This window comes from Cryptomeria japonica, chromosome 2 (assembly GCF_030272615.1).
Source record: "Cryptomeria japonica chromosome 2, Sugi_1.0, whole genome shotgun sequence".
In the NCBI taxonomy this organism is placed as follows: Eukaryota; Viridiplantae; Streptophyta; class Pinopsida; order Cupressales; family Cupressaceae; genus Cryptomeria; species Cryptomeria japonica.
Genome location: NC_081406.1, coordinates 73,014,010 through 73,158,188, shown reverse-complemented (window position 1 = coordinate 73,158,188; position 144,179 = coordinate 73,014,010).

Sequence of the window (144,179 nt, the reverse complement as noted above, 5' to 3'; positions counted from 1 at the left end):
CCTACTGCACCCCCACCTCAAGCAAGGAAACCAGTCACATCCACTCTAGCAAGCCCCAACAAGAAGAATAAGAGTGATGATGCTATTGAATCTAGTAAGGCTCCAATGACCTGTGCTGAATTAATTGATGAAATAACCAATGATGGAATTTTGAAGAATGTATCCATTTATTATGAAGATTTAGAGGATAATAAGCAGAATGAGATTGAAGAGGCAATTTTGTTACACACACACACACACACACACACACACACACACACACACACACACACACACATATATATAAAAGAAAGCCTTAGTAGAAATTAGATGATAGAAGACTTGATGTAGTCAAGAGGGATAGAGAAATTAAGGAAGTAGAACTTTTGAGTATGTGTGGTTCAATAAACAATGAGGAAATGAAACGATGCATTGATGTTGCAAACATAATAGTTTTTAGTAGAAAACCCTGATAAATAAGCCTAATGATGGGCAGGGTAAATGAGGTAGTAATTGAGACCAGAGATGGTTGGACCAAATTCTTCCAAAAGATTCTCAATTTTCTCACCTCCCAAGAAGAATTTGTAAAAGCAACAACTTCCACCATCCCAGATAGATCTAAAGGGAAAGGTATTTTGGGTATTTCAGATCCAATTTAGAAGAAACTAACAATAACTATAAGTATACAGACACCACTAGTAGTAAAGGAGAGTGTAAAATCAATACTGGCAGAGACAAATTTTGAACAAGGCAATGTATAGGGTACTGACAATATTGTGGATAATACTCCACCGATAGTAATTGACACTGCACCAAGTGGTGAAGCCACTGGTGTTAAGGAGGATAAGGTAAAGGGAAGTGAAACTATACCGATAGTTAATATTGATTCCCTAATAAAGGTTTTGGCAATTGACACTTCTTAAGTTGAGAAGAAATCAATCACTTAGATGAGTCCCACTGAGTTAATGATGATGGCTACTAAGAAACTAATAAAGGAGGGATTGGCAGATAAAGGAATAATAGATCACTCAATCACATTTTTGCACAGACTAATTCCTGATTGTAAGATTGAAAATGAAGCAAGCCCTTCCGACAAGCTTAGGGCATTAATTGAGCATATATCTAACAACTTTCAATCTTTGCAAAAAAATTTAAATTGACAAGAACTTGAGAGATTTACTATGGCTAAGAGAGACACTTTTGATCAGATTATTGAAACAAAGAAGAAGAAAATTGAAGGAAAATTGATTCTTACAACAAATGTAGATAGCGAATTAAAGGAGTTACATGATAAGGTTGCTAATATTGAAAATTATTTTGATGGATTAACCTCACTAACAACATCTGTTGATGGAAAAAAAATTTCTTTGGAGAATCAATTTTTTTCTTTTGAAAAGGAAAGAGACAAGATCATTCAGAGAGCAAGGAGTCTTAGAGGATTGGTGAGTCCAAGATTGGATTCACTCAGTGTACATAAGAGGGAATGTTTGGATATGATTTCTAAGCCCACACTGATAGAAGTCAAAGAGAAGGAAACACTTGCACAGTTACTGAGTGGACTTGTATCCATATCTGAAACCTTCAAAACCGACTAGAATACATATTTACAATTGCTAGACAAGGCGTACCCAAAAATTTTGAAATTGGTCAAGCTCTGGTAAAGTAATCTGTATTTATTCATTCTTTTTTTGCACCAAATTCTTTCAATTATTTCACCTGTCTTTGGCATTGATTCCAAAGGGGGAGTATATAATGTGAAAAATATCAGATAGGAAAATATGGGAAGGATATCAGAAAGGAGTGTATTTCTCAAGGGGAGCATACTTCAGGTTGAACCAACAGGGAATCCATTTTTCGCATGAGTGTTGTCATCAATGCCAAAGGGGGAGATTGTTGGCAATTGACACTCATTAGATTCATATGTTGCTACTGATGGCAACATGGCAACATGGAAACATGGTAAATTGCCAACAAGATTCATAAGGAAGCATACACCGACACACACTAGCAGACACCAACATTGGAGTATCTAGGGTTACACCGACACCAGCACCGGCACCAACATCTAGTACTTCAATGAAGCTGACATTAGTCTTGGACCCGAAGGAAGTTTTATTTGTAAAATCATTTTGTAATTATTGTATAAGGCTAGAATTGTATATCTTTTGTAATGCATTGTAAGCCGACATAAGGCATATTGTTTGTGAAGGGTATATAGGTTAGTTTGTTAAGGTCATTATGAAAAGTGATGTGATAGATTGTAATAAGGATATAGGAGACTGTGTAATGTGAGGTATATGTATGTAGATCATTTGTATGCAAATGTTATATCATGCAATGATCTGTAGATAGTTTAGAAAGTATTCTTGGAGGAGAGTAGATACCAGTAGAAGTGTTTAGGGTTTATGAACTAGGACAGAGCAGAACTATAACTAGAACTCTTTTTGGCATAGTAGATGCATTTTGTGAGTTCATTATTACTATTTTATTTTAGTAGAATCTTGTAGTCAGTGAGACTCTTTTGTGATGAGCAGTGTGCCTTCCTGCATATGCAAGCCCCCATTTTATGTTATATCTTTTATATGGCTAGTGAACTCATATTGTGGGTCACAAATCCCACCATGTTTTTTCCTCTTTGAAGTTTTCCACATATAAATTTTGTGTTTTATGGTGTTCATTTATGTGGATGGTTTATTTACTTCAAGTTATATGTTTCTTCATTTACCAGTTTATATGTGTATGTCATAAAAAGGTAAAATCATATCTTACCGGCAGGACACTGATTCATCCCCCCATCTTAGTGTTCTTGGATCCCAGCAGATTTATCATCCACCATTTTCCCACCATTACACCATCATCATGAGTTTAGTAGAACTCATCTTTCTTATGCTTTTCTTTTCAACTTACGAGGTGTCAATTGACAACAATGATGGACTTACTCTCAATTCCCTGTCAGATTCCCCTTTCTCCTCCTTTGATGTTTTAGCCTTTATAGCTTCCTCACTTGCATCGGTGGCTTCATCACTTGGTGCAGTCTTAGTAACTGCCAATTCCTCCCTAGGAACTATGACCTCATCCTATACAATCTGATCCAGAGGACTATTGTCCTCAACATTAGTAACATGTACATTATCAACCTTTACACTCTCTGTATCTACCGGTATCTTAACATTTTCCTGTACATTTATATCTATCGGGGGCTTAATATATACTATCCTAATGTTTTTCAAAATTAAGGGTGAAGCGCCCATAATACCTTTACCATTCCCTTCAACCCAGATGTCTATAGTATCTATCTTAGATTCTGGTGAAGTATTAAAACCATGGTTCTCTTCAAAGAACTTAACCCATGCCTTGTGGGTCTCCTTAATTATCTCATTGACCCTACCTAACATAAGATAGATTATTCTATGCTGCTTGTTAAATATTTTCTTATCTGCAACCTCAAGTGTCTTGTCCATCTCCTCTGGAGCAATAGAAACACAAACAAATAACAATTCCTAAATCTTTATGTGTATGTCCTCTTGCATTTCTGATAATCTTCTAGCATCTAACATGTCATACAACTATGTCGGTATTTGGTCTTGAATTTCTAACAAGGCTTTCTTATAAATATCCAAATGCAAAAAAACTTCTTCCTCTACTTCTCTTTGTTCATCATTTTCTAAATGTTCATAATAAAACTGTACATTCTTTAACATACCATATTTAGTAATTTCATCAACTAACTCTGCACAAGTCTTTGGTGGAATAATAGTTACATTACCATATTCAATTACCAGATCAATGTTATCCTTCTTCTTTCTCCTTCTAGTACTAGATAGGGTTGATGGTGTTTCTTTTGGTGCTCTTTTCTATGCTGGTACCCTGATAGTAACTTTCCTAATCGGTTTTTTCTTAGCCTCTATCTTAGTCTCTTTAGTTTTCTTCCTTATTAACCTTTTGAATGCCAGGGGTGTATCATCATCAGATGTAAACTCTGCTGCAATAGGCTCAATGAATATTTTTGGTTCTTTCCTCTTCCTGCCTTTCTCCATAACAACATCAATCAATGCTTTGATATCCTGTGAAACCTTTTCAACAAATTTACTTGCCTTTCCTTCATGCTTCTCTCTCTTCTTTTGGTTGAACTTAGTTTTAACCTCTTGCTTCTTCTTCTTAGCAATGCCTAAGGTTTTTACAGATTCATCAATAGGTGCCTTAATTAGAATTTATGCATAAGCTTCAAGAATCTGTCCATCAACTTCATAACCCATTTCCTTAATCCAAATCTTCTAGGGCTTTATAGGTTCCATCAAAGTTTCATCTTTCTTGACCATGAATCATATTTTGCTTGAGTACTTCTCAACAATGTGCTTTGGACCCCTCATCCTAGAATTCATAGCCTTCTAAAATGCTTTAAAGTAACCCCACATTTTTTCATCTCTCTGACTACCGAATGTAGCAATGATTGTTTTAATTGCCTCCCTACCAAGATATCAAATGACTATTTTCTCTTCCCAAAACTAGGAGTCTCATTGATGAAAAATAACATTAAATAGATAATTAGGTTACCATACTGAAATGTTCCTTTCTTTTCTCATTTAATCTTTCCTAGGTTAACAATTCATCCAACATCCAACTACATAGATCTAACTTCTCATTCTCCCTCATCATTTTATTAGCTCCATAAATGTAGTATCTAGAAATAAAATTCAGACGATTTGATTGTGTTACCTTGTAATCGACAACCATGCTTCCAAATATGATATCTATGTTGGTGATAGTACTGATCCTCATTGACCACTTGTCTAATGTTGTGTTGGTGATCTTGTTGACCTGGTCATTTGAAACTTTCTTCTCTAGATGTTGTCCAACCCATAGTAAACTGGTGATTGCCCTGATGGAATCCTTTGTAATCTTATATAGTCTATCCAACCAGATAAACTCTCCATGCACTCTGCTCAAAACATACCTAACAATCTCATCTTCAAATTCCAAAATATCTAGAATGTCGATAAACGCTAAATCCACAATATGTTGGTACTCAAGTTTAATCTTTCCAGAATCTCCCATTAGCTCATTCATGTACATGCTCTTAAGATCAATAATTCTTAAATCCTCAATATGACAATGAATGTAATCTCTTACATCTTCAACATACATGGCTCCTTCTGGGACACGCGAAAAAGCACCAACCGAATCGTCCAGGGTAGCAACATGCAGATATCGCTTGAAAATTGGCCTGGGATGGTCCTTGACCTCAATAAAAGTCATATTTCCAACAAACATAGGTATAGATGATGATCTCACTTCCATGATTGAAGATAAATACCTATGAATAGCTGCTAGTGAAAATCCTAAAGACCTCTTCCAATCGCTAGTGAAATCACTCAAGATGATATCAATCGCACTAAATCACCTTAGACTTCCTCTAAATGACTTTGAATTTCTCTGAATGCAAAGTGATCAGAAATGAAGTGAATTCAGCCTTTTATCCTCTAATAAAGCCTAATCCATCATTGATATTAATGATTTTCGGTGAAAGATATTGAATCTCGATCAAACATCTCCACACCAAGTAGGCATCTCCAATATCTGGAACATCTTCTAGAACCTCATCCTGAGGCATATGCAAAATCTTCATGAATTTTTCTATTCTTGAATAAGCTTCACATTTGTGTAGGAGAACCCTCCCCTCTCGGTTGAGTAATCAATGCATTTCCATCTACTGATTGTTCTTCTGACTTTTTGACCCATCTCTAGATATGATCTTGTCGAATTTTATTAACCTTCTCTTTTCCTTTCTCATTTGATCATCCATTACCAACTAGTGTATTTCTGCTTCTACAAAACTTAGCAATATGTCCAACCTCATTACATGCATAACATGTAACATTGTTCTTTTGAATTTCTTTGCTAAAACTGATGTAATTGCTTGACCTTCACTGATTAGCCATATGTCCAAATTTTCCACATGCATAACATTTAACATTCATTTTGCAATCTTCTATCTTATGACCATATTTATTACATTTAGAACATTAACTGGGAGCAGAATCAGGGCTCTTATTTTTTCTATTTCTACATTTCCTATCCATGTGACCAAATTAATTACAAACAAAGCATATCTACCATTAAATTTATAAGCATTAAACTACCTTACTAGTGCCTTATGATTTTGGTCTTCATTTGCAATACCGAAACTCTATCCTTGTTCATATCCAAGTGCACTAGAATCTCCATTTTGCCTTTGTCTCTTCAATAACTCATCCAAGTGTGTTGAACTAGTTTTGAATTTTTCTTTATACTCACTTACAATAGTCTGATCATCCCTCAGAATTATTATTTGTCTTTCAAGCTCTTGTTCATTACTCTGGGATTGTACCCAATCAATTCTCAACATATCATTCTCATGAACCAACATACCACATTCTTCAAATTTGTTCTTCAAGGATACAACAATATTTTCTTCCTTTTTCTTCTCGTCCTCAATCTCTTTAGACATACTCGTAGTTATAGCCTACATTTAATTCCTCATAACCATCTTCTCCTGACTTAAGTTCAGACATCTCTCATTAAGTGCATCTTTCTCATGATTATCCTTATTCTACAAAATTTCCTTCCTCCTAGCCTGAATAGATGACAGTCTCTCTTGTAGGACAAGAATGAATTCCTGAGTAGAATTCAATTCATCTTATAGTTTCCAATTCTTCATCCTTTCAGCATCATAATCTTCAAGTGCCACCTCAAGTTTCTTCTCCAAACTCATATCCATGGATTCTAGATTCAAGATCTTCCTCAAGCTGTTAAACTTCCTTTGAGAAACAAGGCTCTGATACCAATTGTTAGAATCCAAGAACACTAAGAACAAGGGGGGTGAATCAATGTTCTACCAAAATGATCAATTTTAACCTTATTAAAACATGCATACACCAACTGGTATAATAGTACATATAGAATTGAAAGAAGTAAAGCAACCAATAAGCCAATCACACAAATGAATACCATAGCACACATAATTATATGTGGAAAACCTTAAAGAGAAAAAACCATGGTAGGATTTGTGACCCACAATATCAATCCACTAGCCATATGAAGAGATATTAAAAAATATAGGGGCGTACACTTGCAGGAAGGCTTACAGCCTAGAGCAAATTGCTCAATCACAAAAGGAACCTCACTGACTACATACAAATCCAAACTACAATCCGAAGAAATGATTGAATTACAATGATAGCATCTTCTATGCTTGAATACAATTTTAGTTAAGCTCTGTCTATTCTGGTCTAAAACCCTAAACCCTTTACCTGAATACCCCTTTACATAAATATCCTCACATACATGATCTCTCTTATATATTTTGCATTACATTACATTATCATATTCTCCTATCAAACCATCTTTCAAAATGATCTAACCTACTAACCTATATACCCTTTACAAATCAACATGTCTTATGTCGGATTACAAAAATAATTACAATATGAATATACATGTCAACTCAATAGCATAAATACATGAATATCAAAAATAATTTCCGATGCCAGATCTCTAAACGATGTCGGCCTCCAATACCAATAACCTGATTCTAAACCATGTCGGCCTGCATTGCCAGTAACCAAAAAAATCTATCCAACCTATCGGTGTCGGTGTCAATGTCAGTGAAGTGTTTGTGAAGTGCCTATCGGTACACAATTGAACCAAAATATGAAGCCAGAACAAGTTACCATGTTGCCATCAATGACAAAATATTGAAACCAACCAATTGAGTTTCAATTGCCAGCACTTTTGTCCTACTAACAATCAAAATGTCATCCAAATAAATAATAACAAACTTACCTGAGAATTTCTTCAATACCTCATTCATCAACCTCATGAAAGTACTCGATGCATTAGTCAATCCAAAAGGCATGACCAACCATTCATATAGTCCTTCATTTGTCTTAAATTTTGTCTTCCACTCATCACCTTCTATGGTCCCGATCTGATGATATCCACTCTTCAAATCTATCATTGTAAAATATTTTTCTCCACTCAAACAGTCCATTATGTCATCCATCCTAGGTAAAGGAAACTGGTATTTCACTATGATCTTGTTAATTTCTCTTTAATCAGTACACATCCTCCATTCTCCATTCTTCTTAGGTGCTAATACTGTTGGTACTGCACAAGGTCTCAGACTCCCCATGATCAAACCTTTCTTCAATAACTCTTGCACTTGTCTATTCAATTCTTCATTCTTTGTTAGTGTCAACTACTGTGCAACTTTGTTAGGAAAACTAGCTCTAAGAACCAAGTCCATGCAATGACTAATACTTATCACAGGTGGCAATCCATTAGGTACATTCTTCAAAGGTTCCTCCAAGGGTAACAAGGTTTGCTTCATCCCATTGCCCACAATAGTATATATATTCTTCCTCCCATCATGTACTTCCTATCTATCAAACTTCCAAGGTCTACCCAACAATAGATGACAAATATCCATAGGCATACTATCACACAAGACTTCATCATTATAATTCCCAATTTTTTATTTCACCAAACATTGTTCACTTACTAACAACTTACGATCATCCTGAATCCATGCTATCTAATAAGGGTTAGGCTATTTCAATCTCTCCAATTTCAACTTATTCACCATCTCTTCTGAAACACGATTATCTAAACTACCACTATCAATAACAACTTTACAACACTTATCGGATATCTTACATTTCGTCTTGAACAAATTCTTCCTCTACAAGGGCTCTTCATATCCTCTGGTATGACACAAAGCTCTCCTCATCATCAATAGTTCTCCATCTTCTAGTTTATTATCTGATCTGATGGGGCTTTCTTCCACCACTACTACTCTTCTAGTAGTTTCTATCTTCTTACACTTGAATGCATGATGTCCTTCTCCTTAGTAGGTTCCTCTTAATGTCCTCTTGTCTTCTCTTCCAACATTCTCATTCTAGTAACTATTTGGTTCTCTCTTCTAGTAGAAATTTATGTCATCCTTTCGGTATGAATTACCTTCTTTTCTCACTTCCTTGTCCTTGTTTTGATCTGTAATGTTTCCTCTTCCTTCGGTATATCCTCTTCCTCCTTGAAATCTTCCTTTGGTAAACCTTCCACCTCTACGTCTTTGTCTCTGCTCATGTCTTTTGTTTAACTTCTCTTCTACCTTTAGGGAATATTGGTAAGCCTCTTCAACACTCTCCAATTTGATCATACTCAATTCATCTTGTATAGACATCCACAATCCATTCAAATATCTTGAAAATTGTTCAACTTCATCATCAACATGTCCAGATCTGATATTCAACTTGTAAAATGTTTCGGTGTACTCCTTCACACTAGATTCCTTCTATCTCAAATTTTGCAACTTCCAGAACAGATCCACTTGATAATTCTTTGGCACATATTTTGATTTCATCTTAGAGATTATCTGATCCCATGTCTTAATCTTCTCTTTACCTCTTCTCTATCTATCAACCTGTAAATTCTCCCACCAAAGAGCTGCATGACCTTTCAATTGGGTACAAGCATATTTCACCTTCCTCTCTTCTACGGTGTTTTGAAAATTAAAATACTTCTCCATCTTCAAGATCCAATCCATCAGCTCATCCAAATCTAATTTCCCATCATATTTTGGTGGGGTAAAATGAGGTTTAGTATTCACCCTACTCAAAATCCTTAAAACCTTGCCTCATCCGGATCAACCGCCAGTAGGTTTGCTTGTTCTATCGGGGCTTCTTGTCCTTCATCTTCACCATCTTCAATTCGTCGGCCTCTTCTCTAGGCTATCTCCAAGGATTCTAATTGAGCTGCTATACCTCACAACATCTCCATCACAACAAGGTCTACATTCCCACATGGTCCACCATTCCTAGCTCCTCTTTGCACCATTTTTCATGCTATTCCTCTGTAGCTATAGGTCAAATCCGCAATCTGCCACCCTACAACAAAATTTTAGGACATGCATCCTCCAGAATGAAACTTCTCTTTGATACCACTTGAAGCAGTCACCGATGAGGAGGGACCTGAAAGAGATCAATCTGGACTGGTCAACAAGAGTAAACACAATGGAAACACAAAGATATGATGGAGGCAATGCAGAATAGATTATTTTATTGCATGAAATTTGATTACATTGAACCGGTAACAATTGGGTTACAAAATACCAGCTCACAAGCCTGGTAGAATAGGTCACAACTAGGACCTTGAATCTTATGATCTATCTTCTATGCATAGTCTAGCTACTTGATTCTATGATTCATTATATTCTAATGCATAATTATAAATATATATATATATATCGATCCAAAGGATCCAGTCGACCTAAAAGGGATTAAAACCCAAAGAACAACACCTAACATGAAAATAACAAGGTCGGCCTCTACCAAGAGATTCCTCTGGAAAATCCAAAGGATAAAATGTAGATCTTGGGAAAAGGTCTACCACACACCAAGGAGTATCAAAATAAATTCCCAAGGCTTTGCAAGCTTCGAAAGGGGGTTCCAGTAGATCACTAGAATAGGTCCAGGAAACCGATAACAAAGGAACAACCGGTAATAGGAAACTATCATGGAAACTAGTAGCGATATCTTACCAGAAAATGATCCAAATGCAGTGTGGTTTGGAAGCAATAAAGATGATCAAGTCTTCAAGTAGAATCCAACTCCATAGGATCTAGTGAGCCAAAACTAGGACACACACAAAGGAAAACTAAAACTGTAAACAAAAAACAAAACAAGAAGGAAAATATTTTTGGTTGATGCAAGATTGTTATGAATCGGGGATGCTCCTGCATCAGTCCTTCAATATGTAATTGAAAGTGATTGTAAATTGTAAGGAAGAATGAACGAATTAGGAGAAAGTAAGTTAAAATGATAGTTTTATGCATGTACAATAAAAAAGCAGGCTCAAAACTTGATTCCAAAAGAGTATGTAGAATTATACACTATAGCTGACTTGTCCAAATTTCAGGAAAAAGTGTAGAGACTTAGTCACCCAGGGTGCCCTTCTCATGTTATCTTTGGCTTCAAAAAATTACAAATTGTAGATCTTAGTCTAATGATTTAGCATGTCTTTCTGTATCTTTGTCACCTATTCCTTCATAGGCCTTCTTTGTGTTGAAATACTCATGAAGATTCTTGATGCTGACTTTTGGTTGACTTAGAAAGAGAAGATAATGGAGATGATCACAAATGCATAGATCTTCCACAAAATCCTAATCATTAATGACTTTATGCTTGATATCTTACCCTTTAAATGGTATTTTATTCTTGTAGATTATATATTCCTTATCTTAGATCTTAAAATGAGGGAGGATTCCTTTCTTATATACCTCTCACAAGCATTACGGGGTTCAAAAATTAAAGTAGGTTAACATGAGAAAATATTTCCTTCTAAATCTATGTGACCATCGTGTGATTTTAATTTAGGGCCAAACTAAGGGGAACGTGGTGCTCTAGGAACCATGCTCCCTCCAAAGCATGCCCAAATTAGGACTTTGGGGCCTAAATGGGGCAAGAAAGAAAAAACATATACTGAATTGAGATGGGTCAAGCCAGTTGAGCACAAAAGTCTAGGAACACTAAAATGGGGCCTAAATAAGTATGAATTTGCATAAGGGTGCAATTTTGCGATACTAGATTTAGCCCCCACTTTAGTGAGAGTGGGAATTTGCATCTATAATCATGGTAAAGGAGATAGAGACATAAGAAAATTTAATCAAGGTCAAAGAGATAAGGATCACCGAGCCCCCAAGTAACTTGGGACCTTATTGTAGAGGAAAAAAATTGAACCACACTGACAGGTGGGTGACCACCTATTAGGGACTCACTAATAAACCTCTCCACTTAGGATGTGGTACAGAGTATGGGACTATTAGGTACCTCATAGATGATACTAAACATGTTATAGAGGCTCTTTGATACAACCTAGTGACACTCTTTCTAAGGATGCATGTTTGGATAAGATGACAACGTCGCGTGTTCCCATCCTTTACAAACACACAAAATTCATACAGATAATGAACAATTATGGAAACATTCTCATATAATAAAACTGTGTGAAATAACAATGCAGAAAGTAAATACATCAAGTAATGAAGAGGAAAGAAGGAAGAAGTGTGATCTCACAACTAGTCCACACTTGAAGTCTCTAGCTAGCTCCACAAATCTGCTCAACAACCTACACATAAGGCAAACAAAGATAAAAATGTTTTGGTTGTTTTTTAGAGGCCTACCACAATCAGACCCTTGCTTTGGTGTTTTCACCTTCATAGATAGCCAAGATAAATAGATAAAAATATAAATACAATGATAGACAAAAGAAATGTCTAAACAAGTATGCTATGGAGATAATAAGAAATAGATGAATAAGAAGACTCCCCTTCCACACCCAATGCGAGAAGATTGATAGATGAAAAAGAAGAAGAAGCTTGTTTCCTTGAAAGTATAGTGACAATGCTAGAAATATGTGAGAGACAAGGACATAACAAGAGAGCTTCAAAGTGAGATATTGAACAAGTATGTGCATGATTAGAAGAAATTGAGATCAACTCTAACACCAAAGAGAGCTAGAGAGCCAACTAGCGAGGAAAAATATGGCCAAAATTGGAAGATAAACATGTTGGGATGAAGGTGGTTGTGAAGATGCCTTAAAAGCATCTTCTAGGTGCAAGTGTAACACTAAAATGACCACCTTCAGACTATTATATTTATGGGATGCTAGTATGACTTGAGGATGTATTTATAGCGCACTAGTGTCTACCTGTGAAATAGTTATAAGAGAGGAAGAGGACAAGGTGAAGCTTGAAAAAAAAAAGAGATGGACAAAATGAAAAAAAGGTCAAGAAGGTATCCAATTGATAAAAAATGGAGTCTCTTATGTATTTTAGAATTACACGGGGTGCAATTTATGACACTACAATTTGCCCCTAGTTTAGCAATCATATTACTATTGATCCCAAGGAAGGACTAAGAAGGGGGGTGTGAATCAGTCTTAAACAAAAAAATAATGTAGCACATAAAAAATTAATCAGCAACACAAACACAACACATGAACACCAATATTTTCTACATGGAAAACACAAATAGGGAAAAACAATGGCGAGCACTTGCCCACAAAATATATCAACTATGTATATTAAATTACAATGAATAAGCTCACTGCTCCAAACTTGCAGACCAAGGCTAACTTCTCTTGGGGCAAGATATAAAAAGATGACTTGCAAACCTGAAGCTAACTGCAATAGGGAAAGATATAAAAATTATTTGAAAAGAAGGATATCTTGATCACAAAGTCATCCTTGAACTCTGCATCAAGTGACCAACATCAACTCACACAACTCAAACCTCAATTGTCAAAACTGTATCTCATACCTCTACCACAGTCTCAAATAGCTCCCATATAATTCAATCACAAGTCTTCTTCTCTGATCTTCACCAAATTTCTCTGACTATCTTCACATCACATGCTTCTTCTCTCTTCAAAACATTCTCATACATACAACTTAATTGCATACATCATTTGTATACAAGATAGATCATCAAGGTTTGAACCAAGTAAGCCTGAAACAAAATACACCTTCCAGACCAAAAAAGCACATGCTAATCTACTCCAAGAAAAAGAGGGGACCAAAACACATCTTCCAATGATACATCCACTGATCTACAATTACAAAAACAAAAACTTCAACATCACAACATAGAATTCATCTATATAAGATATTAACAATCAAAACATATCATCTAATGCAAATAAATCTACTCTAGATCTCTATACACTATAGTGAGACCCATAACACATCAAATTATTTTCCACAAATTATATCCAAACCCAAAGATAGGTTTAACATAAAATATCACAACCCGATATGAAATATACCACAAAGATATTTCTAGAATAAAGAACTATCACATCCATAATACCAAAAACATAACCAAAGAAGATAACAACATCCAAAAACATTGTAGCATCCTAAATTGTACTCCCTTACAATTTAGTCCACATTTTGGCCCTCCTCTCAACGTTCATGTCCCAAAGCTGGACTAGGACCTAATTTTTCCCATACTATTCAGTTCTAGCCTCATTTTCACTTTTTACATCACATGGCCCATTCGTTCAAGCCCTAAAATGAGGTAGGACAAGGGTGTGCTTCCTTGGTCCTCTCAAATAGGACCTTAGTTTGGCCTCTCTCAATGGTCACAATAATTTTTTGGGATTGTGATGTCAGTGTCGGACTATGTCAAAAAATTAAGGTGTTTTTCTATGGGCAAGTATATAAGGAGATCCACACATCTCATTTATATAAAGACATAGATATAGGAGAATCCTAAGGTGTCTATTCAAGCAATATATCATTCAAGGATTGAATAATTTATCATCAAGCATCTTTAGAGATCTTTAATACTACACATTCTTAATTTATCCATTGTGGAGCAACATTATATCATTCATATGCAAGCATGTGTGTGTAATTAGGGTTTTGTCATGTTCATGTCATTTCATACAACATATGTGGTTACATTCAAGAAGCAAAGCAACATTATTAGTTATTACAGATCTAAGGTATATCTTTCCATTATTTATTTCAATATTTTCAATATTTCATTCAAGGTTAATTCCTAAACTAGGGTTTGACTTAGGAAAACCCCTATTCCTAACATATTTCTGTAGACACCTAAAAATGGTCAACGCTTGCGGGATCATACTTTAACATTTGCGCATTGCCTCATTTTAGGTTTTTGCGTCTCATTAACATTTCTCCTATGTCACGCACTTGGTTTTTATCATTTGCGAGCATTGAGTCATTATTCTACATTCTTTATTTGTCTCGCTCTCAAATTTGGTCTTGTCGACAACACTATCCAGTCATGATTTTGATCGATTTTATCTTGTCGCATCAATGTGCATGCTCATTTGTCATTATTTTGGACATCGTCAATCCTAATTGGGGTTCTGTCCTCTTATCAATCTTATCATCTAGCGATCGATTTGTCATCGATCGTTGATTTCAATCTTGTTATTTTGCGATCAATTTGTCATTGACCGTCGTCATTTTCAATCTTGTCGTCTTGCAATCTATTTTGTCATCGATTCTTGTCCTCTTGTCAATCTTGTCATTTTGCTATCGATTTGTCATCGATCGTTGTTTGTCTCAATTATGTCAATTTGGATCAATTTGTCATTGTTCCTCGTCAATTGGCGCATTTATCAATCAAATCATTTTATCACATTGATCAATTTGTCATCAGAATCATGATCGAGTCAATTATCTTTCATCAAGACCTAATTGTCATTCTTGCATGGCTAATTCATCTTCTAGGGTTTCGTGATTTAATCATTTAACCTTGTTTGTCACTTTTCCCTTTAGGATTAATAAATTATTTATTTATCCTAAGTCTTCTCATCGCAATTAAATATTTATTTAATTGGCTAACTTATTCCTCTTTTTTTGAATTAATTAAAAAATGACAAATTATTAATTAATTTACCTAATTTTCTAATTTCATCATTTCTAATTTTCCTATTTTCTAATTTTCTAATTTTTTCAATTTCCTAATTCCTAATTTCCACCTATTTTCTAATTTCCTAATTTTAATTTCCACCTAATTAACTTGTCTTTAGCTCTCCCTATTTTTGTGCTTCATGCATCATACTCTTGGCATAGCAAGATGTCATAAGGTTCTAGTCCTCTAAGCTTTGCATTGGCAATATGTCATAATTCATGACATAGAAGGTGTCATAACCTTCTTCTTTTCACTAAATTGTGCCATTTTTCAAATCAATTGCTTCTAATATCCATTTCATGCTAATTTGATCTTTTTCTCCAATTTCTCTATAAATTGGATGAATTTCTTCAATCAAATCCCCTAATCAGATTATCGAATTTCTAATCAATCACATTTTGAGTACTCTTGATCAATAATCTTGTCTACTTGCTTTCAATTATGTGTGTACACTTGTAGGTGAGATCCACAACAAAAACTATTTGGAGAGGAAAGAAGAACAATGGAGCCGCATGAAGGAAGCATTCAGATTTGCATATGGTTTGCATAGTATTTACTTTTGAATGTTTTATCTTTATGTCTTTATTGGATGTAATTAGTATAGATCATTGCAATGAGCTTTCGTGATTGAGCTAATGGCTAATATTTATATTTTCTTTGATGATTTCTGATTTCCTATCTACATTAATTGGTGAACCCGACATGAACATGCTTGGATCTAATATTTTTTTGAATGTTTTGTGAAGTTGCAGATTTTTTTGTGGAGAAATTGCAGATTTTTCTTCTAAAAAAAAAAATAGTCATACTCAATTGATCACGTAAAAAAATTTCATGCATAATTAAAATAAATGATTTTTGGGTATATTAAACCACGGTTTTACCTTTCCAGATCATTTTACAGTTTGTGATTTGGATAAATATTGAGGAAGTTATGACATTTTTAATTATGCTGCTGTAAATGGTCAAAATTTTCAAAAACAAAATCATGCAACCTTCATCTAGATTAATTTAGCTTGGCAAATTAATCATGCATTTATACAAATTTTATCTAGATTAATCTAGGGTGGTAAATTTGATAAATTTCACATAGATTAATCTAAGAGGACAAAGAATCACAACTTTTATGGATTAATTTTCATGGTGATTCATTTCTCTTGATTCTCTAACATTGTTGGTAGCTTTGTGGCAAAACTCTTGACAAAGAATTATTTCACAAACTACTAATGAATTATTTGCAGGTTCACTAGTCAAAGACCAAACAACTTAAACTTTTGACTTGGGTTTTGCAGGTTGCCTTAGACATACAACTAAACTTTGTGTTTGAAATTAATTTTTAGGCACCTAGTGATTTCTATATAGGATGGAATGAATCTATGCTTGATTTGATTGTTGAGTTTGACATTGGAATAGGAGAGTATGCTCTCATCCTTCTTAGGGTGATTAGAAATCCAGATCTTCGATACCATCCTCATTGTTTTGATTGTGTGTCACCTTTAGAGGGCCTGCCTTCCCGACCATTTGCTTTTGCAAGCAAGTGATAATCGTGAGAAGGGAATGACCCAAAGTGAGTACGGCTAGAATACCTTGGCATTCTAACTCACTATAAACAAATACCTGATGGGCGAAAGCTTTGAAGGAAGGGTTACATGGGAATTGCAGTTACTTGGGAAGTGATGACCCTTGAACTCTTTCTCATATCAACATCTAAGTAGGACCTCATGGTCTAAATCATGCTTGCGTGACTACATTTGTTTGGTATCTTGATGGGCTTAATGTCTCAATCACGCTTGCGTGACATCAAGGAGTAACGCTTCATAGAAATCCTTACTAAACACCTTGTTTTTAGAGGCCAAAAACCCTTCTAGTTGCTTGAGAAGGATGAGTTTGGATACTTGGAAGAGATACTAAGTTCGCCATGGGGAGATTTCCATGGGGACTGATTCTTGGCTACCCTAAGAAGTGAGTGTCGTGGAGGGGAGCCCGTGGGGTCAAGCATCTATGTATTCTCCTTGAATCCCATAACAAGTCTACCTCTCAAGTACCTAATGTCCTTGCCTACCATAAGAAATGTGTGAGTGAGCATGATTGTATTGAGTCTAAGTTGACATATCTTGTCTTCTTTGTTTGTCAAAAGTTGAATTGCACCTCATTTCAAAAACAAGACAAATTTATTCAAACCAAGGTTAAACATAAGAGCATTTCATCTAACAAACTTCAAAACACTTTCAAACATGGTTGTCAAGCATTGTTCAAAATCTTGTCTCAACATTCATGTCACTTACATTTAGGTTCATCGTAGGTTGCATTTTGCAAAGTTCATTGTCAAGTACCAAGGTTAAGTTTCACTTAGGTCATACTCCTTTGCATATCAATAAGGGTCATCCATTTGCATGTGTCCTCTTGCATTAGAGTAATACCATTGTCATACATTGCATACCCTAGGTCTCTTCATCAATCTTAGGTCATTATCATATCATATTAGGATCATTTGCATAGTAATTGTCCCTTAGCATATAGTGTCAAAACTAGGTTTTGTCATACTTGAGTAATCCAAATCTTTGATAAACCCTAAGTCATTTGTTAAGAAGTCTAGACCTTGTCAAACCTTTTCTTTTTATGCCATTATTGTCATTTGGTCAAACCTAGCTTAGTATCCAAGCATATAGGGGAGACTTTGTCATTTGTCCTTTTGTCACTTGGTCCTTTTGTCCTTTGAGGTCTAGACATCATTTCAAGTTCCTAAGGGTCTCTTTTAGATTTGCATTCCAAAATGTTTGTCAAAATCTTCAAAAAACAACAAAAACAATAGGTTACATTCTTGCCATAGATTGCATTTTCATCTATTTAGGTTGCATTTAGTTGCATATCATACATTATCCTTGAAAAATTCCAAAAACATTGCATAGTGACATGTCTATTGAAACAAGGTTCCAAGCACCAATGATGCAACAAAGTTTGACATATCAACTGACAATGCAATCACAATTCTATCCAACCCAACAACAAAGCAATATCGATCAAACTTTGTATGATGAAATAAGTCTCCAAATGCAAAAACTAGAGGAGAAACTAGCTCAAGAAGAAGAGATATTGGAACAAAGAGTGAAAAACATTGAAAAGAATAGATCACAAATGTCCAAAATGTTTCAAAAATTTCCAGGTCGAAATCTAAATATTGAGCCAATTGATGTAAGATCTCTTATCGAATGATCAGACATACCAGCTCTCCTCTCCCAAATAGAGATGATGAAACAATTTCAAGAAAAGAGCCAACAACATTATGTGCCTTCACATCAAGAACAAGAAGGTGTTTACTATCAATCAGATTTTCAACCAACACAACCAATGGTCCAATTTCAACAATATGTCCAACCAACTATACAATGTCAACAAATGGTTCAACCAATGGTGGAATATCAATGTCAACAACCACAACCAAGCATTCAAAAACAAAGGTTGCAGCACACACCAACCCAAGTTTCAAACATGTCAGAACAATTGAACCAAGGCCAATATCAAAACATGACATTAGATCAGAACCAACTCCTTGCCAAACAAGTTCAAATTCCAAATACAACTATGTCAAAACCTCGAAAGAAAGGTGGCTTTATTGCAATGCTCTTAAGGAAATTACCAAGTGAGTTCTTTGAAGAAGATGAAGATAATACACTTATGTCTAGCAATGCCTCATCCCCTTGCAAGAAAATGGACTCTCCAGTGGCATCTATCCCTACACCTCTAGAAGTTTCACAAGAACCTTCCATATTGTCGTCATCAAACAATACACCCAAGAATGAAATTATCTGAGGGCTATCCATAATTGATTGCTAAGATAATCCAATTCATGATGCACATCCTTGTCATGTTTCGGAAATACTAGACCCAATGCAACCATGCACTTTATTGCCATTACCTATTTTAGAGGACCCCATTCGAAGTCCCTCTTCCTCATGTTCAAGCATTGATTCCTTGCTAGAATCCATCACAAATGTTCAAAGTGCATTTCCTTCATGCCAAAACATTGAATCCTTGTCAGAATCCTCCATGCATATCCAAAGTCCAATCTCATGTCAAGAGGATAATTTAGAGCATGAAGAAATGAGTCCTAAAGAAAATCAAGATCAAGATCCTGAAACCTTATCATCCCATCCAATTGTTGACCAGGACCCCATGTTCCTAGACACTCATGATGATTCCCCTATTCTTGTCCATCCTATCCAAAGTCCTATTGACACTCCATTCCTCAAGCAAGATCAAGATATCCTAGTCTATCCAATCCCAAATGATCCCCTTCCATTTCATGAAAAAAATGTCCTTTCAAATCCCATTGGCATTCCACTTCCTAAGAAAGATCAAGATATCCCTTCCATCCTTTTCGATGATCCCATTAAAAGTCAAGAGCAAAGAACCTTTAAAGAGGATTCCAATGATCTTCCTCCTTGTCAAGATCAAATTATTCTTTTAAATCCTCCACAAGATCCTTTTGTTCCTCCATCTCCTTGTCTTAATGCTCCATATACACTCCAAGATCGCATTTCTTTTGATGATCCCATTATTTTTCCCATTCCATCTCTTGAAGAGCCTGTCATTGAACCATGTCCACCACACAATCCTAGTCCCCCTGATGATCCTCATCCCACTCATGATTCTAATGTGTCAGTGCAAGATGTTCATGAACCCTCGACATGCACAATGGGTTCTTCCACTTTGGTCCAATCTGATCCACTTCATGATCTCGTTATTTCTCTCGTATCATATCCACCTCATAATGGACTCGCGTCTTCTTCCCAAAGAAAAGAGTATCCTACAAGTAAAGATATTCATAAAGGAAAAGGAGTAGACCTTCACGAGAAAGAACCCCTCCATATCAAAGAATATCTTAAGGCTCATGTCTACACAACTCACTCTCAAGATGTTGGAATCCCTCCATTAAAATCCAAACATATCCCTTCCCCTTCATACCTTCCATCCATCTTAGGTCCTTATATCCCTTTGTCCTCTATGCAAGGTTAGAAAAGGCACACATCCTTGAGTAAATTTTATCTATCCAAAAGAACTCCATTTCATTCATATCCATCCATGCATTCCTTTCCCCCCCCAAGCAATTTTGATGCCAAGTATAAAAGTCATAAGTCTAAAAATCCACATGTATTCAAGGATCAACATGTCCAATATAATCAACATGTCAAAACAAAGAACAATATGATCTATAAAGAAAAAAATATATCCAAAAGGCCACAAAGGCCCACTGAGCAAAATAAAGCAAAGTCAAAATGTATATGGGTTCCTAAATCCCTTACGCAAGCAATGCACTCCAAGGAACCACAAAAGCATGAAAAATCAAAAACCATGTGGATCCCTAAGAAGCTCCTTGAAGCACAAAAAGAAACATCCAACTTGGCATCCAAAATTGCTATTCCTCCATCCAAACCTCTCCAATTTGTTCCTCCACCACCTTCTTCATCCATTTTGGGCCCTTATGTCCCAAAATCCCAAGCTATTCCTCCATCCAAATCTCACAATCTGAAACCCACTCTTCCTCCATCAGTCCATCACCCCTCAAGGTGTGTGCCAGTGTCAATCTTGCCAGCATTTCTATCCACTCAAGCATAGTTCTTTCAATACTCTATCCATTATCCAATTCATGTTTTCCATCCTTCCATCCCTCTGGTCCAATCCTTTACATAAATCCTTGCCTTAGTTTCATCTCTTTTTCCATGTCCTTATCCTACCAATGCCTTTGAGCATACTTTTAAAGGTCATGGTCCATTTTTTTCAAGGTTACTATCCAAACAAAAAGACGCTTGAGTCCTTCTTCCATCCCCTATCATGTGTCCATCTTCTATTGAAAAAGTCAAAATACAAAAAAAAAAAAAAAGTGAAAAGAGTGAAAAAAGAAAAAGAAAGAAAAAAAGTAAAGCAAAAAAATAATTTGTCCACTAGTGAAAACCTGGTAAACAGGCGCTTTGGGCAAGTACTGTGATGAAAACCTGGCAAACGTCAAGGTCACCAATTAATGTAGATAGGAATCTGGAAATCATCAAAGCAAATATAAAAACTAATCTAGCTCAATCATGAAAGCTAAATTGCAATGATAAATCCTAATTAAATCCAATAAAGACATAAAGATAAAACATTCAAAAGTAAATACTATGCAAACCATATGCAAATCTGAATGCTTCCTTCATGCGGCTCCATTGTTCTTCTTTCCTCTCCAAATAGTTTTTGTTGTGGATCTCACCTACAAGTGCACACACATAATTGAAAGCAAGTAGACAAGATTATTGATCAAGAGTACTCAAAATGTGATTGATTAGAAATTCGATAATCTGATTAGGGGATTTGATTGAAGTAATTCATCCAATTTATAGAGAAATTGGAGAAAAAGATCAAATTAGCATGAAATGGATATTAGAAGCAATGGCACAATTTAGTGAAAAGAAGAGGGTTAAGACACCTTCTATGTCATGAATTATGACATAGAAGGTGTCATAACCCTCTTCTTTTCACTAAATTGTGCCATTTTTGAAATCAATTGCTTCTTCTTTTCACTCGAACCTGACATTCAAATTGATCAAAATTGTCTTCTCAATCAAATGTTACCATCAATATCATTTGTCCTTGACTCTACTAGCATGGGTCTTATACAGGGTGTGGTATACTCGAAACCAGACTGTGTCCTATCTTAGATGGGGTACCGCATGTCCTGAAACCAGATAGCATGATCGTCCTATCAGCACTTTCAACTTTTGACAATGAAGATCAAGATGTTTGTTTGATTTGTTGGAATTTGTGCATCTTATCTTTTTACTGATTTATCTTTGGCTTCGGTCATGTTCCTATGTTGCTCGATGATGTCACTGAGTGATTTAGAGTGACCGGGATGGTTCATGGTCCTTTTCTTTTTTTTGTTGTGATTGCTGTTTGTCTGCAATGTGTCTATCTTTTGGAAAAAGGGTTGCATTTCAGCTCTGGCTTTCAATGCCATGATGCTAAGCATCCATTTTGCTACATTAAATAAAGGTTCTCACCTACAAAGTGCATTAGTGAAAGAAAGTTTTGCTTCATCTCTATCTATTCTCTATCTAATTTCTGCTTACTAACATTTCTTCCATCAGTCTTGGCAGTCTGTTTGATCCTATCATTTTCTATCATTTTTATCGATCACTTGGCCTCTTTTCTAGATTTTTCTGGCCAATTCCTCGAGGGGGCATGCATATGTCATTCTCATTATCTAGGGCATTTTCATTATTGTTCTTTGAAACAATGCTTAAAATCGCATTGTCTCAAAGAGGGGCAAAATGTAGACACCTAAAAATGGTCAACGCTTGCGGGATCATACTTTAACATTTGCGCATTGCCTCATTTTAAGTTTTTGTGTCGCATTAACATTTCTCCTATGTCACACACTTGGTTTTTATCATTTGTGAGCATTGAGTCATTATTCTACATTCTTTATTTGTCTCGCTCTCAAATTTGGTCTTGTCGACAACACTATCCAGTCATGATTTTGATCGATTTTATCGTGTCACATCAATGTGCGTGCTCATTTGTCATTATTTTGGACATCGTCAATCCTAATTAGGGTTTTGTCCTCTTATCAATCTTATCATCTGGCGATCGATTTGTCATCGATCGTTGATTTTGATCTTGTTATTTTGCGATCAATTTGTCATTGACCGTTGTCATTTTCAATCTTGTCGTCTTGCAATCTATTTTGTCATCGATTCTTGTCCTCTTGTCAATCTTGTCATTTTGCGATCGATTTGTCATCGATCGTTGTTTGTCTCAATTATGTCAATTTGGATCAATTTGTCATTGTTCCTCGTCAATTGGCGCATTTATCAATCAAATCATTTTATCACATTGATCAATTTGTCATCAGAATCATGATCGAGTCAATTATCTTTCATCAAGACCTAATTGTCATTCTTGCATGGCTAATTCATCTTCTATGGTTTCGTGATTTAATCATTTAACCTTGTTTGTCACTTTTCCCTTTAGGAATTATTTATTTATCCTAAGTCTTCTCATCGCATTTAAATATTTATTTAATTGGCTAACTTATTCCTCTTTTTGTGAATTAAATAATAAATGACAAATTATTAATTAATTTACCTAATTTTCTAATTTCATCATTTCTAATTTTCCTATTTTCTAATTTTTCTAATTTTTTCAATTTCCTAATTCCTAATTTCCACCTATTTTCTAATTTCCTAATTTTAATTTCCACCTAATTAACTTGTCTTTAGTTCTCCCTATTTTTGTGCTTCATGCGTCATACTCTTGGCATAGCAAGATGTCATAAGGTTCTAGTCCTCTAAGCTTTGCATTGGCAATATGTCATAATTCATGACATAGAAGGTGTCATAACCTTCTTCTTTTCACTAAATTGTGCCATTTTTGAAATCAATTGCTTCTAATATCCATTTCATGCTAATTTGATCTTTTTCTCCAATTTCTCTATAAATTGGATGAATTTCTTCAATCAAATCCCCTAATCAGATTATTGAATTTCTAATCAATCACATTTTGAGTACTCTTGATCAATAATCTTGGCTACTTGCTTTCAATTATGTGTGTGCACTTTTAGGTGAGATCCACAACAAAAACTATTTGGAGAGGAAAGAAGAACAATGGAGCCGCATGAAGGAAGCATTCAGATTTGCATATGGTTTGCATAGTATTTACTTTTGAATGTTTTATCTTTATGTCTTTATTGGATGTAATTAGGATAGCTCATTGCAATGAGCTTTCGTGATTGAGCTAATGGCTAATATTTATATTTGCTTTGATGATTTCTGATTTCCTATCTACAATTTCCCTTTCTTTCTATGTGCAAGAAATAGGTATGGAGTTGCAATCTTTAGAATAATCATTATTTACAATGATAAATCAATTCCCCTTTGGAGTGCAAAAAGTTCAGAGGACCAAGGTGTGGGCGAAATGGTCCTGGCATTTTAGGAGCTCTTTTTGGGAACAAGTCCAAATCTTCTTACATTGCTCAAATCCAGGTTTGTGCCTCAATCCAAGAACTGTAACCTATTGTTTCTGCATTTTTACCTTCATTTTTAACACTTTTACCTTAATTTCAGCAATTCAACTCACAAAAGATATCCAAGCCCTAATTCAATCAAAATTCTCATTCCTAATCCTTGCTGGTTTGTGACTAGATCTACTGGATTGGACTGTCTTTTTGAATGGTCTTAAGTCATAAAATTAGTGGTTTCTTCCTTCTATGGTGAAAACCCTAATTTTTCACAATTTACATTTTGGTGAACCTGACTCCTTACACTATTAATTTGATTTATGTTCTTAGATCTAATTGTTTATGCAATTTCAAATTCAAATTTACATTTACAAGTTTATTTTCCAATTGAATTTCAGAAAATTAGAGGTTAAATTTGTTGGTTCCCAAATCAACAAATCCTAAAAACTAGAGAAATAGCCACTAACTCATAAACATACCTAGGATTGGGTTTGGAAAATGAACAAGATTCAACAAAAAAGATGCAATCTTCTACTCTTTAGGCTTTGCAAGACCTAGGTGGGTTTCCCTACTGCAATATTATACAACATTTTATCTTTATATAAGAAAACATTGCAGTGTATAGCAGATGCTTTCAATGAAAATATACCAAGGAAAGTATGACATACTACAAATTATGGCTTGAAAATTAGCTTCTATCACTCTTGCTTGCATTGAAAGTTGGCTCTAATATATTCTACTCCTAATGTAAAAAAACTGAAAACTAAAATATAAAAGGTAAATTAAGAATGTGAGAATGATCCAGAAACCTAAAATGATATGACTAGTTCTTATTTAAAGGGAATGCAAAGTAAAACAACAAGTCTAATGACAAACAATATAATAGTATCAACATTAAGATCCAATGCTAAACATTTAAGACTTTCTTAAAATGCTTAGATTGAGAATACATCCACGACTTCTTCACAATCTCTTTCACACAAATGTTGTAGTAATCAAGACAAAATTTAATTCATTTTACTTGAAATGAAATCAATCAAGGAATACACATTCTCCATTAGAGAAGACAACTTGAATATGCCATTAACATTAGAACTCATACAACACAATACAAGAGATATGAGTAAGAAAAAATGAATGTTTTCTATATTGATTTTTAGAATAAAATTGATACATTCATGATAGATTGTTATGCTCACTAAACCTGTGAAAAACTAACTATCATTATCTTGCTTTATAGATTTCCTAGTACATACTAATCAAATTTTGGAATCCTTCTTCTTGGCCTTGAATTCCCTTTTATAACGCAAGGGAGAAAAATAAGCTTCAAGCCAAGAAGACACTTGTCAAAATTACATTGCATTACAATTCGCCCTAAGGCCTTTTGTCCTTGTTACTCTACATGCAATCTTCTTTGCTACATTAATGCAGGCAATTGAGAGGTCATCATCCTGGGAGCTTTGGTTTGCGAGTCTATAAGAAATTCCTTTTCACTGGTACTTTAATGTCTGCTCTTGTTAGGATTTGAAGTACATCTTGGAGAATGGTCCTTGGCGATTGTGTACTTCTATCAATCTTCCCAGAATAAACAACCTGCACAAAATTTATAGTAGAAAAAATAGAAGGATTATGACTAGTCCTCTCCTTTAAGTTTCTCTTCTTCCAAGGAGAAGTACGATCTATGCAATGATTCTATCTCATCCACTTGCCAAGAAAAACCCCTCAAACCTTGCAACTTACTTATTGCTTCTCCTGTTTTATGGGCTGGCACAGTTGCGGCCTCCAAAGAAAATCTATGGTACATCAAGTCAACCTCTATGGTTTTATTAATAAAATTATAATATGATTAACTTTGAGTTGGATTAGTAGCCAAGGAACTCAAAACTGTATTTATGGTGTCTTGGAAGCCCTACTTCCACTCTTCTAAATTTTTGATTTGCCCATCACCTGCCAAAATTGCGAGGATATCCCACTTTTTTAATCCCTAGAAATAACCAAACATTTTAATCAATGCCTTCTTTTCATCCTCAATGTTGGGCAACTCCTTAATCAATAAATTATAATTATTCCAAGTCACCCCTACAATTTTAGGTAGAGATGCTACATTTTTTACTGCTAGCATGACCTCTTTAAAATTCTGACCCTTTGGCATCCAAGTGGTCCTAATAGGTTGAAAGAATGAAAGAATCTCATCCAATTGGATGAGAAGCTATGACATTAAAGAATAAGAGGCATGCACCTCACTTAATTTTTCAATGATTTTATTTGACACTTGCAAAATTGTGGACCTCCTAATCTCGAAATAATTCTTGTTGGCCTCGTCCTTTGCCTTTTGGAGCTCCTACTTTAATTTATCAAGATCTTTAGGTTTAGGACCTGTTGTATTCCATTTGTCCCTCTCAGCCAATTCCTTTTTCAACCTTACATTTTCAATGAATAATTTGCCACAATCTTGGTTGAGGGCTACATGCCTGTTCCTCAAAATTTTATGCCTTTTAGCCTCTTCCTCTGCTACCAACTTTGCAAAACATGCAACATGGAAACTGATTGTTGATGCCTCCACATATGATGTGTCAGTGAGAGTCTTGATTACTAAATCTCCAACCCTTCATTCTTCCCCAAATAACCCTATTGATTTTTTTGTACTGGTGGTCTATCATGCCCTGCATACCTTGCCCCATTAGTTTCCTTGTCTTGAAAATATAGGTCCCTTTTTTTTTTGGTAGCTTTGTTTTTTTAATTTTCTGCCTTGACATTTCAGAATGCTAGATCCTTGAACTCCTGAGGTTTCCTTTGCTTGTTTTTGAAGTCCTACCCTAGAACCTTGGAACCTGTAGGCACTTGTTTTTTGTTGTGTTTTAACCTCAAAACCTTGGATCTCTAGAGTTCTGAGGTAGGTTTTAATTTTTTGTGTTTGTCACAACATCAGAACCCCAAATTCTCATAGTCTTACCTTGTCTCTTTTTGTCATTGAAGCTTTGGGACTCCAGAGTCCCAAAATCCTGAGTTCTTCATATTTTGTTTTTAGTCACTTCGGAACCCCGAAACCCCAGAGTGTCAAAGTTGGGTTGTCTTTGCAACCCTGGAATCCTGAAACCTCGAAGTCCTGAAGTTGTTTTCTTTTCTTTTCTTTCCCACCTCAAAACCTTGGAACCCCGAAGTCCCGAGGTGCCCCTGCTTGTTTAGACCCTGGAACCCCGAAGTCCTGAGGTCTGTTTGTGTTGTTCTTGTTTTTTGAGTTTCACCTTAGAATTTTGGAACCCCAGACTCCCGAGGTCGTGTTTAACTCAACTATACGAATGGAAAATTGGGGGTATAAATAGAATAAGTCGACTCTTTTGAGTTCATTTGCTCATTCAGGTTTTCCAATTTCCTTGCTCTACCTCCCAACTTCATGCCTCTGTATTGCTGAGTTTTCGAGGGATTTCTTCCTTTAGGTTGGTGGATTTCTTTGCCCTCTTTGATTTTTCTAGTTTAGATATTTTATTTTATTGGCTTAGATTGGTTTTTTTAGTTTTTCTCATTTTGTGTGTTCTTTTTCTTCCCACGTCCTTATGGTTTTTCCAACCCCGGAACCTTAGAACCCCAGAGTTTGAGGCTCAGTAATTATTTTTGTTAGAATAACTGGTGGACAACTGAGAAGGGGGGGCATGAATCAGTTGTCAATAAATTATATTAATCAAACCACTTTATAACCTTTAACCAAAGCACATAAACATTAAATACCGAAATAGCAGAAATAGATATTGGTAAGCAATAAAACTTAAGAATGAAATAGAGAATCAACACAATGCAACCATACCATGTAACACCATGATTTGTACATGGAAAACTTGGTAAAGGAAAAAAACATGGTTGGAAGCCTACCCACAATCAGATGATACTTTTGTAGAAAGTATGTGATACAATAAGGGGCCTGCACATGCAGGGAGGCACACTACCTAGAGCGTACTGCTCATTACAAAGGAGTCTACCTAACTACTTAGAGGTTACAACCACCTCAATATAATTGGACAATAATCCAAAAGAATGAACTGCCAATGGTAGCATCTACCATGCTATATTACAATCTTAGTTAAGTTCAATACTGGAGGCCTTTGACCTCTTACATAAACTCAATTCGATCACCAATGATGGACCAAATCTCCTTCGCATATGATATTTAATTTCATGATCATTACGACCACCATGATCTACAATGAGATATTACATTAATTTATATAAACCCTAAGGCCTAAACCAATTAGGTCGGCCACATAAAAGATATTATAATAAGATCATTACATACATCCACATTACAATGATATACCATGTTGACTTTAGATCAAAACAACATTAACCAATTCATAAATCATCCCGGTAACATGTAGAGAACACACAAAATGATACTGGTCCATAACCTAGATAGGTACCAGACCTAATTTGGGTCCACCATGCCAAAGAGATAACTCCAATCAGTCAAGGCATGAACAAAGATCATCTTTTGCATCCTGAATTCCATCTAGAAGCTGCTCCAACACCACTTAGGCATCCTGTCAAAGATTCTCAATAAAGCTCTATCGATAAAACCTTAAATCCTTACCAATATAGGCTTACTAGAGTGTATGATAGCATACGATCACCAAGTTAATACCAACTAACCAAAACACACTCCAGAAACATCAAACCAAACATATTTCATTGATCCAAACATGTCGATAGTATCCAATTGATAGTCCCTTCTATCAGTAACACTAGTTCTTCTACCGGTAACCAAAATCTATTTGTTGATAACCAATCATAACAACTAGTGTTGACATCAATGACAAAACATCAATGCAACACATAATCAATTCCTTCATATTTCCAACAATCTCCCCCTTTGGCATTGATGGCAACACTAGATGTGAAAAAGAAAACATCTAAGTGCCAAGAAGAGCCAAAAATTTCTCATAGAAGATATAACAATGAAAAACTAAAAAATCCCAGCAACTCCCCCTAAGGAGTGTAGTCCAATCTAAAAATGATATGAATCTCTCTCTCATATGACATATTATGATATTATTGTTTACATATAACTCTCCCCCTTTGACATCAATGCCAAAGATATGACATAGATATCAAAATCCTATGAATCTCAAAGTTGACTACTCCCTCTGAGTAGTAGCACCACTACATCAATCTAGAGCAAAAGATAAAGCTAATGATGCATACTAGACTAATGCTCTGATCCATTAGTTAAGTTTCTATTAGAGGGGTAGATACCCCTAACCTGTGTCTCAAATATTTAAATAATTCCTTCGACAACGGTTCAGTGAATATATTTGCAATCTGCTCTTTAGTGTTCACATAAACCAATTTGACTTCTTTTTCCTCCACCTTTTCTTTCAGAAAGTTATATCTTATTGAAACGTGCTTAGTCTAAGAGTGAAATACCATATTCTTAGATATGTCAATAGCTATAGAGTTAACAATAGATAACTACCAGTTCATTGTAATTAACCTTGATATCCTTCAACATTTGCTTCATCCACAAGACTTGAGTGCAATTAATTACTACTGCAACATATTCAGCTTCTGCAGTAGATAAATAAATGCATGACTATTTTTTGTTGATCCTTGAAAAAAATTTCTTTCCAAGAAAGAAATCTCCACTAGAAGTGATCTTCATGTCATCAGTATCACCTGCCCAATCTGCACCTGTATATGCATATAAAGTGAAGTTATCATCTCTAGGGCACCATAAGCCATATTTTATTGTTCCTTGCAAATACCTGAATATCCTCTTTACTACACATTCATGATTTTCTTTAGGATTACTTTGATATCTTGAAACAATACTTACTGCATTCATAATATTTGATCTAGTCTGAGTTAGAGATAACAAGCCACCAATCATAGACTTATACCTTGTCGAATTTACTAGTGCAGATGTGTCTTTGATAGATAATTTCTCACTTGCCATGACCATAGGAGTACTTACCGGTTTGGAATTATCCATACCAAACTTCTTCAAAAATTCCCTTAGATACTTAGTTTGATAGATAAAAATGCCTTTGTCAGTTTGAGTAATCTACAAACCTAAGAAAAATATCATCTCACCAATCATAGACATTTCAAATTCATTCTTCATATTGTTAGAGAATTTAATGTACAATTTATCTTCACCTCCAAAAATGATATCATCAACAAATACTTTAATAATCAGAATAACATCATCAATGATCTTGTAATATAAATTACTATCAACACTGCCTTAGTAAAACCAAGCTTCAAAAGATATTTATCCAACCTTGCATACCAAGCTCTAGGAGCTTGTTTCAATCCATATAATGCTTTCCATAACCAACACACCATATCTTTGTCATCTATCAGTTAAAATACATCAAGTTGCTCAATGTATACTTCTTCCTCAAGTTCACCAAAAAATGCATATTTAACATCCATTTGATAGGCCTTATAGTTCTTGTATGCTACATAGGCAAGAAATAGTCTAACAACTTCAATTCTATCTATTGGTACAAATGTCTCACCATAATCAATTCCTTCCATTCGATAATATCCTTTACAAACTAGTCTAGCCTTGTTTCTTACAACTTGACCATCCTCATTTAGCTTATTTCTAAAAACCCATTTAGTTCCAATAACATTCTTATTTTTAGACTGGGGAACTAAAGTCTAAGTCTTATTCTTCTTTATCTGATCTAATTCATCTTACATAGCCTTTAAACAATGTTTATCTTTACAAACTTCAATAAAAGATGTCGGTTCAATTTGAGAAATAAGGCATACCTCTTCATTTGTCAGTCTTCTCTTGTCACAACTCCCTTGTTCCTGTCTCCAATGATTTGATATTCAGAATGATTTGATCTTACATACCTTGGTGTCTACTGAAATTTAGGTTCTTTGTTATGATCAATAGCCACAGTTGAATTTTCTTATTGTACCGGTGTAAGTGTCTTAGTGTCTTGTACCAGTTGAGGTATTGTCGAATCAGTTATGATCACTTCCACTGCTGATTCATCATCTGAGTCATCACTTACTCCTTCCTCATCTATTATGTATCATAGTTTATTTTTCTTGAATATATATTTGTTTTGATTAGGCTTAAATAATTTCTTAACTCTTTCTTCAAATCTTGCATTTCTTTCAGGACATCTAGATGCAAAATTACCAATCTTATTACATGCAAAACATTTAAAAGGTGCTTTTCCTTCATACTTACTTCATGTCAGTCCTTTAGGTACTCTTCTAGCAAATAGGGCTTCAGGTTGCTCAAATTCTTCATCCTCTTTCCTCATATATTCCAATTATTTTGCATATAGGGCTTTCCAATCGCTTTTGCCAATAGATGATGATGCATGAAAATAAGGTTCAAATTTTGCAGCTCTAGAGGGTCCAAATTCTTCAAGCTCAAAAGTAGATAATTTCCCAATCAGAATGTCTTTGTTAACTAAAGTATTTGCCATTGTTCTCAATTCGTTAATTGCAGCAGCCTTCATCTTGTAAGCCTATGGTAGGGCTCTCAAAACTTTAGAAACTATTTCATCTTCACTCAGATATCCTCTACAACATCGAATTCCCATGATAATCTCATTTACTCTTTCCATAAATGTAGCAATTCTTTCACTATCTTCCATCTTCAAGTTCTCATATCTTACCCGGTAACCATCAAGTTTAGAAATTTTGATAGTAGGGTCACCTTCATTCAGAGTTTTCAATTTATCCCACATAACCTTTGCAGATGATTTATTAGTCAATCCCATGATTTTCTGATCAGTGAGTGCACACAAGAGGGCTTCTCTTGCTCTACAATTATTTTCAATATTTTTGTCCAAGTCTATTGGAGTAGGATTCCCAGATGCCGGATCATAAGGTGTATATCCTTTCTCAATGATCTCCCAAATATCCTTGCCAAGACATCTAAGATGAGTCTCCATTCATATTTTCCATATCCCATAGTTTGTTCCGTCAAACTTAGGGATTTCTCTTCTAAAAATAGTCGTTGGTAGATTTAAATTATTAGTTGCAATAGGATCTACCTCAAGCGGTTAAGCTTCTGCAAAAGAGGACCAAAGCTCTAATACCAATTGTTATAATAACTAGTGAACAACTTAGAGGGGGGGATGAATCAGTTGTCAATAGATTTTATTAATCAAACCACTTTATAAACTCTAACCAGATCACATAAACATTAAATACTGGAATAGCAGAAATAGATATCGGTAAGCAATAAAACTTAAGAATGAAATAGAGAATCAACACAATGCAACTATACCACATAACACCATGAGTTGTTTGTGGAAACCTTGGTAAAGTAAAAAATAACGATGGGAAGCCTACCCATAGTTAGATGATACTTCTGCAGAAAGTATGTGATACAATAAGGGGCCTACACATGCAGGGAGGCACACTGCCTAGAGAATACTGCTCATTACAAAGGAGTCTCATTGACTAGAGAGAGGTTATAACCACCTCAATATAATAGGAAAACAATCAAGAAGAATGAACTGCCAATAATAGCATCTACCATGCCTAATTATACTCCCGATTAAGCTCAATACCAGAGGCCTTTGACCTCTTACATAAACCCAATTTGATCACCTATGATCAACCAAATCTCCTTCTCATATGATATTTCACTCCATGACCATTACCACCACCATGATCTACAATGATATCTTATATCAATTTATACAAACCCTAAGGCTTAAACCAATTAGGTCGGATACCCAAAAGATATTACAATAAGATCATTACATACATCCACATTACAATGATATACCATGTCGTCTTTAGACCAAAACAACATTAACCAATCCATAAATCATCTCAATAATGTGTAGAGAACATGTAACATGATATTAGTCCATAACCTAGATAGGTACCAGACCTAATTTGGGTCCACCACGCCAAAGAAATGTTTCTTATCAATTGAGGCATGAACAAATATTAGCTTTTGCATCTTGAATTCCATCTAGAAGTCGCACCAACACCACTTATGCATCCTTTCAAATATTCTTAGTAAAAGTTTTTCTGGTAAAACCTTAAACCCTTATCGGTATAGGCTTACTAGAGTGTATGATAGCATCTCATCACCAAGTCAATACTAACTAATCAAGACATACTCCAAAAAAATCAAACCAAACATATTCCATTGATCCAAACACGTCGATAGTATCCAACTTATAGTCCCTTCTGCCAGTAACACTAGTTCTTCTACTAGTAACAAAAATCTGTTTGACCATAACCAATGATAATAGCTACTGTTGACATCAATGAAAAAACATCAATGCAACACATAATCAATTCCTTCATATTGTTGGTATTATAGATGTGTTGCATTGGTTTTGTCATTGATGTCAACACTTGTCAACATTTGGAGATCTTTGATTATGTTCACCGACATGATCAGTGACTTATGCACAGTCCCCAGGATTTGGTTCACCGATAGGTTATATTGTCCACCAACACTGATGATGATCTATTATCTTCTGGAGATTACTTGGTTATATCGAAGACATTGTTTGGACACTTGGTTCTGGTAATTTGATTATTGGTACAATTGAGTTTGTATATTTGTTGTTATCGACAAATAGGTCTAGGTTATGGACCGACAAGCATTATCTATTCTAGGTCAGCACGACATGTTACGAAGATGATTTTTTATTGTTGTAAATGCATTGAGCTGACATCATGCATCGCATATTGATTCATTTGTAATTGATCTAGTTGTAATATCTTAGTAAGCTGACCTACATATTTGGTCTTAGGTTTTGTTATATATGTAAGATCTCATTTGTGAGATTAAGAAGAAGTAGAGGAGTGTGTGAAAAAGGATTGTAATAAGGTATATGTGAATATAATCAGAGCTATACATGTAGACATCATTTGAATATTCAAGGAAGGTTTGGAGAAGGCAAATCAGAGCTTAACCAATACTGAATCCAGCATATGAAGATGCTATTTTGAGCAGTACATTATCATTGTATTTAACCATCCAATTGTGCTTAGTGTGACTCCCATTTTGTGATTGAGCAGTGAGCTCTAGGCAGTTGGCCTTTTTGCATGTGCAGACCCCATTTGTACACATATACTATCTATAGTAGTATCATCTAATTGTGGGTAAGGTTTCCCACCATGGTTTTTCCTCTTACAGGGTTTTTACGTACAAACAATTGTGTTATGTGTTATTTGTCTTTCTGTTTCATTCATTAAACTTTACCGATACTGCTATTAAATTGCTAAACTATCTACTGGCATTAAAGTTTGGTTTACTAGTATTATGAACTAAGTTTGGTTAACTTAGTTTTGGATTGAAATTAAGAGACAACTGATTCACCCCTCCCCCCCCTCTCAATTGCCTCCAAGACCTAACAATTGGTATCAGAGCCTAGTCCTCTTTTTGCAGAAGTTTAACAACTTGAGGAGATCCTATGTCTACTAACTATTTTAGGAAGGACAATCTGAAGCTTGATGGAACCAACTATGGTATATGGAAGATGAAAATTGAGACACATTTGAATTGCATTGGAAAGGACATATGGGATGCTATAAAGAATGGCTATGTTGCTCCTACTCAAGATCAACCTAATCCACCAACCTTGGTTAAAGATGAAGAAAATGATTGCAAAGCAAGAGAAGCACTTTTAAGCGCATTGTCAGATCAGAAAATCATGGGATTATCAAACCAATTTACTACTAAAGCTATTTGGGATAAATTGGAGACATTGAATGAAGGTGATACAACTATCAAAATTGCAAAACTAGAATGCTTTCGGGTCAGGTATGAAAATCTGAAAATGGAAGAAGATGAAATGATTTTTTCTTTTATGGAAAGAGTTAATGAAATTATTTTGGGTATACAATATTGTGGAGGATCCTTAAGTGAAGATGGAATTGTTTCTAAAGTTTTAAGAGCTTTGACACCAGCATACAAAATGAAAGTAACTACTATTAATGAATTGAGAACAATGCCTAATGCATCAGTATCTAGAGATACTTTGGTTGGAAAACTCTCAGCTTTTGAACTTGAGGAATTTGGTCCTATTGCTTCAATTAAGATAGATTTGGGTTTTAAAGCTTCGTCATCTCCAGCATCATCATCATCATCTAAAAAACCTAATTGGAAAGCACTCTATGCTAGAGAACTTGAAGAAATCAGAAGAGAGAATGAAGACCTTGAAGAGGTTGAAGCACTATTTGCAAGGAAAATGCCTAAAGGTCCAGTTGGAAGTAAGTATGAAGGTAAAGCACCATTTAAATGTTTTAGCTGCAATAAAATTGGTCATATGGCATCTAGGTGTCCTAATAGACATCCAAGATTGAAACAAGAAGCCAAAAGAACATACAAGCCTAACCTTGAATATGAAAGGTACATATTTAAGAAGAATAGAGACAAATCATGTCACTATGTTGATGAAGGAGTTACTGATGATTCTGGCGAGGAACTGACAGACAATGGATGGGCTTTTGTTGTTATAATAGAAGATCAAATGACACCTACTGTTCAACCAGTAGAGCAAGCCCTGGCAGCTAAAATTGAAGAAAAGGATGAATGGATTAATGATTCTGGATGTTCACATCATATGACTAGTGATAAGAGTAAATTCTTAACCTTTTAGGAATACAATGGAGGTATAGTAAGATTTGGAGATGACAAAGCTTGTTTGATCAGAGGTGAAGGCACTATATCTTTTAATGGTAAGCACAATACTGATAATGTTTACTATGTTGAAGGTTTGAAGCATAATCTTTTGAGTGTTGGTCAATTAGTTGAAAAGTGATTTCAATTACAATTCAAGAATGGTAAATTCAAAATCATGAATAGAACTAGTTTGGAAATTGCAACCAGTAATCAGAGTAGAGGTAATATCTTTCATTTGAATAACAATGAAAATACATGCTTGATTGCACATATTGATGAAAGTTGGTTATGACATAAGAGACCGTGTCATGTAAATTTTGATTGCATTGTGAAGATCAGTACAACTAAGGTAGTAAGAGATTTACCTAAGATTGTTAAACCTCACAATCCGGTATGTAAGGAATGTAAATTTGGAAAGCAAGTTAGAACAACTTTTAAGAGTATTCTAGAAAAATCCAATAATGTTCTTAACTTAATTCATACTGATTTATGTGGTCCAGCAAGAACTAGAAGTTTACAAGGAGATAGATATTTTATGCTAATCATTGATGATTATTCAAGAATGTGTTGGGTTACTTTTCTCAAGGAGAAATCAGAAGCTTTTCAGAAATTCAAACTAATGCTCTGCCAAAAAGGGGAAGGTTAGCAAATGACAAACAACACAAGACACATGAAATCGTTAGTGTTAGTTAACCAAAAGCTAATCTAAACAGGCATATCAAAAGAGATACTAAGAACATGAAATAATATTTAACTAAAGAAGCAAATATGATGAGGCACCTCCAAATGCCTCCTAACATGCTCTTGGCTCCTTCTCCTTTGTTCCTCTCCTCTCCAAGTTCCAAAATAGTGTAGCTCTTAGCAACTTTTTGCACTATGGATGCTTATGGAGGATTGAGATTTGAGTATTTGCTCCAAATGTAAAATAAAAAGCTAAAATACTAGATGCTATTAAAAATGATTGATTTTAACCAAAATAACAAGATATTAGATTGCTATGCTAAATGCTCTCTAAAATGCCTATAGGTTAAATGCATACAAGTTTTCAGGATCTGGATTATGAAGAAATGGGCTCTATTTATAGGAAAAATGGAGCAATGGATGGTTGAGATTGAGCAATCTCAACAAGGGTCAGGATTGAATGATTTCAAATCCATGTGAGGGCTTTCAACCCAATCCCAGGATGACAAGTGTCAATATGAGATAGGTTGAGAGGAGAGGGAATAAGCATTAAATGTTTGACATGACCTTGAGAGTTAAGGTCAAGGTTAGTTGAATGAATAAACTTTTTATTCAAAGAATAAAGCTTTTATCCAATGGATAAACTCTTGTACAAAGGCAAGAGGGATAAACATGGTCAAAGCAATAAATGCTTGGGGAGACAAGTTGAAATAACCATAAATGGTTATGTAAGAGCCATTAATGGTCATGTAAGAGCCATTAGTGGTTTTGGAAGACTTTGGAGGTTAAATTGTTGAACACACAAAGCATTAAATGCTTTTCAAAGACTTTGAAGTCTTTTGAGAAGTGACTCCATGTTGCTTAAGAATGTGACAATAATTAGGGGATGGATTAGGCTAATTAGGAAGGGTTTAGAAGAATCTAGAAGGGGTTTTAGAATGCAATTGGATTTGGTGGGTGAGGGAAAATAGGATTTTATTAAAATAAAAATTCATTTATTTCAATAAATGTGTGCAAGTTGCATTTGTACGAAAATGCAAGTGGGGGGGGTTTAATGATTTTAAATAAATGTTTAATTTAATTTATTTAAAAGAGGAATAGGGGGATTTAATTAAATAAATAGATTTTATTTATTTAATTGATTTGTGAACTTGGTTTAATGAATTAATTAAAATAAATTGAATAATTTATTTAATTAATAGGAGAATGTTTGAAGATGAATTAATTAAATATTAATTAATTAACTCATAGCTAGTGTATTTTTAATCAAATAAATAGCAAATATTTATTTAATTAAGCTGGACAGATTTGTGTGACTACATATGCCCCTCTTTGAGATGGTGTGGTTTATCGCATCATTTCAAAAAAAGAAAAATAGGTGTGAAGAAATGCCCCATAAAATGTAAATTTAGTGGGTGGTATGCGCCCTCGAGAGATGGGCCGAAATTTTTTTGAAAAATTGGGCGATCTCTCAAAAAAGAATGAAAATTGGGAGGGTGTTAGAAGAGAAGAAGTTAGCAATGCAGGTGAAAAATAGAAGAAATCGGGGGTAAAATGGAGAAATGGGAGGCTAACGAAGTTTTACGGGGACCATGGCGGCGAGCGAGGGAAAATTACGATGATTGCGAAGGGTTTAAATGGGGAGAAAGGGGTGAAAATAGGATCATTTGTGACTGCAACTAGTGTGAAACTAGAGCTCTGATAGTGACTTTTGAGAGGAGAGAGTAGTAGTTAGGATGTCGGTACCAGTAGCATAGCACCATCTTGAGCGAGTTCATCGGTTCCAGCGGCCAGACGACTACGGACCAGCGGTATGCAAATTTGAAATTTTAATTTTTATGCATTTTTGATACGCTTTTTGCTGAGTCTAAGTTGAGTCGAAACAATAGCGCTGAAACTATGTTTTGGAGCTATTCCCCAATTAACTAGCCCTATTGTGCTACAATGGCACTATTGAGGTGCTGTTTGAGCACTTTTGAAAATTGTAGCACTATTGTAGGCTAGTTTATGCATGTTTGATTGATAAGCACTATTGAGTGCTTAATTGAGCACTATTGTTATGAATTAGCGCTATTGTCTTGTTCTAGCGCTTTTGCAGTTTGAGCGCTATTAGATAGCTGATTGAGCGCTTTTGTTAGGATTTTAGTGCTATTGTAGGTAAGTAGCACTTTTGTGTTAAGATAAAATAGATGCCCCAGTTTGCATGAATAAAATCTCCCAATGCCAATGATGGATGGATGGCGATGTGAAGTGGGAGTTGTTTTGAACAAAAGCAGCCTGATGAGACTTAGGTCATTTTTTAGGATAAATGGCTATTGAAGTCTAGGTTGCCATGATTGCTTACCTGTTGAGACCTGAAGATACTTGATCAAAGTATCTGTTGATAGTCTAGGTTTAAACTTAAGAAAGTTTGAAACAAAACAACTGATGATGATTGATGGATGCCCATGTGCAGGAGGATCTACACGTGTTGCAGTTATGCGAGAGACATCTGGTGACACAGGGGTTGCGAGATCGTTTGACAGAGGCGGAGATCGATTGTATTGTCATGACTAGATTATATGATGTGATGCACATGCCTGTGATTCAGATGAATAACAGATTGATGATGACATTAGCAAAGCGGTGGCACAGCGAGAGGTGCACCTTTCATCTAGCACAAGGGGAGATGACAGTGACCCTGGAGGATGTGTGGCGCATCCTGTGTATTCTAATTTTGGGTGAGTTGGTCATGTATGAGAGATCATGGGGGACTCTAGCGGTTTAGAGGTTCTTCGATGAGGATGTCTTCATTGATGATGGCTCCATTGCGTGGGAGGAGATAGCTACAATATACAAGCCTTTACCAGCAGTTCTATTAGGCATTATGGGAGGACTACTATGTCCAGACAGATGATCACATGGTCTGGCCATTGGGTGGGGGCAGGTGATCGAGATAATGATTACTGAGGGGACCTGATTTGCCTGGGGGCTGTGTGTGTTGGCGTACCTTTATCAGGAGCTTCATGAGGTGGTTTACCAGGGGAGGGGTTCCTTAGCAGTGGGAGTGACACTACTACATATTTGGGCCTGGGAGCACCTACTAGTGAGTCTTAGGTTCCGTGCAGTGGATTAGCCGTATATGTTTATGTATAGCGGTCTGATGAGTCAGCCCCATCTAGGGAAGTTAGAGTGGTGGTGGTAGGCATTAGATGATTTGGATGCAGTTATATGGCAACCATACCTAGAGTACAAGCCTTGGGATGATGATGCGGAAGCACTGCCCTATGTGTTCATGACCCGATTTCTCATTGGGAGGACCTCATACCATGTAGAGTGATAGGTGTCGGGGAGAGTGATGAGGCAGTTTGGATAGCAGCAGGGATTGCCTAGTGGATCAAGAGAGTATGCATGGGGGCCAGTGCTACCGTATGACCAGGCACTGGTGGAGTTTTGGACACTGCAGGTGAGACCTTGGGACATATGACTAAGGGTCATGGATGCAGGGGTATCAGATAAGTACATGCAATATCGGGCGGCTCATCCGATTCTGTGGATATCCAATCTAGTAGAGTTGGTGCCTGATTTTGAGGATGAGAGGGGATGGAGATGGAGGAGGGTAGGAGGTCGAGGACTAATGGCAGGTGGAGGAGGGAGAGGAGATGGTGGAGATAGAGGAGGAGGTGGTGGAGGGGGTGGTGGAGGAGATGGCGGGTTGGGGATTCGGATTTAGCGAAGAGGGAGAGGTGGACTGCCACTACGGATATCATAGGGACCACTGATGTAGGGAGGAGTTAGACTAGGTGGTAGAGGTATGGAGAGGGAGGTCCCGATGGATAGAGGGGAGAGAGCTACTGGAAAGGGTGATACAAGTGAGGCTGCTATGGATACCGAGGAGGGAGCCACTAGAGATCTTAGGGATCATATGATAGCACATTTATAGACCCATGTAGAGGATTTGGAGGTAGAGATGGCAGCTAGGGATATGCAGCTATATGTACAGGAGTTAGAGCTGGTTGTAGTGCTATAGGAGAGGGATAGTGCGGTGGAGAGATTAACAGAGCTACAGGAGAGAGTCTGGGTTGGAGTAGGAGCACAGGGGCCTATGGGGGAGGTGATGAGGGAGATGCGGCAAGCACAAGCTGAGATAGACTACTGGCAGGGGTTATATGAGCAGGTGGTGCCAGCTAGTCAGCTAGCACTTAGCTATTCATAGATGCGGCAGGCCAGATCAGATCGATCACAAAGGATGTAGAGCAGTGGGGGTGTGATGGGTCCTCTACGGAGGGATAGATCAGGGGATGTAGGAGTGAGTGGGGGTTTGATGGGACCTCCACGGAGAGATGGATCAAATGGTGCAGGGACTAGTGGGGGAGCATGTGGCGATGGTGGTACAACATCTAAGCAGAGTGGCATCTAAGAGAGCATTTTTTGCATATATGTATTTTATCATTGTTTATTTTTGGACTGTATCTTGGATGGCTCTTAGTAGTCGATTTTGTAGACTTCATTATACTCTGATATACGAGATGATATAATGAGGAGATCCCATATTTTGATGATATGCATTTGATATGTATGGATGTTTATGCAGGATGATGAGTTATTGCTTAGATGGATATGTATGCATTGATGAGATGATTCTTATATGCATGTTTTTATGATGATTTACAATGTTGGATACTAACATATGAATGCAGGTTTATATATGTATGATTTGTTTGATGCATTGTTTGTATGTATGTAATGTCATGATGAGGGTGTATGCATAATGATGATATGATGAACAGGATTTTGGTGTTTCCTATTTTGATATAATGATAAGATAATTATGCAATGATGTTAATGCATTGTTTGAATAAATGATGTTATGTATGGATATGCATCTAGATGTTTTTAGATGAATGTAATATGGATAAACAAAATGTAAAGTACAAATGTTTATATGATAATGTCTAAATGAATGCATGTGTATAATGGATATATAAAATGGTATGAACCAATGTTTGGAAACAAATGGTTTTATGATTCTAAATGCCTTAATATGATTTAAGTAAAAATGATAATGTGATGATACTACAACTTATGGTTTAATAATTGCACCTTAATGCAATTTAAAAAAGGATAATGAATGCAATGTGAATGAATCCTATCATGAGCATAATAAGATACTTAATAATGGATGAATGAATGCACCTTTTAACTAATGAATAGATAAATGAATGTATGCAATGATAAATGATAAAGGATAATGAAATGATGATGGATAATTGACACTAAATGAATGCATAGTAAATGGCTTAATACAATCAAGGACAATTTGATCTCATGAATGGATCTAATTATTTATGATTATGCAATGATGCAAATGATTAATGAAGACTAATGTCAAAATGAACTATATGCAATGTTAATTTAAAAATGACATGAATGTACTTAATGCAAAAATGTAACTAAATGTAATGATGATATGACTATGAGGAATGCAAGGATTTTGAGACTTTGCATGATGCATTGATGATGTATCAGAGTACTCGGTCGTGATTGTATCCAAGACCAGCTTAATGTTCACATAACTATCCATATGAACCTTGTTCACTTTTGGCATATAAATAATACATATGAATGAGTGAATGGATGGGTGATATGCAATAGAATGCAATATATAAATAGATGAGATGAAATATCGATCCATAGTGCTCTATTTTCATCATTGAGCTTTAAAATGTTTGAAGAAAATACAAGCATCTTGACATAATGATTCAAGATGACCTGAGTATTTCTTACATGGATTTTATATAGAAAGTTAATACAAATGACTTGATATAAGGGTCAAGTCGGCCAGAGTACTGCTTGCAGAACAAACAAGGATCATCTCCATTCATGCATGACTTGGATCGTCCTCCTTGATCTTAGGCTAATCATATCCTGAGACAAGTGCATACCGTAATAAGAGATAAAACCTTTATCCAAATTGGATGAGGAGGAACCAAAGAAGGAGCATTGTTCGTGCAATCAAATAGTGTATACATAAAGAATAAAGAATATGGATCCTTGGTAATGGTTCATGCTCATATGGTCGAGGTATATGCTATAGTCAGCAAGCCGTAATGATCTATGACTGCATTTTGCATAAGATCATGTAGCTTAGTGAACTTCCCACATGAATACCATTAGGACATGCCCCAGTACTTCATCAAAATAATGCACTGTAGATACATAAACAATGTTGTAGGAACCTAATACATAGAAACAAATGAATTAATTATAAATCAACCAAGTATTTGATAGCTTAACACAATTTTCTTGTCAAAGAAAACATCATTTTGTCTTTGTTTTGGATAAGGAAGGATTCATTCTTGTCGAAGACAATTTGATTGTGGATGTCGATTGTTTTGGTCAATTTTGAGAAGTGATCATCATGCGAGTATTTGTCAATGTTTGTTTTGTATCTGTTCGGATGAGTATGTACAAGGTGTTGCCATGTTTTTGTGTGTTTTTTGATGTTTTCTGATGTTTTTGGATTTTGTGATTGTTTTCCAATCTTTTTGGATTTTGTGAGATAGTTTTGAATGTTTTTGGATTTTGTGAGACAATTTTGAATGATGAACCGAATGAATCACAAGTAATGTAGAATCCACTTCCATCAACTAGATTCAAGGGTATTGCCCCCAATTTAGACATGACTATGAAAAAGTGGGATGCAAGATGCATGAAGTACTTCCTTTGATTGCAGATTTATAACAAGTCATGGTTGTGGATGAATGGATGTGTGTATGTAATGAATGTGATTGCAACAAGCCTAAAAGATAATGGAGCCATAGCCTTTACGAGTGGTGCCTATTTTCTAGGTTTTCACCATCGCACTTACCCAAGGTACCACCAGAGTGTTTGTTCACCATTTGGATGCATGATTTTTCTTTACTATTTTGATGTTTTGATACTTTCTTTAGTTCATTTATCTGAATGTTTTGGGTGTTGATTTTCTGGGATGTAGGGGAGCCTGATGCTCTGTACAGCTTAGGTATAAAACCTTTTGAGGTGCATACTATTGATTGGATCTACGAGCGGTTCTCCTTCTGATGTAGCCAACTGATATTCCCTGGACCCAAATATAGTAGTGACAACATATGGGCCCAACCAGTTTGATTCAAACTTTCCTTGATGCTCTCTGTTTGGTTGGTTGTGAGGATTATCTTGGAGAACAAGATCACCTACCTCAAATGTATGAGGTCTAACTCGATGATTATAACTCCTGCTCATGCGTTGCTGATAGGCTTTGAGATGGTTGTATGTAGCTTGTCGCTTCTCATCAAGTAACTCTAAGTCTTGAAGATGGGATACTCTATAGGCTTCGTCATCAATGAGGTTATGCAAGGAAACTCATAGTGATGGGATCTCTACCTCAATAGGTAAGATAGCTTCCGTACCATAGACCAATCAGTAAGGAGCTGCGCCTGTAGGGGTTCGAATGCTAGTTCGATATGCCCATAGTGCTGGATTCAGTTGAACATGCCAATCACGGCTGACATCATTGATTGTATTCTTGAGGATTCTTAATATGTTTTTATTTGATGCTTTGGCCTGACCATTGCCTTGTGGGTAATAGGGGGTGGAAAAGCAATGCTGGATGTGAAATTTCTCACAGAGTTCATGGACATCTTGATTCTTGAAAGGAAGCCTATTATCTGTGATGATGGATATGGGTACACCATACCGACAGATGATGTAATAGAGGATGAATGAGGCAATCTACTTGCCGGTAACTTGGGTAAGTGGAACAGCTTCGATCCACTTTGTGAAATATTCGGTGGTGGTAATAATGAATTTATGGCCATTAGATGAAGAGGGATGGATTTTACCCATAAGGTCAAGGCCCCATTAACAAAAAGGCCATGGTGTTGTGATGGGTTGCAATTCTTGTGCTGACGCATGTATCAGGTCGCCATGAACTTGGCATTTCTTGCACTTTCTGACAAAGTAATATGAGTCTTTTTCCATAGATGGCTAATAGTATCCATTGTGCAGGAGTTTCTTGGCTAGTGATAGATCACTTGAGTGAGTCCCACAAATTCCTTCATGTACCTCTTCCAAGGCCTTTGTTATCTCATCTTGTTCTAGACATCAAAGGAGAGTACCATCAAGACTACATCGGTATAAGGTTTCAGCAACAATGGTATATCGAGCAGTTTGGCGAATGAAGGTTTTACGTTGGTTATTCAATTGGTTGGGAGGAAGGGTGTGATCATGGAGATAGGTGTAGAACTCACTATACCATGGGGATTCAGAACCAATAAGGTGACATATCATCTCAAATTTGGGGATATCATAAGCAGGGATCCAAAGCTGTTCTACGAAGAACTTGTAGCATGTTGAATTCTGTGGAAGATCTAGGAGAGATGCGATGGTAGCCATAGCATCAGTGGCTTGATTCTAATCTCTTGGTATCTGCTCAAAGGAAATTTTAGTAAATGATGCTTTTAAAGTGTCCACCATTTTCTTCTATGGCATGAGTTTATCATCCTTGGTCTGATATTTATCTATTGCTTGTTGAATGACCAGTTGTGAGTCGCCATATACTTGTATTTCTTGTAATTTCCATTGTATGGCTAGTCTAAGTCTTGTGATCAAGGCCTCATACTCTGCTATGTTGTTGGTACATGGAAATGTGAGTTTGTAAGACTTTGGGATGTTGTCACCTTGAGGTGTGATAAACAAAATACCTGCCCCCGAGCCACACCTAGTGTATGAACCATCAAAGTATAGTTTCCATGGTTGTGCTGTTGTGATCATGAATATCTCTTCATCTAGAAAATTGGAAATGAGAGGATGATTTCCTCTGAGTGGTACATCAGCCAACTGATCTACAATAACTTGACCTTTGACAGCTTTATGGTCTACATACTCGATGTCAAATTCACTTAGAATCATCACCCATTTGGCCAAGCGGCCTGTCAATGCTGCTTTGCTGAGTAAATACTTGAGTGGATCAATCTTTGCAATGAGTTGTACCTTGTGTGTTAATAGATAGTGCCTTAGTTTAGTGGCTACCAAGATTACTTCTAGGCAAGCTCGCTCAATAGGTGTGTAATTGAGTTCATAGCCAACCAGTGTGCGAGAGATGTAGTAAACAGCGCACTCTTTCCCTTCTACATTGTGTTGTGCCAATAATACACCCAATGTTGTACTTGTTGCTGATATATAGAGTAACAAAGGTCAACTTGGATCTGGTGGGATTAGCAATGGTGTATTCATGAGATAATCTTTAAGCATCTGGAATGCTTGCTGGCATCTGGCATCCCACTAAAAGCTGATGTTCTTGTGTAATAGGTGTGTAAAAGGATGACACTTATCTGCCAATTGTGCAATGAATCTTCGGATGGATTGTAGTCATCCTTGTAATGTCCTTAGCTGACTAATGTTCTTTGGTGGTGGCATTTCCATGATTGCTTTTACCTTTGCTGGGTCGACCTCAATACCTTTGCTTGAGACAATGAATCCTAGAAGCTTCCCGGAGGTTACTCCAAAGACACATTTCTTTGGGTTGAGTCAAACATGGTATTGTTCTAGTCTATCAAATATTTTATCTAATATGTCGAGATGACCTTCTCTGGTGAGTGATTTTGCTAGTAAGTCATCAATATAATCTTCCATCATAGTATGCATCATGTCATGGAAGATGGTGGTCATTTCTTGTTGATAGGTTGCTCCTGCATTCTTGAGGCTAAAAGGCATTACATTCTAGCAATATGTGCCCCATGGACATGTGAAGGCTATTTTATGTTGGTCCTCTGGTGCGATCTTTATTTGATTATATCCTGAAAAGCCATCCATGAGTGAAAGCATGGCATGTCCTGCTGTTAGGTCTACTATGATGTCGATATTTGGTAGGGGGAAGTCATCTTTAGGACATGCCTTATTTAGATCTCTAAAGTCGGTACAAATGCGGATGTCCCCTTTTGTTTTGCCAACAGGCAAAATGTTGGAGATCTAATCTGCATAATCAATTGGTCTAATGAAACCAACATCTAGGATTTTTTTGAGTTCTATTTTGACTAGCACTGCAATCTGAGGATGCATCTTACAAAGCTTCTACTTGATAGGTTTGGCTCCTTCTGCTATAGTGAGGTGATGCATGACTAAATCAAGATCAAGCCCAGGCATGTCGGCATATGACCATGCAAAGTTGATCTGACACTTTTGTAAGAAATCTATAAATTTAGGTTGTTCTTCTGGAGTGAGAAGAGATGCCAGATGTATGAGATGAGGATTTTTAAGAGTCCCCACATTGTATTCTTTGGTTTCCTTGATGAGAATCATTGATCATTCTCATTGTGTACTAGCAGGGAGAATGTCAAACCCTTCATCCTCAGGTGCCTTAAAGAGGTTTTCACCATTGGATACGCTCTTTCTTTTTACTTTTGTTGAATCAAACAGTGCCATGATGTGGTTTTCACTGGAAGATCCATGTTTTATTGTTATATTTTTGCAGCTGAAAGGTTTGGCATCTGCCCCAAAGTATGCTGTGCTATTTAGTTCTATGGTGAATCTAGCTTTGTGATCCCCACTTGGTAGGTTATCCCTTAATTCCAAAAATTCAATTATGACCTCATCATTTTGGAAGAAGTCAAGACATGGGGAATTTGGTTGGTTCCATTCAATGAGTTCAGGGTGGATAATGGGCATTACTTCATCGATTAGGTTAAGTGTGTTAGATGTATCAGAGAGGGTTAAGATGTTGTGGTGAAGGTCATTGATGGTACTCTTCCTATCAAAATCAGGCATAGGATGAGATGTAGGGTTTGTGGAAGATGTTTCCAGCTCAGGAACCCAGGAAGTCTTTATCTGTGCTTTTCCATAAATAGGGATGTCTTTGTGTGGTGGAGGTAGTGATGTGTCTTCCTCATCTGAAGTATTAAGTTGGACAGAATCAAATTCCCACTCATGTGAGTCAGTCTTTGAGTCACTTTCCAGCATCCGATTACTATACCATACTAGGATATCCTTTGAGTTAAATACTGCAGGTGTGATTGGTTGATGTACCTTTGTAGTGATTGGTGTTGCAGGAAGGTCGATGGAGGTTAAGGAATCCAATACGGGGAATATTGGTAGTGTTGACTTAGTTACTTCTGCTAGAACTATTGGTGTCGTAGATGCTACTATGGGTTCTGATACAATTGCTGCTACTAATGGTGCTATTGATGTCATTGCCGCGACTAATGGGATTACTAGTTCACTTGGTGGGATGATTGGCATTGTAGATGGTGGGTTTGGGATTTTGAGCCTCAGTGGGGAAATTGCAATGGTGTTTGATGCTACTTTGATAATAAAAGGTGTCCTCTTTGCAATAGGCTGACATAATGGTTTGCTGGGTTTTCCTTTGATTTTGAGTTTAGGAAAGATCTCTTTTTCAAAGCCTAGGCCTGTATTACCTTTGGGCTTTAATTCTAGCAGTAGAGGTTCATGTCATCCTTGTTTGCAATATCCCAAAGCACTCTGACCATCATACCCCATTCTTTGCATAATGTGGAGACCTTTGCCATATTGATCTGTAGGAAGCTTAACTCGCAGTATATCGGTGGTGATAAGATCTTTATAGATCCATTCCGCAAAGTCCTCATCTTGGGTTTCTTCTTCTTGACTTTTTCCAAGGATGAAAGGCATCAAAGCACATGCTGGCGTGATTAGTGGTTGCTAGAGTAACTATTGTGGTTTACCATGTGTTCTAGGAGAAGTGGGCATTTGTCCCACACAAAAGAGTTGACTCAAGTTATATTCCCCAGGACCTTCCTCTGCTATTTTCATTTTAAGCTTTTCTTGCTTTGGTATTGTGGTGTTCAAACTGGCAAGAGAGGTAGGAATTATATAGGATGTGGAGGAAATGGCTTCTCTATTATTAGGAATGGTAATCTCTGGTTGATGACTGATATTATGGCAATACGCAAAGGGATTTGCATTGCCCAAGATTGTGATCTCTACGCCATTATGTGGGAACTTGATACATTGATGGTAGGTAGATGGAATGGCGCATGGCATGTATCCAAGGTCTTCCTAACAATAGATTGTATGGCAGAGGAAGGTCCAGAACCTGACAGATGATGTGCTTTACCACAGGGCCCACTCAAATCGGTAGTACCACTGCTCCTTTGGATGAACGCTCTGCATCGTCATAGGCTTTGATTGTGATCTTCTTGCGAGGATCCACTGATTATATGGCATATCCTAATGCTGTGACCAACTATAGGGTACAAATATTTAGGTCTACTCCATTATCAATCAAGACTCACTTGATCCTATGTTGGTTGATAAAGCCTTCAATGTATAGCGAAGCATTATGAGGTTGCTGGATGGAAGAGTTGTCACTTTCAGAAAAAGTGAGACAAGGTGATGACTTTAGACTTCCAACCATGGCTTGAAATTGGTCTGTATTTAGGTTTGCAGGGACTGATGCCTCTTGGAGTGCTTGATCCAAGATTGTTTTCTGAGATGGCGATAGGCGTAATAGCTCTAAAATTTATATAAGCGCAGGCGTTTTGTCTAATTGTTCCACAAGATTGTACTACTTTGGTATGGAGGTGGTGCCTTGTGGAGCTGCCTTTATGGTAACCTTGCCATGTTGTGTAACAACATTGCAATTTGAGTTAGGATTTTTGATGGTTATAGTTGCAATTTGTTCATTGGCATCATACAGGTGATATACAGTGTAATTATATGCAGCCTACATATAATCTATGGTATCAGTGCCTCTCCTAGAAGTGGAAGGACCCCTTTGATCTGGTGATGGAAGTGGATTTTTGAACATCAGATGATCATTGTTTGTTATTTTTGGGTCATGTCCTTCTATTTCAATTGCACCTCGGTCAATAAGATCCTGAATAAGATCTTTCAATTGGTGACAATTACTTGTCTTGTGTCCTCTCCCTTGGTAGAAATCACAGTGTTCAGTATCTCTCCACCATGCAGGTTTGACCTGAGGCTCATAGTTTGATGTTTTAGGTAGAGTGACCAAATTTTGAGAAAGGAGTTGTCACAATACTGTTTCAATGGGTTCCCCTAAGGGAGTGTATGTTCATTTTTGTTTTTTGCTGACGAGGTCTAGGTTCATCATGAGATGTGATGCGACCTTGATTTGAAGGAACATTTGTGTTATTTTGAGGTGGAGGATTTTGTCCTGCAAACCGAATGACAGGTTGTGCAGTTTTTATAGTCCTAGCATCCACAACCCCATCGTTGACAATATTCTTATTTTTGTTCCAAAAGCTTGGTTTGTCACTATTGAAGCATGGGCAAGGACTATCCTTTGGTTCATTATAGATTTTGATAAGTCCTTTCTTGATGAGGGCCCGTTCACATTTCAAACCCTTGGTGATCATATCATTAAAAGAGTCTATGTCTTTGACATCTAGGTGAAATCCCATTTCTTTGTTTAAGTTGGAAATGAATATTTCCACTAGTTCTCATTCAGGTAACTGAAGAGAACATCTGCTAGACATTTGACACCATCGTTGTAGGAATACTGAGAATAGTTCATCTGGTTTTTGTTTAGTGTTGCACAGATCAGCCATGGTGATGTCGCGTTTAATGTTATGAGAGTAATGAGCTAGGAACTTCTGGATGAGTTCCTCAAATATTCTAATGCCACTTGATAGTTGAGAAAACCATGATGTGGTTGTTCCGCCCAAGATTTGGGGAAAAAGGTGCATTAGGTATGTGTCTTCATATGCCACTTTGAGGCAAGCAGAATGAAATTATCTGACATGATCACGAGGATCTCCCTTTCCTCTATATTTTTCAAATTTGGGTGTTTCAAATCCTCGTGGAAAGGGTGGCATATAAAGATTCCTATCAAAAGGATAGGGATAGATGTCATTGAGTGAGAATTGGTTAGTTTTGACACCACTATTAAGCTGTTGGCCGAGATTCTTGACTTGTTGCTGCAACATCACCATTTCATTGGAGGAGGAGGTGGTGGGTTACCTCAAGGAATGTCATATCTGATGGGATCTCTACCTCTTTCCTCTTCATGGTGACTTTGTCATTCTGATACTTGTCTTAATTGGGCAAGATCAGAGTTAGAGGGGAGTTTTGCTCCTTCTTGAGCGAGCTTTAAAAAGTGAGCATCCACATTGCTCCTGAGTATTTTGTCAAAAAGTATGTTAAAGAGAGGGTTATGCTGGGCCCTTTATATTGTTGCAGGAGTGGGAATACTTGGGTTTTTGTCATTTGCATTTCCTCCAAATGCTTTTTGAAATTCATTGAGATTTTTCTCTTCTTCTTCTTCCATTTCTATTTCTCGTTGCCCTGACTGTGATCGGGTTTGGGCCATTTTGTTTACAAGTTTTTGTTGAAGTTGTGTGAAAATGATGATGAGTTGTTGATGAAATTAAAGATTGATGGTTGGTGAATTGTGTTGCATGTGGATCTCTAGCACATTTAAGGTAGATGTAACTGAAATTCCTTCTTTGAATTGCTTGTTTGTTTTTGATAAGGTTGGATGTGATAAGGTGTAGAGAAATCTGAGATGTGTTACAGATTTAACTACCTAGTAATGAGAGGATTTACTCATGAATTAGTTTTAACCTGCATAGATGTGCCTCTTAGGATGAGCTTATCCTAGATGTAGAAACAATCTGAAAAGTGATGTGATGCATTTGATTCAAGCAATATCTAAAAAGAGAACTTGGGACAAGAACCTCTTAATGTTTTTGAGAGTTGGAATGGATTGATGATGAAGTGATGATGTATGAGTGAGCTAATGGATGAAAATGTCTTTAACTTCAATAAAAGCTTTGTGTCACAAATGGAACAAACTCTACCTCTTCCCTTTTGGGTGTTGGTGGTATTTCTCAAGCTACATTGTATGTGATACAGATGTTTGGGAAAAAGTTGGGATTAATCTTACCTCCTTGGTTTTTGTGATAACTCAAAGCTCTGTATTGCATAAAAGCTCTGCGGTTCAATGACTTTGAATCAAATTCATTTGTTTTGTCTTGAAGGTAGAGACGCATGTGACGTAGAAAAACTCTATGGGAGACAAAGATTTGTCTATTTAGATAGAAGAATTTCCTCCTTTTGATCAAAGCCTTTGAGCTCAATCGTCTTCTTTTCAAGTTGATATTCTAATGACGTTTCTTCTTTCGCAAGATGTGAATAATGGACATAAAGTTTGATACTTTTCTCTTTGTTTTTTATCTTTTTGGTTGTTTTGAAAGATGCTTAGTTGGATGAACACTTGTGTTGATTTTTTTATTCTTATTTGACAAGAAAACAAAGCAAGCACACAAACACAAGAATGTTGCCTAAAAAGCACAAATGAGTATGGGTCTAGATCAACCCAATCCTTGGACTTTTATATGACCCTTCCTTTTAGATGTATTTTAAGGTGTATTTCCAAAGCCTGAAGTTGGCTCAATTTGCACTTGGTCTTGACTAAAACGAAAACACTTCAAACACTTTTTATCCCTAAGGTCAAATGGCCAGTTGTGATAAATTTAGCTCACATCTTGATATTTCTTTGACTTTGGTACTACATACCTTATGAATCCCGCCATGGCAGGTAAGGATGTGATATACTAAGTCTTGCAAAGCATAACAAATAGATGATCCCTATGATGGGAGAGTCACCACTTTTATCAAGCCACAAGTGACTTTTCAAAAAGCTATGTTTCTACTCAAGGAAATATGTATGGTGAGTATCTTGGGAGCAAAACCAGCTATGCTCTTGCACTAAATTATATCGCAAATATCTTCAATCAATAGAACGGGTGGGCTACTACTTAAAGGTGTTTAGTCATGTTCGATGTTTTTGGACATAAGTTCATTTTGTGGTGACTCACTTAATAGCCTTGTAACAAGTGGTGGGGCCCATTTGTCCTTTCGACCAGTTACACTATAGGAACAACTATACCCAAGGCTACAACTTTCTCTCTCACCTGATTTTTATAGCAGCTCGAAGGATTTACCGCGCGAGGTCATTCCCAAGAGTGATGTGTCTCTTGGCAGGCCCCTCTTAAAAAGATAAAAAATTTTGACTGTTACTAACACTTTTCTCTTGCACTTAGGACCATGAAAGCCAAGGGAGAGGATAGTGTGTGTTAGAAGTAGGACCACTCGACCAACTTTTTGCACAAGTGTGTCAAGCATGAAAACACTTGTTCTTTTTAACTTGCCATTGCAATGTGATCTAACTATTTGGAGATGTTGCTCCAACATTCATGGTGTTCTTTTTAACTTCAAATGCAAAGTTTTGAGTAAACTAGAATTTTGAAAATCCTGGTCAACTGAAATTGAAGCATGTATGAATGAAGGAAAATTGCTTTGCAAAAGTTTTAAACAAGTTGATTGTGTATTTTATGTGCACCAAAAATTGAAGTGTGGATTGTAAATTCTTTATTTTGATGCAAAAAAATTGAAGTGTTGATTTTAAGCACCAAATAAAGTGTGTTTCCTAACTTGCAAGAAAACAAATTTTGTTTTGTTCAGTTTTAATGCACCAAGAACAAGTGATCCTAATTGGAAAGCAAGCGAAAGTTTGTTTTTTCAATTCTTAAAACACCAAAATAAAGTTTTTTGATTTTAAAGAGGTGAGTTTTTAAACCTGCACAAACAATAACCAGTTAGTAAAATCCATATCTAAGGGGGGCTTCCACAAGCCTAAAAATTTTCACTTTTTCGATTACAATGTCTTTTTTACAACGTTCTGTTACAATAGCACTAGTCTGTGTTTGAATAGAAGCGCTATTTAACACAAATGCGCTAAAAGAAGAAAAATAACAGGGAAGGAAAAAGCACTCAAACAGGATTAATAGTGCCAAAACATGGTCAAAAGCACTCAAACAATGTTAATAGCGCTAAACTTTATACAATAGAGCCATTGTAAGAACAATAGCGCTAGAAAAACAAGTTTCAATAGTGCTATAATGTGATCAATAGCGCTAAAGCACAACCTATGTGACAATTTCAACATTCAAACATGTTATTGGTTAAAAAAAAATGATCTTTTGGGTGTTTGGATTCACGTCGGGTTCACCAAATGATGCTCTGCCAAAAAGGGGAAGGTTAGCAAATGACAAACAACACAAGACACATGAAATCATTAGTGTTAGTTAGCCAAAAGCTAATCTAAACAGGCATATCAAAAGAGATACTAAGAACATGAAATAATATTTAACTAAAGAAGCAAATATGATGAGGCACCTCCAAATGCCTCCTAACATGCTCTTGGCTCCTTCTCCTTTGTTCCTCTCCTCTCCAAATTCCAAAATAGTGTAGCTCTTAGCAAATTTTTGCACTATGGATGCTTATGGAGGATTGAGATTTGAGTATTTGCTCCAAATGTAAAATAAAAAGCTAAAATACTAGATGCTATTAAAAATGATTGATTTTAACCAAAATAACAAGATATTAGATTGCTATGCTAAATGCTCTCTAAAATGCCTATAGGTTAAATGCATACAAGTTTTCAGGATCTGGATTATGAAGAAATAGGCTCTATTTATAGGAAAAAGGGATCAATGGATGGTTGAGATTGAGCAATCTCAACAAGGGTCAGGATTAAATGATTTCAAATCCATGTGAGGGCTTTCAACCCAATCCCAAGATGACAAGTGTCAATGTGAGATAGGTTGAGAGGAGAGGGAATAAGCATTAAATGTTTGACATGACCTTGAGAGTTAAGGTCAAGGTTAGTTGAATGAATAAACTTTTTATTCAAAGAATAAAGCTTTTATCCAATGGATAAACTCTTGTGCAAAGGCAAGAGGGATAAACATGGTCAAAGCAATAAATGCTTGGGGAGACAAGTTGAAATAACCATAAATGGTTATGTAAGAGCCATTAATGGTCATGTAAGAGCCATTAGTGGTTTTGGAAGACTTTGGAGGTTAAATTGTTGAACACACAAAGCATTAAATGCTTTTCAAAGACTTTGAAGTCTTTTGAGAAGTGACTCCATGTTGCTTAGGAATGTGACAATAATTAGGGGATGGATTAGGCTAATTAGGAAGGGTTTAGAAGAATCTAGAAGGGGTTTTAGGAATGCAATTGGATTTGGTGGGTGAGGGAAAATAGGATTTTATTAAAATAAAAATTCATTTATTTCAATAAATGTGTGCAAGTTGCATGTGTAGGAAAATGCAAGTGGGGGGGGTTTAATGATTTTAAATAAATGTTTAATTTAATTTATTTAAAAGAGGAATAGGGGGATTTAATTAAATAAATAGATTTTATTTATTTAATTGATTTGTGAACTTGGTTTAATGAATTAATTAAAATAAATTGAATAATTTATTTAATTAATAGGAGAATGTTTGAAGATGAATTAATTAAATATTAATTAATTAACTCGTGGCTAGTATATTTTTAATCAAATAAATAGCAAATATTTATTTAATTAAGTTGGACAGATTTTTGTGACTACACAAACTATTGAAGGTGATGGTAGAAAATGAAACCGATAAGAAAATCAAATGCTTGAGATCAGATCAAGGAGGTGAATTCACATCTAAGGAATTTAATACATTCTGTGAAGTGAATGGAATCATAAGACAATTATCAACACCTCAGACACCCTAACAAAATGGATTTGTGGAAAGGAAGAACAAAAATATTTTGGATGCGGCTAGAAGAATGATATCAGAAACAAACCTACCTCATGTGTATTGGAGAGAAGTAGTCAATACAACTGTTTATACATTCAACAAAGTTCACATCAAAGGTAAAAATGGTTAGACCCCTCATGAACTATGGTTTGGTAATACTCCTACTCTTAAATATTTTAGAATATTTGGAAGCAAATGTTATATTAGGAGAGATGACTATATTGACAAATTTGATCCTAGAAGTGATGAAGGAATATTTCTTGGTTATTCATCTAAGAGAAAGGCATATAGATGTTTTAATAAGAGATTGCAGAAAATCATTGAAAGTGCAAATGTTTGATGAACAGTTTAGAAGGTCTATAGACTCTGAACTGGCAGTTGAGATAATCATAAATGAACCTACTATGAGTAAACTAGTATAGAATGTTGATCTAGTCACACCGACATCATCTAAGAATTCCACAGTGACTGAAGAACAACAACAAGTGAACACACCTAGGTATGTAAGATTGAATCACTCTGAAATTCAGATAATTGGGAAAAAGTATCGAGGAGTTATGACTAGAAGAAAACTGGAAAATGAAGAGGTATGTCTAATTTCTCAAATTGAACCAACAACTATTAATGAGGCATGTGAAGATAAACATTGGATTAAGACTATGGAAGATGAATTGGAACAAATTGAAAAGAATAACACACAAACATTGGTTCCTTGGCCTAAAAACAAAAATGCAATTGGAACTAAATGGGTATTCAGAAATAAACTTAATGAAGATGGTAAGGTAATAAAAAATAAAGCAAGATTAGTGTGTAAGGGATATTCACAAAAAGAAGGATTTGATTAAAATGAAACCTTAGTACCAGTAGCTAGAATTGAGGCAGTTAGATTATTCTTAGCTTTTACAGCACACAAGAACTATAAAGTATATCAAATGGATGTTAAATGTGCATTTTTGAATGGAGATCTTGAAGAGGAAGTTTACATTGAACAACCTGATGTTTTTTCTTTGACATATGACAAAGATATGGTTTATAGGTTAAGGAAAGCTTTATATGGATTGAATCAAGCTCCTAGAGCTTGGTATGCTAGATTGGAAAAATATCTTTTGAAGCTTGGTTACACTAAAGTTAATGCTGACAAAAAATTATATTACAAAGTGACTAATGATGACATCTTGGTTATTGAAGTTTTTTTTTATGATATCATTTTTGGAGAAGATGCATTGTGTAAAGACTTTTCTAATAAGATGCAGGAAGAATTTGAAATGTCTATGATTGGAGAGATAAAATTATTTTTAGGATTGCAGATTTCACAAATTGATAAAGGTATATTCATAAATCAATCAAAGTACTTGATGAATTACTTAAGAAATTTGGCATGGAAAACTCTAAACCGGTAAGTACACCTATCGCTACAACTGATAAACTATCATTGAAGGATGAATCAACACCTGTTAATCCAACAAGATACAAGTCTATGATAGGAGGTTTACTATATTTGACATAAACAAGACCTGATATTATGAATGGAGTATGTATTATCTCAAGATTTCAGAGTAATCCTAAGGAAAATCATGAATCAACAGTAAAAAGGATTTTCTGGTATCTACAAGGCACAACAAATCTTTGTTTATGGTATCCTAAAGATGAAATTTTTTATTTATGTGCATACACAAATGCAAATTAGGCAGGAGATGTAGATGAAAGAAAAAGAACCACCAGCGGAGCATTTTTTCTTGGCAGCAGACTAATTTCATGGTTGAGCAAGAAACAAAGTTGTACATCACTATCAACACCAGAATCAGAATATGTTGCAACAACAACTAATTATACACAGGTATTATGGATTAAGAAAATGTTGAAGGACATAAAGGTAAAATGCAAAGAACCTATAACAATTTACTGTGATAATATGGTAGAAATTGATATATCTAAGAATCCGGTATTTTACTCAAAAATTAAACATGTTTCTATCAAATTCAATTTTGTAGAAGAGAATGTTGAAGAAAAGAAGTGAAATTGGTTTATGTGAATACTAAAGAATAGATTGCAGATAATTTTACCAAGCCTTTTCCTAAGGAAACTTTTGAATATCTAACAGAGCAGCTTGGAGTTATACCCCCACCAGTAGAAACTTAGACAGTTGGAGCATGACATCAGATCGGTAGAATTAACAGAGAAATATTTTTCTAGCTTTGATGAAGGAGAGCTACTTCTTAGGGGGAGTAGTTGGATAAATTTATAAATTGGTATTTTGTATTATGTTGAATCTAATTTTTGTATTGCTTTGGCATTTGATGTCAAAGGGGGAGAGATATCTATGAAAAAACACATTATCTTTTGGGGAGAGATTTTTACTCTCTGTATCTGTATTTTGATGATCTCTTTAGGAGATTGTTGATTTTTGGTTTTTGGCATTTCTGCTTTGGCACTTAGATGGTTTTTCCATCTTGTATTGCCATCAATGCCAAAGGGGGAGATTGTTGGTATTATGGATGTGTTAAATTGGTTTTGTCATTGATGTCAACACTTGGAGATCTTTGGTTATGTTCACCAACATGTTCAGTGACTTATGCATAGTCACTGGTATCTAGTTCACTGACAGGTTATATTGTCCACCGACACTGAGGATGATCTGTTCTCATCTAGAGATTACTTGGTTATGTCGAAGACATTGTTTGGACACTTGGTTTTGGTGATTTAATTATTGGTACAATTGAGTTTGCATATTTGTTGTTACCGACAAATAGGTCTAGGTTATGGACTGACAAGCATTATCTATTCTAGATCAACACGACACATTATGGAGATGATTTGTTATTATTGTAAATACATTGAGCTGACATTGTGCATCACATATTGATTCATTTGTAATTGATCTAATTGTAATATCTTAGTAAGTTGACCTACACATTTGGTCTTAGGTTTTGGTATATATGTAAGATCTCATTTGTGAGATTAAGAAGAAGCAGAGGAGTGTGTGAAAAAGGATTGTAATAAGGTATATGCAAATATAAGCAGAGATATACATGCAGACATGATTTGAATATTCAAGGAAGATTTGGAGAAGGAAAATCAGAGCTTAACCAATATTGAATCCAACATATGAAGATGCTATTTTGAGCAATACATTATCATTGGATTTAACCATCCAATTGTAGTCAATGTGACTCCCATTTTGTGATTGAGCAGTGAGCTCTACGTAGTTGGCCTTTCTACATGTGCAGACCCCATTTGTACACACATACTATCTACAATAGTATCATCTAATTGTGGGTAAGGTTTCCCACCATGGTATTTCCCCTTACAAGGTTTCCAAGTACAAATTGTTGCTCTCAAAATCTGATTCACTCCAAAATCCTTACACTGATATGATAACTCTATATGCAAAAGAGAGATTAAAGATAAGGAAACTTTCAAGACAATATATGACAAGGTTTGATTAACCTTCTACATTTTGAACTTATCCAAATCTCAGGCAGGTATACCTTTATGAACTGAATTCACACTTTTAAAAGATAAATGCACAACAAACCAGTCTGAAAACTAATGGATCTAATCACCTTAAACTAACTGAAACAAAGGATTGAAAATTGTACTCATGTTTAGTATTGATCTACAGGATGTATAGAAGATAACCCTAATAGATATCAGTGCCTTATCCAAGGTCACAGAGTCATCTAAGTTCAAACAATACTTCCCTAATCAAACCTTTCTACATATTCTATCAGTTGGCTTCTGTAGATCCTTATACATGCCTGACACACATAAGAATTTATTCATACCAAACTAAGTTGTGTTCATCAAAACTCAAAGTATCCCACAAATAATTTACTGGTAGAAAATGATCCCTGCATATTTAATTCCCCTCCTGAAGAGAAAAGCTAAGAAACATATCTACTAAAAGTTGCCTTACAACCCATATTCAAATGAAATAACCCTAGATTATTCAGAATGAAATAGTAAACACTTGCAATCATACTTGAAGACAACACAAAGCTTAAGCTCAAAACTAATGGTCTATGTATTAATATTTCTTCTGAAAGTATTACAAAAATATTCAAATATTCTCCATCAAAACTTGAAAGAAGCTCATATAAATTTCTGTAGCGTTTTCTTACAATTCCTTGAGATCCTTTTTTCTACTAGTCCTGGTATTTGTAGTGTGCATCTTTGATTTGACTTATTTTGACTAGAGTTGACTTTAATATTTCACTTGATAGACTTATTTAGACTATATTTTGCTGATTTGGATGATGATTACTCATGTGCTTCAGTGACTTATGATTGATGTTAGATACTATTGGACATATGTTATTTTGATGATCTATATGGATGTTGGTACTATCATGATTGATCATGTGATTTGATGATATATGTACACAATGGATTTTATATGCTTACTATGTGATGGATTATTGATAGATTAGATTTATCATGGTTTTGATGATGATTATGATTACACTAACCGTACTTTATATTTACATATGATGAGATGTTTATGAGATGTGTTTGACTATTGTTTGATTGTCTTCGTGATAGAGATGATTCCACATCACTCATTGCAAGCGAGATGTGTCATCATGATTCTCTATCACTTGCTTGTTCTATAAATGTATATGTATATGTGGTATTGTCGTTTTGTGGTTGTAAGATTTTGCAAGTACCAGACATCAACTCCACCTAGCTTCACAGGTCTGAGCGTGTCTTAGTTGCAATGGCTTATGTGGTTAGGAGATGGCATGAGATTCCCTTCACATACTCTAGGTCTAAGTTATTCACCATGTTTAGTCAGCGTCTTGGCATAATTCGCCATGTCAGTTAGTAAACTTGGTCCTTTGGTATTGTGAGTCCAGTTTATGCCAGTTGATTTACTTGATGATGTTAGAGTAATTATGTGTAGTTTTCTATTTGGAAATGTTTATTTTAATGTATTTAATTTAAAAGTTTTCAATATTTAATTATTTGATATTTATATTTATTTGATAATTAACATTTATTGATTTTATGATTATTTTAATATTTGATAAGCTTTATTGTTGTTTAATATTTATTTAATATTTGCGATTTAATCTTTAATGGTATTTGACTATTTAATTATTTATTTGACTTTCTATGGTTTAACATTTATTTTATATCTTTTATGTATTTGGTTCTTTAATTTATTTTATTAGCTTTTGGTTTAATTGATTTTAATTCCCTTTTGGATCAAATTTATTTTCATCTTATATTTATTTAATAGTTTGACTTTTTATTTCTAAGTGGGGTGTATGAGCACAATAAATTAAATAAAGAAATAAAAACAATCCCATTTAGTTGAATAAGTATATTTTATTTACTTTACCTACCCTTCACTCTCATTGGTTAAATTCAAAATGGGTGAATAAATTATATTATATGGTGGGTTCGTAAAATATACTCCAAAATGGAATATTTTGATTGGCCGAAATTGAGGCTAGGGTTTTTGGATTATTGTTTCTTTTAATTTTCATTCTCGTGAAGTTTTTCGGTTGGATTTGGCTATTCTTTGGAAATTTCTCCAGCAAGTTTTCTTCCTTGGTTTTGGATTGCTACACTCTTGGTTTTTGCCTGGAGCTTGATTGGATTTTGGTTTGGCTTGTGAGAGCTCTTCTTCAACTACAAACCATCACATAGGTTGCAGGTTGGAGGCTTCTCCATTGGTTTCTTGTCTTGCTTTCAATGTTTGGAACTTGTATGCTCCGTGTTTGATTTGATTAAAAAAATAATAATAATAGTTTGGTTTATGCATTCTCTTTAATCTTCCTAGATTTGGAATGGGTAGCCATGGGATTTTTGATTCTTTGCTTGGTTTATAGTTTTAGAAATAATGCTTCCTGTGCATTGCCGTGAATATTCATCATGAGGAATATCTTGCAGATTTTGTATATGTCTTGTATGAATTATTTTAATAAGATCTGTATATTATATTAAGGAGATTTTATCATGGTAGATGAATTCCTATGGAGATTGTGAATCTGGGAAAGAGGAGAGTCTTTGTGAGCTCCCAATCTAGCTCTGCTATAGAGGAGACTCACAGGACTTTTTCCCCTTTTTATTTTCACACATCCCCTTGTGTATGGATGTTATTGGTTATGTGGAATGTCTTTTAAAATGTATTTGAGTCATATATTATGCTTTCTATATTTTAGATTCAAGGTTGTAGTATTTCCTTAGTTTTTGACAATGCTGGAGATGTTCTTCCTCCAAAAAGTCTGCATTATGTTTTCAATTGGAGTTCCTAAGGTGAATTTTATTATTTTATTTTGTTAACATATTCTTATATTTTACTTTGTGCCAATTCCAACAAGTATAAATACATCATATTTGGCTGTTTATATTTCAAGCAGTTTTGATTTCGCACTTAAGTAGTTTTCTGCCAAAAATTACTTTTTTTTTTATGCGCTGAAATATCAATCATATGTGCCATTATGTGTATTTTTAAGGATTTCTCCAGTTTGAAGTCTATTTGTGGTCAGTTGGATTTGGGGTTATACCAGAGGCTTTTTGAGGGCATTTATGATGTTGTTTACAATTATTTATGATTGGTGATGTCTTCATATGATTTATTTATTTTTGTTTTGTATGCATTTTACTCCATTTGAGTTGTTTGTGCTTCCTCTCTTGTTGATGCACCAAGAGAGAGATTGAGATTGTTGTGATTATGTGTCAGCAAGTGGATAGGCCTTGCTAAGATTATGTGATGATTCATTTCAGATTTGATGGCATTTCTTACGGCCTTGATATGTTTATTTGGCCAAGAGGCTCATTGATTTTTGGTTCTCATGATGTTAACTTTCTCATGTTTCATGATTATGAGATGATATTGTTGTTTGCATATGGATTATTTGTGATTTCAGATTTATGTATATTCTCAGATCCAATTATGATTCTAGAGCCTCTTGTGTTTTCATGTTTGAGACCATGTTAGGGGGGAGTGGGCTTGCTTGTGATGACCGGGGTCATGAGAGATAGGCTTGCATGAGGTTCCTTGTAAGGATGCATGAAGTCTAGACCACCAGGGCACATTGGAGTTTTCCATGATTTATAAATAAGTGATAACCTAATAATTGATTGGTTGGGTAGTTAGATTAATTAATAAGATGATAAAATGATTGTGCCTCATGACTTAGTCCTAGGGAGGATGTTTTAGGATAAGCATGAGAAGGCCATGAAGATGGTAAGCTAATCTCCCTTAGTCTCTCATAGGTTGAGATGGCTCCACATGTCCATCAGGCTAGTGCCTTGTGTTATGAGGATAGCATGTGATGACACTCCACTCCTACATGTGTTTCCCCTTATTGATTTATGGTTATTCTTATTGGATGCACTTATGTCTTGATGAGTTTTATGCATCTGGGAGTTCATTCTTGTTATATTGTGTAAGTTCTTGCTTGAGAGTCTTTGTGTGGTTAGTCTCCTTGGTTTTAGGTGCCAGCTTAGGTTTAGTGTGTGTGTTGGGACCTTGTGTCATCTCCTAGCATGGGGGGTGGTTCCTTTGGTTCCACAAGGTCGGGAGGTTGGTGCTTTTTAGCCATTGGGACATTCTTTTGGATTCTACTTGCGTGAACATGGATTCTTCTTCATGATGTACTATGGATGTACCTTATAGCAGATTTATGTAATGGATAAGATAAAATGTATGTAATGCAACACTTTTTGTACATCATAGATAGAATCTTGTAGTAGAAAGAGCTATGCTCATGATGTATTTAATGTACTTATATTTGTAGATGAATTGTAGTTGGAAATTGGGATTAAGGCCTAGTTGTATTGTACTATTGTAGAGAGGTGATCTTATGAGTCATGGAAATGAAAGGGTTATAGTTGGAATAGAATGGAATTTCATTATGGATCAGTTGTATTATCTCATGGGATGATTAGACGCTAGTTAGAATGTTAAATAATCTTGAAAGAGGAATGTTCATGGAGTAATAAATGAATATGTTATAGGATGTTAAATGGATTTAGTAAACATGTATGATTCATATAGATGCATTGGTAGAAAGAAAATTATGCATATCATGGGAAGTAAGTAATGTTGTAGGTTGCATATCTCATGAGTAGATACTTATATTATGATGCAATAATGAAGGTGAAATATTTCTTTCATGTGTGTAGTATGCTATTGTGGAAATGAATTTAAGTAATGATGCTAAAGTACCCTAGGGAAAGATTAATTATTTTGTGATATTTTCGCTTGTGTTAATTCATGAAATGAGTAATGATATATGTTCATATTGGTTAATTGATGAATGAATGTAAATAGATGGAGATATTATGTGTTGCATTAATTGTTATTAGATGTTAATTAAAAAAAAAAGTATCTCCATTTGTATATTATTGTTTAGTTTCTTTAGGGTATTTTGACGGGCATTACAACTTGGTATCAGAGCCCATGTTCAACACTGGATACTCTAGTTTTGATTAACCCCATTGTGCATTGTAGCATTTGGCATGGGGTAGCCCAGCGGTTTTAGCCCTGCTATTTATTTTCTTCTTATAGTTTTCTTAGATGTTTAGCTTATAGTCTCCTATGCATTTTTCTTAGATAAGATGCCTATTAGGGGTAGAGATCATCGTCGTGCTGGTTGTATGGGTACTCATAGGAACCCTCACCCTGAGGTTTCTGAAGAGTCACACCATGAGGAATAGGAGCAGGAGCAGCCTAGAGATGATCTGATCCCACAACTAGTGAATGTGCTTCAGGAGCTTCTTGGTCGCCTAGGACTGAGACAGGAGGAGAACCAGTAGGAGGGAACTCATCATTCAGAGCATCGAGAGAGAGAGAGCATTCACATTCTCCTAGGAGGCACTTGTAGCTAGTCACATCAGGGATCTGAATAGGACTCATCCTCCTACATTTGATGGCTTAGGTAGTGGCATGGAGGTAGAGACTTAGTTATTGCACTTAGGTAGGTGTTTTTCTATTCACCAGTGTAGCAGTAACACCAAGGTGAGATGTGCGATTTTGCATCTTCACGATTTTGTGATGACATGGTGGCACATGGAGGAATAGAAGTTGCATTTGGACATAGCGATGATATCATGGGAGTTATTCGTGGAGCGGTTTCATGCCAGATTTCTTTCAGATCATTGGAGGCAGAGGAAGGCTCATGAGTTCCACGATTTGAGACAACAAAGGATGACTCTGGAGCAGTATGAGCGCAGATTATTCAAGCTTAGATAGTATGCTAGATATGCAGATGATGAGCCAATATTCATCCAGCACTTTGTTAGAGGTTTGAATGATCGTATTGGTGGAGAGGTTCAGATGCACGAACCTAAGACCTTAGAGGCAGCGGTGGAGAAGGCAAGACTAGCAGAGAAGAATCTAGCACAAGAGGACAGACAGTTAGTGCACCTGTTACAGGATCTACGATGAGAGGACCACAGCAATAGTCTGTAGGATATGCTAGGAGCTGTATATGGTGAAAATGGATACAACAATAATAATGATATTGAAAGACTAAATGAATTCAACCATAAAAAGCCTAGCCTAACAACAACAAAGATCCACCATAACATATGAAGATTACCTAAGACAATGCAGATCAAATGAAATCACAAAGATTATACCATCACATGTCCAATAGGGTTTGGATCTCCATTCTTCCTATCTCCATTGGTCTTGCTTGATATATTTGCTCTCAGATTTTATGTGCACAAGAGCTCAACAAAGAACGGAATGTGGTTGCAAGTAGGATCGCATATGCAAAAAAGCATAGTGTAGTCAAGTGCATAAATTGATTAGCCAAGGTTTGATAATGAAGGAAGCATCTCCTTATATAGAAGACACAATATGAAATGGAGGGATAAGAATTAGAGGTGTAAAAGGAGGTCGGCTATGATTAGAGGGTAGGTAAAAGAAATAATAAAATAATGAAAGGGGTAGGTAATGTATGAATTAAGAGATGAATGACATGTGTCATAGGTAGAAAAGGTTAATGAATTAATTAAATAAATAAAGATTTATTTAATTAATAGAAGAAGTGGGATCAATTAAATAAATAAGATATTTATTTAAATGAGAAATAAGGCTAGAAGAGGATAAATGAATTAATTAAATAACTAAAGATTTATTTAATTAATAGAGGAAATAGGCTAAAGATAATTAAATAAATAAAACATTTATTTAATTAGACATGACAATTTTAGGTGTCTACATTTTGCCCCTCTTTGAGACAATGTGGCTTGTCGCGTTGTTTCAAAGAAGATAAGATGAACTGATACAGAGTTGCCCCAAGATGGGAATCATATGCCCCCTCGAGAGATTGGATGAAAATGTGTGGAAAGACCACAGACAATCTCTTGATAAGAAAGAAAGGCTAGAATGGACTGACTAGATAAAGTGACAAAGTCACAGGATAATGAAGACTGACTCGGGAAATGAGGGCTAGGGCAGTCTATAAGATAGAACACAAGGGAAATACATCCTCATTGTCATCCACACATCCAAGAGATCAGAGTGCAAAGCGAGAATAGAGCAGCAGCAGTCAGTAGCGATGGCCTTTGTTCACAGATTCGACCACCTTTGTCGATTATAGAGGCCACCAGAGGCAGGAGAGCTGGTAAGTACCGCAAAACCTCCTCATACTTTGTTGCATTTATTGTTGTCATTAATGTATGCTAGATAGGGTAATAAATGTTCTCTAAGTTAGGGTCCAAAAAATGTCAAAAATGTGTAGGCGCGTCTGTGTTGGTCCCAGGCATGTCTATGCTCGCTAGGTGCATCTGTGTTTGTGCCAGGCGCATTTGTGTTGGAAAATGTGTCTGTGCCAAATGCAGCCACGTCTGTGTAGTGTAGGCATGTTTATGCCAAGAAGACACATTTGTGTCACCGAGGTGCATCTGTGCAGAGCATAGGCACATCTATGTGTTTCAGGCGGGTCTGTGTAAAATAGGCGTGTTTATGCAGTCTTCAAGCGTATTTATGTCAGGAAAGCACGTTTGTGTCCAAAAAATGTGAATTTGTGTCTTCTAGGTCAAATCGGCAGTTCTATGATGAACATACTCTGTCGATTGGATAAGCTGCTGAGAGGATTCACTCAAGCAGGTCCTCTAGGGAAAACTAGGATAGCAAATAGGGCTAGGATTGATAATTCTATGATAGAACATACATTGCCAATTAGGAAACTACTCAAGAGGATTCACTCAAGCAGAGGCCCTAGGATAGGATAGATCAAGGCACTTTGTGATGAACAGTGAGTACCAAGATATAGTACTTTGTGATGAATAGTGAGTACCAAAATATGAGCAGCACTTTGTGATGAATAGGGAGTGCAAATGTGAGGAGCACTTTGTGATGAATAGGGAGTGCAAAACATGTAGTACTTTGTGATGAACAGGGAGTACCACTAGGATAAAAACAACACTTTGTGATGAATAGTGAGTGTCACTAGGATAGAGTACCATATGCACTTAGATAAAAAGTAGCATTTTGTGATGAACAGTGAATGCCACTATGACTGACATGATTGATTTGCTTGACTGTAGGAGTATTTGCCTATGTTGGAGTCATGGGAGAGGTTCTCGTTGACACAAAGATTGTGACCTAAGTTGACCTTTGAGGATCGAGCAGCTATTGAGGCTATGGGTCTGAGACATATTCTGTATGTACCTGAGTTTCAGGCGAACATGGGACTGCTGACTGCACTGGCAGAGAGGTGGCACTCCGAGACTTGCACCTTTCATTTATCAATGGGGGAGATGACAGTCACCCTCGAGGATGTATACAGGATCCTGAGGATACCGATTTATGGGGAGCTGATTCCCTACGATTGAGACAGAGATAGGGAGGCCCTGAGATGAGTGTTCTAGGACCTAGGACTAGAGATGAGGGTAGGGCATGTGGCCACGGAAACCATGACAGCTACAGGATTAGCACTGCCAGCAGTGATAGGAGGAGCAATCAATGAGTTCTTGTGTCTTGATAGAGCGACACGAGGGTTGGCTATGGGCTGGGGAGGTGCATTGGAGACATTGGTGACACAACACACTAGATATGCCTAGGGACCATGTGTGCTAGCACACCTGTATTACGAGCTGCGTCAGTAGGATTGGGCTATGGGGTCACATTGTTACAGGTGTGGGCCTATGAGCATCTGCCAATGACAAGACCGATACATTTCAAGGGCAGAGGTCATGGACACAGTTTCATACACTTGTATGACATGATCACTTCACAGCCACAGATTGGTAGGTTAGAGCACTGGCAACGAGTGATTGATGACATTGATATGGTTATATGGAGGCCATACCTAGGATGTGAGTAGTGGGAGGATGATGCGGTAGAGTTGTCATACACCTTCTAGAGTAGGTATCTGATTGGGTGGATGCCCTATGTACTAGAGAGGTAGCTAGTGGATAGGGTGGGCAGGCAGTTCCGCAAGATTCAGCAGATGCCATGAGGTTCAGGCATGTATGCACGAACTGCCAGAGATCAGGCACAGTTTGGGCCCTTACTATCATATGATTAGGTTGTTACACAACTAGTGGAGAGGATGCCCTTACCCTGGGACATGTGGCCAGAGATCGAGGATGCTGAGTACATAGCATATTGGGTCGAGCATCCATTCCCATGCCTGACAGATCCACGAGAGCTACTAGATGGAGATGGTGGGGATGGGGATGATGATGGAGATGATGGGGGTAGAGGCCGACGGAGGAGGAGGGGGGTAGTTGGACAGAGGACGGTGGAGAGGACAGGTAGGCTTAAGTGGTGAGAGGTCACGGTGGATTACCGCTACAGGTGCCAGTAACACAAGGTCCTAGTCAGGTGTAGGTATAGGGACAGATACAAGGACAGGCACCAGTATAGGCACCAGTACAGGCACAGGCATAGGGGCAGGCACCCGTAAAAGGGGAACCACAGGCAGAGTCACAGGGGGCAGAGGCAGAGGAGGATGAGCCGATGAAGCTGAGGGAGATCTGCCAGGGACATGCAGATGAGATCCAAGACCTGGAGAGGGAGAGGGATAGGCTCAGGAGGTAGCTCAGAGATACTGAATAGGAGCGGGATCAGGCCATTCAGTGCAACACAGAGGCTGAGACAGCATTGAGGGCTGAGAGACAGGTGACAAAGGACATAGGGGCTGGATATGCCTATATCCTATGGGCAGGGGAGGAGATCAGTTACTAGCGAGATCTCTATTATGGTGCGGTGCTAGCTGATCAGCGGGCGAGGAGCTTCCATAGACCATCGTGGACAATGACAGCTACGGGAGGGAGCCGGAGGAGACAGACATCTAGTGGTGGGGTTATGGGTCCTCCACCACCACCAGATAGAGGGGACAGAAGGGATGATCCTAGGGTGGGTCCTTCGGGGGCTCAGATTCTGTCGAGGCCAGGCGGCTCTGAGGGAGGGAGTTCATCATAGCCATAGAGGGCTCCCTATGTATCAATATTGTATCATTTTTGTATGATGATGTAGACACCTACGGGTGATTGTAGCCATATGATTTTGACATCATTGTATCATGACACTTTATATATATATGAGATGATTCTTCTTTGCGATAGCTATATGCATGCGTACCTATGTGATGTATGTTTCATGATGTATGTTTTATGTGATGCTTATGATATGGATGCAAATATGTACATGGGGAAATGCAATATTTTTGTGTTCTTTTATGTTTTATATGTGTATGCAAATGTAAATGTGAATGTATGTAATGCAGATGAATATGATAATGCAAATGTAAATTTATATGATGAGAATATAAAATGTTCTAACATGTGTTGTGTGCAGGATGTGATGCAATTGTGATATCTATATGTATGAAATTTTTATATGTGGTAATGCAGGTGCAACTACATGAAATGCAAATGTTTTTGGCATGTCATTATACTCAGTCATGTGATAGTAGGCTATGCGGACTCGAGAAGGACGATGGAAGTCAATCAAGAAAGGGGGATGGAAGACAGAAGATATGAAAGTGAAAGAGCTTCTTGTGCATTATCATCATTGAGCTTTATTATGGCAAGTAGGTTATGACAATCGAGGCATATGTTCGACCCAGAAAGTCATTGTACCCGTTTGCATGGAGATAAGATAGTCACAAACAAGGAATGCCCTAGTTCATACTAGACTCACAGTGTCCTCATATCCTTGGACAAGTCATAGCATTACTAAGAGACAATCCACAGACAACAAAATAAAAATAGGTGACGATACCCCATCCTCCCCTTTCTATTCAAAGACATCTTGGAGATAAAATCTCTAGTTAGAGACATCCCGAAAAAACTAAAAGGCATGTCACCAGAAAGATAAAATCAAAAGAAAACCAAGACTCAACACCAACATCCACTGTAGCCCTCAAGTTAGTGTCTCTTGTCATTTGTATAAGTCTTATTTGATTGTGGTCACAATGTTTACTTTCACAAAAAGGATAGATAGCACTAAACCATATGTTGTCTAATTCTATTGAAAGATTTGATTTGTTGAAGCCCATTATTGCTGCTGTGTCTCATCTGAAACTGACTGGATCTATGCCACTGATACTTTATTGCGGAGAAGATGAAACTTTATTGCGGATTTGTGATGCAAATGTTGCTTTATTGTGGATTATGCGTGGATAGACTGAAGGAAGCTGGAAGAAACTATACTCCTCAAAACATGTGATGTTCTTAGTTCCACACCCATTACTAGATGTAGGATTTTGCCTTAGCCACAGATAGGATCTGATTTATTATGGATGGAAAGGGAAGTTTATTATGAATGGCTAACCAATCTTGGGTAGATCAATAACAAGACATGATGGGAATGAATAAGTTTATTATAAACGAATAGGTTGTGAGTGTGTGCAAAGTGAAAGGATGAAAGTGAATCCTGAAGGAGGGAGGAGCAATGTCTCTATGCATGGCACTGGTGACCTAGTTTTCACCATGGTACTTGCCCAGAGCGCCACCGAAGTGGTTTTCACCGTTGGACGAAATGTTTTTCTTTACTTTTTTTGATTTTTCAATGTTTTTTTGTGTCACAAGGCGCCTGTTTGCTAGGTTTTCACCAAGTAACGATTTTTTTTGTAATTTTGAATTTTTTTGATTTTTTTTTGTATTTTTGAAATTTTTGATTTTTTTGTATTTTTAAAATTTTTGATTTTTTTGTATTTTTTGAATTAGGATATTCCAAAGAGCTATGTGTAGAACCTGTGAAGGTGCATGTTGTTGATAGGATCCTCCAAAGGTTCACATTCTATAGTTGAGAGCTGATATGCCCCAGATCCATATGCTACTGTAATGATATAGGGACCAAGCCAATTTGGTTTGAACTTGCCCTTCTTCTCTTTATCTTGCTGATTTTTAGGATGTTCTCTGAGAATTAAGTCACCCACCCTGAATGTGTGAGGCTTGAATTTATGATTGTAGTTGTGGCATTCCTTGACTAAATGTTGTGTAGCTTGAGTGATTGTCTTCCTTGATGAAGGAACTGAGATAGAATTACTAGTGTGTAGACTACGTAGGCCCATATGTGTGTCACCTAAAGAAGTTTTGGCATCTCTGATAACAAAGTCCCTTGAGGAAGCTCCATTAAAGGTCCACGATGTATTGCCAGAAGGGAATGGATGTGTGGAGCAAGTAGATGAGTGATGAAGGCTTATGATTGTGAAAAGAAGTGAAAGTAGGATAGCATGATGGAGACTTAGGATCAATAAGTGTGCTTTTTGACTTAAAATTTTAGAACTTTTGCCCCCAGTTATTTTAATATTAGGGGAGGTCATCTCTTGTTCTTTTTTCTTCATATGATTTTTATCCTTGACTTTGATCTTTTCAGAGTCCAATAGCTTTTGATTTTGATTTGAACTAAAGGACTTTTCTTTATTTTTGACTTTTAGATTTTTCTTTTCATAGCTTGATTTTTGATCCCCAATAAGTAAGGGCTTTTGTGATTCTTGTTGATCCAAGTCTAGGAGTGGACTAGAAATGGAATGAGTGGATGAAATGGTAAAGCTATGTGAGTTCTCAAGAGGGCTGGTGATACACTCAATAGATTCTTTGTTGGAACCACTCTTAGGACTATTGATATCAAGAGTTGCTTGCACCACTAGAGGAGATTTGCATTTGGACTTAGTAGCCACAACACTAGGTAGTTCATACCCAATTCCTTGGCATTGCAAATTGTTTGTAGGTTGTTCCTGTTGATTGTATACCTTAGGAGATAGTGGGAGTTGATCAACATGAAAGATATACTCACCACATCCCATGTCTTTAAACTTGAAATTTTCTTTAATCTCTACTTGTTTTGATGTAGAAGCTCTCAATGATTCTGGATCCACATATGATGATGAAGGAATAGCTTCTCGATTGACTAGGATTGTTATTTCTGATCTAGGTTGCATATTGTTGCAATATATGAATGGATTTGGGTCAGCTTTGATGATCACTTCAACTCCATTATGTGGGAACTTGATACATCGATGATATGTAGATGGGACTGCTCTCATCTCATGAATCCATGGGCATCCCAAGAGTATGTTGTATGTGAGATCAAGGTCTAGGACTTGACAAACCACATCTTTTGTAACTGGCCCAACTTTGAGAGGTAAGGTAACTGTGCCTTTGGATGAACGCTCTTCATCATCATATGCCTTGATGGTGATTTGATTTGTATAATTCACAACTTTATTAGAATATCCCAATTGTTTAATAGTGCTCAATGTACAAATGTTTAGACTAGCTCCTCCATCTATCAAGACTCATTTTATTTGATGTTTGTGTATAAAGGCTTCAATGTGTAGTGGTGCATTATGTGGCTGACTTACGGAGGCGTCGTCACATTCTATGAATGTAAGGGAATGTGGAATGGAAAGGTATCCCACCATGGCTTGAAACTGGTCCACGTTCAGATTAGTAGGAATGGCAGTGTCTCTCAAGATTTTATCAAGAATAGCTTTATGTGCGGGGGATATGCGTAGGAGCTCAAGAATGGAGATGAGTGCGGGTGTTTTCCCTAATTGTTCTACAAGGTCATACTCAAACTTGGTTGATGAAGATGGGGTGTTTTTGGCTGGAGCACCTTGTAAAGTAAATTTACCTCTACAAGTTGTAACATGACATTCAGAGGTAGGTTCAGAAGAAGATCCAACACCTTTTAGGACCAATCTTGGGTCTCCGGGTAGAATTCTCAGGGTTTTTTTCCTTGATGATAATGGTAGAAATGTAATTGTCCATTGAAATGTGATTGATAGTTGAATCATAGTTGTAGGATGCTCTGGTATAGTTGGTTTGGTCATCTGTGGCTTTAGCTTTTCCCTTGTCATGCTTTGGGAATGGTTCCTTAAACATTTCATGTTCTTGATTGGATGAGTGTCTCTCAATCTCAATGTCACCTCTATTAATGAGATCTTGTATGATGTTCTTCAGTCGATGACAATTTCCTATCTTATGACCTTTGCTCTTATGAAATTCACAATACTCATCATCATTCCACCAATTTGGTTTAACCTTTGGCTCATATGGAGGAAAATCTGGAATAGTGATTACCTTGTTTGCCACAAGCTTCTTGAAAACTGACTCAAGTGGTTCTCCCAATGGAGTGTACTTCCTTTGTGATTTAGAAGTTGTTTGAGTATTCACCTGATTGTTTGTAGAGCTTGATCTCAAAAAGATGAATTTGGGTCGCACTGTGTTGGCATCAACAACACCATCATTGACTGTGTTCTTGTTTTTATTCCAAAATCTTGGCTTGTCTTTTCCTTTAAAGTCATCTTTGTTTTTCTTGAATATCTTAAAGACTCCTTGTTCAATTAGGACCTTTTCTATCGCTAAACCTTTTTCAATGACATCCTTGAAGGTGGACAAACAAGCTTTCCTTAGATCATAGCCAATGTGTTTGTTAACATTTTGGGTGAACATTTCTACCATTTATTTTTGTGGAATTTCACAAGATCATTTGCTAGCTAGATTCCTCCATCTTTGTAAAAATGATGCAAAAGACTCTCCCTCTTTTTGCTTGGTGTTGCACAAAGTAGTGACTGATACGTCTGTCTCTATGTTGTAGGAGAAATGTTGAATAAATGCCTCTGCTAGATCACCCCATGACTTAATTCTAGGTGGAAGTTGGGAGAACCATTCCATAGCTTGATCACCTAAGCTTTGTGGGAATAATCTCATCAAATATGTCTCTTCTGCTGCTACCTCAATGCAAGCTATGAAAAATTGTCTTTTGTGTGCCTTAGGATCCCCTTTGCCTCTATACTTATCAAACTTAGGTGTCACAAAGTGTGTAGGAAATGGAGGCATTGGAATGCTCTTGTCAAATGGATAAGGACATATGTCTCTCATTGTGTATGTTGGCTTTGGTGTATTTATGTCCTCCATTTTCTTTTGTAAGTCCCTGATTTGTTGCTCCAAATTGTTCTTAGGTGGAGATCGACTTCTTGGACTATACCTTATGCTTGAGGCACCAATTGGAGGAGGAGCATGTTGCATATATGGATGATATTGATCATACACATGTTCATATGGAGGAGGTCTATAGTGATGCTGCATATATGGACGACTTGGTATAGATTCATGTTGAGGAAAGAAATATCTATTTTGTCCATGTATACCATACTCTACAGGCATGTCATGTTCTAATGTGTTACCCCCAAATTTGACACGGGGTTTCCTTGTGTCCAAATTTTGAGCATGCCTTTGAATGTCCAATTGCTTTGGTGGTTGATCCTTAGCATTGGTATGTGATTGAGCATATTTCTCTGCATAAGACTTCCATAATGGTCTGCGAAGGTGAGTATCATATGCTTGACCATGTGTATGTGGGACCTCTAGTTTTTGAAACAAAGATGATGGTGATTCAGGCACCATATGTGGTCCTCTATTGCCTCCACTATTAGGCCTCCTTTGATCCATGTTGGAGTGAGTTTGTTGCAAAGGTCTATGTTCCATTATTTGAGACATGTCAAAATCATGAGGGATCTTGGCTCCACTTTGTGCCATCATTTGTAAGAAGTATTGTCTATCTCTCCTCATTATTTCCTCAATCAGTCGATTGAAGCAGGGGTCCATAATGAATTCTTCCACATCAGCTGAATGTACGGAAAAGTTGTCCATATTGTCATTATGTGTATCATTATTGTTTGTAGTGTCCATGTTCTCAACATTTGGAATGTTTCTATAGGCATCCATGTCAGGTAATGTGTTATGATCAGTATTGAAAAAGACATCATTATCATACTCATAGACACTCATGTTTGCGGACTCTTGAGCTTCTTTAGTTTCTCTCCTAGATTTTTGAAGACGGGTTTCAACCATGAGCTAGGTATTGACCAAGATGTGTTAGACTAGATGAAAATGGAAAAAAACTATGGAAGACCAAGAAATGGATGGAATGTAAATGAATCTGAAGTGTACTTGCAATGTCAAAAGTGTAAGACCAAGTATGTATGTAGTAGAGTAGGTGTGACTTCCAAAGAGAGGATAGTTTCTCTTGATGACGTAAGTTGACCTTGACTCTAAGTAAGACCAAATGAGACCCAAAGGTGATAGACCTTGATGAGGGACCACCTAGCAAAGTGTTGTTGTATGTAGTGTGTTGACAAAGTATGATGAGGACAAGCAAGTGACCTTTTGACTCAAATTTAGACAAATGTGAATGTAATGTGAGGTGTAAAGCAATGATGGACTTTGTGAGACCCAAAGACAAGTTGAATGCTAAATGAACCCTAGAGAAATGACCTAGGAAGCTCAAGAATTCTGAAACTGACTGTGTTTGTTTGCTGGACTATAACAGTTTTTTTTTTTTCAATTCTGAACATAGATGTGCCTGTATACTTCATATACGTGATTTTCTGACACAGACACGCTTTTGAGAGTGCACTGTTGATTCTGGAAACACAGACGTGTTTCTACCCTTCACAGACGTGGATATACAACACAGATGCTATTATATCAGACACAGACGCGTTTCTACAAAATTTGTGCAATTTTTTTCAATCTGTCAAGTCATTTTTGTTGTGACCAAATATGACTGTTTGACTATTTTTTTGTGACAAGAGGACACAGTGTTGATGAAGACCCAATGTTTGCAAGTGTCTAGACTCAAAATGACTCCAAATAAAAGTGTGTTATTTGATGTAAAATTGTTTTGCATACACTTGAAGACACAAAAGACATGATGATTTGCTGTTTGGTCTTGAATGTTTAAAATAAGTCAAGCACAATTCTTATGGCTAGCCAAGACAATAGTTGTTGATCCCACATGAGGTTTTATCCCCGAGGCTATGCTATTCAGAGCGGATACTTAGATGCTTGACCTCACTAGCTCCACCCTCGACACTCACTTCTCGGGTTAGCCAAGCATCAGTCCCCACGAAAACTCCCCATGGTGAACTTTGTATCTCTACTAAGAACCGTATGTGTGTGGGCCGCTACTAGAGGTCCGACCTCCTGCCCCAACAACTAGAAGGATTTGGGCTTCTAAAACAAAAAGGTGCTAGTAAGGGCATCTACTCATGTGGCCATACATGCGATACTTTCAGCTCTGTAAATACAGAAGGCTCCCAACCGGTAGGGGTTACGCCCTACAACTGATCAAATAAATTTGATCAAATGGGTTAACGGGGAGACATAGTGTCGATAAGAACTAATCAACACACGTTATTCATAGTTTTCACCATGAATACAGTTATTTATAGTGGTTTGGAAGAAGATGGCTTTTCTTTTGCTACCACTTGGGTCGTTCTCTTCTCACTAGTAGTCCTAATGACCACATGGGAAGATAGGCCCTCTAAAGATTAAACAAAAAGAGCCTATTGCTCAAGACACAAAAAACAATGATTCAATTTTAGTGCACCAATTGAAGTGTTTGCTAGTCTATGAAAACAAGGCACACAATAAAAATCCAAAAACCCTTACCAAGGACCTGCAACAAAGATTTATTAGTAGTTTGGATTGTTTCAAATAATCACCCCTTCTTGCAAGCACACAAGTTAGGTAAATTTTAAATCCAAAAGACTTTGTGAAAATAGGGGCCTTCAACAAAATGATTTTGCTTTCAAGACAAGCTGCACCAATTTCGTTAGCTAGATCTAAAGATGTTAGCTCAAAATAAACCAGATCCAAAACATTAAATGCAAAACCAAAAACCAAATCAATACACCCAAAAAAAATAATTGAAACCAATGCACACAGATGTGATTACCTTCGACATAGATGCAACTTCCTGACATAGACGCGGTTCTGTGAGACACAAACGTGGCTCCAGAACCCAGACGTGACTTCTGGACACAAACGCGTCTAAAAACACTGCAGACGCGACTGAGGAACACAAACACGGTTTCTGGAATCTACAAAATAAAACACTGTCAATAACATAGACACAATTCCAGATGTCGCAGACACGCCAAAAAATTAAAAACGCGATCCGAAAGTACGCAGACGCGAAAATATCAAAATGCTGTCGAAAATGTCCAATCTGCAACTTCAAAACACAAAATCTACAACAAGGATGTTAAATGCAAAAAGGGACAAGAGTCCCACTAGGCGTGCCAAAATGTATACGGTGAAAATGGATACAACAATAATAACGATATTGAAAGACTAAATGAATTCAACCACAAAAACCCTAGCCTAACAACAACAAAGATCCACCATAACATATGAAGATTACCTAAGACAATGCAAATCAAATGAAATCACAAAGATTATACCATCACATGTCGAATAGGGTTTGGATCTCCATTCTTCCTATCTCCATTGATCTTGCTTGATATATTTTCTCTCAGATTTTATGTGCACAAGAGCTCAACAAAGAATGGAATGTGGTTGCAAGTAGGATCGCATATGCAAAAAAGTGTAGTGTAGTCAAGTGCATAAATTGATTAGCCAGGGTTTGATAATGAAGGAAGCATCTCCTTATATAGAAGAGACAATATGAAATGGAGGGATAAGATTGAGAGGTGTAAAAGGAGGTCGGCTATGATTAGAGGGTAGGTAAAAGAAATAATAAAATAATGAAAGGGGTAGGTAATGTATGAATTAAGAGATGAATGACATGTGTCATAGGTAGAAAAGGTTAATGAATTAATTAAATAAATAAAGATTTATTTAATTAATAGAAGAAGCGGGATCAATTAAATAAATAAGATATTTATTTAATTTAGGAAAAGGATAATTTAAATAAATAAATGAATTTATTTAAATGAGAAATAAAGCTAGAAGAGGATAAATGAATTAATTAAATAAATAAAGATTTATTTAATTAATAGAGGAAATAGGCAAAAGATAATTAAATAAATAAAATATTTATTTAATTAGACATGACAATTTTAGGTGTCTATAGGAGCCATCATTCTTCTTTTCGTAGTGGTCAACGGTTTAAGAAGAGGTTTTCTCAAGGACAGAGCTTTTCTCGAGGTGCTAGATTTTAGGTTGATAGGAGTCACAATCATCAGCGTGATAGGAGACCTACTCATTCCCAGCCTGCGTAGAGTTCACATCCAGCTTCTAGTAGAGGCAGTGTTCAGCAGTCAAGTACAACACCAGGTAGTAGAGTGTTTGTCAGGAGAGATTACTTCACATGTGGACAACCAGGTCACATTGCTATTCATTGTCCTCAGCGTACTTCTCAGATGTCAGGGCAGCAAAAGCCAACTACTTCTGAGCATATAGTTGGAGACGCAGGCAGGTCTCATCATGTTTTTGCGGTGGTTGATAACTGTCAGGCTGAGCATCAGGCCACCATTGTAGAGACATCAGGTGTGATAGGTGGTATCTCTTGTTCCGTGTTATTTGATTCTGGAACATTAGACTCTTTTATTTCTCCTTTTCTAGTAGAGCGATGCAGGCTTGCTATGACAAAGCAGGACGATAGGTGGTAGGTAGAGCTAGCTACTGGGTCCAAAGTGGTAGTGGATTCCCTTGTGCTCAAATGTCCTTTAGTTTTAGGAAATTGCCAGACTTCTATGGATCTTCGTGTTATGTATTTGGGATCTTATGATGTGGTTCTTAGTATGGATTGGCTTGGATCTCACTAAGCGTAGATAGATTGTAGAGGTAAGAGAGTGCAGTGGAAGGATGATAGTGGGAAGAGTGTGGAGATTTTAGGTATTCAGAGACTTATCTCTCTTCACATGATTTCTACTATGCAGATGAAGAGGTGTGTGCATAAGGGTTGTGTGTAGGAGAAAAAGTGACACTAAGCAAACATGCCCTAATCTCACTTTCAACCACACACTTGTGGAATACGAAAGAGCCTAGAGGTATCACACAATTGGCTACTTCTTTTTGTGGAAGAGAGAGCCATGGGCTACCTATTAGGATTTATATTCCTTTGTTGTAATTGAAAGATAGAATGATGCAAGTTCAATTCCTAACCCCAAAATGCAAATATGAACTAATGACAAGATTGCAGAATTGAACTTAAACAATGGAAAGCTATAAACACAAGGACAAGACAAGAATGTAAATGCATACCCAGAGTCAAAATCTGAGTGAAAATGTTCGGGACGGGGGCGCGGGCGCCACTGTCCTAATTCTGCCCCTGAAACTGCTCCGAAAACTGTTGTTTTGCACTCTGGAAAAGCTGTCAAAAATGCTGAAAATGCTGTCTGTCAGGAGGACCAGGGCACCCAGCGCCCCTGTCCCAGGGACCAGGGTGCCCAACACCCCTATCCTGGCAGGACCAAGGCGCCCCATGCCCCTGTCCTAATTTTTTGCTCTGAGATTTGGTGTGAAGTTCGGTCTTCGTCTGCTTCTTTTGGATCTGTAACTTGCGGCGTCATCCGAATTCTGAAACCTGCACTTATATCTGAAAAGGTGTGGTGGGTGGCTATATAGGGTTTTGCCTTAGTCAAACCCCCACTTCGGTGATTTCCACCTCCACGAATAGCCAAGTTGTATTGTAAAATGTATTGTGTGTGCAGACCTAGTGTGTGTGCAAGGTCCTTAAATGCAAGAAAGCAAACTAGAGAAACCTAGAAAGTAAACCCTAATTGCTTGTAAATGATAATGTAAATGCTCTAAATCAAGATGCAAAGTGATCTAAAGCATGAATAAAGGATATATTGAAGCTTATGCAAAGACATGAAAACAACATGAAATCATACCCAACCCTCAAGGGAGGAGTACAAGCCAATCTTCAGTCGGTAATCTCCTATTGTTCTTCAATGTCTCCCAAGCCCTAAATGAATGAAATTGATGAATGCTTGATGGATGGATGTTGAATGTTATTGAAGTCTTCAAAGATCTTCTCTTTCGCTGCATATGAGGTTCCTTGACACCAAAAATCGGATCCTTTCAAATGAAGAAAGAGAGCTCTTATGTAGGAAACCCTAGGTCGTAATTTCATCTTTTGGCCGACCTAGAGATTGAACCTCCCGCCAATTTCTTGGGGTTAAGCTTTATTTTATGATTGGATCGTGCTCCTAAAATTTTGGGAAAAATGTCCGGGACCATGTGCACTCCGGGCACCATGGTCCTCTTCGGGCGCCATGGTCCCAACAACTTTTCACCAAATTTTCAGGGCCGTCGGATATAATGATTTTAGAGAGAATCCCGAAGTTACAGGTGATTTCGAGATGTTTTGACCCCCGAAATCAAGCCCCCAAGTTCAAAGTAGGACCTAATTAGGGTTTTTGATTAAATGATGTATAGGAGGAATAAAATGAAAAGGGCACACTTTAATGACAGGGCCCAATTTTATGATGTGGGAGATGATAAAATAGAACCTTAGACCTAATTAATTTGATTAATTAAGTGCTAAAGGGGAAATGTAATGCAAAATGCAAAATGCGCCAAGGCGGGTGCTAAAATAGGTGTGAAATTGTACCACCCTAGCAAGTGCATACAATTTACGACACTACATTTAGCCCCCACTTTAGCGGTCATATGAACACTACGTGCATATGCAAGCTAAAGTACAAAAAAGTAAACATTATTTGAAAAAGGATATATCCATAAGTCTGTCGAACGAAGCCCCCAGTGGTATCTGCAGTATACAGTTAGGAACCGCACCCTACAAAACACACGTGAGATCACAAAATCACCTAATGCTTACTAAGGAAGGTGCTGAAAATTTGAGGGTAGCTATATGCCCCCCCCCTATTTCGGCTTGCTAATTTTAGTGAGTTGAAACAGGGTATCATGTTTACCACTTCGAATTGTTAAAGAAAATTGATGACAAATGCTCACAAGAAGATTTGATATGAGATCAAAAACTAATGGAGAATCATTTGGTAAGAAAGAGGACTAAATCTCAATTCCAACACAACAAAGAGTGTGAGTATTTGGGAGTTCTCTAACACAAGATGAAGGATGTAAATAGAAATAAAATGCAAAGAGAAGAAAAGAAAGGAAAAAAAGCATGAATACACACATTGGTGATCCATGAGAAGAATAGTGAGAGAGAAAACATGGACTTCTCGCCCCTAGATCTTGTCTAGGTGATCCATGGGAAAAAGGACATGGAAAACTAGCCCCTAGAGTCTGTCTAGGTGATCCATGTAAGGGAGGAGAGTGAGAAAATCTAGCCTTATGCCACTAGTTCCACTCAACCTCATGCATGTGTGTGTAAGGGAGGTTAGAAGCACCTCATAGGAGTCTATGCCCAAGTATGCTACAACCTGTATATGTATAGTACAAAAGCGTGACATCTCACTCTAAGAGTCTGTGCTCTGGTTCCGAGAATAATCCATTGCTCAAAAAGTGTAATGTTTATGTCATAAGCAAAGTAGAACAAGGATACCTACCTTCATCACAAAAGAAGATACCCCAAAAATGCAACAATGTCATAGATCCAAGCAAGAGAGCTTTTCACTCTTTAAGCAAGGATAAGATAGTTGAAAAGTGATATCTTGTAGTATGTGTAAAGGAGATCCTTAGAGGAGAAGAGATCTCTGTACAAAAGACACCTATCTCCAAGAGGAATTGTCTTAGACAAATATAACATCTTCTAGAATAAGACAAAAAAGAGAATAAGAATGCAATACTTCCTTCTTTTGTGAGGTGAAAGTGATTCTTAATGAAGGATGACGCTCCTTTTAACCCAATGGGGAGAGTGAATTCATTATGGATGTATTTTACCAAGTGCAAAAGAGGTTGTAGTCAAGGACTTACACCTCTTGTAAGAGAGAATCCTTGAACAAACAACAACAAATGCATACAAGGCATAACATCAAGTAATAAAGTCCACACCATTCACAAAATAGGAAAAAGTGGATCCTTAGATAAAAATAAGGAAAGATCATTGCCTCCCAAGGATAAGGATAATGAGAAGGACTTACACAATCTTCTAGGGATAGATTTAGACATAAGCAAAAGAGGAGATGTATGAAATCACTCTTGTCCCCATAGGAACAAGAAAATTAGGCTATTATGTTGCTTCAAAAAATATGATTGCACTTGAAATTGTACCATCATGAATGACAATGAGCCCCCAGTAAATGAGCTACCAATGTCACATAATGATGAGCAACATAATAGCCATTAATGTTATTTAAAGACATGATAGACTAAATGAGGTATTTGAATATGACATGTTAAATGCTCAACTATAAGTGAGATCAAAAACATGTATAAAATGATAAAAATTGAAGAAGAAAAGTCACATGAAATATTAGAAGAGGGATGAGTGTAATTTACTAGAGCCTTATCCCTAGAGGAAAGGACTTTATGATGAATAGGAGATAAAGATTCATAAGTGGATTTAGAAATTTGAGGGGATTCATAAAGAGATTTGTTCATTGCCAAGATTTCCTTATGAGGGGAATGAGAGTTGATAGAAGTAGAAGATGATTTAGTTGAAGTGAGATCATCATCACTACTAAATATAGCATTCACATTGAGAGATGGTCTTTTAGATGCTTTGGTACGTTTGCAGGGATTATAGCCGAGTCCAAAGGCATAATTGTGAAAATTAGTCTCTAGAGGAACTTTTATCCCTTGTTCATGAGCACCACAACCTTTTCCATGATACCCATGCTTAGCAAAAATATGAAATCCACGACCATAATGATTAGCCATTTCAGAAAGAGAAGGTGGTTTTTCATAAGACCAAGAATCAAATCCTTTAGAATTAGAAGTGTGAGGAGAAGAAGTTTGAGAAGCGGCCACAAAATTATTGCTCACAGGTTCAAGTAAGACTGATTGATCTCTAGTTTCTTCCTTCTTTTTACCTTTAAGATCTCTAGGAGGAACCCTATATTCACCTACAAAGGTGGGATTAAAATCAAGGGATCCCCAATCGTCTTCTGCGAGAACCTTCTCAGGATTAAAAGCCTTTTCATGTGTAGACTCAAGTCGAGAAGGATCTTCTTCAAGAGCTTCAGACTCATCCAAAGAATTTTGATTATTAGAGGGTGATGATTCATCCATAGGTATCTTGTTTAACGAGTCATCACTAGAAGAGGAAGGCTTAGAAGAACTCCCTTTGGAAGTAGATGTTTGCAAACAAGCCTGAAGATTAGTATCACCTATCAAGGTATATGTCTTATTGTTATAAATAAATTTAACTTGTCTATGCAATGTAGAGGGGATAGCTTGCATACTGTGAATCCAAGGTCTCCCTAGTAACAAGTTGTATGTTACATTTCCTGACATAACATGGATAGGAGTAGGCAAAGTAACAGGTCCCACTGTGATAGGTAAGGTGATAATACCTAATGAAGACTTAGCCACATTATCAAAGCCTCGAATGGGACGAGAGTCAGGCTCAATAAGGGATGTATCCACATTCATCTTATGCAATAGATTAATGCTACACACATTAAGGCCAGAGCCATTATCCACCACTATTCGTCTTATAGCAGTGTCATTTATGATAACCACAATCATCAAGGGATCATATTGATGTTGAATTTCACTAGTAGGCAACTCATCTTGGGTAAACACAATTTGAGCTTTAGGATTCATCACAGAGTTAACCAAAGACACTATATTACTAGATGTATTAGGTGGAGGAACATTCAAATCTTTCAAGGCATCTTGTAACATTCCATGATGAGTAGAAGAAGTTTGGATCAAATCCCAAAGGGATATCTTAGCAGGGGTAGTTTTAAGTTGTTCTATGAGATCATAGTCCTTACTAAGCATTTGTGAAATATGAGGAGCTTGAGGAAGAATAGGTTGGGAAGGAGGAAGCGAAGTGGGGATAACTGGAGGAGGATTAGGTTGCATATTGTTTCTTGTGTTATAGGTATGGGCAACCGCATGATAACTCTCTCTAGTCAGTTGCTTAGCATACTCATAAGGGCTCTTAGTAGAATAACCTCCTTGCACAGTAATAATAGGTTTCTTAGGCGTGCAAAAAGAATCATTAGCATAACCACCTTGAACCACTAAGATAGGCTTATTTAAAGGTTGAGAATTTTGAGAAGGACAAGCACCTTGGACAGTGAAGAGAGGTTTGTTAGGTGTCTCATTCACATGTATCAAATTGATTGAGGATGGTTTAGAGGAATGAACAAAAGTGTTGGAAGAATTATTGATAGTCTTCTCTTGCACTAAAATATTATCACGGATCAAATCAATTTTAGGAGAGAGACAAGGGATAGGCATTGATGTTCTAGTAGGAAGAGTAATACTAGGAAAGGTCATATCATCCTTTATCATCGCAGGATCTACATGGGGAATAAACTCTCTAGGAGAAGGATCAACACTACTCTCTAAAGTCTCACTTTTGAGAGGGAGATCTTTGAAAGAAATGTTAACCATCTTGCTTTGAACTAGGGTTTCCTTATGAGTAGAACCAAGTTGAGGAGAGGGAGATGCTTTATTTTTAGAGGGAGAATAATTGAGATTCAAAGAAGGGGAGAAACTATCAAGGGAGTTTCCAATCTTGATTTCATCCCCTCTGGCTAGGGGTAGAGAATAATCTATACCTTCTTCTAATGGTTCATCCCAAATAGTGAGGTTGTTGAAAGGAATGTTTGAAGTATTGTCAATTTCGGGAGAGGAGATAACATTGTTTATTAATTCCTCATCCTTAGGAGGGGGAGCATCAATAGATGTGTTAAACTCATCCTCTTTCCTCAAAATATGTTCAATATGATCTTTAGGGGAGAGAGAATTAAGGAAATTGCTTATTATTTCATCTTCTTTCTCTAAGGGATGCTTATGGGTAAGACCAACTTTAGGAGAAGGGTAAGCATTTATCATTAATTCATCATCTCTAGTGGGAATTTTGTTGGAAAAGGAAAGGCCATCACTAGGAAATGTAGGGATAATGTCATCTTCTTGCACAAAAGGATCCTCATGAAGGGAGTGTTTTTTAGGAGACACAAAGGCATCAAGGGAATCATTCAACAAAGCATGATCATATCTATTAAAAGGTTTATCTTTTGATTCAAAAGGAGATATCTCTTCATAGAGGGGATCATTGAAAACAACCATGTTACTAGATTTAGTGGAAGAGCTGATAGGAATGTACCCTTGAGAGGAATCATTCAACTTATCTTTCTCATCACAATGAAATGGCATAGTAACAATGTTTATGAGTTTTTGGTAAAATGAAGGTTTGGTATATTTAGGTTTCAAAAATTCATCTAAAGCTTCATCTAACTCATAATCATCACAAATATTAACATCTTGCAAATAAAAATCTGACATTTTGAAATTGCATAAAATTTAAACACACAATGCAAAGAAACACACTTTTTTTTTTCTTTTTAATGAAAATGAAATGAAAACACACTAAATCTAGATCTAGATCTAACAAATGCAATGCAAGAGGAAGCAATGATAGATTCACGTCGGGTTCACCAAAATGTGTAGGAGAAAAAGTGACACTAAGCAAACATGCCCTAATCTCACTTTCAACCACACACTTGTGGAATATGAAAGAGCCTAGAGGTATCACACAATTGGCTACTTCTTTTTGTGGAAGAGAGAGCCACGGGCTACCTATTAGGATTTCTATTCCTTTGTTGTAATTGAAAGATAGAATGATGCAAGTTCAATTCCTAACCCCAAAATGCAAATATGAACTAATGACAAGATTGCAGAATTGAACTTAAACAATGGAAAGCTATAAACACAAGGACAAGACAAGAATGTAAATGCGTACTTGGAGTCAAAATTTGAGTGAAAATGTTCGGGACGGGGGCGCGGGTGCCACTGTCCTAATTCTGCCCCTGAAACTGCTCCAAAAATTGTTGTTTTGCACTCTGGAAAAGCTGTCAAAAATGCTGAAAATGTTGTCTGTCAGGAGGACCAGGGCGCCCAGCGCCCCTGTCCTAGGGACCAGGGCACCCAATGCCCCTATCCTGGCAGGACCAGGGCGCCCCACGCCCCTGTCCTGGTTTTTTGCTTTGAGATTTGGTGTGAAGTTCAGTCTTCGTCTGCTTCTTTCAGATCTGTAACTTGCGGCGTCGTCCGAATTCTGAAACCTGCACTTATATCTGAAAAGGTGTGGTGGGCGGCTATATAGGGTTTTGCCTTAGTCAAACCCCCACTTCAGTGATTTCCACCTCCATGAATAGCCAAGTTGTATTGTAAAATGTATTGTGTGTGCAGACCTAGTGTGTGTGCAAGGTCCTTAAATGCAAGAAAGCAAACTAGAGCAACCTAGAAAGTAAACCCTAATTGCTTGTAAATGATAATGTAAATGCTCTAAATCAAGATGCAAAGTGATCTAAAGCATGAATAAAGGATATATTGAAGCTTATGCAAAGACATGAAAACAACATGAAATCATACCCAACCCTCAAGGGAGGAGTACAAGCCAATCTTCAGTCGGTAATCTCCTATTGTTCTTCAATGTCTCCCAAGCCCTAAATGAATGAAATTGATGAATGCTTGATGGATGGATGTTGAATGTTATTGAAGTCTTCAAAGATCTGCTCTTTCGCTGCATATGAGGTTCCTTGAAACCAAAAATCGGATCCTTTCAAATGAAGAAAGAGAGCTCTTATGTAGGAAACCCTAGGTCATAATTTCATCTTTTGGCCGACCTAGAGATTGAATCTCCCGCCAATTTCTTGGGGTTAAGCTTTATTTTATGATTGGATCGCGCTCCTAAAATTTCGAGAAAAAATTTCTGGGACCATGTGCACTCCGGGCGCCATGGTCCTGACAACTTTTCACCAAATTTTTAGGGCCGTTGGATATGATGATTTTAGAGAGAATACCGAAGTTACAGGTGATTTCGAGATGTTTTGACCCCCGAAATCAAGCCCCCAAATTCAAAATAGAACCTAATTAGGGTTTTTAATTAAATGATGTATATGAGGAATAAAATGAAAAGGGCACACTTTAATGAAAGGGCCCAACTTTATGATGTGGGAGATGATAAAATAGAACCTTAGACCTAATTAATTTGATTAATTAAGTGCTAAAGGGGAAATGTAATGCAAAATGCAAAATGCGCCAAGGCGGGTGCTAAACTAGGTGTGAAATTGTACCACCCTAGCAAGTGCGTACAATTTACGATGCTACAGGTTGCTAGTTTTTTGCGGTTAGAGTGGAGGATGTGGTTGGGGAAGTTAGCTCAGGGGATTTATTGCAGCAACATCCCATTCTTCAGGAGTTTGCAGATGTTTTTCCTAGTGAGATTCTAGGTATGCCCCCTTGGCGAGATGTAGATTTCAGGATTGATTTGGTGCTAGGAGCTGAGCCTATTTCTAAAGCTCCCTATCGGATGACCATGTAGGAGTTGGATGAGTTGAGAGTTCAGTTAGAAGAGTTGTTGGCAAAGGGATTTATTCATCCTAGTGTGTCCCCTTGGGGTGCACCTGTGCTATTTGTGAAGAAGAAGGATGGATCTCTTTGATTATGCATTGATTATAGATAGCTTAATAAGGTGACAGTGAAGAACCGATATCCCTTGCCTCGGATAGATGATTTATTTGACCAAATTAAGGATGCCAAAATATTCTCTAAGATTGACCTTAAGTCCGAGTATCACCAGTTGAGGATTTAGGAGGTAGACATTCATTGCACAACTTTTTGTATTAGATATGGTCATTATGAGTTCACAGTGGTACCTTTTGGTCTCACGAATGCACCTTCTATTTTCATGAGCTTGATGAATGGTGTATTCAAGTTATATTTGGATAGATTTGTATTAGTATTTCTGGATGATATTTTGATTTATTTGAGATCGGTTGAGGAGCATGAGGATCATGTGAGGTAGGTTTTGTAGTGTCTTAGGGAGAATCAACTATACGCCAATTTGGCAAAGTGTGATTTCTTCCAGACAGAGGTGAGGTATCTTGGTCATGTGATTTATAGAGAGGGTACCTCAGTTGATCCCTCAAGATTTAGGTGATTGTTGATTGGCCAGCACCCACTAATGTGGGAGAGGTGTGTAGTTCACGGGTTTAGCAGGATATTATCGTAGATATGTTTAGGATTTCTCCAAGATATCTCATCCTATCACTTCTCTTTAGAGAAAAGGGAAGAAGTTTGTTTGGATAGAGCAATGTGAGAAAGCATTTCAGATCTTTAAGGAGCGTTTGACCAGTGCACCTATTTTAGCAGTACCAGATCCTTTGGGAAATTTTGTGGTGTGCACAGATGCTTCTTTGGAGGGTCTAGGAGCAGTATTGATGCAGGATGGTCTTGTGAATACATATGAGTCATGTAAACTTAAGAATCATGAGCAGAACTATCCCACCCATGATCTTGAGTTAGTGGCAGTGGTTCATGCTTTGGTTAGGTGGAGGCACTTCCTTCTTGGACATAGATTTGAGTTGCACACTGATCATCGCAGTTTGTAGTATATCTTCACACAGCCGAATTTGAATGCTAGATAGAGGCATTGGATGGAGTTCTTATGTGAGTATGACTTTGAGGTGAGATATATTTAGGGTAAGGAGAATGTGGTAGTAGATGCATTGAGTTGTAGGAGGCATGAGATTTCAGCAATGTCTCTTATTGTGGATTTGAGGAACCATATTCTTAGTGCCCTTTCTTTAGATGTATGGTATTAGGAGATTATTGTAGAGGTTGCCACAGGTAGAGCTCTTGAGGGAAAATATGTTGGTTACTTGGTAGAATCAGATGGACTTCTTAAACATTTGGGATGCATTTATGTTCCACCATCAGATGGTCTTCAAGTTTTGATCATGTTAGAGGCACATTGTGCACCTTACTTGGCACATCCAGGTGTCAAGAAGATGCACATGGACTTGAAACAGATATATCATTGGTCTAGTATGAGGAGAGATATTGCAGATTTTGTGGCATGTTGCCAAGAGTGTCAACGAGTGAAGGTAGAGCATTAGCATCCTATAGGATTATTACAGTCAGATTTGGTTCCAGGATGGAAATGGGATATTATATCTATAGATTTTATAGTTGGATTGACCATGTCTTCACGTCGCCATGATGCTATTATGGTCACTGTAGATAGATTGACCAAAGTAGTGCACTTTTCTCCGATCAGGTCTTCATATATAGCAATGACAGTAGCTCGAGTTTTCTTGGAAGGAGTTGTGAGGTTGTATGGTATTTCTCGATGAATCATATCTGATCATGATCCAGTGTTCACATCAGTATTTTGGACAGCTCTTCAACATGATTTGGGTATGTAGTTGAACTTTAGTTCAGCTTATCACCCCAAGACAGATGGGTAGACACAGAAGGTGAACTAGGTATTGGAGGATATTTTGAGGATGTACATAATGGATCAATAGTCTCGTTGGGAGGACTACCTCTATTTGGTTGAGTTTGTGTACAATAATGGTTACCATAGCTCTATAGGTATGTCTCCTTATCAGACGTTATATGGTAGATCATGTCGCACGCCCTTGAGTTGGGATCCTTTAGAGGATAGAGTGCATATCGGATCAGAGATGTTGCAGGATATGGAGGATTAGGTGGATCTCATCAGAGAGCATTTGTTGGCTACTCAGGATAGACAGAAGAAATATGCGGATGCTCATCAAGTGGAAAGGGAGTTCTCTATTGTTGACAGGGTATTTTTGAGAGTTCACCAATGAAAGAGTCCAATCCATTATGGGAAAGGATCTAAGTTGGCACCTCGGTTTGTTGGACCTTTCAAGATTCTGGAGAAGATTGGTCCTGTGGCTTATCGCCTTGCCTTGCCACCTAGCTTGTCTTGAATCCATGGTGTCTTTCATGTTTCACTTTTGAGGTTATACCACCTTGATATTTTGCATGTGTTGGATTGGAATGATTTGCAAGTTGAGGACGGACAACTTTCTATGGAGCCCATGTGCATTCTTCAGCACAAAGAGATGTCACTCAAAGGCTGGACCGTAGAGTAGGTAAGGGTCCAGTGGGATCCGATTGATGATTCTTCAGCCTCATGGGAGGATGTAGTGCAAATGACAGAGCTATATCCCTATTTGTTGTCAGGCTTCCAGGAGTAAGCCTAGGCAAAGGGGGGAGGATGTAGTGTCCACCCTTGATTCGACTTATTTTGACTAGAGTTGACTTTTATATTTTGCTTGATAGACTTATTTAGACTATATTTTGATGATTTGGATGATGATTACTCATGTGCTTTAGTGACTTATGATTGATGTTAGATACTATTGGACATATGCTATTTTGATGATCTATATGGATGTTGGTACTATCATGATTGATCATGTGAATTGATGATATATGTACTCAATGGATTTTATATGCTCACTATGTGATGGATTATTGATAGATTAGATTTATCATGGTTTTGATGATGATTATGATTATACTAACCCTACTTTATGTTTACATATGATGAGATGTTTATGAGATGTGTTTGACTATTGTTTGGTTGTCTTCGTGATAGAGACAATTCCACATCACTCATTGCGAGCGGGATGTGTCATCGTGATTCTCTATCACTTTCTTGTTCTATATATGTATATGTATATGTGGTATTGTCATTTTGTGGTTGCAAGATTTTACAGGTACCAGACATTGACGCCACCTGGCTTCACAGGTCTAAGCGTGTCTTAGTTCCAATGGCTTATGTGGTTCAGAGATGGCATGAGATTCCCTTCACATACTCTAGGTCTAAGTTATTCACCATGTTCAGTCAGCATCTTGGCATAATTCGCCATGTCAGTTAGTAAACTTGGTCCTTTGGTATTGTGAGTCCAGTTTATGCCAGTTGATTTACTTGATGATGTTAGAGTAATTATGTGTAGTTTTCTATTTGGAAATGTTTATTTTAATGTATTTAATTTATAAGTTTTCAATATTTAATTATTTGATATTTATATTTATTTGATAATTAACATTTATTGATTTTATGATTATTTTAATATTTGATAAGCTTTATTGTTGTTTAATATTTATTTAATATTTGCGATTTAATCTTTAATGGTATTTGACTATTTAATTATTTATTTGACTTTCTATGGTTTAACATTTATTTCATATCTTTTATCTATTTGGTTCTTTAATTTATTTTATTAGGTTTTGGTTTAATTGATTTTAATTCCCTTTTGGATTAAATATTTTTTCATCTTATATTTATTTAATAGTTTGACTTTTTATTTCTAAGTGGGGTGTATGAGCACAATAAATTAAATAAAGAAATAAAAACAATCCCACTTAGTTGAATAAGTATATTTTATTTACTTTACCTACCCTTCACTCTCATTGGTTAAATTCAAAATGGGTGAATAAATTATATTATATGGTGGGTTGGTAAAATATACTCTAAAATGTAATATTTTGATTGGCCGAAATTGAGGCTAGGGTTTTTGGATTATTGTTGCTTTTAATTTTCATTCCCGTGAAGTTTTTCGGTTGGATTTGGCTATTCTCTGGAAATTTCTCCAGCAAGTTCTCTTCCTTGGTTTTGGATTACTAAACTCTTGGTTCTTGGTTGGAGATTGATCGGATTTTGGTTTGGCTTGTGGGAGCTCTTCTTCAACTACAAACCATCACACAGGTTGTAGGTTGGAGGCTTCTCCATTGGTTTCTTATTTTTCTTTCAAAGTTTGAAACTTGTATGCTTCGTGTTTGGTTTGATTAAAAAAATAATAATAATAGTTTGGTTTATGCATTCTCTTTAATCTTTCTATATTTGGAATGGGTAGCCATGGGATTTTAGATTCTTTGCTTGGTTTATAGTTCTGGAAATAATGCTTCCTGTGCATTGTCGTGAATGTTCATCATGAGGAATATCTTGCAGATTTTGTATATGTCTTGTATGAATTATTTTAATATGATTTGTATTTTATATTAAGGATATTTTACCTTGGTAGATGAGTTCTTATGAAGATTGTGAATCTGGGAAAGAGGAGAGTCTTTGTGAGCTCCCAATCTGGCTCTGCTGTAGAGGAGACTCACAGGACTTTTTTCCCTTTTTATTTTCACACATCCCCTTGTGTATGGATGTTATTGGTTATGTGGAATGTCTTTTAAAATGTATTTGAGTCATATATTATTCTTTCTATATTTTAGATTCAAGGTTGTAGTATTTCCTCAGTTTTTGATAGTGCTGGAGATGTTCTTCCTCCAAAAGTCTGCATTATGTTTTCAATTGGAGTTCCTAGGGTGAATTTTATTATTTTATTTTGTTAACATATTCTTATAGTTTATTTCGTGCTATTTCCAAAGAGTATAAATATGTCATATTTGGTTGTTTATATTTTGAGAAGTTTTGATTTCGCACTTAAGTAGTTTTCTACCAAAATTTACTTTTTTTTTATGCACTAAAATATCAGTCATATGTGCCATTATGTGTATTTTCAAGGTTTTGTCTAGTTTGAAGTCTATTTGAGGTCAGTTGGATTTGGGGTTATACTAGAGGATTTTTAAGGGCATTTATGATATTGTTTAAAATTATTTATGATTGGTGGTGTCTTCATATGGTTTATTTATTTTTGTTTTGTATGCATTTTACTCCATTTGAGTTGTTTGTGCTTCCTCTCTTGTTGATGCACCAAGAGAGAGATTGAGATTCTTGTGATTATGTGCTAGCAAGTGGATAGGCCTTGCTGAGATTATGTGATGATTCATTTCAGATTTGATGGCATTTCTTATGGCCTTGATATGTTTATTTGGCCAAGAGGCTCATTGATTTTTGGTTCTCATGATGTTAACTTTCTCATGTTTCATGATTATGAGATGATATTGTTGTTTGCATATGGATTATTTGTGATTTCAGATTTATGTATATTCTCAGATCCAATTATGATTCTAGAGCCTCTTGTGTTTTCATGTTTGAGACCATGTTAGGGGGGAGTGGGCTTCCTTGTGATAACCAAGGTCATGAGAGATAGGCTTGCATGAGGTTCCTTGTAAGGATGCATGAAGTCTAGACCACCAGGGCACATTGGAATTTTCTGTGATTTATAAATAAGTGATAACCTAATAATTGATGGGTTGGGTAGTTAGATTAATTAATAAGATGATAAATTGATTGTTCCTCATGACTTAGTCCTAGGGAGGATGTTTTAGGATAAGCATGAGAAGGTCATCAAGACGGTAAGCTAATCTCCCTTAGTCTCTCATAGGTTGAGATGGCTCCACATGTCCATCAGGATAGCACCTTGTGTTATTATGTTATTGTGTTATGAGGATGGCATGTGATGACACTCCACTCCTACATGTGTTTCCCCTTATTAATTTATGGTTATTCTTATTGGATGCACTTATGTCTTGATGAGTTTTATGCATCTGGGAGTTCATTCTTGTTATATTGTGTAAGTTCTTGCTTGAGAGTCTTTGTGTGGTTAGTCTCCTTGGTTTTAGGTGCTAGCTTAGGTTTCTAGTGTGTGTTGGGACCTTGTGTCATCTCCTAGCACGGGGGGTGGTTCTTTTGGTTCCACATGGTCGGGAGGTTGGTGCTTTTTAGCCATTGGGATGTTCTTTTGGATTCTACTTGTGTGGATGTCGATTCTTCTTCATGATGTACTATGGATGTACATTATAGCATATTTATGTAATGGATAAGATAAAATGTATGTAATGTAACACTTTTTGTATATCATAGATAGAATCTTGTAGTAGAAAGAGCTATGCTCATGATGTATTTAATGTACTTATATTTGTAGATGAATTATAGTTAGAAATTGGTATTAAGGCCTAGTTGTATTGTACTATTGTAGAGAGGTGATCTTATGAGTCATGGAAATGAATGGGTTATAGTTGGAATAGAATGGAATTGCATTATGGATCAGTTGTATTATCTCATGGGATGATTAGAGGCTAGTTAGAATGTTAAATAATCTTGAAAGAGGAATGTTCATGGAGTAATAAATGAATATGTTATAGGATGTTAAATGGATTTAGTAAACATGTATGATTCATATAGATGCATTGGTAGATAGAAAATTATGCATATCATGGGAAGTAAGTAATGTTGTAGGTTGCATATCTCATGAGTAGATACTTATATTATGATGCTATAATGAAGGTGAAATATATCTTTCATGTGTGTAGTATGCTATTGTGGAAATGAATTTAAGTAATGATGCTAAAGTACCCTAGGGAAAGATTAATGATGTTGTGATATTTCCGCTTGCATTAATTCATGAAATGAGTAATGATATATGTTCATATTGGTTAATTGATGAACGAATGTAAATAGGTGGAGATATTATGTGTTGCATTAATTGTTATTAGATGATAATTAAAAAAAAAAGTATCTCCATTTGTATATTATTGTTTAGTTTCTTTACATTATTTTGGCAGGCATTACAGTATCCATTTATAACAATATGGATGCACACATAGCTTTAGACTTTCCTAGGAGAGTTTGTTACAATCATTACTTCTCAAGAAGAAGTTACAAAATATTTTACAAATGCAGTTACAAGTCTCTTTCAACATCTGTGGCTTCCTCCTCTTGCTGTTCTATTGCAACATTTTCTAACTACTCCACATCAAGCACGACATATTTTCTTGTCCATTCTTGATACACCTCATTAGTAGGCCATGAGAAGTTAATTACTTTTGCTTTTGTCTTGGCTAATCTTTTCCAAGAATTCCTCATTTTATTGACCTCTGAATTCAAGAAACCATAATGAGATTTGATTTTCTCAATCTCTTCAATTGTTTTAATAAATATGGAGGCATCCTCTGATTTAACAATTCCTTTTATTCTCATTGACAATTTGGCTTCCAACTCCTTAAGCCATATTTGTTTGTCCTTTAATTGATTTGGGCTGAAAAAACCTCCTAGGAATAATTCAAAAACTTGATCAGTGTACTCTTTCTTGTACAAGTTGATCTTTCTATCTGCATTATCTACTCCTTCTGCCAATTTTACTAAATCCTTTGTCATATCATTTTGTAGATTTAATAATGGGGTCAGCCCCTACCTCATTATAGGATACACAAATCAGTTCTATATCTTGTTCTCTGTGTCTTCATTTATCAAAAATAGGCATTAATACAACCTTGTCCCCATTTAATTTACCCCACATTTCCAAAATCTTACTCATATTGTTATACATTAATGAAGACCCTATAGTGTCAACAAAACTTAAAATTGTAGCCTTTACCCTCTCTTCATATTTCTTTGCATATAAGGCTTGAGCCTGTTTTAAATTCTCCAACTTATGGGGAGTGATCTCGATCAACTAAGAACTAGAAGGTGCTAGAAATGGTGGGAACTCAATAATGGGGCTGGTAGGTGGAGGTCTTGTAGGAGAAGAGGAGATCATTAATGTTGACGACTCACCTTGATGGTACTATCCTGCCAACTGGCTTTGTAGCTCGGTGATGATGCTATCTTTACCTCTTACCTCTTCCTTAGCATTGTTGTAAGCTTTTAAAATTGTCTCCAACTTAACTTGGAGATCTGCCTTTTCCTTGGCCTCCCTTTCTGCTACTGCAACACTAAACTTTGCAGTTTCTAGCACAGTGCTAGTAGCTTCCACTACCCTAGTGGTCTGCAATCTTTTCACTATCATTCCTCCAAGGTAACTTGACATTGGGATGTCCTTATTCCTCTTATTTTCATCTCTTTTAAGAGACCACATGACTAGTGCAGCATTATCTTTGCTGAAAGTGACTCCCTCCATAGGTTTGGTCTCTTTTCTTACTGCCTCTAAAACCAAGGTATCTGCTATGTCCCATTCAGGGAGAATGAGTACCCCAGCCTATGCTACCATGTCTCTTCCCTACTTAGGAGTGATGGTCTTAAACTCATCAACCATTTCTTACTTTATCTCTTCCTCCACCATAGCTGGATCCCTATGGGGCTGCTCCCCTTTCCTCTTTTCACACCTAGCATTAAATTTATCAATGTTCTGCTTCCACACAAATTGCATGAAAGCTCCTGATGTGACAAAGTTATTATTAGCCAAGAAATCTTCACTGGCTTGCTTGATCTAAGGATCCCACTCCTGGCCTTTGAACTCATTAGCAATGATTTTTAGTAGTAAGGGGCTCTTCTGGCATTCCCTCTTCCACTTCATCATATGTGTATGCTATATCTCCAAGGTTGCCTAACTGTAACAGTTGCTCAGCTACTACCTGTTCATCTCCTATATGAATAGGGGATTGAGATGGAGAGTACAAAGGTTCATCAGATTGTACTTCTTTTCCCACTCTTTGTTTCTTTGGGCTATCTTGAATGTCAATGACATCCTTTATCTTCCTCTTCCCTTTTGAGGTAGAGGCCTCCCCTATTGTTGGCATCAACACACTGTAGTTGGACTTCTTGTGCAACATGTAATCACTAGGAGGGATTACTCTGGTAGATGCAGACCTATTTAGAACCAGTCTTGCTTTCTCAGGGTTGTTCTTAATTACAACCTCCCTCTTTTCTTTCAATGTTTGCATCACATCCTCAAAACAAAGAATTAAGAACTTTATCTTCTCCTCAAAAGGGTGAAAGCTAGATAAAGGGTCATAGCTAGTGTCAAATTGGTGTACAAAGTCTAAAGCCTTTTTGTAGGCCACCCACTTTTCTTTCCTCAGCTCTTGCTCATCTAAATCAAACTCATTCCTAATGAGGTCTTCAGGAAACTGGAATTGGTGGGGTCTACCTCTGCATATTACCCTCTTTCTGAACATGTCGTTGAAGAAATCTTTAGGGTCAGCACATCGAGATACTATAGTTGATAAATGATACAGTTGAAGGAAATCTTCAAAACACTTCCAACCTCCTTTAATTATCCCAAATTGGTGTGCTATGGTAAGTGTAGGGAAAATAGTCCCTTTACCTCTACCTGTTAACTCTGCCTCTTGTACACCACCAATTTGCTTGAGGATCTCTGCAATTCCCACTTTAAGAGGGACCTGATAGGGTAACAAAAATGGAGTGCCTTTGAAACCATATACTCTGAAAAATGTGGAGACGGGGTATAAGTAGATATCACCCCAATTGTGGACAATTTTAACATTCTCAGCAAACTCTTTTGACCTAATGAATTCAAAAAGAACCTTAGGGACTCTTGGATTCTCTGAACAGATAAGAGTCCTAATCTCAGATGCAAAACACTTATCAAACTTTAAGAAGCTTTCATCTTCTCTGTCCCATGATAGCACTGTACTCCATAACTGCACTGGCATCTTCTCTCCATTTTTCTCTTTCACAATATCAATCCCACTTGCAAAATAGTCACCACCCTTGAATAAAAACAAATGCATGAGGAGGGAGTACCACCCGAAAGGCCTATCCACTTTCCCATTCTTTATTCCTATTAGTCCTTCATGGATAGCATCAGTGATAAAGGAAGCATAATCAATGGTCATTGCCAAAGAGGGGTTCAAAATTTGAGCAGTCATTAGCATGTAATGAGTTGGCATATTTGTCTCAGCATCTTCTCCTAGAATTTGGCAAATTGACCAATATAATCCTTTGGCCCTAAGGGTAAACAGATTTAAAGAAAAAGGCTCCTTAGTGTTAGGTCCTACAACTATCAACCCGCTTATTTTCACAAAAAATTCTTTAAGAGGCCCATTTCTATTCGTCTGTACACTGTAAACCTGAGCTAGTGATTTAAAACTAATAGGCTCTAGAAAATTGGTAAATTCACTAAGCTCAAAAGAATTTATGAACTCCTCATTATTTATTTCAATGAGGGTTTTCCCACTTATATCCTTGACACTTCTTGTAATTGGGTCATAGTTGTGTGCAATCTGAGTTAGGAGATCCACATCCATGAATACTCCAGGGACCACTAATTTGCCTACATCCAACTCCTAGATATTGTTCATTGGGGCTGGGGAGTTTCTCATGCCAAATCCAACCTTAAATAATCCCAACCCAGACAACCCAATTTGAGGGTCTCTTAGCCAATTACCCTTATCATATAATCCCTCTCCTATTTTTAGGCGAGGATCTCTTGGCATGAGTTCTTTTACCTTTGCGGCCACATTAGTTGACAACGTCAACTGTTCAAGGAAGTCATCACAAATAGCCCTCTCCTAGTAATTAATCTTTCCAGAGAATTCTCATTTAGGTGCCATCTTAAAAACTATGCAAGCAATTTAACTATTACCCCCAACTGTTCTATGACAAATCAAGACCTCAATTAAAACACACTGTTAAGTAATTGCCAAACAAGAATATAAGAGAACCTGTTTTTTGCTTGAAGAAATTTGCTCTGCAACTGAAGAAATTTGCTCTGCAACTGCTTCTCTACAACTACTCTTCAAAATGATGCCTCCATTCAATTGATGCGAAATCATATATGATAGTCAGGCTCTTAACTGTGACATTGATACCGCATGCTTTGGCTATCCCTTCAGAATTGAATTCATAGAATAATTCAAAATTTTTGCTCCAACGGGTCATAACATGCCTGTGTATTTTCCTTTTCACTCTTTCCCCATTTCATAAAGCATAACATCCTAGCAATTTCACTTAACGAAATCACGCCAGTCGTTCGATCAGATGAGACTTGATCGGTCTTTACACCATCTTAACCTCTCTACCTTTGCATTGGGCCCTACCTCTTTTCACCATTTTGCAAGCTTTATCCCGCGAGCACTTTCCTTTCGTGAAGCTATGCCAAGCGTTAGATGGAACTCTAACCACCTAGCTTTTAACTCCTCCCGGGACCATCAACTTTTTCACTAACCGCGCCTCATCTTGATGGCTAATTATTTTTTGCCACTTCACAGAGGTTAATCCGCTTACACCTTTGGGCCATGAAACAATGAGGAGCATTGGATCAATCTTGAGATGAACATCTTTTAAGAGAGACCTTCATTACTTACCTCACTTATTTACTGGTTAACAAATGCCACGTGGCACTCGACCATTGGCCCTGGAGAACTCTTTGAGTTTAGTTTAGAGTCAACCATGTGTCTTATCTCCTGTATAACTGCTGGTTACACCTTGGCGGGTCCTGAATCACCTTTTGAAACTACATGTCAATCGACACATCACCATCAATCCTTACAAGAAGCAACAGCTATCATTCCACATCATGTTGGGAAGAAACTCTCTTTCTCTTTCACCATTTCGTAGGCCTTAATCCTTGGTTGATTTGTAGCCATGAAACAATGAGAACCCTTGGATCAAAATAGAGTTGGCCCTTTTTTACCTTTATGCTTTATCTGCTCTTCGGGCCCGCCTTTTCCTTTCACCATTTCACAAGCTTTAAAAAACAAGCATCTTACCCTTGTGAACACATGCAGACCATTAGATTATATCAAACTTGTTTGATGCTTAACAACCTACTTGAATCCGATAGATGTGGGTTATTTGACTCAGCATTATCCACCTGGAGTCTAGTCATTCCCAAACTGACATGTCAACTTTTCACTCGCTGAGAGAAAACATCAGGATCCACCTCATCCTTGCCACTTGTATCTACCAGGTCATTTATTATCCTACAACATGACTTATCTTCTTGGACCCACCTTTTAATCCTTAAATCCAATTCATTGACCACTTTTATTTTTGGCCACATGTCATTATCTTACTAGCCATCTCAACCAGCTAGACTGCTTGCTTGGAATGCCATGTCATTTCACTGTTTCATGAAAGCTATCTTTGGAGCATCTTTCTCCTACAAAACTGTGCTAGCTATTAGATCTTTGGGAACCTACACATCTGTTATGCTTCTTATAAACCTCTTTTTCTTAGGCCAAAAAACCTTTCGCTGTTTCACAGGGCATAACATGTGAGCATCTATCAGCCATGAAACAACGAGGGCCATCGATTTTTGCTAAACTTGATCACCTTTTAGCTACTGAAAAGTCTTCACCACTGGGTCCCGCCAAACCTTTTTGCCATTTTGTGAAAGGTAATTTACTCGCTAGTTTTGGCTGCGAATCAACGCCAGCTATTAGATCTTGAGCGAGATGGAGTCTCGTTAAACTAGACCAAATGCACACAGTTGAACATGCTTTTCCCTTTCACTATTTCGCATAGCTTAACACACCTGCAACTTCGCTTAACGAAATGGCAAAAGCCATAGATTCATCTAGAAGTTGTGCAACACTTACTGGACCTGACAACATTAGAAGGAAAAAGACATAAGGCATAAATTTTTTACGATTATTTAACGAATGCCTAGGTAAATAACAAGGGAGGATACTTCACATGACCCCAAGACCCATTAATTAAGTAAATAAAGTAACGCAAGAATAGAAACCAAAGGGTTTTGATCAGACACTTGAGCAATTTAAAACTAAAACCCTGAACCCTTAAAGACCTAAAACAAATTTGAAGCAGTTAATAGCATATCTGACTCAAAATTTCAAAAACTTAGCCACTCATGGGAAACGAAAACCCATTTCTTAAACAGTGATAACACAAATAACTATGGTATGTGTTGTTTGTCTTTCTGTTTCATGCATTAAACTTTACCAGTACTGTTATTAACTGCTAAACTATCTACCGACATTAAAGTTTGGTTTATTGGTATTATGCACTAGGTTTGGTTAAGTTAGTTTTGGATTGAAATTAATAGACAATCGATTCACCACCCCCCCTCTCATTTGCCTCCGAGACCTAACACATATTGCCAATAGTTTTCAGTTCAGAACTTGGGAACCCCGAAGTCCCGAGATTAATCTTTTTGGATTGTGCTTTCACCTCGAAACCGTGGATCGCCAAAGTTTTGGACCATCCCTTTTGGCTAGTCTATGAACTACACTGAACCTCAGAACCTTAGAACCCCATATTTATTTCCTCATAGGACATTATTTGAACTACCCCAGGACTTTGGGTCCCTAAAGTCTTGAATGAGCTATGCACTTAGTCCACCCCAAAACATCAGAGTTTTGGGTTTTAGTGTTTTAACCTTGTCTTACCCCAAAGTCCTGGATTCCATTGTTTTGGTCCACCTCGGAACTTCAGAACCCCAAAGTTTTGGGTCATTTTTTTAGCCCATCCTCACCTTGGAACCTCAGAACCTCAGAACCTTAGAGTTCTGAGGTCAGTTGTTCGAGAAAGAGTTTTCACACCCCAGAGACCTAGAGTCCCAAAGTGGGTAATATAATTGATATATTTGATGTGTGATAGGCTAATTTGTGGTTCTTTATTGAAGGTTAGAAAAATTAGATGGACCCAACTTCCAGAAAGAAAGGAAAGGAATCAGATAAACTCCTCATAACCATGAAGTACCATTATCAGGGACAGGTCTACATTTCAAATTTGGATGATCAAATTAAATGGGTTACCAATACAGAGGTACGACATGTCAAATTAGAAGACATTGCAACATAATTGATAAACCGAGACTAGAGGCTCCTTACAGGAGGATCAAAAGATGAGGGCTAATAGAAACAACTATTTTTCCTCAATCCATCCAAGCCCCTGAATTCATTATGACCATGGCACACTTCTACAATGCAGACACTAAGAAGTGCACTGATGCCCAAGGAAGGACAATGATAGATTTTGATAGGAACTAAAATTATGTCTTGCAAAATTTGGTCATCCTGCTTTTATTTTTTCCCTTGATCAAGTTATCAAGGTTTAGGGCTATAGGGGTTGTGTCTTTTATGATTAAATCTTGTTTTGAAATTAAGTTTTCAGTCCATGATATATTTTGTTGTTACCTTTTTCTCACTTAAGGCTGAGGGTTCTACTTTCATTCGCGGGGCCATTTTCATTTACTAAGTATTAAGTGGTTATCAACCAGTTCATGAAATATGCTATTCCTAAGTCATTTGCATGAAGTTCCTTATAATCAATTCCCTTTTAAAATACTTATGCCCGCACTTATATTTTCCTAAGTCCAAAAAGTCCTAAATAAACCGACAACTTGCTAAAAGTCAAGATAGATCCAATGGATAGCACTCCCCCATGATCAAAGATGCGAGGATTTTAATGGTCGTGGCATCGCAAGATTATGTTGCCTGCTATTGGTGGAAATTGGTAGGGTTAGCAGCATAACCAGTTGAAAGCATTGTGTTACCGATTCACAAGCAGTAAAGGTCAAGTTACTAACAGTCCCATCAATTTCCACATGCTCAAAATGAAGGAATATGTTTTATCCTGAGGTAAAAGGTGCTCAATTTTTAATTTCAAGAAGAGTCAATGGGAAGTATGCTAGGTAGTAAAGTTTGAACAGATTAGATGACCCTCGTATTCCTGCAATGGAAGTTGCAAGGTGGTTGCATTTTGTGGCATCGTGGGATGATTCCATGTGTCTCGACTTGGAACTTACCGTGGGGCCATTGATGGAGTTCGACAGAAAGATGACATGTTGCTGATTTATCATGATTTTGTGGGGCCATTGATATAGATGAAAGGTCAAGTTCTAAGTCAACAAGGAGATGATCGTTGGATTGGCCAACTGGGAGGACGATCGATGATTAGTTTTCAACCTTTTTAAATACACAGTTATGGGTCATTATTTCACTTGCATGAATATTAATGGCAGATGAGACATTTGCGTCCTTTCCCAGACAATAATTAAAGGACTCTTAAAATGTTTTTCATTCACAAAAGATTTCATAGCAATCTTGAAGAATTTCCTATTGCTATAGGAGACTGAAATGACTCTCCACAACACAAAATTGTCATCTCCAACAAAAATTAAAAGTAGTAAGTTTATCTAAGCTCTCCATATGTTCTTGAAACAAATTGATATTATAAATTGTGTGTAAGATTGCAAAAAGAAAATGGGCATTAGAGGAAGGACCTAGGAAGCCTAACATCACTGATTTAAACCCCAACTTGAGGGGAAGCTTGATTATAAAGAGAGAAGCCAACACATCAAGCGTAGAGGCTACAAAATTGAATGTTAATGTTGCTAAGCTGGCACATGAGAGTGTGAAAAAAGAAGCTTCAGAGAGGGATGAGTTGATGAACAAATTTGACAAACTTTTTAATGATTATAATGCATCTCAGAAGAGATGTGTGGAGTTGCAAATGAGAGTGCAAATCCTTGAGCAAGGACAAACAAAGGTTTCCTATCCTACACTTGCGGGACTATCTGAGCCATCAACATCTAGGTCACCACCTATGGTCCAAGGAGGAGAAGCAGCTAAATTAAATACAAGTACTAATATCTCTAACATGGTATTAGTCCCATATGATGATGATGATGATGATGAGCTTGATACTACAAGATCAACTAAACCAACTGAATCTCAGCTACTGGAGAAGATTATCGAGTTAGAAAATAAATTGAAAGAATCAAAAAAAAAATAGCTGAGGAGCAAAAGAATATAGTTAGTTCTGTGCTAACTCATTTAAATGAGAAAATTGAAAGTAGGTTAAACAGTATTCATGCCTTATATTCTTTACTTTTTGATGCTATTCAAAATTTTAATGATGATAAAGAAGTGGCAATTCCCCTGTTTACAAAGTGGTTACAAAGGGGAAATGAGATTAGAATGATGTCCATAGCCTCTAAATTTCATACTGAGAGGCCGAATACACTCCAACCAACATATTTGTTGGTGAAATCAATGCAGGAAGCCCAAATTCTGCTAGAAAATATAGAAAGAAAGGTAAGGGAATTGATGAAGAATTTTAGTTAATTGGAACAAACTCTTTTGCCAAATATTGAAGATAGAGAAGGGGCAGTTAAGCCTTTGCAATCTTGGAAGAGGCACAGAGAGTCATCAACACCCAAGTAGAAATAATTTTTGATAGGATAAATATGGATATGCTAGAGGATGGTATGGATAAAATAATTGCTATAGGGCTATTTTTTGAAACTTTTGAAAAAGAGGCAATCCAAGTAGCCATTAAGTATATTCCATATAGAGAAAAAGATGATGAAGTAATGAATTTGAATTGGCCATCTGATGAAAACTATAGTGCATGGAGTGTCATGTATTTGAATGATGAATAGAAAGTTGTAAACAACTTGCATAACTATTTTTGTTTTCTAGTGGCAGATATTTTGGAACCCGTAAGATAGGATGAGGGGAATTTTCATCATGAGTTTTGAAGAGGGTGGCTGCATATTTTGATCTAGTATAAGAAAGTTCAAGGATGATTGTTTTGTATAATAGAATATGGTTATGTATAGTCATTCTAAGATGACAGGTGTCTCCTCTAGCCTGAAGCTTGTTTGCTCCCTTGTTTTTTATAAAAGGGAATTCAAGGCTATGAGACGGGGTTCAGAATTTTGGTCCCTTATGTGTTCCGAATTTCTGTTTCCAAATAGAAAAGTCTAGGTGAAACAAAAGGATTGTAAAAGGTCATTTTATAGAGAAAAAAATAGAAAAGAGTTTTGTCTATGATATTTGCAGGTTCTTGAAGGAGTTATGTATGGATTGTATTCTTATAGAGACAATAAAATTAATGAATAAATATATGATTCAAACCCATTTCTCTCCAGTGTATTGTTTAATCATGTTTTAAATGCATCTTATCAAGGATTTTATCATTCATTGCACTGTTGTGGTGTATGTAACCTTTTGTTCATGCTTTGGTCTGATAGGTCAATTAAATGCTTGAATGAAATTGTACAGTGATAGGGATCTTTATAGGGATTTTGATAAGTAGTTTTGGGTGGGGATTATGAATACGATATATTGTAAGACAATATTACCTCTAGTTATATGTTGTTAGATAAATTCTATCAAAAGTACAATCTAATGAAGTATGAATTCATGTATGCAATAGAATAAGGCACTGATCATAGTTAAGTGAATGCTTGGGTATTTATTTACTATTCGGAAACACCACCGATTTGCTATAAATTGTTGAATATTAGAATACTTTCATTTTATATGAATGTTATCATATATATTAATCATCTCATGCTCCAAGTGGGTTGAGGATCACTGAGGAATTTTCCATTCCTAATAATTCTCCCTTATTGTTGAGTCTTTATATGAGATTATCTGCTTTGTTTCATGCATGATTTGTGAGTATGGTGTAAAATCACAAATAAGCATGGGGATCACCCTCTTGGTTCTACAGAGCCTAAAGCGTAGAAGGATCTAGCATCCTTGTCATTCTTGGTCCAAGTGTGAAGAATACTAAATAGTTGGGAGTGGCTTTTCATAGATATTTTCAGGAGAAAACAACTTGGTCTCTGCCTTTGAGTCAGTGTAAACCCATTTTTGGGCACCAACAAAAAATGGTGACTCTGCTAGGGAATGAATGATAAAGAGTTTCTAGGTAAAGAGTTCTTGTTTTAAAATATGGTAGAAGTTTTCACAGCATTTCTATGATTTGACGGTTGAGCCTACGGTTCTGTATTTTTGGTTCTTGTTTTCCTATGAAAAGGGTGTTCTATATTTTTGTGGGAAAGATATTCCAGTTTATGAATAATTGTCATAGATTTCTTTCAAGAAGTATCAAGCAGTATATTATTTGATATCCCAACATAATTTGGGTAGTGACTCTGAGGTTTTTACGCTAATGCATATACCCTTGAATAATTCTAACAAATTTTTGAAGGACTCTGCTATTATGAGTAAAGCAAAGAACACCAAAGCTTACATGAAGTTGCACCCTGAAGAAAAATTGAAAGAGCTTTAGGGACCTCCGCAAAAACAAGGAATAACAAGAAATGCAGATACAAGCATTGCTCCCTCATCATGGAAGCCCAAGCATAAGAATGCAAGTCACAATTAAACTCTGTTCCTAAGGGTCATGCATCATCTTCCAAAAGTTCTGAATCAGATAGTTTAGGATTTTTCAATTCTTTATTTGATACACCTATACAAGAAGAAATGCAACCACAAAGGAAAGAATGCACTCAAGTTCAATATTTAGAGAAGGCAAGAGGTCAAAGTAGAAGTAGAAGTCATCAAAGTGAGAATGCTATTGGTGTAGCTACTCCTCCAGGTCTCATAATAATTTTTTCTCATAGTTATGAATCAGTATGAGAACAAAATGATGTGAATTTGATTGACCTAGTGACACTTCTGGATCTGAAATAACTTCACTAGATCTAGAAGAAGTTTTTGGAGATATATATATATATTGAGAAGAGAACTCCAAGAATAGATAGATCTCAGAAGTAAGAGAGAAAAGGAAAAGGAATCTAGGGTTATTAGAGTTGTGATAGAAAGAGATGGTCTGATTTGATAGTTAGCAATACTCAAAGCCTTAGCATAAGAAAATGATAAGCCTAGTGTTGAGGGCCATGTTCTAAGGGAGATTGTATATAAGAAATCTGAAAAATCTTATAAGGGAAAAAGATAAGAATAATATGGATAACTAGAAATTAGCTGATCTTAGCCAGCCAAATATTTAGATTCCTAGATTAGACCTGGATAAGGGAAAACAGATAGTGTCTTCCATTAAGATAGATGATAGGAAGTCTTTGACTATCTAAGATTTAAGCCTAAAATTATCCCAAATTGACATTGAGTTGGAAACAGCTAGAATAGAAAATGAAACTCTTGCAAAAGAGTTGAAGAGAGTTGAAATGGAAGCCTTAAATGCAGAGATGAAAAGGAAAATTGATTTCCCTAAGTTGTCAACTTTGAACAGTGCTTCATTCATTGTTGGTCCATCCAAAGCTCAGGCTATTTCTGGTACAATGCCAAATGTCATTATGAGTGTTCCATCTTAAAATGACCAAAATATTCAGAACACTGGGATTCCACTTATTGGACAAAAAAGTAAGGTAATTACTCAAAATAGTAGTCATCCCCAATGTCCTAAAGATTTTAACACAACTACGAGGATTAACATTAGAATAGAAGCTATTGCATCTACTACTACAACAAGTGTTGCAGGATGAGTTGCAGCAGGACAATTTCAAAGAAGACCTATCCATCTAGAGAGGTATAGGAAATTACATTTTGATGGTATCCCAGGATATCCCAATGTTATCCCAAATGACTTAAGGGATAAATTTAGTAAATTTGTAGGTAATAATGGTATAACTAGTGAAGACTATCTAAGAGCATTCACTGATAAGTTGAATGATTATGAGGTGGAGCATGAAGATGTGGTTATGAAGTTATTTGTACAATCTTTGATAGAAGATGCCAGGGATTGGTATATGGGATTGCCAACTGCAAGTATCAGTTCCTGGGAGGAATTTGAGAGATTTTTCAAAGAGAATTATGGTGACAAAACAAACCCCAATTTCATGTTAAACAAGTTCAATAACATCAAGAATTCATTGAATAAGGATGTGTATGATTTCAATATCAGATTTAAAAAAGCTATGCATAAGTTGTTTCAAGTGTTAAGGCTGGATGACAATGTTTGTCTAAGTACATATATGAATGCATTTGATGTGAAAATGGAATATATACTTAGAGACAAGGATCCTCAAACTCTAAGAGATGCATTTAGAATGGCTATAAATGTGGAAGGAAATAGAAGAGCTTTAGGTAAACTCAGAAGAAGAGAGAATCGTAGATTTTCTAAAAATGCCAAAGATAAAATTGAAAAGTCTTTAGGTACAAAACCTAAAGAAGAAGAAAGATGGTACAAGGTACTTAATACCTTGAAGGATTTAAAATTGACTATGGCAAAAAATGACAAGAGTTCTGTACCAGAAAATCCACAGTTCAATAAATTCAATAGGCCACTAAGAATGCAAGATTACCCTTACAATACAAACTGGAAAGATGGAAATCCTTTCCAGCAGCAAAAGGGTAAACACCTAGTGTATGATACTCCCTAGTGTGTTGATTGTCAATCACCTCATTCACGTGAATATTGTGTCGTAGCACAATTTATTTCTAATAAAGATGAGACACATGAAGAAGAGGAAGAAACCTTTGAAGGTGACAATGTTGATTATCTTATGATTTCTTCCTGTCTTGGAGAAGGATAATATTCTTCTAATATTGAGACTCAAGACTTTGATATAGATAATCAAAGACAAATAAATGAAACATATCATCAACAGGTTTTTTCTTATGAGGAATTATCTGTTGATGACCGAATGTGCTATGTTGAACAAGGTGAGTGTTTTGTGTCCTTAAGAACTATGGTAGCTCAAGTAAAAATCAATTACCAATTGAGAAATAGGGTTGTAGGTGAACACCAAGGCAAGCCTTCAGGTTTAGTTGTCAAAGAATTGAAAAATCAAGGAAAATAGATCAAGGAGGGTAAATCAGTTAAAGAAGCAATCAAAATTAAGGAGGTCAAGAGAAAGGAGTGTGCCAAAAAAGAAAAGGTTGTAAAACCTATTGAAAAAATTTCTCCAATTAAGATGAAAGCAAATACAGTTGAAGAGTCTACTTCGCTTGTTGGAGGAAACTCACAAAAGACATAGAATATTGAATGCAACATATCTAATAAATATGAAGAACAATCAGGTATGTCACTTGAATTACTAAATTACACACCTATGGATATGCTTCAGTTGCTTTCTTAGATTACAGTTAAGGTTCCTTTGCAAGAGATGTTAAGAATTGAAGAACATAGGGAGAAAGCCATGGCTTGGGTCAAAGGTGCTTCCCATTATGTTGAAATTGAGAATAAGAATATATCTCATAATATAAAGGAACAAGTGATTAGAAATGAAACAAAGGATAAACAATTAGAGGGAATGGTTTCCCAAACTCCTCAAATTTACCTTGAAGATACAGTAGGGGAGAACCCTGACAATGTAGATCCTTTCTTTCTAAGTGTTATTATCAATGGAGGAGTCTTGAAGAATTGTATGATCAACTTTGAGGCCTCAAATAATGTCATGCTAGTAAGGATAATGCAATCCATGGGTTTAAAGGTAGATACTCCTCACGGAAGAAGTGTTATGGATTCAAGAGAAGTGCCTATGATAGGAACTATAAAGGCACTACCCTATAAACTTGCTACTTTCCCTGAGAAAGAATTAATAATGAGTGTCCCGATGTGGATATTCCACCCCATTATGGGATTCTATTATCAAGAAAATGGAGTGTCTCTATGGGTGGAAGTTTTCAATGTGACCTATCTTATGCTACTTTTTGCATTGATGGTAAAAATGTAAAGGTCAAAAGAGAATCCAGGGTACCATATATGATGGTACATAGAGTACAATCTGATGAGAATAAGACTTGTTTTGTAGACATAGAGATAAATGTATTCAGGGTTGAAGACTCTCCACTGAAAAAAAAGGAACAACCTGCATTATTAGATGAAGAGGTAGAAAAGTCATAAGGACATGATGATTTATGGACCATGTATTTTGATGGAGCCAATTATAAGGAGGGCTTAGGAGTAGGTGTGTTGTTCATATCACCCTGAGGAGAAACTTTTAAGTTTTCTTTTACTTTGCCCTTTGCATGAACAAATAATGTAGCAGAATATGAAACGTTGTTGCTTGGTCTGAAATTATCTGAAAAACATGGGATAAAGAATCTCAAGGTGGTTGGAGACTCTGAGTTAGTCATATCCCAAATCAGATCTAAATATGCGTAAAAAATAAAAAGGTTGAAACAAATATAGAAATGTTGTATGAGACCAAATTAAGAACTTTGATGCATTTGGTATTGAATGGAAAGAGAGAAGTCATAAAAGAATGGCTGATCTCCTGAAAAATATAGCTTTAAGGCCAAAGGACATCACTTTTGTTGGAATCTCAAGGATTGAGATTCAGACAAGGCCTTCAATCCCTGATAAAATTGAAAACTGGCAGGTTTTTAAAGATGATGATGATATTTTAAGATTTTTACATTGTGTAGATGAATATGAAAATCGGGAGATGAATTTGAGTGCTTTTGTGTAGAGGATGATAAAGAAACAATCTTTGGGAAGGAAGTGATTCAATTAAAGACAAATAAAATTCCCAGAGGTTTGGTTGTTTTAGAAAGGGTGTTTGATAGTCAAGATAAAGCTAAGGTTGTTACTACTGCCCCACACCCTATAGATTTAGAAGAAGTTAACCATGGGATGAAAGAAGCTCCAAGGAAGGTATATGTTGGAAAGAAAATGTTACCTAGGGTCAGAAAAATGTTAATTGATTTATTGAGAAAATACAAGCATGTTTTTTCTTGGTCATATGATGATTTGAAGGCTTACAGGGAAGATCTATTTCAACATGAGATTCCTTTGAAAGAAAATGCCAAGCCTTTTAGGCAAAAATAGAGGTCTATTAACCCAATATTAGCACCTAAAATGCAAGAGGAGCTAGTCAAACTAAGAGACGCTCAGATTATAAGACCTATCAGACATTCATCATGCATGTCTAACTTGGTGTCTATCAGAAAAAAGAATGGAGATATCAAACTATGTGTTGATTTCATAAATATGAATATATCTTCATTAAAAGACAATTATCCATTGCCAAATATGGAAGAAATGTTACAAAGGGTAACAGGTTGTGAGCTTTTATCCATGATGGATGGATTTTTAGTTATAACTAAGTGATGGTTAGAGAATCAAAATAATACAAAACAACATTTACTACACCTTGGGGAACCTATGTTTATATAAGAATGCCTTTTGGTTTAACAAATGCAGGAGCAACATTTCAAAGAGCCATGGATGTTGCATTTTATGATATAATAAATGTATTCTTAGTGGTATATCAGGATGATTTAACAACTTAGTCCAAGAAGGAAAGTGATCATTGTGGTCACCTTGAATTTTGTTTTAACAAAGCAAGCTGAATCCAACAACAAAAGTTTGATGAAGATTATTAAACGAATCCTAGAAAAGAATAAAAAGGCTTGGGATTCAAAGCAGATATTAGTTGTTTGGGAAGACAAGGTAACACTCAAGAAAGCAATTAGGTGTGCACCTTTTGATTTGGTGTATGGTATGTGTGCAAGGTTACCCCAAAATAATCTGATGGAGATGTATAAATTTGTCAAAACTTATAATAATGATATAGATGATGATATGCAGTTGAGAATTGAGGCTCTAATGGAATTAGATGAAGATAGAAGAGAAGTAAGTACAAGAAATACAAAGTTATAGATGCAAGTTAAAAACCTGTATGACAAAAGAACAAGTACAAGGATTTTTCAGGTTAATGATTTGGTTTTGATGTGGAATGCCAGGATAGAAGATAAAGGAAAACATGGCAAGTTTGATGCCATTTGGCTGGGCCCATATTTGATTCAAAGCAGATGGGGAGAAGATTCTTATATTCTCTAGGATATACATGGTGATACTCTTGAATTGCATGTTCATGGACAATTCTTGAAGCTCTACTTTTCTTGAAAGTAGTTATTTTCCATGAGCATTAGTTAGATTTTGTATATATTAGTTTAGTTTCATTTCAGTTGAGGTTACCCTATCTAGGTAATTTTTGTTTTGGTCTCCTCTGCAATTGGTCTGCTTCACCCAAAGATCTTGGTTTCTCGTCACATTCCTATGAAATGAGTATCCCTAACTAGAACCACTGATAGGACCTAAAATTATGTCTTACAAGTAGATTTAAATGAATACAAGGCAGAGTATTACAAGATGAAGGAATTCATTAGAAAGAATTTCCTTCCAATACATTTAGCCAGAGCAGGAAGTACAACTTACCATATCGGCCCTAGTTCAGAAGATTTGTTTCCAATTGGTGCTTTCGCTCCCTATTTCCAGGCTACTTTCTTCTCTCTATGCCAAGTATTGGGTTTTAGTCCCATTATAGTAAGGCCACCTAATTTCATGTACATGGCTATGCAGATATAACATCCGAACTTTACAGTAGTTTTTGACTTTTCCCCTTATCTAGAGGAAAAGATTCATGAGGGGTTATTAAACATTAAGAATCAAGTTGTTGGTGTTAAGTTCTCCTGGTATTCTTTACTCATGTATATGTTCCTTTCAAGGAATGCAAATTATTTTGAGGGTACCATGAACCTTAGAAGGACAATAGATAATCAAGAGATTCCAGTATAGCTCTGGAGCACATAAATGTCATGGGATAGACAAGAGGTTAGCTATATAATATTTGATAACAACTTTGCCTCTAGGTTAAGACAAAGGTTGATAGTGAATCCACCAAGGATTCCTAAAGAATTGCATGATTTTGTGAGACCCAAGGAAAGGGTGCCTCTTGCTAGAATTGAACATAATTGGGGGGATTTTACCTCATACTCTATAAGTACTGTAACCAAAATCTATGGATTTTTTGGACAACCTCATGTACTGCCCTTCAATGTTCCTCTGAGAATGGGTTTTGCTGAGGTGATGTGGCAAATTGGATGTATTTAGGATAAATATTTAAAAGGAAAAGGAAAACAGACATTCTTCCCGGATTACACCATTATCCCTTACTTTGTGATTATAAAGGGAGGGCATGAGCAGTTTGACAAATTATTTGCTCCATATAATTTGGGGGTAAGTATAGCTAGAAACAGTGATCCTGAGGGTTTTTACAATACTTTTAGAAGGAGAATAAAAGGATCTTTGTAGCCCCATGTGCATAATTTTCCTAAGGACTTAATCAGGAATGAATTTGACCCCATGATGTAGGAATGGAGAAAACAAAAGTGGATAATTTTTAGAAAATTATGGGCTGCTATTCAGAAGATGGATCCAAAATATGATCCTTTAAATTAGTTTTCCCCATTCCATGCCAAGATGGAATTTTTTATGAATTTTTTTGATGAATTGACAAAGGTCTTAAGGAAGAAGCTAGCCATACTTGAAGAAGTTCATGGTCGACAACAATTAATCTCACAACCTCCTATATCCCAGAGAGCAAGTGGTGTGATAGTAGAGATGCCTATTCAGGAATCTCCTCACAAAAGAGTTAGAGAAGAATTAAGTGAGGAAGAAGATAGTAGCAATGATAGTGGGAGATTGATAAGGAGAAAGGGTAAGAAGATGATTAGTTCAGAGCCTTTCCCCAAGATACAAACTAAGACTCTTCAAGGAGTTAGGATCATTGATCTTGAAGATTCTGATAGAAGTCCCTTCCCATCAGTTGTATACTTTTCATGAGCAAGGCAAGATGAAGCTCAGGTGGAGGGAGATAGGTTTGTTGCAACAAGTGCATAAATGCAGATGGGCATTCCTGTATTGCCTCCTAATTTGGAGTTGGGTCATACTCCCTTGGATATTTGGGGTAAAGTATTCAAAGATGCAAGAAAGGAGGCATGTGATAATTTCCTTGAGGATGATGCATTTGTAAAAAGTGTGGTCTTTTTGCAATTATTATGGAAAACAAAGGTTGAGGAATACAAAGGAAGGATTGCTGAGAGGAAGGCCCAAAGGCCAAATAGATCAAACCAAGAAATCCAAGAGGAAGTAAAAAGTGAAATGAAGGAAGAGTTCAAGGAAATCACTGCTAATGAGGGTAGGAAAACTATAAGTCAAGCTAGAGTTTTGATATTACCAGGATGGGATATAGAAGATGTAGTGGCATTTGACGTGTTGGCTCCCAATTATGGGTTTTACGCTTATGCAACAACCAAGTTGATCTCTCCACTTCCTATGAGGTTGCCAGCCTCAATTATCAAAACATTTCAAGGACTTGGACCAACTTAACAAGGATATAAGATAATTCTCCACTTTAGGCTCTCCAGAACCAGGGAGGGTGATCCCTTAATGCATTTATAATCTTTGCACCACACTTGTAAATAACATTATAAAAACTAAATAATCTCACCAAAAGGCTCAACAACAATTTAAGGAGATGCTAAATGATGGCTAATCATCCATTGATCTAAAACTTAAAGTGGAGCAATGAGAATGAACAACTCTTCAAGTTTTTTGGAATTAATGGTTCTCATATAGGCTCAACAGAAAAGGAGAAAGCTCCTCAACTTCCTAGAGCTATCAGACATTTCAGCTCATAAATCCACATACATAAAATAAAAGATATTTTGATTCAAACAAAGCTTGTAGCAAGACCTAATGATTTTGACAACAACATTGACTGTAAGCACAATTGTTAGCTATGATTAGTGCCTCATTCCATTTGGCAACTTGAAACTCTGAAAAATATAAAATGACATATGACAAGATTTTATCAAGCGGCTATTAGGTCTAAGATAATACATGTAACTTAATATGGAATATAACTTAAAGTATAAGAAAGAGAAAAGAGAAGAGGCAATGTCACTTATATTGCTAGGGTCAACAGATATAAGGCCTTTTTTTACAACATTATGTTACAATAGCGCTACTCTATGTGAAAACAGAAGCGCTACTTAACACAAACACGTGAAAGTATGGACAAAAGCACTAAATAAGGATATTTATACAGCAATAAAAAAGTGCTAATTACAAAACAAATGCACTAACTAATGGACAATAGTGTTATAATATTAACAGATGTGCTAAGTTTTGGACAATAGCGCTATTGTAAAAACAAAAGCGCTAGAAGACCAAAAACAATAGCGCTAAAGCGCAAACAAAAGCATCGAAGCGCGACCTGTGTAACAAGTAAAACAGTCAAAAAGTTAGTTTTTGTAAAAAAAAATGTTGTTGGGTGTTGGATTCACGTCGGCTTCACCAAATCATGCTTTGCAAAATGGGAAAAAGATTAGACAAAGCCTATGGTCGTATAACACAAAAAAACACAAGAAACCGTTAATGTTAATCAACCAAAAACTAATCTAAGCAGGCATATCAAAAGAGACACTAAAAACATGATAAGATATTTAACTATAGAAGTAAATACAACAAGGCATCTCCAAATGCCTTTTAACATGCTCTTAGCTCCTTCTCCTTTGTTCCTCTCCTCTCCAAGTTCCAAATTAGTGTAGCTCTCCATAGCTTTTTGCACAATGGATGCTTATGGAGGTTCAAGATTGACAATGCTTATAACTTATGCTATGCAAGTGTGAATAATAGTTGACATGAGAGATTTATATAATTAACTAATTGATTTTAAACCAAAAGAGTGAATATGATGCTAAATGCTCTCTAGAAATACCTATAGATTAAATGCATACAAGTTTTCAGGATCTGGATTATGAAGAAATGGGCTCTATTTATAGGAAAAATGGAGCAATGGATGGTTGAGATTGAGTAATCTCAACAAGGGTCAAGATTGAATGATATTTAATCCATGTGAGGACTTTCAACCCAATCCTAGGATGACAAGTGTCAACATGAGATGGGTTGAGAGGAGATGGAAGAAGCATTAAATGCTTGACATGACCTAAGAGTTAACTTGGGAGTCAAGGTCAAGGTTGGGTTGAGTGAATAAATTCTTTATTCAAAGAATAAGCCTTTATCCAATGGATAAACTCTTGTGCAAGGGTTAAAGGGATAACCATGGTCAAATCAATAAATGCTTGAGGAGATACATGAGTCATATGAGGGTTGAGTTAGGGGTTAAGCATAAATGGTCATGTAAGAGCCGTAAGTGGTTTGGAAGACTTTAGAGGTTAAATTGTTGAACACACAAAGCATTAAATGCTTTTAAAAGACTTTGAAGTCTTTGAGAGGTGACTCCAAGTTGCTTAGGAATGTGACAATAATTAGGGGATGGATTATGCTAATTTAATAGGATTAGATAGGTTCTAGAAGAATTTAGGAAGGGCAAGTGGGAGATGTAGGAAAATGCAAGTGGGGGGGAATAAATGATTTATAATAAATGTTTTATTTAATTTATTTAAAAGAGGAAAGAGGATTAAATTGAATAAATAGTATTTATTCATTTAATTGAGTGTGAATTTGGTTGAATGAATTAATTAACATAAATTCAATAATTTATTTAATTAATAGGAGAATGTTTGAAGACAAATTAATTAAATATTAATATAATTAACTGATGGCTAGTAGATTTTTAATCAAATAAATAGCAAATATTCATTTAATTAAAATGGACAGATTTATGTGACTACATTTTCCCCTCTTTGAGATGGTGCGGTTTATCGCGTTGTTTCAAAGAAAGAAAAATAGGTGTGAAGAAATGCTCCATAAAATGTTACTTTAATGGGTTATATGCCCCCTCAAGAGACGAGCTGAATTTTTTTGAAAAATCAGGCAATCTCTCCAAAAAGAATGAGAAGTGGAGGGGAGGTAGAATAGAAGAAATTAGTAATAACGGGGAAAGAATGGGAGAAAATGGAGTGAAACGAAGAAATGGAAAGCCAGTGAGTACCCTTAGGTCATGCAGGAGATACAGTGAAAATATGGTGGTTGTGATTTCGAGTGATGCTATATAATTGATCAAAATTGGTTGAACAATCTAGTGCAATTGGTTTAATTGCCTCGGTTGAGTCAAAGCGTGACAGTTAATTTCAGTTGGTTGCTTGGATAGGATAAAGTTTGAGTAAGTGAATAAAAGTGACCCGATGTGACTTAGACAATTGATGTAATTTCCCAATGAAGTTAAGATATATGAAGCAAAATACTTGTTGAGACTTAGACAATTGATGTAATTGTCTTTTGGATTGTGTTTGATTGGTTGATCAATTGATAGTGTGTGCGTGTGATGGATGGTTGTGGTGAATCATAGCAACCTCATTGAGACTAGGTCATTATGATAAATGCATGTTGTAGTCTAGGTTTACTATAATCAATTACCTATTGAGACCTGAAGATGCTTGATCAGAGTATCTGTTGATAGTCTAGGTGTGTGTGAGTCGATGTGCCTGTGCAAAGAGAGTAACTTGCTTGGCTTATAGGATGGCTTAGGATAGGAAACATAATCCCTCCTATGAGAGAATGGATTGTGATGAACGTGGATTGATTGGGTTCATAGGAAATGATGAAGGGATTATGATGATGACCAAGATAGGGAGGGTGAGGGGGGCGATTCAATGTTAGATAGAAGATATGGAGGACCTAGGACTGAGTCCTATGGAAGAAGATGAGTAAAATAGAGTATACATTGTTATGACTATGTATGCATGATATGCAGCTATTATGAATGTATGGATGGGTGGAATGCAATGGAATGCAATATATACCGATGAGATAAAATGATGATCCATAATGCTTTTATTTTCATCATTGAGCATTTAAAAATGTTGTAAGAAAATACAAGCAACTTGACATAATGATGCAAGATGACTTGAGTATTCCTGACATGAATTTTGATATAGCAAGTTAATACAAGCAACTTGATATAATGGATCAAGTTGACCTGAGTATTGCTTGTAGAACAAACAAGGATTATCTCATTTCATGCATGACTTGGAATGTCCTCCTTGATCTTTTGTCAATCATATCCTGAGACAAGTTCATACCATAATCAGAGATAAACCATTATTGAGTTTGGAGGAGGTAGTAGGAACCAAGGATGGAGCACGGTACCTGTAAGAAAACAACATATATAAAGAATAAAGAATATGGACCCTCGATAATGGTTCATGCTCATATGGTCGAGGTATACGCTGTAGTCAGGAAGCCGTAGTGATCCATGACTGTATTTCACATAAGATCACGTAGCTTAGTGAACTTCCCACGTAGACACCATTAGGACATGCCCCAGTACTTCATTGGAATAATTCGCAGAAGATACACAAACAATGTTGTAGGAACCTGAATGAATAATCTACAAATCAACCAAGTACTTGATAGCTTAAAAAAAAATTTCTTGTCAAAGAAAAATGTCATTTTGTCTTTGTTTTGGTGAGGAAAGATTTATCCTTGTTAAGACGGTGCATTGATGTTGATTGTTTGGTTGATTGGATAAGTGGTCATCGTTTGGAGTATTTCACAATGTTTGCTTGGTATCTGCTTTGAAAAATGTATGTTTAGGGTGTGGCCATGTTTTTGGTTGATTTTTGATGTTTTCTAATGTTTTTGGATTTTTGTGAGATAGTTTTCCAATGTTTTTGGTATTTTTGTGAGACAGTTTTGAATGAAGAACCCAACGAATCACAAGTAATATAGAATCCACTTCCATCAATAGGTTAAGGGCATTGCCCCTAGTTTAGACATGACTATGAAAAAGCGAGATGCAAGATGCATGAAGTACTATCCTTGATTGCAAATCTATAACAAGCCATGGTTTTGGACTAATGGATGAGTGGATGAAATGAATGTGATCGCAACAAGTCTGAGAGACAATGGAGCCATAGCCTTTATGAGTGGCACCTATTTTCTAGGTTTTCACCATCACACTTACCCAAGGTGCCACCAGAGTGGTTGTTCACCATTTGGACGCATGATTTTTCTCTTAGTATTTTGATGTTTTTGTATTTTCTTTAGGTCATTTATCTGAATGTTTTTGGTGTTTTTCTGGTATGTATGGGAGCCTGATGCTCTGTGTAGCTTATGTATAAACCCATTTGAGGTGCATGTTGTTGATCGGATCTGCTAGTGGTTCTCCTTTTGAAGTAGCCAACTGATATACCCCGGACCCAAATATAGCAGTAATAATAGATGGACCCAGCCAATTTGATTCAAACTTTCCCTGATGTTCTCAGTTGGGTTGGTTACAAGGATTTTCTCAAAGAACAAGATCACCTACCTCAAATGTAAGAGGTCTAACCCGATGATTATAGCTTCTGCTCATGCACTACTGATAGGCCTTGAGGTGATTGTATGCAGCATGTCACTTCTCATAAAGTAGTTCTAAGTCCTAAAGACGTGATACTCTGTATGCTTCATCATCTATAAGATTATGCAAGGAAACCCATAGTGATGGTATCTCAACCTCAATAGGTAAAATAGTGTCTGTACCATAGACCAATGAGGAGGGAGTTGTAGGGGTTCAAATGCTATTTTGATACGCCCATAGTGCTGGATTTAATTGAACATGCCAATCATGACTGACATCATTGATTGTCTTCTTTAGGATTCTCAATATGTTCTTGTTTGATGCTTCAACCCGACCATTACCTTGTGGGTAATAGTTAGTGGAAAAGTGGTGTTGGATGTGAAATTTCTCATAGAGTTCACGGACATCCTAATTTTTGAAAGGATGACCATTCTCTGTGATGATGGACATGGGAACACCATACGGATAGATGATGTAATTAAGGATGAATGAGGCAATCTACTTGCCAGTGACTTGGGTAAGTGGAACAACTTTGATCCACTTTGTGAAGTATTTGGTGGTGGTAATAATGAATTTGTGGTCGTTGGATGAAGATGGATGGGTTTTACCCACAAGGTCAAGGCCCCATTGACAAAAAGGCCATGGTGTTGTGATTGGTTGCAATTCTTGTGCTGGTGCATGTATCAGGTCTCCATGAAGTTGGCATTTTTTGCACTTTCTGACAAAGTAGTAGGAGTCTTTTTCCATGGATGGCCAATAGTATCTCGTGTGCAAGAGTTTCTTGGCTAGTGACGGACTGCTTGCATGAGTTCCACAAATTTTGTCATATACCTCTTCCAAGGCCTTTGTTATCTCATCCTATTCTAGACATCAAAGGAGAGTACCATCAAGACTACAACAGTACAGGGTTTCAGCAATAATGGTATATCAAGCGGTTTGGCGAATGAAGGTTTTACGTTGGTTATTCGATTGGTTAGGAGGAAGTGTGTGATCGCAGAGGTAGGTGTAGAACTCACCATACCATGGGGATTCAGAACTAACAAGGTGACATATCATCTCGGATTTGGGGATATCATAAGCGGGAATCCAAAGCTGTTCGACCAAGAACTCATAGCATGTTGAATTCTATGGAAGATCTAGGAGAGATACAATGGTAGCCATAATGTTAGCAACTTGATTCTGATCTCTGGGTATCTGTTCAAAGGTGATAGTAGTGAATGATGCCTTTAATTTATCCACCATTTGTTTGTATGGCATGAGTTTGTCATCCTTGGTTTGATATTATTTTTTGCTTGCCGAATGACTAGTTGGGAGTCGCCATATACTTGTAGTTCTTGTAACTTCCATTGTATGACTAGCCTAAGTCCTATGATCAAGGCCTCATACTCTGCTATGTTGTTTGTGCATGGAAATGTGAGCCTGTAAGACTTCAGGATGCTGTCACCTTGAGGTGTAATAAATAGAATGCCTGCCCCCGAGCCATGCCTAGTGTATGAACCATCAAAGTATAGTTTCCATGATTGTGTTGTTGTGATCATGAATATCTCTTCATCTAGAAAATTGGAAATGAGAGGATGATCACCTATGAGGGGTGCATTGGCCAACTAATCTACAATAACTTGACCCTTGATAGCCTTTCAGTCCACATACTCAATGTCAAATTCACTTAGAATCATCACCCATTTGGCCAAGCGGCTTGTCAATGCTTCTTTGCTAAGTAAGTATTTGAGTGGATCGATCTTTGCAATGAGTTGTACTTTATGTGTCAACAGATAGTGCCTCAGTTTAGTGGCTGCCAAGATTACTGCTAGGCAAGATTGTTCAATAGGTGTGTGATTGAGTTCATAGCCAACCAGTGTATGAGAGATGTAGTATACAACACATTCTTTCCCTTCTACATTATGTTGTGCCAGTAGTACACCCAATGTTGTACTTGATGCTGAAATATAGAGTAATAAAGGCCTATTTGGATCTAGTGGGATTAGTAATGGCGTATTCAAGAGATAATCTTTAAGCATCTGGAATGCTTGTTGGCATCTAGTATCCCACTAAAAGAAGATGTTCTTGTGTAATAAGTATGTAAATAGGTGACACTTATCTGTGATTTTTGCAATGAATCTTCGGATGGATTGAAGTTACCCTTGTAGCATCCTTAGTTGGCTGATGTTATTTGGTGGTGGCATGTCCATGATTGCTTTGACCTTTGCTGGGTCAACCTCAATGCCTTTACTTGAGACAATGTATCCTAGAAGCTTCCTTGAGGTTACTCCAAAGACACATTTCTTTGGGTTGAGTCAAACATGATATTGTTCTAGTCTATCAAAGATTTTCTCTAATATGTCTAGATGACTTTCTCTTGTTAGTGATTTTGCTAATAAGTCATCAACATAATCTTCCATTATGGTATGCCTCATGTCATGAAAAATGGTGGTCATTTCTCTTTGATAGGTTTCTTCTGCGTTCTTTATACCAAAAGGCATTACATTCTAGCAGTATGTTCCCCATGGACATGTGAAGGTCATATTATGTTGATCCTCTGGTGAGATCTTTATCTGATTGTATCCTGAAAATCCATCCATGAGTGAAAGCATGGCATGTCTTGCTGTTAGGTCCACTATTATGTCGATGTTTGGTAGGGGGAAGTCATCTTTAGGACATGCTTTGTTCAGATCTCTGAAGTCAGTATAGATATGGATGCCCCCATTTGGTTTGCTAATAGGTACAATATTGGATATGTAATCTGCATAATCAATTGGTCAAATGAAACCAACATCTAGGAGTTTCTTAATTTCTACTTTGACTAGTACGCCAATCTGAGGATGCATCTTGTAAAGATTTTGCTTGATAGGTTTGGTTCCTTTTTCTATGATGAGGTGATGCATGACTAAATCTGGATCAAGACCAGGCATGTCTACATATGACCATGCAAAGTTAATCTAGCACTTTTGGAAGAATTCAACAAACTTGGGTTGTTCCTCTAAAGTTAAAAAAGATGCCAGATGTATGTGGTGAGGAGTTTTAGGAGTCCCCATATTGTATTCTTTGGTTTCTTTAATGAGAATCTTTGATTGTTCTTGCTATGTATGAGAGGGGAGGATGTAAAACCTTTCATCCTCTAGCACCTCAGAGAGGTTTTCACCATTGGATACACTCTTTCATTTTACTTTTGTGGGATCAAAAAGTTCCATGGTGTGGTTTTCACTGGAAGATCCATGTTTTATTGTTATATTTTTGCAGTTGAAAGGTTTGGCATCCACCTCAAAGTATGTTGTGCTATTAAGTTCAATGGAAAATCCAACTTTGTGATCCCTGCTTGGTATGTTATCTCGTAGTTCCAAAAATTCAATGATCACCTCATTGTTTTGGAAAAGGTCAAGACAGGGGGGATTAGGTTGGTTCCATTCGATGAGTTCAGGATGGATAATGGGAATTACCTCATCAATTAGGTTAAGTTTACTAGATGTATCAGTGAGGGTTAAGATGTTATGGTAAAGGTCATTTATGGTACTCTCCTTGTCAGAATCAGGTGTAGGATGTGACGTAGGGTCTGTGGAAGAAGTTTCCAGCTCAGGAACCCAAGAGGTATTTATCTGTGCTTCTCCATAAATAGGGATGTCTTTGCGGGGTGGAGGTAGTGATGTGTCTTCCTCATTTGAAGTATTAAGGTATATGGAATCAAATTCCCACTCATGTGAGTTAGTTTCTGAGTCACTTTCCAATATCCGATTACTATACCATACGGGGATATCCTTTGAGTTAAACATTGCAGGTGTGATCGATTGATGTACCTTTGGAGGTGAAATCATTGGTGCTAAAGGAAGGATTATGGAGATCAACAAATCCGATATGGGGAGTATCGGTAGTGTTGATTCTGCTACTTCTACTGGAATTACCGATGGTGCTAATACTACTAGGGGTTCTGATATAATTGCTACTGCTAATGGTGCTATTGATGTTTTTGTTGTTGTTGATGGGATCAGTGGTTTGATTGGTGGGATGATTGGTGTTGTGGATGGTTTTGTTGGGATTTTTATCCTCAATGGGCCAGTTGCCATAGTGTTTGATGTTGCTTTTATAATCAAAGGTGACCTCTTTATAATTGGCTGATATAGAGGTTGGTTGGGTTTTCCTTTGAACCTGAGCTTAGGAAAGATCTCCTTTTGAAAGCCTAAGCCTATATTATCCTTGGGCTTTAATTTCGGCTGTAGCGGTTCATGTCTTCCTTGCTTGCAAGGTCCCAATGCACTTTGACCATCATAACCCATTCTTTGCATAATGAAAAGGCCTTTACCATATTGATCTGTGGGAAGCTTAGCTTGTGGAATATTGGTGGTGATGGGATCTTTATAGATCCATTCTACTAAGTCCTCATCTTTGGTCTCTTCTTCTTGACTGTTTCCAAGGATGAATGGCGTCAAAGTACATGTTGGTTTGTCCAGTGGCATTTGAAGTAACTGTTGAGGTTTACCATGTGTTCTAGGAGAAGTGGGCATTTGTCCAACACAAAAGAGTTGGTTGAGATTGTATTCCCTAGGACCTTCCTCTGCTATTTTCATCTTGAGCTTCTCTTGCTTGGGTATAGTGGTATTTGAACTGGAAAGAGAGGCTAGACTTATGTATGATGTGGAGGAGATGGCTTCTCTATTATTGGGAATGGTAATCTCTAGTTGTTGACTGATATTATGACAATATGCAAAGGGGTTTGCATCACCCAGGATTGTAATTTCTACACCATTATGCGAAAACTTGATACACTGATGGTAGGTGGATGGAATGGCTTGCATGGCGTGTATCCAAGGTCTTCCTAACAATAAATTGTATGGTAGAAAAAGGTATAGAACTTGATAGATGATGTGTTTCACCACTGGGCCCACTTGGATTGGTAGCACAACTACTCCTTTGGATGAACGCTCTGCATCATCATAGGCTTTGATTGTTATCTTCTTGTGGGGATCCACTAATTCAATTGCATATCCCAAAGTTGTGACTAATTGTAGTGTACAGCTATTCAGGCCTGCTCCATTATCGATCAAGACTCGCTTGATCCTATGTTGGTTGATAAACCCTTCAATGTGGAGTGAGGCGTTATGAGGTTTTTGGAAATATGTGTTGTCACTTTCAAAGAAAGTGAGACAAGGTGATGACCTTAGACTTCCAACCATGGCTTGGAACTGATCTGTATTTAGATATGCAGGGACTGACGCCTCTTAGAGAGCTTTATCCAAGATTGTTTTATGGGATGGAGATAGGTGCAATAGCTCTAAGATAGATATTAGTGCGGGCATTTTGTCTAATTGGTCCACAAGGTTATACTGCTTTGGGATAGATGGGGTGCCTTGTGGAGCTGCTTTTATGGTAATCTTGTTGAAATGTGTAACAACATTGCAAGTGGAGCTGGGATTTTTGATGGTAATAGTTTCAATCTGTTCACTGGCGTCATATAGGTGATTCACAGTGTAATTATATGCGGCTTGTGTATAATTGGTGGTATTTGTGTTTCTCCCTGAAGTGGAAGGACCCCTTTGATCTTGTGATGGAAGTGGATTTTTAAACATGAGATGATCATTGTTTGTTGTCTTTGGGTCATGTCCTTCGATTTCAATTTTTCCTCGGTCAATAAGATCCTAAATAAGATCTTTAAATCTATGACAATTGCTTGTCTTATTTCCTTTCCCTTGATGGAAATCACAATGTTTAGTATCCCTCCACCATGAAGGTTTGACTTGAGGTTCATAATTTGATGTTTTGGATAAGGTTACCAGATTTTGAGAAACCAGCTGACGTAACATTGTTTTGATGGGTTCCCCTAAGGGAGTGTATGTTCGCTTTGGTTTTAAATTTTGCTGATGCTATCTAGGTTCATCTTAAGATGTGGTGCAGCTTTGATTTGAAGGAGCAACTGTGTTATTCTTGGGTGGGGGTTTCTATCCTACATATCGAACCATAGGTTGTGTACTTTTGATAGTTCTTGCATCGACAACCCCGTCATTGATGATGTTTTTGTTTTTGTTCCAGAAGTTAGGCTTGTCACTATTGAAGCATGGATGAGGGCCATCCTTTGGTTCATTGTAGATTTTGATAAGTCCTTTCTTGATGAGAGCCCGCTCACATTTCAAGCCTTTTGTGATCATGTCATTGAAAGAATCTGTGTCTTTCATGTCTAAGTGAAATTCCATTTCTTTGTTTAAGTTGGAAATAAATATTTCCACTAGTTCTTGTTCAGGTAACTGAAGAGAATGTCTGCTAAACATTTAACACCATCATTGCAGAAAGACTGAAAATAGTTCAGCTCATTTTTGTTTAGTGTTACATAGATCAACCATGGTGATATCACGTTCAATGTTGTGTGAGTAATGTGCCAAGAATTTTTGGATGAGTTCTTCAAATGTCCTAATGCCACCTGGTAATTGGGAAAACCATGATGTGGTTGTTCCTCCGAATCTTTGGGGAAAAAGTCGCATTAGGTAAGTATCCTCGTATGCCACTTCAAGGCAAGCTGAATGGAATTCTCTAACATGATCACGAGGATCTCCTTTTCCTCTATACTTTTCAAACTTGGGTGTTTCAAACCCTCACAAAAAAGGTGGCATATGAAGATTCCTATCAAAGGGATAGGGACAAATGTCATTGAGTGAAAATTGATTGGTTTTTACACCACTATGAAGTTGTTGGGCGAGATTCTCAACTTGTTGTCGCAACATTTCTATGTCATTTAGAGGAGGAGGAGGTGGGGATTACCTTGATGAAAGTTGTATCTGATGTGTTCTCGACCTCTTTCATCCTCATTATGACTTTGGCGTTCTGATGCTTGTATTAGTTGCACAACATCAAAGTCAGAGGTTAGTTTAGCCCCCTCTTGAGCAAGTCTTAAAAAGTGAGCATCAACATTGCTCCTGAGTATTTCATCAAAAAGTCTATTAAAGAGAGGATTGTGTTGTCCCCTTTCTATTGCCACAAGAGTAGGAGTACTTGGGTTGTCATCATTTACATTTCCTCCAAGGGCTTCTTCGAACTCATTAATATTTTCCTCCTCTTCCTCTTCAATTTATTGTTGTTTAGATCTTGATCTGGTATGAGCCATTTTGTTTATAAGCTTTTGTTGAAGTTTGATGAAAATGATGATGAGATGGTGATGAAATGAAAGAATAATGTTTGGTGAAATGTTTTTCATACGGATCTCTAGCACTAAAGGTAGATGTTACCAAAGTTTCTTTCTTGAATTGCTTGTTGTGTTAGATTGACAAAGTTTGATGTGATAAGGTTTAGAGAGATCTGAGATGTGTGACAGACTCAACTACCTAGTAATGAGAGGATTCACTCATAGACTAGTTTTAACCTACGTAGAAATGCCTCTTAGGATGAGTTTATCCTAGATGTAGAGACACTCTAAAAAGTGATGTGTTTGTGTTTGATTCAAGCAATATTTTGAAAATAGAACTTAGGACAAAAACCTCTTGATGTGTTGAGAGTTGGAATGGATTGATAATATTTAAATATGATAATGGATGAGATGTTTCAACTTCAATAGAAACTTTGTCTTACAAAAGGAACAAACTCTTCCTCTTCTTGTTCAGGGGTTGGTGGTCCTGCCCTAGCTGAGTTATATGTGATACAAATATCTAGAAAGAAGGTAGTATTGATTTTGCCTCCTTTGTTCTTGTGATAACTCACAGCTTGATATTGTATAAAATCTCCGCAATTCAGTGACTCTTGATCAAATTCGTTTGATTTCCCTTGAAGATATAGACACATGCAATGTAGGAAGGTTCTATGAGAGACAAAGATTTTTTCTATTAAGATAGAAGAATTTCCTCTTTTTGATAAGAGCCTTTGAGCTCAATGGTCTTTTCTTCAAGTTGATGTGTTGATGAAGATTCTTCTTTCTCAAGATGTGAAGAATGGTCATATAGTTTGATACTTTTTGTTGTTTGCTTTTTGTTTTTGATCTTTTGTGTTTGAAAATGTTTGTGTTGGATGAATACTTGTGTTGGATTTGGATTTTATGATGTTTCTTTGACAAGAAAACAAAGCAAGCACACAAACACAAGAATGTTGCCTTAAAAGGCACAAGTAAGTATGGGTCTAGATCAACCCAATCTTTTGAACTTTTTATGACCCTTTCCTTCAAATGTATTTTAGGTGTTTTTCCAAAGCCTGAAGTTGGCTCAATTTGCACTGGTCTTGACTCAAAAATGAAAACACTTCAAACACTTTTTTATCCCTAAGGTCAAATGGCCAGTTGCAATAATTTCAGCCCACATCTTGATATTTCTTCAACTTTGGTACTACATACCTTATGAATCTCATTGTGGTAGGTAAGGACGTGATATACTAAGTCTTGAGCAAGCATAACAAATAGATGATCCCTATGATGGGGGAATCACCACTTTCATCAAGCCACAAGTGACTTTTCAAAAATCTATGTTTCTACTCAAGGAAATATGTATGGTGAGTATCTTGGGAGGAAAACTATCTATGCTCTTGCACTGAATTTATCACAAATATCCTCAGTCAATAGAATGGGTGGGCTACTACTTAAAGGTGTTTAGTAATTTTTTATGTTTCCAAAAATAAGTTCATTCTACAGTGACTCACTTAAGAGCCTTGTAACTTGTGGTGGGGCCCATTTGTCCTTTCGGAAAGTTACACTATAGGAACATCTATACCCAAGGCTACAACTTTCACTCACACCTGATTTAGCGGCTCGAAGGATTTACTGTGCGAGGTCGTTCCCAAGAGTGATGTGTCTCTTGGCAGGCCTCTCTTAAAAAGATAAAATTTGAGTGTTACTAACACTTTTCTCTTGCACCTAGGACCATGATAGCCAAGGGAGAGGATAGTGTGTGTTAGAAGTAGGACCACTCGACAAACTCTTTTTTGCACAAGTGTGCCAAGCACAAAATACACTTGTTCTTTTTAACTTATCATTGCAATGATGTTCTATCTATTTGGAGATGTTGCTCCAACAATCATGATGTTCTTTTTAACTTCAAAGGCAATATGTTTGAGTAAACTAGAATTTAAAATCTTGGCCAACTCAATGAAAAACATGTTTGCATGAAGTAAAATCATTTTTCAAAATGAGACAAATTGATTGTTCTTTTTATTTTCCCAAAAATGGAAGTGTGGATTGGGATTTTTAAGTTTGGATTGATAAAAGGAAATCAAATTTGTGTTGTTGATTTTTAAGCACCAAAAGGAAAATGAATCCTAATCTTGCAATGAAAGAAAATTTGAAGTTGTTCTTTTTACCTTGCAATAAAGAAAGATAAATTTTTCATTTAAGCACCAAAAACAAGTTTGAGGTTCATTTTATGCACTCCAAAATAAAATGTGAGGTTTATTTTAACTTGTAAAAAAAGGTAGAGTGGATTCTTTTTAACCAACTTTTGTTGAAAGAAAGTAAAAAAAGAAACTTAAAGCCTCTAAACTAACTCCTTCCCCTGCACAAAAAAGACTAGAACCTGCACACAGTCAGTCATCAAATGATAGTGTGGGCTTACACAAGCCTAAATTTTGATCTTGGTTACAAATTTTACAATCCTAGTCCTTGAATGCCCTAAAATTTGACTGAGTCTGAAATTTGGAGGATCTTCCAAAAACTAGATTTTGCTTTACAACTCCTAAAGGTCTGAAACCCCTCTCAAACATCCTGACAATATATATGGAATATAACTTAAAGTATAAGAAAGAGAAAAGAGAAGAGGAAATGTCACTTATACTACCAGGGTCAACAGATACAAGGCCTTTTTTTACAATGTTTTGTTACAATAGTGCTACTCTGTGTGAAAACAAAAGTGCTACTTAACACAAATGCATGAAAGTATGGACAAAAGCGCTAAGTAAAGATATTTATACAGCAATACAAAAGTGCTAATTACAAAATAAAACGTGCTAACTAATGGACAATAGCACTATAATATTAACAAACATGCTAAGTTTTGGAAAATAGCGCTATTGTAAAAAAAAAAAGCACTAGAAGACCAAAAACAATACCGCTAAAGCGTGAACAAAAGCGTCGAAGCACGACCTGTGTAACAAGTAAAACAGTAAAAAAAGTTAGTTTTTGTAACAAAAAAATGTTGTTGGGTGTTAGATTCATGTTGGGTTCACCAAATGATGCTTTGCAAAATGGGGCAAAGATTAGACAAAGCCTATGGTCGTATAACACACAAAAACACAAGAAACCGTTAATGTTAATCAACCAAAAACTAATCTAAGCAGGAATATCAAAAGAGACACTAAAAACATGATAAGATATTTAACTATGGAAGTAAATAAAGCAAGGCATCTCCAAATGCCTTTTAGCATGCTCTTAGCTCCTTCTCCTTTGTTCCTCTCCTCTCCAAGTTCCAAATTAGTCTAGCTCTCAGTAGCTTTTTGCACTATGGATTCTTATGGAGGTTCAAGATTGACAGTGCTTGTAACTTATGCTATGCAAGTGTGAATAATAGTTAAAATGAGAGATTTATCTAATTAACTAATTGATTTTAAACCAAAAGAGTGAATATGATGCTAAATGCTCTCTAAAAATGCCTATAGATTAAATGCATACAAGTTTTCGGGATCTGGCTTATGAAGAAATGGGCTCTATTTATAGGGAAAATGGAGTAAAGGATGGTTGAGATTGAGTAATGTCAACAAGGGTTAGGATTGAATGATATTCAATCCATGTGAGGACTTTCAACCCAATCCTAGGATGACAAGTGTCAACATGAGATGGGTTGAGAGGAGAGGGAAGAAGCATTAAATGCTTGACATGACCTAAGAGTTAACTTGGGAGTCAAGGTCAAGGTTGGGTTGAGTGAATAAATTCTTTATTCAAAGAATAAAGCCTTTATCCAATGGATAAACTCTTGTGCAAGGGTTAAAGGGATAACTATGGTCAAAGCAATAAATGTTTGAGGAGACACATGAGTCATATGATGGTTGAGTTAGGGGTTAACCATAAATGGTCATGTAAGAGCCATAAGTAGTTTGGAAGACTTTAGAGGTTAAATTGTTGAACACACAAAGCATTAAATGCTTTTCAAAGACTTTGAAGTCTTTGAGAAGTGACTCCAAGTTGCTTAGGAATGTGACAATAATTAGGGGATGGATTAGGCTAATTGATTTAGATTAGATAGGTTCTAGAAGAATTTAGGAAGAGCAAGTGGGAGATGTAGGAAAATGCAAGTGGAGGGGAATAAATGATTTAAATAAATATTTTATTTAATTTATTTAAAAGAGGAAAGAGGATTAAATTGAATAAATAGTATTTATTCATTTAATTGAGTGTGAATTTGGTTGAATGAATTAATTAACATAAATTGAATAATTTATTTAATTAATATGAAAATGTTTGAAGATGAATTAATTAAATATTAATTTAATTAACTGATGGCTACTGTATTTTTAATCAAATAAATAGCAAATATTCATTTAATTATAATGGATAGATTTATGTGACTACAATACCTTATCCTTGAAAAGTAATTTTGTAACTGCATTTCACTTTTACCCATCCCTTTTCAAATCATATCATGTTAAATGCTTTACTTTATTTTTTCCTTTGTTCAAAGATCATTTTCACCTCTAAGTGAAAATGCTTTACCACACAATCCATATACTAACCTTTTACTCATTATTGAAACATTTTCACTTTCATTTGTACAATCCCCTTTGACAGAAAATTTTACCCATACTAGTAAAATCATTAACCCTTCTTGCTATAACGGTTCATCTTTCATCAAATATTACCACTCATCCATTACTTTGGCTTATGAAAATAAGGCCTCTTGCCAGCAATTTTCCAACTAAAAATACATTTCCTGTGAAAACACCCTTACTAGAAGAATAATTATCTACAACACCATTTACCTTCATCCATTTACCATTTTTACCATGTTACTGGCACATTGTCTTTACCATTAAAAAATATTTATTGTAATGCCTCTATGTACACTTTCACTAGTGAGTGAAAATATTTATTCTATTTCCAACTTAGCCAAAATAATTCACTCACTTATACTGGTAACTTAAAATATCTCTTCCACTTTAAAATTTATGCAGATACTTCACAAGCCTTTTATTTCTTATCCATTTTTTTGCATATGTGAAAATTTTGCTCTCTGTGGGTAAAACATATTTACCTTGTTACTCTCATTATCACCACTAGTAAAACTGTTCACCAATAATTTCTTATAAAACATATATCCGCTGGTGAAATAAAATTTAGAATTTAAATATTTTCATCCTGCATATGAACTATGAACAAAAATGTTATTGTTCCAAAGCATGCAGTTGACTTAGAATTTCGAAAGCTTCCTTGTAATTTTCAATTTGTATATTTTCCTGAAATGGCATCTCTCTGATGCATCTGTTTTAAAAAATTCATAAGCCCAATTTGTGATTCTCTCACAAATATCACTAACCCCATCAAAACTTACAAACTGTTGCAAGCGTGGAAGAACAATGTCAAAGGGCATGGGGTCTATATTTATCTCTGTTGGTTGCACCTACTGAAATTTCTAAAGCCATATTAACAAATATACATCGTGCTTATCCTGGAATCATGGCGGTTGTGAGATTATGGAAAACCCTACATTCTATCTTGCCAAATATTTTAGGGCAAAGCAAATCCCCTTCATCACAATGGTGTGATGGTTAATGGCCTCACATCTTCTGGTAGCACGATCAAGAGATGGCAAGGATTGTAGTACCCCTCCTCGATCAACCTCTTTTGTATGTTTTGAGTTACTTCAGTGACTATTCTATGGAACATTATTGTATTTTGATTCCGATATTATGCAATGTTATTTCATAATTTATCTAGATTTATGGTGTATAATTTTATGCAGTATTCCAGTGCTTATGAGTAATGTTATTTTTTATGGATCATTATCATGGACTGACACTTTTTCCTTTTATTGAGATGCATTATTTATATGTTGCATGTTTGCAAGTGTATTGGGATGTGAGGGGATGATTTTCCTTTACTCACTCTGGTGAGACAGGGAACATCACAATTATCCTTCATCAGTGTGTTTACCATGTCTGTATATATATTGTCTATATGCACGGGTGGTTCCTTGGTGTAGGACATTGCAAGTACAAGTACCGGGTAGGTATGGGGTATCGACTCCACCTGGTTTCACAGGTCTGAGTGTGCCTTATATATATATACCCGATGGGAGTGGAGGAAATAGTTGTTGTACCCTACCTTGATCGAAGTTGCACTCATGTGAGTGTTGTCAGCTGGTTGTGTTTCCCTGTATGGCTGTTATGTGTGTCATGGTGCCTTGGTTTGGTCATTTGAGAGTCGTCATTTGATCTATCTTGGTTTTGCATGTTTCCGTTTATTTAAATGGTTATTTAATTTAAATTAATGATGCTATCTTGTGTTGGCGTAATCATTTAATTATTATGCTCTATGATTATTGATTTATTAAATTGATGAATTGCTAGATTAAATGGTTAAATGGCTTAATTTATTGTTTAAAGTTGCATTGATATTTTTGTGAAATAAATAAATTGCCTCATCATTTAAAAAGGTTAAATACTTATGTTGAAGGAAGTATTTATGGAGAAAGAATTAAATAAAAGCTTCCCTTTTTATTTTTTCCATTTTGGCTTTTTTAATTTAGTCATTAGAAAGAATTATTATTTATGGGGAAAGAAATAAATCTGTTTGCCTTTTAGTTTTAAAATATTTAAATTTGATTGGATGAGAACTTTAACCTGGAAGCTTGGGTTAAAATATAGTTTTGGGAATCCATTCTAGGGATTGACGGGATGAGAAGAAGAAGATTTTGGAGAGAAAATTCTGGAAAACTTTAAACTGAAAATTCTGGAGGAGTTGGAGATTCAACCTGGTAGCAAGACCGGATTTTCTTCATCTCTTTGCTTGCTAATTGCTTCAAGGTTGGAGGTTTCCTTCTTGTTTTGAAATTTTTTTTGAAATTTTCAGTTTTCTTTTGTGTGTGGAAATTTATGCAATCTGCCTATAGATTCTTCTTGGAATGTTGAAATGGGAGAAAGATTGCCTAATATAGTTGATTTTGTGATGCTATTAGCATATGGTTGCATTCAGGAAAGGAATTGTTCACTTCTTCTTGTTGTGTGTTATTTGTTTATTAGCAAACAACTTCTTGATTTACCTCTTCTTTTGAAAGAAAGAATTTTAGTTTGGGTTTGTTGGGTGCATCCTTGTTTCTATACTATCAAGAATTGGCTAGCTATTCTTTCTAGTGTGTTTATTTCACCATCTACCTTGCTAGTAAACTCCTCTTTGAAATTTTGGAAATTGGTACTGTATGTGTGTGCCCGTGAAATAATTTTAGAAATGGAATGTCCCTTGTGGTTATTGATTTTGTGTCTTTTTGGTTTTACAATGCTTGGAGGCATGTTTCTTGTGCCTCTCTTGTGGACTTTACCACTCCCGTGATGGGCTTGCCTCATTACGTCAGTCGGTAGTGTTTCTTGCCCACTGGTAGTAGAACTACCAGTCGGTAGTACCGCTACTAGTTTGTAGCAGTGCTACCAGTTGGTAGTGGTAGCCACCGGTCGATAGGGTTGTTACCAGTGGTAGCAGCACTACTGGTAGGTAGTGTCTGTTGCCCCCAGCAATAGCACAATCAAGGGTTGGTTTGACCCCCGCTTAGCTTTTAGCCCTCATAGATCTCCAAACCGGTTAGTGCTAAGAACTTAAATTTTATAAATAGAATGTTTAAAGTGGTATTGCATGATGTAATGTGATTTCCATGTGATTTTTATTATGTGGTTAATAAATTTATCAATGAAAATTAAGGCATGAATTAGAGATTCAATTTGGTAGTTTTGGATATATTTTGAAAATGATTTAAATGCCTATTGGAATTCATGTTGTAATCGGTTGAATGTATAATGTGGATTTCATTCCTGATGGAACGTTGATTTGGGAATTGAATAATGTGATTGCTGCAAGAGTGTTTTATTTCATTTTTTCCAATCAATGATATTGCAAGTGCTAATGATGTTGATATTCTCAAAGATTGTCTGAGTGTGGACTTGATGTATTTAGCTATCCTTGCAAGTGTTTATTGTGATATTGCTTGGGGGTTGCACCCAAAGTGGTAGGTATTATGACCCAGTGAAAGTCAGATAATAACTAGTAATCTAATGAATTGATTAGGTGGGTAGTATCATAACATTAATAAAGATAATTGTACCTCGTGCATAGGTGAGTGCTAGTGCAGGGCTCATAATGTGGCGAGAAGGCCTGTAATGGCAAATAACTAGCTTGTCTTCACAAAAGGATGGTAGGGTCCGCATAAGACTTAGTTGGATCCAGAGGTTGGGAAAGGTTACCAGGATAGTGAGTTGGGACCTATGGAGGTTGTACCATGGCATCCATCTTAAGCTTGTTGGCAAATGCACACTTCAATGAGAAATTGTAGGTGATTGAAGGTTTTTTCATTGATGGAAACCTTGCAATCATAGGACATTGGCAAGACAAAGATACTGGCACTAGCACCGGCAGACTCTACACCGGCATACAGAACACCGACAGTGAAAGGAAGGATACCGACACCTTGGCTGACTTCAATTTTGTTTAAAATGTATTTTGTAATTAATTGTAAAATCATTGTAATCCGACATGGCGAGTTGTAATATGACTCATATATGTATGAGATCATTTTTTAATAGGAAGTGTGTGAAATTGGATGTGAAATAAGAAGACCTAATATGCAAAATATTGGTTAAGGGTTTATGTTGTAGCAGAGCTTAAACCAGTACTGAATCTAGCATAGCAGATGCTGATCTGAAGAAGTACAAGACATTGGATTAGTATAATCCATTTTTGTAAGTCAGTGTGACTTCTTTTGTAATTGAGCAGTGAGCTCTAGGCACTTGGCCTTCCTACATGTGCAGACTCCTATTGTAAGAGTAATATTCCCTTATTGACTAGTAAGCGAATATTGTGGGTCACAAATCCCACCGAGGTTTTTCCCACACCGGGTTTCCTTATTAAAATACTGTGTTATGGTGTGCTTCTCATGTTTTTGTTATTATTCTTAGTTACTGCATTATTCATGGTTTACCAGTATATAGTTTTAATATGCTTTTCATGTTTTAAGTCAAGTAAATTTATATACCGATTAGATATTGATTCAGCCCCCCCTCTTAGTATCTTTGGGAATCCTAACAATTGGTATCAGAGCTTGGTCCTCTATTTTTAGAAGCCTAATAGCTTGAGGAAGAATGTGTCACTGGTAGAGATGGAAAACTTGAGAAAGCAATTGGAAACAACTCTTATAGACTATGATGCAAAAAAAGTGAAGAATATAAAACTTGAGGATGATCTGAAAACTACTCAGGATATTATTCAAGCACTTGAAGAGAATTTTACTATTGCAAGGAACAAGAGGAGAGAACTTTGTGAAAAGATGCAGAATGAGTAAAATGAAAAGGAAACTCTTAATGATTTGGTAAACAAGCTAAGACAAGAAATCAATACAACAAAGAATGAGATGCAAGATATGACTATGAGATTCCGTAAAGAAATTGAAGATAGAAAGAAGAATGAAGAAGACTTGGTTAGAAGACTAAATGATGCTGGAAATGAAAACACAAGAATCAGTCATGAAAATGATATGTTGAAGACAGATCTTATGCACACACAAAATGACAGAACTGAACTCATGAGATAGAAAGGAATCTTGGAGAATGAACTGACTACTGCAAATCAACACAAGGAGAAATTCAAGAAAAGTTCAGAAGAACTTGGTGACATGCTAAAGAATCAGAAACCTAATGGTGATACAAATGGCCTTGGCTTTGAAGTTGGTGAAAGCTTCGGTACTGCAAACAATCATGATCATAGCAAATCGGTAAGACAACCTACTGCTTACAAATTTAATGGCAAATGCTTTAACTGTAGCAAGTATGGTCATAGAGAAAATCAATGTAGATCTAGAAATTATCAGAATAATAATACACCCACCGGTCAATGTTCTAAATGCAACAAAGTTGGTCATAATTTAGAGAATTGCAGAATGAATGTAAGATGTTATATTTGTGGAAGATTTGGACACTTATCTAATCAATGTAGAACACATACAGGCATAGGATATGGGAAAACTATTTAGAAGAACAATGTGACTTGTTATGCCTGTAACAAAATTGGACATATTGCAAAATTTTGTAGAAGTAAGGCATCACCAGCAAATAACAAAGGTCCTAGTTTGAAAGGTAAATAAAAGGTTGAAGAGGTAAAGCAAGAATTCTCAAAACAATGGATCAGAAAGTCAGATTTGAATGTTGATGGGAATACTCCTCCACTGGTAGAATAGAGTAACACTCCACTAGCAAGAGACTCTTCATCTAACTGAAGAAAAATCCTTTGGGGGTTTAGCAACAAAATGAAAAACTTGCTATTATTCCCTCGATTGATGGTGAGAAGTTGAAATTGCTTCTATACTGACAGATGAATTAAGTTGTGACTTAACTAGAAAGCATTAAATATGGTAGTTGGAGAAAATAACATTATAAAGAAAGTGTTTTGGCTCCTTTTTCATTCACCAAGAATTCAAATCTTTGAGAGCGCGAAAATTATCGAGCAAAGGCATTCTAAGCGAAGAAATGAAGCAATCCACCAAAGCATTCATCCATAAGGAAGATTAAGGTATTTATAGCTATGGCATCTTCATCCACTTCTGAATTTATTGAAAACCCTACTGTTGTTGAGGCTATTAAGCACCCTAGACCCATTTTCAAACTGGTTCCTAAAATTGCAAAGAAAGATAATAGCATAGGTGCATTTTCTCAAATTCCTAAGGGAGTAGTATATGCTGAAGACCCTAGGATGTATATACATTGTCATATTGAGGAACTAGGTGATGATGAGATTAAGAATATGTATGTCTATGATTTGTGATGAATCTGGAAATGTCAAGCCGAAAAACAAAATAGTGGAAACCCTATGTTTTACTAAAATTCTTAGTATCCCAGATTTTCCCAAGGATATCATAAGGATTGTGTTAAGCAGAGTACATGGTGAATTTTTCTAGTTAAACTCAATTCATAAAATCACAAAAGAAGCCATAAAAGTTGTAACAGGATTACCTTCCATTAGTAAAAGACTTGACAAAACAAGGAAGGTCTCAAATGACACAATGACAAACCTAACTGGTGCAACATTTGATAAAAGGTCTTTAAGGGTAAATGATGTAAAAGACATTAATGTCAGATTTATCAGTATGATCTTAGGTTATAAGGCTACACATGCAAATAAGTTAAATTTAGTTTCTAGCCTATGTATCAAAAGTGCCTATGATATGGTCAATGATAACGCAAGAATAGATATATGTGAATGGCTTAAAGATGAGTTGATAGACAATTTGGGAAAGGTTAAAGGAGATAAGAAAGGAACATTCAGATTCAGAAACTTACTTGTTTGTTTGATGTTGTACATAACCAAACAAGGACCCGATATTGGTGCTAGAGAGTTTGGCTTTGACATCTCGGTAGGAAAACACCTGTTAGATTTACTAAGAAATATGGGAGAGAATAGGGAGAAAAACCTAAATGAGTATTTTCAAGCATTGAAGGCTCAAATGAAAACTAGAGTAAGATTGTCACAAGCTATTGTGGATAAGTATCAGAAAGAAATCTATTTTGTGATCAAGAAAGATGAAATTTGGATGGAGGCAGTTATCCCTAGAACTATTTGGGTAACTGAAATGGGCTATGAAACAGATGACAACATCATAGTGTTAGTGAATAGATTTGCTCTTTGTTTTTAAATGATTAATATTAAACTCTGTTACCTTATTCTAAGAACAAATGATTCACTGGACAGTTGGGTAAGCGTTGTTCAAATCACTTCCCTCTGAATTTTGCATAGGTACAGCTCCCTATCTCAGTTTTTCATGGAATGTTTTTTTTTTATATATCTGAATGAAAGCTTTTAACCCAAAAGTGTGTAAGGCCGCCTATTTCATTCTTGGATGAAAGGCTAAAATTTTTCACATGTCTCACAAACAATGAAAGCTATTTTCCTTAATTTTTCAATGCATGTAACTATAGCAACTGAAACAAAGTTCAATATATTTTTTCCACCTAAACTAATAAAAAATGAACAGATTTAAGGAAAAATAAATCTACCCTCAATCATGAATCTTTTCTAAAGTAAACAACACATTCAAAGGAAAGAACATCAGAGGAATAATGAATTACTGTAATGGAATGATCATTACTGTTACTTGATCAGATGAACATATGCAAAGACATGTTATCTATTCGGATTCAAAATACTTAGATTTTCCTTCTCCCAAAAACAATATGATCAGATTTCATATATATATCCTTATGCAACAATGATACAAAAATACATCTACCAATCTTTTTCCATCACAGGTCTCAAAAATCTGATTCTTCCTTTGATTAAAATAGAAAATGCCAAAACAAAAACTTGAGTCGAAGCTCACAAAATTTGTTACTAAAATCTAACCCTTCTACCATCTACTTTACTTAATTTATAGTCTAAACGGGGGACATCTCCCTGAAAACTCGACCACTCCTGGGTAAAACAATTACGAAACCAATAAGAAATATTTTGGGACAGATGTCTCGAAGTCTTTGCATAACCATGAGAAATTATAAAAATAAAGGAAAATAGTCCTAAATTGATGCATTATGTCATATTCCATCATTATCATCCTCTCCGCTTTCGCGGGTGCCATGAGCAGTTGTAAGTTCTTGAACAATGGATTGGCTCAGAAATTTCATTGCATTGAGTTTTTCCTTTGCCACCTCTTTATTCTACCTATGTTGCACCATCTTCTTTGAGTGTTTCGGTAGCTGATCATTCCCAATGAAAATCAGAGACTCAATCCTAGCCACCTTGGTTATATCTTTCAGCGTGAAGCTACCCTTGGCTCTGATCTTCTCCATGTTCAACCAGAAAGATTTGATTGCTTCCTATGTGCTTAAGCCACAAATTCCTAACTCCCAGTCATGATCAGGATTAACCACCTTATTATCCTTGACTATACTACTTTGCAGATCCTAGAGTTCATAAACAAAGGTCCTTGCATCTATAAACACAGACTTGAAGGTAAGCACTCACCACATTATAGTTTTCTTCAGCACAAAAAGCTGACATTCATCGGCCACCAGCTTAATTGAGCATTCTATTAGAAGCCTGGTAGCTCCATATTCTTCTATTTTGGCAAACAGAGGTAGGACATTTTGCCATTTGTGCTCTTCTTTCTCCCATGACACAAGCTGGTTTTGGATTTCAGAAATAAGGCTCTGTATTTCATCACATAATTTTTGGGAGTCAGTAATGTACTTCTCACTATCTTTGATTATTTGTTCAATCCATTTCTCCACCACTTCAGCAATGCTCTTAGCCCGTTGAACTTGGTTCATTAACTTCTTGTTTTCCAGAGAACTTGGGTCGAAGTTCTCAGTAGCATGAGATATTGGAATCGCTCCAAGGCAACCAATACTATCGATGAATTGAGCCAAAACACTTATGTGTCATTTTAGTTCTCTTTTCTCTCATCCATCCTTCTCTGACCTGGTAAGCATTTTCTTTGTTGACACTTGGAAAAAATGGTTGTCTGTATCTCTACTCATTTTTCCCAACTCCACCTTTGTGATCTCAAAATCATCAGGACCAGCCTCTCTGTTTTCATCTTTTGGTTTGTACGAGGCAATTTCAGCCATCCATTTTCTAGTTTCTTCATCATTGTTCAGGTGAGTAGCGGTCTTGAACCTTTTCAGCTTTGGATTCTTCTTTGTGTACTTAGCAACCATTTCCTAAATCAGAATGGTCACAGGAAGAAATCTCCTTTTCTTGTTCACTAAGGTTGTCAACCATTTAGGGGTCACAATGGAATGAGTAGCTCCTTCTATCATCTTTGGCAATGGCATCATAGCCACAGTCACTGTTTTGGAGTCTAGGGCACTAGCAACTTCACCATCCAAATCTTCAATTTCAAAAATATGAGCCTCGAGCATAGCATCCTTTACTCCCATATCCTTGACCTGATCCATCTTCCTTTAGGAGGCACTTCGTGATCAAGTATGCTGAGGGGTACTAAAATCCAAAGTTGGACTAGACCTGTGTCTAAGCTGGGGTGACTTGGTATCCTTACCTTCACAGTTGTACAATTGGATGACGGCTAGCAACAAGAAAGACTCCTATCCAGGGATAACATATACAAAGATCCAGCAGCAAGTAACAAATGCAGAGTACAAATAATTTTCATACCTTATTGGGAAAGGTAATGATACAGATACATTAAATGCAATAATTTCACAATTTCAGCCTGGATGTGGCAAGTTGTTGGATTAGACCTCACATGCATGCATTGAATGCATGGCGGCGTTCTTTAAGAAACTACCAGTTCCTAAAATGATTACTTACTTCAAAAAAGCCAAAGAATGACATCACTTTAGATATGGTTTTGCCTCTCCATATTTAGCAATGAATGCACTTTTCAAAACATTAGAACCCGTGGGACCCACCAATATTGAACACATATGAACATCCTGAACTGACTTCTTGAGTGTTCAAGTAGTTCAAGATGTACGCCGCGTCAAACTATTGATCACTTGTTGTGTTGAACATGTTGAACATATTTGAACCCCTTGAACTCAGTTCAATAAGTTCAACACAAATGCTATATCACTGAATAGGAAAACTTTTGGAAGAGCCGCTGCAAAACACTTAGAGAAAATGTTAGTATGAAAAACATTTTCCGAACACCTTGGAACCTATGGAACCTAAATGAACCTGTTGAACCCAGTTCAAAATGGTTCGACATGTTCACAGAGTTCAATCAATTGTCTAAACTTGACTTAAATGACTAGAAAAAGGATTTGAAGATGCATTAAGGACTTGAACCAAGGTAATATAGCACGAATTAGGACTCCAACATAAAAATGGAAAAGATGACCCACTCTTGCCATGAGGAATAAATGACGTGGTAACACATAGAAACTTATGCAAAAGCCCTCCTTAAAGCTCCAAAGGAACTGGAAGAGAAAGTGTTTGGTAGTGCTGAAACAATAGAAAGTACTATTCAATCTAGGAAAAGCGTTAAGAAAGTTGAAGCAACTGTAAGAAAAGGAACCCGGTAGGCAAAGGCAATCAAGGAAGATGTTTTGAGACAAACTGGTATAAGTGAAAGTGAGTTGGAAGCACCTCAACTGGAAACTCATCTTTCACTAGTTGGAACTTCTTCTGAGAGTGATATATTGGCAGTATTTAAAAGGGTGGAAAGGAAAAGAAAACCCCCACCAATACCCTCTCCTACACCAAAAAGAACCAGACAAAAACCACAGGTAGTAAGGCCTCCAACAAAGAAAATGACTCCTAAGAAGAAGAAGGTGAAACAAACTATTTCTCCTCTAGACAAACTTCTTAGCAAAATTATAGAGGATGGTAAACTAAAGAACATAAACAAAATATACAATACACTATCACCTGATGATAAGGAAAGCATAGAGAATAGCATAATTCTACACTTAGATATATACAAGAAATTTTTGATGCAAATTGTTGATGAAATTCCAAATGATTTGTATAGGAGACTTGAAGCTAGATGATTAGCCATTGTTGAACTGGATAAAAAGATTAAGATTGAAAAATTATTGGTAGTGCATCCAGTTAACTCACTTGATGAAATAGACAAATTAATTAGTGAGGCTAACCGGACAGTATTTTCTACTACTCACTGGCATGTAGAACTAATGGTTGGTAGAGTAAATGAAGTATCTGAGGAAACAGCAAACGGATGGGATATATTCTTTGTGGAAAAAGAAAAAGAGGAAGAATTACTTAGGCCAAAAACTATCAAAGTATATCAAAAGAACATAGATAAGGGAAAAGGTAAGGTAGGTGGACCACCAAGCCTGAAAATAACTGACAATGTGCCCCCACCTCTTTTAGATACTCCAATGGTAGACACTACTGACAAACAACCGGCCACAGAGAGTATGGAAACTCTGATAGAGGATACAAATCCTAATTCTAAAAATTTTGTATACGTTAAATGTAGACACACAGGAAGTTAATGTTGTGGTTGACAAAGAAACCACTGAGGACAAGGTGAAAAATGTGACTACTAAGTCACCGGATACAGAGGTTGAGATGAACATAGAAAAACCTACACAAATAGAGCAACCGATAGAGGATATCACAAAGAAACCAGTAGATACAATAGAAAAACCATCTGAAGAACCATCAAAAGAGAGTTTAGAGGTGCAAACTAAGATTACATCTGAGAAAGCGATAGTTAAAATCTTTGAGAAACCCTTTGAGACATAGATGGAGAAACCAAAACAAGTACAGGTTGAAGCACATGTTCAGACAGACACAGTGCCACCGGCCCAAACTGAAAATCAAAAACCTTTGTTTGCAAAAATGCAAACATAGACTGACCTACCAGAGGTCGAATCAAGTAAAGTAAATACCACAACCGGTAGCATGGCTATTATAAAGACTGTTGGACAAACATCTAGTACATCTATGGCAGAACTCAGACCTGTAAATATAACAAAGTTCTTGTTAGATTCAATAAAGAAGATCACAGAATGTAATGCACAAGCCTATAAGGCTATTTATGATACAATTCCAATTCTTAAATTGATTGCACCAAAGTGCACAGTTGATAATAAGGATTCTTTAGGACAACTAGACACATTGTCTAAGTTCATCACCAGTAACTTATTGACTATTGATCAAATAAATGAGGATACATTTAAGGAAAGCATGATAAAGGGAAAAGAGAAATTCTTTGAGGATATTGTAAATAAGAACAAGGAGAAAATGGATACTCTATTACCAGAACTTGGAGAAATAACTCTTGACTCCAAGAAACTGTACAGGGACACCTGTAAAACAAATATTTTGAAAGAGGATCTTGACAAGGAGATCAACAAAGTGCAAGATAAGATAAACAATATTGCTGACAATCTGATAGGTGCATCGGATTCATTTTTGGAGTTAGAGAAGAAGATTGTAGAGAAGAAGAGAAAATCAAGAAGTTAGAAAATGACAAATAGGGAATAAAGGATAAAGAAAAGGACTTGAAATGCAGACTTAGTCCAAGACTTGAATACCTTATTTCTTTCAGAAAAGAAATATCTAAGGCTCTAGTTCCTGGACTGAAGACACCAGAAGAGAAAATGCACATACTCACCGGTACTGAAGAGAACTCAAGAGGCAATAAACAACAGCAAAACATTCAGTAATGGTATAAATTTGATCTTGATAGATATATTTCAAATTGTAACCCACCAGTTACAAGAATCCAGGTAGGACTCCACTGACACCAAATAACAACCTTTTTCATTGATGTCAAAGGGGGAGTAGTGGGATGAGAAAAATGGTTAGAAGAAAGGACATCATCTGCTCAGGGGGAGCATACATTTTTTTTGGCACACAGTTTTGGTAAGACAATTTTGGCAAACTATTTTTGGATATCACTTTGGACACTTTTGATTTTTCTCATGAGTGTTGCCATCAATGCCAAAGGGGGAGATTGTTGGCAAATGTACACTCCAATGAGAAATTGTATGTGATTGAAGGCTTTGTCATTGATGGCAACCTTGCAATCATAGGACATGGGCAAGACAAAGATACCGGCACCAGCACCGACAGACTCTACACCGACAAACAGAACACCGACAGTGAAAGGAAGGATACCAACACCTTGGCTGACTTCAATTTTGTTTAAAATGTATTTTCTAATTAATTGTAAAATCATTGTAAGTAGACATGGTGAGTTGTAATATGACTCATATATGTATGAGATCATTTTTTAATAGGAAGTGTGTGAAATAGGATGTGAAATAAGAAGACCTTATATGCGAAATATTTGTTAAGGGTTTATGTTGTAGCAATGCTTAAACCGGTACTGAATCTGGCATAGCAGATGCTGATTTGAAGCAGTACAAGACATTGGATTAGTATAATCCATTTTTGTACGTCAGTGTGACTTCTTTTGTAATTGAGCAGTGAGCTCTAGGCACTTGGCCTTCCTGCATGTGTAGGCCCCTATTGTAAGAGTAATATTCCCTTATTGGCTAGTAAGCAGATATTGTGGGTCACAAATCCCACCGAGGTTTTTCCCACACAGGGTTTCCTCATTAAAATATTGTGTTATGGTGTGCTTCTCATGTTTTTGTTATTATTCTTAGTTACTGCATTATTTCTGGTTTACTGGTACACTATTTTAATATGCTTTTCATGTTTTAAGTCAAGTAAATTTATATACTGGTTAGATACTGATTCATCCCCCCCTCTCAGTATCTTTGGGAATCCTAACAAAGCTATTCGATGACAATCTCATTTGGTTCACTTGTGTTTTGTGATGTCAGTTCACTTGTGTTTGTGAAGTTGAGTCACCTGGATTCTTGTGGAGTCTTTTGTGATGTCATGGAGTCATATTGTTTTGTCGACCATGTCATGCTTATGCTTGTTTAAGGGTCCTCAGCTATCTCCTAGCACAGTGGGGTGATTCCATTTGGGAATTACATGGTCAAGTGGTAGTGCCACTTCCCATTGGATGTTTGGATTTGTACCTTCATGTGAGGATTGACTTCACAGGTGTTCTTGTGGTTCGTGGCTCATGCTTCATCTCATGTTTTGAAGATTATTGGTATCATTGTATCATTGTAATATTGATCTTATGTAACCTTGTAATTGGATGAGATCTATCCTTTATGTTTATTGAGAAGATATGTATTAGAAGAGAGATGTAATCCTATGTTTGGATGTTTTTATCAGTTTCCTTGATGATGTTAGTAAATGCTTATTGAAGTGGAAATTATGTTATATCCTTTCAATCCTTCTATGATGAATCTTTATTTGCTTATGGCTTCTTGTGATCATTGAGTTAATGATGCATATGTGGATTTATGATTTTGTGAAATTTATGCCTAAAGTTAATTCTTTGTTGGTAAGCCTTAAGGAATTCTAGTGTAAGTCTTTCGCTTGTGTTATCATGCATGTTGTGTAAATGCACTTATGATGTTTATACTTTAAAAAAAAAATTGTTTCACCCTTGTTGTGGGTTTTTCTTCAGGGTTCTGTTGGTATTTTGGTATGGTTTTGTCATTGATGTCAACACCTACTAAATACACCTACTTCAGAGATCCAGCAAACATTCACTGACAAATAGTAAACTGTGCAATAGTTACCAATATATGGTTCACCAGCACCTGAAATGACATGGAAGACACTTGGTAATGTCAAAGACATCTTGTGGACACTTCATTTTGAAGTAATAATCATTGGTATACTCTTATTTGCATATTTGCTTTTACCGGCAAATAGGTCTAGGTTATCTAGGGTTACACTGACAT